Consider the following 144,179-nt stretch of genomic DNA (forward strand, 5'->3'; position numbering starts at 1 on the left):
CAGGAGGTGTATAATTGGGTGTCATCAACATAGAGATGGTACTGGAAACCAAATCTACTGATTGTTTATAGGGGCAGTGTACAAAGAGAAGAGGAGGGGGGCTAAGACTAATCCTTGAGGATCCCCAACAGTAAGGAGATGAGAGGAGGAGGAGCCAGCAAAAGATACAGTGAATGAACGGTCAGAGAGATAGGAGGCGTACCAGGAGAGAACAGTGTCCTTGAAGCCAAAGGAGTGAAGCATAGTAGGGAGGAGCTGATGATCCACTGTGTCGAATGCTGCTGAGAGATCTAGGAGAATTAGCATGGAGTAGTGACCATTAGATTTAGCTGTTAGTAGATCATTAGAGACTTTAGTGATGGCAGTTTCAGTAGAGTGTAAAGAGCGGAAACCAGATTGAAGAGAGTCCAGAAGAGAGTTATCTGAGAGATAGCAGATAAGACGGGAGAGGACCAGGCGTTCAAGAAGTTTAGAGATGAAGAGAAGATTAAAGACAGGGCTATAGTTATCGGCACAGTTTTGGTCGAGGAATGTTTTTTTTAAGTAATGGTTGTATCCACTTCTGGGACTAATATTTACTATAGTGACTTGCATCACACCTGGGCCTGGAAATTCACCAGTCAGGGAGCTTCAAACAAGCCATAGATACCTTGAAGGACAAGGCCTGCAAAAACTTCTATGCCATCCGAAGGAAACTCTACCATCTGAAACCGCCTGGAGGGTCTGGCTAAAAATCTTTGATGCCATAATCACCCCAATCCTCCTGTAAGGCAGTGAAGTCTGGGACTCTCACACATACCCAAACTGGTCAAAGTGGGATTCCAGTCCAACAGAAATATCCCACCTGGAATTCTGTAAACACCTTCTCCAGGTCCATCGGAGCACCAACAACAGTGCTTGTCGGGCTGTGCTGGGCAGATTCCCACTGCACCTAGCAGTTCTTAAGAGGGCACTGTCATTCCAGGCTCACCTACAGAGTAGCAACTCAAGCTCCCATCACCATTAAACCATTCTACATATAGGTGGTCCCCACAAACCAGGACTCCCAGAACAGCTCACCCAAACCCAACCTGACCGAACAGTCAACCAAAACAAACGGACAAAAGCCAGAATCAGGAAGTTGGTAGACAAGGGCCAGTAGAGGTACGTCAGTGACTGGAAGAACAAGATCAGCAGCTCTCGGAAACTGACCATGTACCAGAGTCTACAGAGAGACTACAGACTGGCTCCATATCTGGAGAAACTCTCGAACCCCAGAGACCTCCAGATCCTGAGCCGGTATTGACTTAGTGCCCTCAATCTGGCTATCAAGGCCGGCACAGACAGAGCTACAAGCCCAAGGAGGACAGATAGTGCCTACACTGTGACCTGGAGGCCTTGGAGTATGAGACCCACTTTGTAGCGTCGAGCCGTCCTGTGTGACGCGACCCACAGGCCGGTAACTGAAACAACACGATGCGGCACGTGAAGCTGTCCTGTGTGACACGGCCCGCAGGCCGGTAACTGTAAACAACAAGACAAGGGGGAGGGACAACAGTTACTACGGTGGGCCCTGCGATAGGGAAAGGGGACGTGAAGACCTCCTGCACTCCCCTGAGTCAATGTCCCTATCGCTCCTAACGTTCCCTATGCCGGTTCCGCACCGGGCGCCGCTCAGGATACCTGTCGCCCTAGCACACCCTACACCTATCCCTTGCTAGGGAGCTGGGTGGCGCAGGCACTGGCACCACCGCTGTACTAATACACACGAAGGGAAAACACAAACGGGAACACCACTTAGCTTTACTCTGTGCACTTGCTCCCGGCAACAGAGTCCACCACTAGAATGCAGCTCTCCTCCTGAAATGCTGCCACCAAGCTCTGTCAGAGCTACAAGGAAATCCCCTATGACTCACCAGGGATGGTTGGAAATTAATACTATGACCAACGCTGATTGCAACACCTGTGACTCTTTTACAGCAGAGCCAGCAATCACACCTGCAATCTAATAATGTGCACTTAACTAAAGAAACAGAGTGCAATGACGCTCACCACCACCGGGGGCAAACTTAGAACAAAAGACACCACAGTGCAATAATCCTAATGGCCACCGGGGGCAAAAACCAAACCTAAGCACAGAAAATAAAGGTTACCTGTGCTTTATCTCTGTCATATCCAACCTGGATCATGACACACTTCCTGCTACACTGCACCATATACAGTGGGGCAAAAAAGTATTTAGTCAGTCAGCAATAGTGCAAGTTCCACCACTTAAAAAGATGAGAGGCGTCTGTAATTTACATCATAGGTAGACCTCAACTATGGGAGACAAACTGAGAAAAAAAAATCCAGAAAATCACATTGTCTGGTTTTTTTTCATTTTATTTGCATATTATGGTGGAAAATAAGTATTTGGTCAGAAACAAGCAATCAAGATTTCTGGCTCTCACAGACCTGTAACTTCTTCTTTAAGAGTCTCCTCTTTCCTCCACTCATTACCTGTAGTAATGGCACCTGTTTAAACTTGTTATCAGTATAAAAAGACACCTGTGCACACCCTCAAACAGTCTGACTCCAAACTCCACTATGGTGAAGACCAAAGAGCTGTCAAAGGACACCAGAAACAAAATTGTAGCCCTGCACCAGGCTGGGAAGACTGAATCTGCAATAGCCAACCAGCTTGGAGTGAAGAAATCAACTGTGGGAGCAATAATTAGAAAATGGAAGACATACAAGACCACTGATAATCTCCCTCGATCTGGTGCTCCACGCAAAATCCCACCCCGTGGGGTCAGAATGATCACAAGAACGGTGAGCAAAAATCCCAGAACCACGCGGCGGGACCTAGTGAATGAACTGCAGAGAGCTGGGACCAATGTAACAAGGCCTACCATAAGTAACACACTACGCCACCATGGACTCAGATCCTGAAGTGCCAGACGTGTCCCACTGCTTAAGCCTGTACATGTCCGGGCCCGTCTGAAGTTTGCTAGAGAGCATTTGGATGATCCAGAGGAGTTTTGGGAGAATGTCCTATGGTCTGATGAAACCAAACTGGAACTGTTTGGTAGAAACACAACTTGTCGTGTTTGGAGGAAAAAGAATACTGAGTTGCATCCATCAAACACCATACCTACTGTAAAGCATGGTGGTGGAAACATCATGCTTTGGGGCTGTTTCTCTGCAAAGGGGCCAGGACGACTGATCCGGGTACATGAAAGAATGAATGGGGCCATGTATCGTGAGATTTTGAGTGCAAACCTCCTTCCATCAGCAAGGGCATTGAAGATGAAACGTGGCTGGGTCTTTCAACATGACAATGATCCAAAGCACACCGCCAGGGCAACGAAGGAGTGGCTTCGTAAGAAGCATTTCAAGGTCCTGGAGTGGCCTAGCCAGTCTCCAGATCTCAACCCTATAGAAAACCTTTGGAGGGAGTTGAAAGTCCGTGTTGCCAAGCGAAAAGCCAAAAACATCACTGCTCTAGAGGAGATCTGCATGGAGGAATGGGCCAACATACCAACAACAGTGTGTGGCAACCTTGTGAAGACTTACAGAAAACGTTTGACCTCTGTCATTGCCAACAAAGGATATATCACAAAGTATTGAGATGAAATTTTGTTTCTGACCAAATACTTATTTTCCACCATAATATGCAAATAAAATGAAAAAAAAACAGACAATGTGATTTTCTGGATTTTTTTTTCTCAGTTTGTCTCCCATAGTTGAGGTCTACCTATGATGTAAATTACAGACGCCTCTCATCTTTTTAAGTGGTGGAACTTGCACTATTGCTGACTGACTAAATACTTTTTTGCCCCACTGTAGTCAGCAGTGAGGGATACCCACCGCAGGAGACTATTCGATCTCTTCCTGGATCCATAAAGGAGGAAGAGAAAACATATATCCTGCTGAGGGAAGAAGAGAGGGCGGTGGAGATAGCAGCGCAGTATGTGAGCGCATGCCATAGGCTGCAAGAAAGACAACCATGATATGCCATGGACTTCCTTAGCCCCCACCCTGTACCCCATCTATCGTTCCTACAGTCCCCACCCATTTTCCCCACAGTCCCTACTCCTTATTCCCTACTGTACACGTGCTTTGGCAAAACTAATGTTTATTTGGTCCTGACAATAAAGCTTCTTTGAATTTGGTGCACTATGGGGTGTGTATTATACTGTATTGAGGACTATGGGGTGTGTATTACACTGTGTGGTGTACTATGGGATGTGTATTATACTATGTGGAGAACTATGGGGTGAGTATTATACTATGTGTGTTAATTTCTCTGGATTCTGCCACACTAGGGTGTGGCCCGTCTTAATTGTCTGTGGCCGAATTGGATCTCTGGCAGAGATTTTACGTGCACGGAGAAAAGAATACACAAGACAAGGTGTATCATGTCAATATGATTCTTCTCTATCTTTAATCCAAGGTGTACAGTTTTTATAACAGAAATCGCGCTGTCTCATTGTGTTACATCATGGGTGCATTTCCAAATTACTGTTTACCCCAAATAGCAAATTAGTATTGATCTCGTGGGATCTCGTATGTTCCCATATCGCTACATAATCATTATGTACATAATTATTGTTTTCTAGCCCGATCCACCCTAGTCCACCCAGTATTGCATGAAGCCTAGGTGGGTTATACAATACAGAAACAATTCTCAGAAAATCGGAAGTATCTTAAAGTTACATGATCCCAATATCATATGCCATATATTTTCCCCTTAACATGTGGAGCACTATGGGGTGTGTATTATACTATATGGAGCACTGTGGGATGTGTGTTATACTATATGGAGGACTATGGGGTGTGTATTATACTGTGTGGAGTACTATAGGGTGTGTATTATGCTGTGTGGAGCACTATGCGGCATGTATTATACTGTGTGGAGCACTATGGGGCGTGTATTATACTATATGGAGCACTTTGGAGTGTGTATTATACTGTATGGAGCACTTTGGGGTGTGTATTTGTAAGTTGGTCAAAGGTCTAGTCCTTTAAATGTTGATGCTACTGTTTACATGTACCTAATTGCCATATTTGAACTTGTTATCTGTGTATTATGTGTAGGCTGTATAGATGTGTTTATTGTCATATTGCATTATATGTAGGCTAGGGACAGTGCAGTTAGGGAAAAGGCCACTAGATGGGAGCACTGAGTACACGGCATAGGAAAGCATAGTTGTAGGACACTTTAGAGGTTAGTTGTAGGAGTGGTAGCTGGGGAATAAGGTAGACAGATTTCCTGGTTATAGTCAGATGGGGGTAGACCCCTGGTGTGCTGAGGTGGCCTTGGGGCCTGAGCTGCTCAGTTACCACATAACGTTCCCAAGTAGAGAAACCCAGCCGTCCATAGTCAGGAGTGAAAGTACTCAGGAAGAAGAGAAGCGCGCAGTGCATGGTATCCACAGCAGTGTAGTGAAGAAGCCAGTGAAGAAGTCACTGATGAAGTTACTGAAGAAGTTTGAGTGCTGAAGTAGAACAGTGGGCCACCAGCGAGTGTGCGGTCAGGTAACCAAAAGGGGGTGGACGACCTAGTAAATGATTATTTCCGTGTCTGGACTGAAGTCGGTTCCAGGGAGATAGGTTGAAATGCTGTTTTCACCGGGCTCCTTGTCCCGTTGTAACTTTGTGGCCTATTCCAGTGAAGTAGAAGAAGTAAGGGAAATACGAAGAATAATGCATTGCTGATACTGTGACAAGTGTGCTGGAAGTGTCATGGATGTACTGTGTCCTGAAGAGAATAAATCCGTTATGTTTAAAATTGCTTTGGACTCTGCCTCCTGTCCTTTTAGTGAATGGAAGAACGGGGAACACAGCAGGGAAGAAGCAGCTGACTGCACAGTGAGTATGGATTGTGCTTACTGGTCGACCACTCGGCCGTGGTTTTACATATCATACTGTATGGAGCACTATGGGGTGTGTATTATACTATGTGGAGAACTATGAGGTGTGTATTATACTATGTGAAGCACAATGGGGTGTGCATTATATAATATGGAGGACTGTGGTGCACAATGTACTATATGGAGGACTATGGAGCACATTATACTATATGGAGCACTATGGAGCGTGTATTATGCTGTATGGAGAACTATGGGGTGTGCATTATACTATGTGGAGCACTATGGGGTGTGTATTATACTGTATGGATCAATATGGGATGTGTATTATACTATGTGGAGCACTATGGGGTGTGCATTATACTATGTGGAGCACTATTGGGTGTGCATTATACTATGTGGAGCACTATAGGGTGTATATTATACTGTGTGGAGCATTTTGGGGAATGTATTATACTGTATGGAGCACTATGGGGTGTGTATTTCACTATGTGGAACACTATGGGGTGTGTACCTATACTATGTGAAGCACTATGGGGTGTGCAATATTCAATACGGAGGACTGTGATGCACAGTATACTATATGGAGGACTATGGGGCACATTATACAAGATGGAGCACTATGGGGTGTGTATTATGCTGTATGGACCACTATGGGGTGTGTATTATACTGTATCGAGCACTATGGGGTGTGTATTATACTGTATGGGGCACTATGGGGTGTGCATTATACTATATGGAGCACTATGGGGTGTATTATACTGTATGGACCACTATGGGTGTGTATTATACTATGTGGAGCACTATGGGGTGTGTATTATACTGTGTGGAGCACTATGGGGTGTGTATTATACTGTATGGAGCATTATGGGGTGTTTATTATACCCTGTGGAGCACTATGGGGTAAGTATTATACTATGTGGAGGACTATGGTGTGTATTATACTATGTGGAGCACTATGGGGTGTGCATTATGCTATGTGAAGCACTATGGGATGTGTATTATACTGTGTGGAGCACTATGGGGTGTGTATTATACTGTATGGAGCACTATGGTGTGTATATGATACTATGTGGAACATTATGGGGTGTGTTATACTGTATGGAGGACTATGGGGTGTGTATTATACTGTGTGGAGAACTATGGGGTGTGCATTATACAATATGGAGGACTGTGGTGCACAGTATACTATATGGAGAACTATGGGGCACATTATACTTTATGGAGTGTAAAGAGGTGGCGGAGAACCTAACTTGCCTCCTTTCACTTGAACGATGTTCGCACGATTACAAGTGGCACCTCATTGTTCTTTAATGGGCGGCACGGTGGCTCAATGTACAAGTCATGTAACTGCCATGTATTGTGTATATGTTTAGGATTAGGGATAGAAGTTGGCATAGAGTAATAGCAGAGTTAGAATAGAGGGGGCACATTAGAGAATAGGATAGATAATAGTGTTAATTTAGGTACAGGCTGCAAGGGGTTATTCAGTGGGGAGGAGTTAGAGCAGAGCAGCAGAGCAGGGAGGTATAGGATTTGAGGGAGAAGCCCGGGAAACCTGCCCAGGGCAGGATGTGTGAGAAGCAGGGGAGCAGACAGGAACTGGCTGTGAGGATGCGGAGAATAGTGCAGTGGAGCACCAGCTCAACAGAACCATCCCCAGGAGGGATCCGTGGCTGAAGACCGGGATGGGAGCAGCTGAGATGGCGTTCCCGGCAACTTTCCCAATTGGAACCGGATGAGGCACTGACAGGGAGCTGGTGACGTGGAAGGCACAGATGGGACTTGGACTGGGAGACTCCCTGGATGGCAGGGAAAAGGAAGGCATGGACAGAACAGAGTTTGACTAGAGGTACGGCAGCAAAAGAGAGAGAGATTACAGAAAGAATAGAGTCTGCCCGGAAGGCAGGGAAAATGCAGAATACATGGCTCTGTATGAATTGTGCTGCCAAGGTCATGAGTGCCCTTTTGACAAGTAAAGTTGAACAGTTGGAAAAAGACTGTGACTCCGAAGTGTTTTGTGGAACTGGGAAGTCAGGAGCCGTTGTGCCAGAACTGGAAGGAACTCTGACAGTAACCGTGTTTTGCTGTGCACGCTGTATGTGTGGCAGAAGGGACATTGCATCTCGTCTGTGAGGTGCCAGGGTGTGGGAACAGTACAGCCCGTTGCCACAACTACCACCCTGGCTGCCTTACAGGAGCACTCTGGGGTGTGTATTATGCTGTATGGAGCACTATGGGGTGTGTACTATGTGGAGCACTATGGGGTGTGTATTATGCTGTATCGAGCACTAAGGGGTGTGGATTATACTGTATCAAGGACTATGGTGTGTGTATTTTACTGTATGGAGTACTATGGCGTGTATATTATACTGTATGGAGGACTATAGGGTGTGTATTATACTATGTTGAGCACTATAGGGTGTGCATTATAAAGGGTGGGCCATGTCTGGTGAACGCAGTACCTGGGTGATTGCAGCAGATTTCTATGCAAGACAACTGTCACCATTCCCATTTTATTTAGGTGTATCCATATAAATGGCCCACCCAAAAAAAGTTTGCCTCATCACTGAACATAATGTTCTGTGTAAACTGAGGGTCCTGTTCCAATTTTTGTTTTGCCCATTCTGCAAATTCAACTCGCCGATCTTGCATCAGTCAAACATCCCTTCGGCGGATATTAGCTACTCACAAATGGAACCCTTACAAAATCCAGCTGCTGCAGCATCTCAACGAGGATGAGCCAGATCAGCGCACTGAATTTGCAGAATGAGCAAAACAAAAATTGGAACAGGACCCTCAGTTTACACAGAACATTATGTTCAGTGATGAGGCAAACTTTTTTCGGTGGGCCATTTATATGGATACACCTAAATAAAATGGGAATGGTGACAGTTTTCTTGCATAGGATGTCTTGCATTGAAATCTGCTGCAATGACCAGGCTACTGCGCTCACCAGACATCAACACAATTTCTATCCGCTCCTCACGTGTTAACCTCTGCAATATGTCAACAGCTGTAAACAAAGAGAAACTTGTAAATAACTCATGAAAGAATAAAGTTATGTTAAAACCAAACACATCATTGTTTTTCTTGTGAAATTCTCAATAAGATTGATGTGTCACATGACCCTCTTCCCATTGGAAAAACTAAAGTTGGATCCAAAATGGCCGCTATGGTCACCACTCATCTTGAAACGTTTTCCCCCTCCCATATACTAATGTGCCACAAACAGGAAGTTGATACCACCAACCATTCCCATTTAATTTAGGTGTATCCATATACTGTCATGGTCACGTGAGACTGGACACACCGCCTCCAGCAGGGTGAATTTATATGACACGCGTGACCCTGGATACACCGCCTCCAGCAGGGTGAATTTAAATAATAGAACGTGCAGCCGGATACACCGCCTCCAGTAGGCGAATTTCAGTAGTACACGTATGTCTGGATACACCGCCTCCAGCCAGGCGAATTTCAGAATAAAGGGGAAAACCAGGAAAACAATTACAATGGTGGCCCTGCGATAGGGAACGGGGATGTGGAGACCTCCTGCACTCCCCTGAGTCAGTGTCTCTACACTCCTAATGATCCCTAGGCCGGTTCCGCACCGGGCGCCGATCAGGATACCTGAAATCCCTAGCTCGCCCTGAACTAATCCCTTACTAGTGAAGTGGACGGTGCAGAAACTAATCCCACCACTGCACTAAAACACACATTGAGGAAAGTGACAAACAAGGAAACACCACTTAGCTTTGCTCTGTTGCTAATGCTCCAAGCAACAGAATCTGACACCTGAGTGCATCTTTTCCTCCAACCGAATCCAACACCTGAGTGCAGCTGAGTGCAGCTTTCCAACAACAGAGTCCAGCATCTGAGTGCAGCTCTCTTCCAGCAACAGAGTCCAGCATCTGAGTGCAGCTCTCTTCCAGCAACAGAGTCCAGCATCTGAGTGCAGCTTTCCAGCAACAGAGTCCAGCATCTGAGTGCAGCTTTCACCATAGCTGCCACTCCACCAAGCTTTGCAAGAACTCCTTGCTGACACCATAGCTGCCACTTCACCAAGCTTTGCAAGAACTCCACACTGACACCATAGCTGCCACTCCTCCAAGCTTTGCAAGAACTCCTCGCTGACACCATAACTGCAACTCCAGGATTCTGACTGAGCTGCCCGGGACTCTTCTCAAGTTCCTTCCTTCACCAAGGATGGTTGGAAAACACCAATATCACCAACCGCGAGTGAGAACACCTGACACACCTTTATAGTTAGGAGCCAGAGTCTCACACCTGTTAGAGATTCCCATGAAATAACGCTCACCACCACCGAGGGCAAACTAAAACAAAAGACACCACTGTGTAATAACCCTAATGACCACCGGGGACAAAACCAACTCTAAGCAACCAGCTCAAAGGAAAAAAAAGGTAACTTATTCAAAACCTGTCATATCCAACCTGAATCATGACATATACATGGCCAGGGTCGGTCTGGCCTGGCGGGGTACTGGGGATTCCCATGGTGGGCCCTTGGCTGTGAGAAACAGTGGAGGAGAAGGAAGGGAAAAATAAGTCTGTGGTATTTAGGGGCGTGGGCCCTTTAAAAGTGCAGGCCGCTTATGTGCAGGGGCGCGTGCACGCAGCGTTCATTACCTGAACCGCTGCGGCTCACGTCCTGATGGATACTGGAAAGTGTGTGCCCCCTGTTATGAATGAGTCACCGGAGGAGGAAAAAACAAAAATGCAAGCTAAGTCCAGAAAATCGGAGAGGTTGGTAGCTAGCGGATTGCAGACCCTTGATCCTATTCACAACAACTAACAGTAGCCGTGGAGCATGCCTACGGTGGTCCTAGACGCCTCGTCACAGCCGGAGAGCTAAATAAGCCTAAAGAAAGAAAGGGGAAATCTACACTGCCCCAGAGCAGACCCCAAAGCAATAGACAGCCCCCAACATGTATTGTCGGTGAAAAAAGATGAAAACACAGACAGAAAGACAGGCAGAGCAAACGATGGGGTCCAACTAACTAGATAGGACAGGACAGAAAAGATGCTGGCTGCAATCCGCAAAAACCCTACCAAAAATGTCCCAACACGTCTGATAGGAAAAACGGCCCTGAAGTCGCTAGACTTCAAAATCCGTATATCAGCACTCCGATATATTCTGAGGACAGAGCAAAAGAGATTAAACCGATCAGGGACAAAAATGGAAATTCAGCATAGCCCCAGCCGGGGCTGGCTGAGCAGAAAACTAAGTAAATCAGACAAAATCTCATGGAACAATAGCAGAGCAAACTTAGCTTTAGAAGGCAGGAACTGGACTGGCGGCCAGACCTCAGAGCAGGAGAAATCACCAGCAACCCTACAGGGCGTCGGCAGGTCTCTCCCATCCAAATCAGTTTCCCCACCTCCTTTCACCAGCAGAGGGAGTTCATCGGACACCAAAGGTGAACGAGAAAATGAGCTCACAACAGCCCCCCGTCGCCGGCATATGACATCAGTGTCATGCGCAGGGCGCACACATTCATCGGGCTCTGCTATGTCGGTGGCCATTTTAGTATGAGCGAGCCTATCTGCAGAGGAGGACACCGCCGGGAGTGCAGGCAGGTAAGAGCAATGTTTTTTTCTTTTGTTTCTTTCTCTCTCTCATAGGTGGGGGGGAAGGGGCCCAGTATGGATGCACATATGGGGGAAAGGGCCCAGGATGGATGCACATACGGGGGAAGGGGCCCATGATGGATGCACATACAGGGGGAAGGGGCCCAGGATGGAAGAACATACAGGGAGAAGGGGTCCAGGTTGGATGCACATAGGGGGAGAAGGGGCCTAGGATGGATGCACACATGGGGGAAAGGGACCCAGGATGGATGCACATACGGGGGAAAGGGGCCCAGGATGGATGCACATACGGGGGGAAGGGGCCCAGGATGGGTGCACATACGGGGGAAGGGGCCCAGGATGGATGCACATACGGGGGGAAGGGGCCCAGGATGGATGCACATATGGGGGGAAGGGGCCTAGGATGGATGCACATACAGGGGGAAGGGGCCCATGATGGATGCACATACGGGGAAGGGGCCCAGGGTGGATGCACATACAGGGGGAAGGGGCCCAGGATGGATGCACATACAGGGGGAAGAGGCCAAGGATGAGTGCACATACGGGTGGAAGGGGTCCAGGATGGATGTACATACGGGGGAAGGGGCCCAGGATGGATACACATACTGGGGAGAAGGTGCCCAGGATGGATGCACATATGGGGGGAAGGGGACCAGGATGCACGCACATACGGGGGAAGGGGCCCAGGATGGGTGCACATACGGGGGAAGGGGCCTAGGATGGGTGCACATACAAGGGGAAGGAGCCCAGGATGGGTGCACATATGTGGGGAATGGGCCCAGGATGGGTGCACATACAGGGGGAAGGGGCCCAGGATGGGTGCATATACGGGGGGAAGGGGCCAGGATGCATATATGGGGAGCCAGGATGCATATGTTTGGGGGGCCAAGATGGATTTATAGGGGAGGGGGGCAAGACAAGGGACCAATATGCATATATATGTTGGGGCCTGATGGATATATGGGGGGAAGGGGGGAAGGGGCCCAGGATGGATACACATACGAGGGGAAAGGGGCCAGGATGGATACACATACGGGTTGAAGGGGGCCAGGATGGATACACATATGGGGAAGGGCGCCAGAATGGATACATATACAGGGAGAAGGGGACCAAGATGGATATATGGGGAGCCAGGATGCATATATATGGTACAGCCAGGATGTATATATATGGGGGCCAATATTGATTTATGGGGGAGGGGGGCAGGACAAAGGACCAGGATGCATATATATGGGGGGCAGGATGGATATATGGGGAGGGGTCAGGATGGATATATGGGGGGCAGTACAAGAGACCAGGAAGCATATATATGGGGGGGCAGGATGCATATATATATTGGGGAGCCACTACAAGGGACCAGGAAGGATATATGGGGATCCAGGAGAGATATATGGTGGGGCAGGAAAAGGGACATATGAGGGCCAGTATGTATAGCTGGGGAAGCAGGATGGATATGTGGGGGCCAGACTGGACAAGGGACATAGGGGGCAAGGCTGGGGCATATTATAAAATAAAGGGGGCCAGGCTGGGGCATATTATAAAATAAAGGGGGCCAGACTGGGGCATATTATAAAATAAAGAGGGCCAGGATGAGGGACTTAATTACTATTCGAAGGCCAGAATGAGGAACATGCTATATTAGTTTATGGTGACAAGTGGGGAACATAATTTCTTTAGGGTCCAATTAGGGACATTATTACTACTGTAATATAATTTACTTTTAAGGAAACTGTTTTCCATGGAGGGAACAAAAGGGAGGTCCCGTTACAGTGCAGGGCGGTACTATGTCGCTTTTCTTCTTCATCTGATGTAGTGTAGAATTCAGGGAAAAAGTGGGGAAAGTGCTCTGGAAGTAATTGATGACTATGTTATTGACGACTGTTATTTTTTGCAGAGACGAGTCCTGGCTTGAAGAAGTGACGGCGGTCTGTGCTGGTTGAAGAAGAAAAGTGAAGATGAAGGACTTCAACTACACATGTCACTGGTGAGTAAGAGTTGTCATGATCTCAGTGCGGGTTTGACTCGCACATGTGGGGTTAATGCCTGGAACCAGTGCTGATGACTGGCACTTCTGAGGTTAAAGGATATGATCCCAGTGCAGGCTTACCTGCACACCTGGGGCTCATTATTGTGGCCTCTCCCTGGTTCTGGGAAGGCTTCTTATGGCCTCAGGAAGAACCTATCCCCGTCAGTTATACTTTTGTCCTTGGCAGAGTGTGTTGACCCCTGAGTGTGTTTGTGCTGTGTTCTTGTTTGCCTGATAACTTGGTGTATGACTCGGCCTGTTCTCTGGATACTGCTTGTTGGATTCTGCTTGGTACCTTCTATGTCTGTTTAGCTTTGACCACTGCCTGTCCCCGACTATCCGTTCTGTCTCATCCCTGGTACTTTACTGTTATCTCTGTGTATGACCCAGTTTGTCTGACTTTGAGTATTCCTGTATAGTATTTTGCCTATCTCTGGCAGCAGGACGTTAAGCCCCACCCCCTTGCAGTCACATGACCATAGGTCCTTCACTGCTCACTGACTTCAGCTTCTCCAGGTCCTGTTTGCCTGAACTATCTGGCCGTGTCTGACCCCGGGCCCCTCTGCAGTGTGGGTGAGTCCTTGCTCAGGGGTGACTGCACGCCGACCCTAACAGGGCCGTGACATTATAACTGACCGTTAAGTTTTTTTTTTTTCTCTGCTGAGAAATATGGATCCAATACAATCTCTGTCTGAACAGATGAAAAGTCTGAGTCAGTTGTTTCAGGGTTTATCTCTGGAGCAGCAAGCTCTTGCTCGTTCTCAGCAGCAGGTTTCTGAGACAGTGCGGGGGGCTTTAGCTGCTGGATCTCTGGGGGCTGGGGCGAGTGATGTTGTTATGGTGTCTACAGAACCACCTGTTAAACTGCCTGACTTCTTTTCTGGGAACAAAAAGGAGTTCAGGGTCTTCATGGAGGGGTGCAAACTCTTCTTTAGTTTGAGGCCATGTTCCTCTGGGGATGAAAGTCAGAAGGTAGGGGTCATTATGTCTTTATTAAGAGGGTCCCCACAAGCTTGGGCTTTCTCCCTTCCTCCCACTGCCAGTGAGAGAGTGTCTGTGAATGCATTTTTTGAGGCCCTCGGGCACATATATGATGAGCCTGACCGGGTGCGATTGGCAGAGGACATGGTGATGAGTGTCTGTCAGGGGAAACACTCGGCTGAGTGGTTTTGCACTGAATTCCGCCGCTGGGCCGCAGAGGTCTCTTGGGACGATGCCGCACTCCGAGGCTTGTCCGAGCGCCTACAGGATGCCTTGGCACTACATCCCCCACCTAACTCTCTCGAGGACACCATGACCCAGGCTATCCGGATGGACCGCAGGTTGCGGGCCAGGGGGGTGATGCAGTTGGAAACTCCATTGTTCCCTAGTGGAAAAGAGACTGTTTCTGTGCCCATGGATGTAGGGGCTCTCTCCCTGAAGGAAAAGGAGAGGCAACGCCAGAGAGAAAGGCAGTTATGCTTTTACTGCGGTAAAACAGGACATTGGAAAAGGGAGTGTCCTGATTGCCCATCCTCGACCCGGTCGACGGGAAACGACTAGGTCTGGGTAGTCAGCGGGGAGACTACTCAGACCCTCAGGTACCCTTTTCCTCATTTTCTAAGGTGTTGTTTCATGTGGAACTGTTAGTGGACGGTTGTTTTTTTCCCTCTACAGCCTTCGTGGACTGCGGATCATCCATCAATCTTATTGACTCCCAATTGGTCACACGCTGTAAGATAGGGACAGTTAGACTCAAGGTTCCGATCAAGGTGGTGGCCATTGACTCCTCCCCCTCACTAAGGAGGGAATTCTCTTTATGTCTGACTTGTTTTCGCTCAGAGTGGGCGCTGCTCATGTGGAAAACTTAAGTTGCTTGGTTCTGGACAATCTACCAGCAGGATTGGTGTTGGACATTCCCTGGTTACAACGCCATAACTCAGTTATTAACTGGAAAACGGGGGAGTTTGTTCAATGGGGGTTTAATGATTCGATGTTATGTGATAAATCTGCACTACTGGTCAAACCTGTTAAATCTGTATCTGTGTCATCTGTCAAGCTGGAAGGTATTCCGGAGTACCTGAAAGAATTTGAAGATGTATTCTATGAAAGCGAAGCCGAGACGTTGCCGCCACATAGACCCTTTGACTGCGCTATCGAGTTAGTCCCGGGGGCTAAATTACCTAAAGCCCGTCTGTTTAATTTATCTGGCCCTGAGCGCTTGGCTATGAAAGATTACATTGCTGAGAGTCTTCGCAAAGGACACATACGTCCCTCAGTTTCACCCGTGGTGGCAGGGGTTTTTTTTGTGAAGAAAAAAGATGGCTGTTTACGTCCCTGCCTCGATTATCGTGAGCTCAATAAGATTACTGTACAAAATACATACCCCCTTCCGTTGAGTCCCGATTTGTGTAACCAACTTTCAGGGGCTAAATGGTTATCCAAACTGGATCTTCGGGGGGCATATAATTTGATAAGGGTCCGGGAGGGGGATGAATGAAAAACCGCATTCCTCACGACTGAGGGACTGTTTGAAAATTTAGTCATGCCGTTTGGTCTTACCAATGCCCCCGCAATATTTCAGAATTTCATCAACGTGCTATTCTCGGATCTCATTGGTCGTTTTGTTGTCATTTACTTAGACGATATTCTGATATACTCTCTTGACAGTCAGTCTCATCGGAATCATGTATGAACCGTTCTCCAAAGACTGAGGGAAAATCATCTGTATGCCAAATTGGAGAAATGTGTGTTTTTTGTTCAAGAATTGTCTTTTTTGGGATTAATTGTGTCCTGTGAGGGTTTTCGCATGGACCCCAAGAAGGTGCAGGCCATTGCGGATTGGGTGCAACCTCGAGACATTAAGGGTCTTCAGCACTTCTTGGGGTTCGCCAATTATTACCGGAAATTTATTCGAGGGTTTTCACAGGTGGTCAAACCACTCACAGATCTTACATGTAAAGGTGCAGATGTGAGAAACTGGTCCTCGCTCGCAAAAGAGGCCTTTGCGACCCTGAAAAGATGCTTTATGTCTGCTCCTGTGTTAGTACAGCCAGATCCGTCCAAACCATTCGTTGTGGAAGTGGACGCCTCCGAGGTGGGGGTGGGGGCGGTGTTGTCCCAAGGGCCTGCCACTCTAACCAACCTCAGGCCATGTGCTTTCTTTTCCATGAAGTTCTCTGCTGTGGAAAGAAATTACGACGTAAGCAATAGAGAGCTTCTTGCGGTCAAATTGGCGTTTGAAGAATGGAGGCACTTTTTGGAGGGGGCCAGTCACCTGGTTACTGTGATCACCGATCACAAAAATTTGTCATACATTGAGTCTGCTTAAAACGCCCAGACAGGCCCGTTGGTCAATTTTTTTTCCCCGTTTTTTCAGTTTACAATTACATTTCGTCCAGAATCTAAGAATGTCAAGGCTGACGCCTTATCGCGCAGTTTTCAGCCGGTGTCTCCACCTGAGCCACCGTCCTCCATTCTTCACCCTGGGGTTGTGTTAGCAGGGGTCTCGTCTGAATTGGAACGGGAGATTCAGGGGGCCCAGTCGCTGGCTCCGGCAGCCAAGCCGGGGGGTAAGTTGTTCGTCCCAGAGCAACTTTGCCTGAAACTCTTGCTGGAGTTCCATGAATCTAAGCTGAGTGCTCATCCTGGTATTTCAGCCACGCGTCTGGCGGTGGCTAGGATCTTTTGGTGGCCTACCCTTGGTTCGGACATAAACAAATTCATTTCTGGGCATGGCCTAGGACCCTGAAGGAATAGGAAGCAGCAGATCAGAGCTCCTGAATTAACACTGGCAAAATAGCTAAAAAAAACAATTGGAGACCCGCACAGGAGGATTCATCTGGTCCAAGGATCCCCCCTGATCGCCCTGGACCACTTGGACTCTTATACAGTGAGCCCCTTGGCCCGGAATTATATATTTATCGGCCTAGTAGAGGTAGACGCCGGGTAGCTGGAGCAGTGTGGAGACAGCGGAGGGATACAGCCTCTCACCACACTTTCCCTGGGGACACCTTTAGTGGGCGAACGCAGCTGGCTCAGGACAAAAAGACTGAGAAGGATACCATCCTATACCCTAAGGTATCCGTTACAACCCTCCAACCTGTGGCACATCAGCGACTTCATCATAACACCCGGCTGGCCCGCGGCGGTACTGGCATATGGGGCTTTAACCCTCGGGGTGCTTTAATCCCGCTGTCTACCTGTGATAGTAATTTGGGGCACATTAAAACGAAGTGGGGTTCGAACTTTGCTCCTATAATTTAACCAATGGCTTAACATACCTGCCACCCTGCATTATAACAGGGGTGACAAGGAGTTAATCCCCTCCTCTCAGCAGATCCTGTATAGGTGGCCCTGTGCTGATCTTATACACAAACCAGCTAACTTCTATTGTGTTTCATAGAGATTCTCCTTGAGACTACATCACAGAAGAACTGTAATCCTGTGAACTGAATGGTCTTTAGACAATCTACTTTCCTAATATCATAAAGCAATAAGCTGGAAAGGATCAAGGAAAAGGGTCTACTGCCATCTGCTGTCTTTTCCTCACATAACGTGAAAATTTAGGTGGGAACCCAAGTCTACTTACTCACAAAATACGAATAATTTTTAAATGACCTGAATTTGCCACCCTTCCCTACTGAGTTATATTTAGACCAGACGTAAGAATGGGTAAAGCTAATAAAATGCAAACCGAGGAGATACAGTCATGGCCAAAAGTATTGACACCCCTGCAATTCTGTCAGATAATATTCAGTTTCTTCCTGAAAATGATTGCAAACACAAATTCTTTGGTATTATTATCTTCATTTAATTTGTCTTAAATGAAAAAACACAAAAGAGAATGAAGCAAAAAGCAAAACATTGATCATTTTACACAAAACTCCAAAAATGGGCCGGACAAAAGTATTGGCACCCTCAGCCTAATACTTGGTTGCACAACCTTTAGCTAAAATAACTGCGACCAACCGCTTCCGGTAACCATCAATGAGTTTCTTACAATGCTCTGCTGGAATTTTAGACCATTCTTCTTTGGCAAACTACTCCAGGTCCCTGATATTTGAAGGGTGCCTTCTCCAAACTGCCATTTTTAGATTTCTCCACAGGTGTTCTATGGGATTGAGGTCTGGAGTCATTGCTGGCCACCTTAGAAGTCTCCAGTGCTTTCTCTCAAACCATTTTCTAGTGCTTTTTGAAGTGTGTTTTGGGTTATTGTCCTGCTGGAAGACCCATGACCTCTGAGGGAGACCCAGCTTTCTCACACTGGGCCCTAAATTATGCTGCAAAATTTGTTGATAGTCTTATGACTTCATAATGCCATGCACACGCTCAAGCAGTCCAGTGCCAGAGGCAGCAAAGCAACCCCAAAACATCAGGGAACCTCCGCCATGTTTGACTGTAGGGACCGTGTACTTTTCTTTGAATGCCTCTTTTTTCTCCTGTAAACTCTATGTTGCTGCTTTTGCCCTAATAGCTCTACTTTTGTCTCATCTGACCAGAGAACATTCTTCCAAAATGTTTTAGGCTTTTTCAGGTAAGTTTTGGCAAACTCCAGCCTGGCTTTTTTATGTCTCGGGGTAAGAAGTGGAGTCTTCCTGGGTCTTCTACCATACAGTCCCTTTTCATTCAGATGCCGACGGATAGTACGGGTTGACACCGTTGTACCCTCGGACCGCAGGGCAGCTTGAACTTGTTTGGATGTTAGTGGAGGTTCTTTATCCAACATCCGCACAATCTTGCGTTGAAATCTCTTGTCAATTTTTCTTTTCCGGCCACATCTAGGGAGGTTAGCCACAGTGCCATGGGCTTTAAACTTCTTGATGACATTGCACACGGTAGACACAGGAACATTCAGGTCTTTGGAGATGGACTTGTAGCCTTGAGATTGCTCATGCTTCCTCACAATTTGGTTTCTCAAGTCCTCAGACAGTTCTTTGGTCTTCTTTCTTTTCTCCATGCTCAATGTGGTACACACAAGAACACAGGACAGAGGTTGAGTCAACTTTAATCCATGTCAACTGGCTGCAAGTGTGATTTAGTTATTGCCAACACCTGTTAGGTGCCACAGGTAAGTTATAGGTGCTGTTAATTACACAAATTAGAGAAGCATCACAAGATTTTTCGAACAGTGCCAATACTTTTGTCCACCCTCTTTGTTATGTTTGGTGTGGAATTATATCCAATTTGGCTTTAGGACAATTCTTTTTGTGTTTTTTCATTTAAGACAAATTAATTGAAGACAATAATACCAAAGAATTTGTGTTTGGAATCATTTTCAGGAAGAAACTGAGTATTATCTGACAGAATTGCAGGGGTGTCAATACTTTTGGCCATGACTGTAATTAAAACCACAAAAACCCCCAAAAAGGGTCAGGAGAGGGAAAAGACTAGAAAACAACTCTCCCTGGATACCCACTCCAATAAATCAAATGTCGCATCACAGTCACATAGACAGAGTTCTTCCTCCCTTACACACTGGTCTGACAGCGATGAAGAGGAGGATTCTGTGTATAAAGAACCAAACCTTAAAGATTATATTAGAACCTTGCTACTACGGAATGCATAAGAAATCTCTTTAAAGATTTTAACCAAACCATTAAAGAAGAAATAGCAGATCTTAAAAAAGATGTCAAGCAAGTACATACAAGATTACAAACCCTAGAAGATACCTGTGAACAACTATCCATGTACTCCGAACGTGTTACAGAGGTTTTAATCGACAACCAAAAAGAAAACTTTCTCCAAAAAATTCACATAGACGACCTGGAAAACAGGTCAAGAAGGAACAACCTAATAATTAGAGGGCTTCCAGAAAAATTTCTGGATAAGGATATCTACAAAATCCTTACCAACATATTCAACGACCTATTGGGCAAAGACGAATCTAACAGCATAAATATTGAAAGGGCTCATAGAGTCTACAGGCCCAAATATGTAAGCCCGGACAAACCCAGAGACATACTTTGCTTTAGAATTAAGGAGGAAATCTACAACAAATCAAGGCAAGCCACTAAAATTGAATACGAAGATAACGAAGTCCAGATCTTCCAGGATCTCTCAAAGGTCACCCTTGACCTCAGAAGGCAACTTCAGCCTTTGACTAGGACTCTTAGAGACAGAAACATAGCCTACAGGTGGATGTTTCCATTTGGACTTGCTATTTCCTTCGACAATAAAACTTCGATCGTAAAAACACCTAAGGATCTACCCTTTGTCCTGAATAAATTAGATCTTCCGCAGCTTCAACTTCCAGATTGGACAACAGCCGAGGAACATCTCAGACTCCCATCATTACCAAAGCATGAAAAATGGTCTACTGTCACACCAAACAAACCTAGCAAATATAGAAAGATGAACGCAGACTTCAGCAAAACGCCTACTGGAAAGAATAAAGAAGGTGAAGGCTGAATTCCCCCAAAACAAGAGAGAATCTTAATAATCTGGCTTCCTGCACTACAGACTTTTAAATATGACAGAATAATATGTTCTTATGTTTGACTCCTCCCTCCCCCCCAAATGTAAAATATATATATTTTTTTCTCTTTCTCTCTACAGATTATTATTTCTGATAACATAAGTAAGTCAGTAAATCGGATTAATAATTGCTGTGTTTTGGTTTTACTCTTTTATCAAATGAGACTCATTCGGGATTGGCACTAATGTCTCTCCTCGCTAGACTTCAAAATCCGTATATCAGCACTCCGATATATTCTGAGGACAGAGCAAAAGAGATTAAACCGATCAGGGACAAAAATGGAAATTCAGCATAGCCCCAGCCGGGGCTGGCTGAGCAAAAAACTAAGTAAATCAGACAAAATCTCATGGAACAATAGCAGAGCAAAACTTAGCTTTAGAAGGCAGGAACTGGACTGGCGGCCAGACCTCAGAGCAGGAGAAATCACCAGCAACCCTACAGGGCGTCGGCTGCCTTATATCCACTCAGAGATTCCAGATGTCCAATCGCAATCCACCTGTTCAGGTGACAGGTCTCTCCCATCCAAATCAGTTTCACCACCTCCTTTCACCAGCAGAGGGAGTTCATCGGACTCCAAAGGTGAACGAGAAAATGAGCTCACAACAGCCCCCCGTCACCGGCATATGACATCAGTGTCATGCGCAGGGCGCACACATTCATCGGGCTCTGCTATGTCGGTGGCCATTTTAGTATGAGCGAGCCTATCTGCAGAGGAGGACACCGCCGGGAGTGCAGGCAGGTAAGAGCAATGTTTTTTTCTTTTGTTTCTTTCTCTCTCTCATAGGTGGGGGGGAAGGGGCCCAGTATGGATGCACATATGGGGGAAAGGGCCCAGGATGGATGCACATACGGGGGAAGGGGCCCATGATGGATGCACATACAGGGGGAAGGGGCCCAGGATGGAAGAACATACAGGGAGAAGGGGTCCAGGTTGGATGCACATAGGGGGAGAAGGGGCCTAGGATGGATGCACACATGGGGGAAAGGGACCCAGGATGGATGCACATACGGGGGAAAGGGGCCCAGGATGGATGCACATACGAGGGGAAGGGGCCCAGGATGGGTGCACATACGGGGGGAAGGGGCCCAGGATGGGTGCACATACAGGGGAAGGGGCCCAGGATGGATGCACATACGGGGGAAGGGGCCCAGGATGGATGCACATATGGGGGGGATGGGTCCCAGGATGGATGCACATACGGGGGGAAGGGGCCCATGATGGATGCACATACGGGGAAGGGGCCCAGGATGGAAGCACATACAGGGGGAAGGGGTCCAGGATGGATGCACATAGGGGGAGAAGGGGCCTAGGATGGATGCACACATGGGGGAAAGGGGCCTAGGATGGATGCACATATGGGGGAAAGGGGCCCAGGATGGATGCACATACGGGGGGGAAGGGGCCCAGGATGGGTGCACATACGGGGGGAAGGGGCCCAGGATGGGTGTACATACGGGGGGAAGGGGCCCAGGATGGGTGCACATACAGGGGAAGGGGCCCAGGATGGATGCACATACGGGGGGAAGGGGCCCAGGATGGATGCACATATGGGGGGAAGGGGCCCAGGATGGATGCACATACGGGAAGAAGGGGCCCATGATGGATGCACATACGGGGAAGGGGCCCAGGGTGGATGCACATACGGGGGGAAGGGGCCCAGGGTGGATGCACATACGGGGGGAAGGGGCCCAGGATGGATGCACATACAGGGGGAAGAGGCCAAGGATGAGTGCACATACGGGTGGAAGGGGTCCAGGATGGATGTACATACGAGGGAAGGGGCCCAGGATGGATACACATACTGGGGAGAAGGTGCCCAGGATGGATGCACATACGGGGGGAAGGGGACCAGGATGCACGCACATACGGGGGAAGGGGCCCAGGATGGGTGCACATACGGGGGAAGGGGCCTAGGATGGGTGCACATACAAGGGGAAGGAGCCCAGGATGGGTGCACATATGTGGGGAATGGGCCCAGGATGGGTGCACATACAGGGGGAAGGGGCCCAGGATGGGTGCATATACGGGGGGAAGGGGCCAGGATGCATATATGGGGAGCCAGGATGCATATGTTTGGGGGGCCAAGATGGATTTATAGGGGAGGGGGGCAAGACAAGGGACCAATATGCATATATATGGAGGGGCAGGATGGATATATGGGGGGAAGGGGGGAAGGGGCCCAGGATGGATACACATACGAGGGGAAAGGGGCCAGGACGGATACACATACGGGTTGAAGGGGGCCAGGATGGATACACATATGGGGGAAGGGGGCCAGAATGGATACATATACAGGGGGAAGGGGACCAGGTTGGTTATATGGGGAGCCAGGATGCATATATATGGTACAGCCAGGATGTATATATATGGGGGCCAATATTGATTTATGGGGGAGGGGGGCAGGACAAAGGACCAGGATGCATATATATGGGGGGGCAGGATGGATATATGGGGAGGGGTCAGGATGGATATATGGGGGGCAGTACAAGCGACCAGGAAGCATATATATGGGGGGGCAGGATGCATATATATTGGGGAGCCACTACAAGGGACCAGGAAGGATATATGGGGATCCAGGAGAGATATATGGTGGGGCAGGACAAGGGACATATGAGGGCCAGTATGTATAGCTGGGGAAGCAGGATGGATATGTGGGGGCCAGGCTGGACAAGGGACATAGGGGGCAAGGCTGGGGCATATTATAAAATAAAGGGGGCCAGGCTGGGGCATATTATAAAATAAAGGGGGCCAGACTGGGGCATATTATAAAATAAAGAGGGCCAGGATGAGGGACTTAATTACTATTCGAAGGCCAGAATGAGGAACATGCTATATTAGTTTATGGTGACAAGTGGGGAACATAATTTCTTTAGGGTCCAATTAGGGACATTATTACTACTGTAATATAATTTACTTTTAAGGAAACTGTTTTCCATGGAGGGAACAAAAGGGAGGTCCCGTTACAGTGCAGGGCGGTACTATGTCGCTTTTCTTCTTCATCTGATGTAGTGTAGAATTCAGGGAAAAAGTGGGGAAAGTGCTCTGGAAGTAATTGATGACTATGTTATTGATGACTGTTATTTTTTGCAGAGACGAGTCCTGGCTTGAAGAAGTGACGGCGGTCTGTGCTGGTTGAAGAAAAGTGAAGATGAAGGACTTCAACTACACACGTCACTGGTGAGTAAGAGTTGTCATGATCTCAGTGCGGGTTTGACTCGCACATGTGGGGTTAATGTCTGGAACCAGTGCTGATGACTGGCACTTCTGAGGTTAAAGGATATGATCCCAGTGCAGGCTTACCTGCACACCTGGGGCTCATTATTGTGGCCTCTCCCTGGTTCTGGGAAGGCTTCTTATGGCCTCAGGAAGCACCTATCCCCGTCAGTTATACTTTTGTCCTTGGCAGAGTGTGTTGACCCCTGAGTGTGTTTGTGCTGTGTTCTTGTTTGCCTGATAACTTGGTGTATGACTCGGCCTGTTCTCTGGATACTGCTTGTTGGATTCTGCTTGGTACCTTCTATGTCTGTTTAGCTTTGACCACTGCCTGTCCCCGACTATCCGTTCTGTCTCATCCCTGGTACTTTACTGTTATCTCTGTGTATGACCCGGTTTGTCTGACTTTGAGTATTCCTGTACAGTATTTTGCCTATCTCTGGCAGCAGGACGTTAAGCCCCACCCCCTTGCAGTCACATGACCATAGATCCTTCACTGCTCACTGACTTCAGCTTCTCCAGGTCCTGTTTGCCTGAACTATCTGGCCGTGTCTGACCCCGGGCCCCTCTGCAGTGTGGGTGAGTCCTTGCTCAGGGGTGACTGCACGCCGACCCTAACAGGGCCGTGACATTATAACTGACCGTTAAGTTTTTTGGGGTTTTTTTCTCTGCTGGGATATATGGATCCAATACAATCTCTGTCTGAACAGATGAAAAGTCTGAGTCAGTTGTTTCAGGGTTTATCTCTGGAGCAGCAAGCTCTTGCTCTTTCTCAGCAGCAGGTTTCTGAGACAGTGCGGGGGGCTTTAGCTGCTGGATCTCTGGGGGCTGGGGCGAGTGATGTTGTTTTGGTGTCTACAGAACCACCTGTTAAACTCCCTGACTTCTTTTCTGGGAACAAAAAGGAGTTCAGGGTCTTCATGGAGGGGTGCAAACTCTTCTTTAGTTTGAGGCCACGTTCCTCTGGGGATGAAAGTCAGAAGGTAGGGGTCATTTTGTCTTTATTAAGAGGGTCCCCACAAGCTTGGACTTTCTCCCTTCCTCCCACTGCCAGTGAGAGAGTGTCTGTGAATGCATTTTTTGAGGCCCTCGGGCACATATATGATGAGCCTGACCGGGTGCGATTGGCAGAGGACATAGTGATGAGTGTCTGTCAGGGGAAACACTCGGCTGAGTTTTGCACTGAATTCCGCCGCTGGGCCGCAGAGGTCTCTTGGGACGATGTCGCACTCCGAGGACTTTTTCATAGAGGCTTGTCCGAGCACCTACAGGATGCCTTGGCACTACATCCCCCACCTAACTCTCTCGAGGACACCATGACCCAGGCTGTCCGGATGGACCGCAGGTTGCGGGCCAGGGGGGTGATGCAGTTGGAAACTCCATTGTTCCCTAGTGGAAAAGAGACTGTTTCTGTGCCCATGGACGTAGGGGCTCTCTCCCTGAAGGAAAAGGAGAGACAACGCCAGAGAGAAAGGCAGTCATGCTTTTACTGCGGTAAAACAGGACATTGGAAAAGCTGGTTGACGGGAAATGACTAGGTCTGGGTAGTCAGCGGGGAGACTACTCAGACCCTCAGGTACCCTTTTCCTCATTTTCTAAGGTGTTGTTTCATGTGGAACTGTTAGTGGACGGTTGTTTTTTTCCCTCTACAGCCTTCGTGGACTGCGGATCATCCATCAATCTTATTGACTCCCAATTGGTCACACGCTGTAAGATAGGGACAGTTAGACTCAAGGTTCCGATCAAGGTGGTGGCCATTGACTCCTCCCCCTCACTAAGGAGGGAATTCTCTTTATGTCTAACTTGTTTTCGCTCAGAGTGGGCGCTGCTCATGTGGAAAACTTAAGTTGTTTGGTTCTGGACAATCTACCAGCAGGATTGGTGTTGGACATTCCCTGGTTACAACGCCATAACTCAGTTATTAACTGGAAAACGGGGGAGATTGTTCAATGGGGGTTTAATGATTCGATGTTATGTGATAAATCTGCACTACTGGTCGAACCTGTTAAATCTGTATCTGTGTCATCTGTCAAGCTGGAAGGTATTCCGGAGTACCTGAAAGAATTTGAAGATGTATTCTATGAAAGCGAAGCCGAGACGTTGCCGCCACATAGACCCTTTGACTGCGCTATCGAGTTAGTCCCGGGGGCTAAATTACCTAAAGCCCGTCTGTTTAATTTATCTGGCCCTGAGCGCTTGGCTATGAAAGATTACATTGCTGAGAGTCTTCGCAAAGGACACATACGTCCCTCAGTTTCACCTGTGGTGGCAGGGGTTTTTTTTGTGAAGAAAAAAGATGGCGGTTTACGTCCCTGTCTCGATTTTCGTGAGCTCAATAAGATTACTGTACAAAATACATACCCCCTTCAATTGAGTCCCGATTTGTGTAACCAACTTTCAGGGGCTAAATGGTTATCCAAACTGGATCTTCGGGGGGCATATAATTTGATAAGGGTCCGGGAGGGGGATGAATGAAAAACCGCATTCCTCACGACTGAGGGACTGTTTGAAAATTTAGTCATGCCGTTTGGTCTTACCAATGCCCCCGCAATATTTCAGAGTTTCATCAACGTGCTATTCTCGGATCTCATTGGTCGTTTTGTTGTCATTTACTTAGACGATATTCTGATATACTCTCCCGACAGTCAGTCTCATCGGAATCATGTATGAACCGTTCTCCAAAGACTGAGGGAAAATCATCTGTATGCCAAATTGGAGAAATGTGTGTTTTTTGTTCAAGAATTGTCTTTTTTGGGATTAATTGTGTCCTGTGAGGGTTTTCGCATGGACCCCAAGAAGGTGCAGGCCATTGCGGATTGGGTGCAACCTCGAGACATTAAGGGTCTTCAGCACTTCTTGGGGTTCGCCAATTATTACCGGAAATTTATTCGGGGGTTTTCACAGGTGGTCAAACCACTCACAGATCTTACATGTAAAGGTGCAGATGTGAGAAACTGGTCCTCGCTCGCAAAAGTGGCCTTTGCGACCCTGAAAAGATGCTTTATGTCTGCTCCTGTGTTAGTACAGCCAGATCCGTCCAAACCATTCGTTGTGGAAGTGGACGCCTCCGAGGTGGGGGTGGGGGCGGTGTTGTCCCAAGGGCCTGCCACTCTAACCAACCTCAGGCCATGTGCTTTCTTTTCCAAGAAGTTCTCTGCTGTGGAAAGAAATTACGACGTAGGCAATAGAGAGCTTCTTGCAGTCAAATTGGCGTTTGAAGAATGGAGGCACTTTTTGGAGGGGGCCAGTCACCCGGTTACTGTGATCACCGATCACAAAAATTTATCATACATTGAGTCTGCTAAAAGACTAACGCCCAGACAGGCCCGTTGGTCAATTTTTTTTCCCCGTTTTTTCAGTTTACAATTACATTTCGTCCAGAATCTAAGAATGTCAAGGCTGACGCCTTATCGCGCAGTTTTCAGCCGGTGTCTCCACCTGAGCCACCGTCCTCCATTCTTCACCCTGGGGTTGTGTTAGCAGGGGTCTCGTCTGAATTGGAACGGGAGATTCAGGGGGCCCAGTCGCTGGCTCCGGAAGCCAAGCCGGGGGGTAAGTTGTTCGTCCCAGAGCAACTTTGCCTGAAACTCTTGCAGGAGTTCCATGAATCTAAGCTGAGTGCTCATCCTGGTATTTCAGCCACGCGTCTGGCGGTGGCTAGGATCTTTTGGTGGCCTACCCTTGGTTCGGACATAAACAAATTCATTTCTGGGCATGGCCTAGGACCCTGAAGGAATAGGAAGCAGCAGATCAGAGCTCCTGAATTAACACTGGCAAAATAGCTAAAAAAAACAATTGGAGACCCGCACAGGAGGATTCATCTGGTCCAAGGATCCCCCCTGATCGCCCTGGACCACTTGGACTCTTATATAGTGAGCCCCTTGGCCCGGAATTATATATTTATCGGCCTAGTGGAGGTAGACGCCTGGTAGCTGGAGCAGAGTGGAGACAGCGGAGGGATACAGCCTCTCACCACACTTTCCCTGGGGACACCTTTAGTGGGCGAACGCAGCTGGCTCAGGACAAAAAGACTGAGAAGGATACCATCCTATACCCTAAGGTATCCGTTACAACCCTCCAACCTGTGGCACATCAGCGACTTCATCATAACACCCGGCTGGCCCGCGGCGGTACTGAGCGACGCTGAGGAGCGGAGTGATATCATCGGCTCTGGTAAGCTCCCACAGGGAAAAAGCTTAACCTTAACATTATGCTCACTACTAGGAGCAGGAAGATTCGTGTGACTCCCTGTACCGAGGGGTACCCCCGATCATAGATAAATCCTGGGCACACACGGTTTTCAGCAAGTTAGAGCCGGTAATTAAGGTGCCCACCGGATGGAACTACTTACACAGTGCGCAAAAAAAATCCCTGTGTCTTCATTAACATCCACAGCAGTGAGACTGGCATATGGGGCTTTAACCCTCGGGGTGCTTTAATCCCGCTGTCTACCTGTGATAGTAATTTGGGGCACATTAAAACGAAGTGGGGTTCGAACTTTGCTCCTATAATTTAACCAATGGCTAAACATACCGGCCACCCTGCATCATAACAGGGGTGACAAGGAGTTAATCCCCTCCTCTCAGCAGATCCTGTATAGGTGGCCCTGTGCGGATCTTATACACAAACCAGCTAACTTCTATTGTGTTTCATAGAGATTCTCCTTGAGACTACATCACAGAAGAACTGTAATCCTGTGAACTGAATGGTCTTTAGATCTACTTTCCTCCTATCATAAAGCAATAAGCTGGAAAGGATCAAGGAAAAGGGTCTACTGCCATCTGCTGTCTTTTCCTCACATAACGTGAAAATTTAGGTGGGAACCCAAGTCTACTTACTCACAAAATATGAATAATTTTTAAATGACCTGAATTTGCCACCCTTCCCTACTGAGTTATATTTAGACCAGACGTAAGAATGGGTAAAGCTAATAAAATGCAAACCGAGGAGATAATTAAAACCACAAAACCCCCAAAAAGGGTCAGGAGAGGGAAAAGACTAGAAAACAACTCTCCCTGGATACCCACTCCAATAAATCAAATGTCGCATCACAGTCACATAGACAGAGTTCTTCCACCCTTACGCACTGGTCTGACAGCGATGAAGAGGAGGATTCTGTGTATAAAGAACCAAACCTTAAAGATTATATTAGAACCTTGCTACTACGGAATGCATAAGAAATCTCTTTAAAGATTTTACCCAAACCATTAAAGAAGAAATAGCAGATCTTAAAAAAGATGTCAAGCAAGTACATACAAGATTACAAACCCTAGAAGATACCTGTGAACAACTATCCACGTACTCCGAACGTGTTACAGAGGTTTTAATCGACAACCAAAAAGAAAACTTTCTCCAAAAAATTCACATAGACGACCTGGAAAACAGGTCAAGAAGGAACAACCTAATAATTAGAGGGCTTCCAGAAAAATTTCTGGATAAGGATATCTACAAAATCCTTACCAACATATTCAACGACCTATTGGGCAAATACGAATCTAACAGCATAAATATTGAAAGGGCTCATAGAGTCTACAGGCCCAAATATGTAAGCCCGGATAAACCCAGAGACATACTTTGCTTTAGAATTAAGGAGGAAATCTACAACAAATCAAGGCAAGCCACTAAAATTGAATACGAAGATAACGAAGTCCAGATCTTCCAGGATCTCTCAAAGTTCACCCTTGACCTCAGAAGGCAACTTCAGCTTTTGACTAGGACTCTTAGAGACAGAAACATAGCCTACAGGTGGATGTTTCCATTTGGACTTACTATTTCCTTTGACAATAAAACTTCGATCGTAAAAACACCTAAGGATCTACCCTTTGTCCTGAATAAACTAGATCTTCCGCAGCTTCAACTTCCAGATTGGACAACAGCCGAGGAACATCTCAGACTCCCATCATTACCAAAGCATGAAAAATGGTCTACTGTCACACCAAACAAACCTAGCAAAATTAGAAAGATGAACGCAGACTTCAGCAAAACGCCTACTGGAAAGAATAAAGAAGGTGAAGGCTGAATTCCCCCAAAACAAGAGAGAATCTTAATAATCTGGCTTCCTGCACTACAGACTTTTAAATATGACAGAATAATATGTTCTTATGTTTGACTCCTCCCTCCCCTCCCCCCCAAATGTAAAATATATATTTTTTTCTCTCTCTCTACAGATTATTATTTCTGATAACATAAGTAAGTCAGTAAATCGAATTAATAATTGCTGTGTTTTGGTTTTACTCTTTTATCAAATGAGACTCATTCGGGATTGGCACTAATGTCTCTCCTCCCTTTCTTATTCTGGATTCCTCTTTCACTCCCTCTCCCATCTTTTCTCTTCTCTTTCTCTTTTTTCAATCTTTATTTCATTAAACCTTCGGTCGACAGGTCCACGCCCCCACGGATCTAGTGATCCCTTTTGCTAATACATCTGGTTGGATACCATAAAAACTTTCTATCCAACCAGTAGCAAAGTGTGAATTCAAATTGGGACGGAAACCCGCCCCATTATTTTGGTTTATATGTTTTACTTAGATATGTTAGTCACTGTTACCCCCAGTTGTAAGTTTTTATCCTTTGTCCCTGCTGGAAGCCTCTTAAACATACGTAACAAATACAAAATGTCCTTATGGCCAACTTTAACATTGCAACCTTTAATGTCAAGGGCATAAACATCCCACAAAAAAGATCACAAATACTAAGACATTTAGAGAAAAATAAAAGTGATGTAATTTTTTTTCCAAGAAACTCATTTCAGGAAAGCATATACTCCCATAACCAAAAATAAAACATTCACTAAATGGTACAACTCTACCTCCCCGAACAAAAAAAATAAAGGGGTCTATATTTCTATCAACAAAAATCTCCCCTTCGTCTTCAAAGTTGCTTTGTCAGATGGAGATGGGAGGTATATCGTTCTGAAATGCATGATTCACAATAGGACATATACATTAATAAATGTATACGCTCCAAATATCAACCATCTTCCTTTCTTCAAAAAAGTATTTGGACTCCTAAATCAATTCATCGAGGGAGTACGAATACTGGGTGGTGACTTCAATATTCCCTTACATCCTCCTCTAGACACTTCCAATGGGCAATCATCCATACCACACAAAACATTTAGATATATTAAGAAATCGCTGACAGATCTCCTTTTGATAGACGCTTGGAGAATTATGCACCCTTCAAAGAAAGACTACTCGTTTTTTTCATCAGTACATAAAAAGTACTCAAGAATCGACTATTCATACCACACTATCTGATGAACTCGGTTAAAAAGACCACCTATGATAATATAATATATTCCGATCACGCCCTCCTGTTTATTAATATCGTCCTAAACAACGCAAAAAAAAGCACCTTTAACTGGAAACTAAACAATAAACTAATCTATGAAGCTGATTCTCAGAAACTCGTAAGGGAGAGTGTTGTACAGTATTTCTTAGAAAATTGTAGCGACGATATTTCAGACTGTAATGTTTGGGAGGCACACAAAGCGGTGATCAGAGGTCTTTTTATAGAATTGGGATCTAGGAAAAAAAAAAGAAAAAGAGAAATTCACAGCTTCCTTACTGTCCCAAATCAAGGACTTAGAAGAGGAACATAAAACAACCCAATATGTCTTGGTAGAAAAGGATCTTTTTAGATTAAGAGTGGAACTTAGAGAACTGGTGAGACAAGAATCTGAGAGGTGTTTGCAATACTCTAGATTTAAAATATTTTCCCAAGTGAATAAATGCGGTAAAAACTTGGCGAATCTGATCAAAAAAAAATTAGTTCAGCATATATACAAAAGATTAAAGATCCACAGGACAGAGTCCACCACAAAACAGAGGATATAGCAAAAATTTTCAGCTCATTCTATTCAAATCTCTACAATTTAAATTCTAAAGAGGACTTTCCATCCCCCCCAAAAAAATCGGAACTCATCAATAAATACTTACAAACTATAGACTTACTGAAACTAACTTCCCAACAAATACAAACCCTAGATACTCCAATTACACTAGAAGAACTTGAATCGGCCATTAAGTCAAGTCCTAAAAGGAAAAGCCCTGGCCCAGATGGATACTCTATAGAGTATTATAAAATTTTTAAAGATGAACTCTCCCCATGCCTACTGAAATATTTTAACAAAATATCTAAGATCCTTATGGATAAAGTTTTTTTACGGGTTTAATGTGCGCTGCTTGACCAAGATAATTTCCCACACATAAGAAGTTAAGATTATTTTAATTCCCAACGCGTTTCAAAGTGTGAACCACTTCTTCCTCAGGGGATATCATGTCATCCCCTGAGGAAGAAGTGGTTCACACTTTGAAACGCGTTGGGAATTAAAATAATCTTAACTTCTTATGTGTGGGAAATTATCTTGGTCAAGCAGCGCACATTAAACCCGTAAAAAAACTTTATCCATAAGGATCTACATTGGCGGTCACGGAGTGGACCTTCGGGCGTGCAGCAGGCTGACAGTTGCTTTATATGCGTGTTTTCTCCCTGGAAAAGGTGAGTAGCTTTGTTTCACACCTTTTATATCTTTCCACCCAGATAAGACCCTATTGCGCCCTCCTTTTTCCTTAGCGTTGATCACAACAAAATATCTAAAGCAAATCCATTCAAGGCCGAAGCATTCTCTGCCCACATTGCTTTAATTCCAAAAGAAGGAAAAGACCTAACCCTCTGTGGCAGTTATAGGCCAATCTCGTTTATCAATAATGACATCAAACTGTACACTAAGATTTTGGCTGGAAGGATACAAAACCTCTTGCCGAATTTGGTTAATCTTGATCAAGTGGGTTTTGTGAGGGGCAGGGAGGCTAAAGACAATGTTATTAAAACCCTAAATATAATCCATTTTACAAAACATAAAAATATTCAAACTGCTCTTCTGTCAACTGATGCCGAAAAGGCCTTTGACCGAATTGACTGGGATTTTATGGAAAAAACATTGATGAAGTTTGGCTTCCCTAAATCATTCATTGAGAAAATTCTGGCCTTATATTCCTACCCAACGGCCCGAATGAAAATTAACAATGACTTGTCTCCTAGTTTGGGGATAAGAAATGGGGAGAGACAGGGGTGCCCTCTTTCCCCACTCCTGTTTATCCTGGTCATGGAAACTTTTCTACAAAAAATTAGACAAAACCCCAAAATTCGAGGTGTACGATGTGGCGAGAGAGAGCACAAAATAGCCGCCTATGCGGACGATGTGCTTTTCTACCTCACTGATCCTTGACGATCCATTGACCCGCTAATTGAAGAAATGCGCAAATTTGGATCAGTATCAAACTTTAAGATACATTTTTCTAAATCTGAAATGTTAAACATCAATGTTGACCAAGAAAACTGGAATCTTTTATCTAAAAAAATCCCCATTCAAGAATAACTGCTCTTATATCACATATCTGGGAACTAAGATTAGCGACTCCATTTCCTCTCTGTACAACCTTAATTTCTTACCCTTAATCCATAATCTGGAACACGATCTCTCCTCATGGAAGGAATTGCCTATATCCTGTTTTGGTAGAATGAACATCATAAAGATGATCACTTTACCCAAAATACTATTTCCTGCAGGTTCTTCCTATTGACGTCCCACAATCCTTTTTTCAAAAAAGTAAAACCCTGATATCTAAGTTTATCTGGCAGAACAAAAGTAGCAGGATCAAACATTCAACACTCATAAAAAAGAAATGTAAAGGAGGGCTGGGTCTACCGGACCTTGAAAAATATAGACTTGCCTCACACATGGCCAGAATAAAGGAGGCAAGAAACTTTCCTCCTAGGAAACTATGGGTTGACATTGAACTTAATCTCTTAGATAAAAATATCAATCATTATCTCTGGTCAACACCACACAATAAATTTAAGTATTACAAAATTGTTAACCCATTATCCAAACTATCAATAACCCTCTGGAATAGAACTAATAAAAATCACAATTTTGTTCCAAATTTCTGCACCCACACCCCATTGATATATCTGGTCCCAAATAGATATAGAACCATCAAGAATAAACTTAATACATTGGGTAATTTCCCTTACATGCATATTGGCCAATTTATTCAAAAGGACAATACCATTTCCACTAACGAACTTAAGATTTTGCTTAAAGGTGCCGATATTACAGAAACAGAACTTGAAACTATAAAAGAAACAGTCAGAATCCACATACCGAATACCTCTAACAACTCTATTGACAAGCAAACGCAGGATATTCTTTTGAGTTCAGAAACAAACAGAAAAATAATATCAAAAATCTATAGATTACTCTGCGATTCAAGGGAACCTCCTAATTTTATAAATAAATGGGAAAAATAATTGAATATTTCCCTGACATCAGAGGAAACCTCTAGGCTCTGGAAAGAAATCCATTCCATCTCTCCTTCAACAAGATACCAAGAATTAAACTAAGATTATTTCCCGGTGGTATAAAACCCCAGACACTCTTCACAAGATTGATAAATCTTACGCCTCTAGTTGCTGGAGATCCATATAGCACCAGGCACACCTTCCCATATTTGGTATGAATGTACTAAAATCACTCCTTTCTGGAACATGATATATGGCCATATTAGAAATATCTTTCGATCTTTGCCCCTGTTGACACCCAAACAAATCTTACTTAGTGTCCGTCCCCAAAACAAACATATAAATGATTGTACTGTAAGCTTCCATTTGCTCAACGCAGCCAAAATGCTTATTGCCAGGCATTGGAAAGACACTGATCCACCTCCTCTCTCAGAATGGATAAACGAGGCTAATAGCATTTACTCTTTCCAAAAAATTAGTTTGACTTATTGTAAGAATGTTAAGCTACAAAGAAGTTGGCACCAAAGGTTCCTGTACCAAAAGACTATAAAACTTTACTGTGAGAAACTTTTCTAACAAATATTGTTTGTGCTATATATAATTGTTTATATTTTATGCTTCGAATTGTAAATAAAGAAACAGAGGCTACCACCTGGCAGGATTAACACACCCATGTTCCCTTTACCAGGGGCTGGATGGCACTTTTCAGCCTGGGGGGGCAATCACAAGGCAGTGGCCCTCCAGTTGCGGTGCTTTTGCCCTGCTTATCTCTGGCCGCTGCATTAAAGCAGCAGAGATAACAGGCTTTAATAACAGGCTGGTACATAGATATGGGAACAGAAAGGAGCTTGCTGCATATATATGGGAGCAGAACCAAGCTTGCTGCCTACACAGATACTGTAAAGCTATGTGCACACATATGCAAAAAATTTCTGCATAAAAACAGGACTCCTTCCCAGAAAATGCGCGTTTTTGCGCGTTTTTGCCGCACGTCCCCAGACACATAGAAAATAGCCAGAAATCTGGAATTTACCGAGAAATTAATGAGCATGCTGCGTTTTTTACTGCAAAGCATTTTTTTCGCGGTAAAAAACGCATCAATATGCACAAAAAGTGCAAAATGCATTAAAATGAATGGGAAGCTTCTTTTAAGCCTTTTCTAAGTGGATTTTTTGGTAAATTCGCGGGAAAACCATGACATGAGACCGGAACCAAGATTGCTACGTAGATAAGGAAACTGAGTGGAGCTTACTACAGAGATATGGGAGCAGAACCAAGCTTACTACAGAGATATGGGAAAAGAATGGAGCTTACTACAGAGATATGGGAACAGAGCGGAGCTTACTACAGAGATATGGGAGCAGAACCAAGCTTACTACAAAGATATGGGAAAAGAATGGAGCTTACTACAGAGATATGGGAGCAGAACCAAGCTTACTACAGAGATATGGGAAAAGAATGGAGCTTACTACAGAGATATGGGAACAGAGCGGAGCTTACTACAGAGATATGGGAGCAGAACCGAGCTTCCTGCAGAGATATGGGAGCAGAACAGAGCTTACTACAGAGATATGGGAGCAGAACAGAGCTTACTGCAGAGATATGGGAGCAGAACCGAGCTTACTCCAGAGATATGGGAGCAGAATGGAGCTTACTGCAGAGATAAGGGAGCAGAATCAAGCTTGCTGCCTACATAGATACTGTAACAGAAGCAAGCTGACTACAGAGATATGGAAGCAGAACCGAGCTTACTCCAGAGATATGGGAGCAGAACCGAGCTTACCACAGAGATATGGGAAAAGAACGGAGCTTAATACAGAGATATGGGAGCAGAACCAAGCTTACTACAGAGATATGGGAAAAGAATGGAGCTTACTACAGAGATATGGGAACAGAGCGGAGCTTACTACAGAGATATGGGAGCAGAACCGAGCTTACTACAGAGATATGGGAACAGAGCGGAGCTTACTACAGAGATATGGGAGCAGAACCGAGCTTCCTGCAGAGATATGGGAGCAGAACCGAGCTTCCTGCAGAGATATGGGAGCAGAACCGAGCTTACTCCAGAGATATGGGAGCAGAACAGAGCTTACTCCAGAGATATGGGAGCAGAATGGAGCTTACTGCAGAGATAAGGGAGCAGAATCAAGCTTGCTGCCTACATAGATACTGTAACAGAAGCAAGCTGACTACAGAGATATGGAAGCAGAACCGAGCTTACTCCAGAGATATGGGAGCAGGGTCCTTAAAGATCAAAGGCCCAAGCCCCAAAGTGCATGTCGCCCAAAAGACTAACCTTTAGCCATTTAAAATAGCATGTATATATAATTACAGTATACCACTGTTGCTACCCAAAAATACACAATGTACAGACCAATATGATCAATATTACTACTATAAAAGGCCAAAACAATACGTCTGCACAATGCCCACTACCATCACCACCACAGCGTTAATACATAATATAATATGACCATTACCTCTACATAACAAAACACTATTCAAAGACCAATGACACCACCATACACCTTCTACTACATAATGAACGAAACACATTAAGCTGTTACTAAATAAATTAAAAAAATACAAAAGCTACTAAAAAGAGCACTAGTCCCACCTTACAGGAACCCTATATTGGTAGATACCAGTCCTGCAGAACACACACATGATTACAGTCAGGGCTGCCACTAGGAATTTCGGGGCCCCATACTGGCAACATTTCCGGGCCCCCTTGAGACTCCATCCAGGCTCCACCCCAGTTCTGCCTCCACACCTCGAGTCTGCCACAGTCCCACTGCCCGCTCTTGGAAAATCTCATCTTCTACACCACGTCCTCACCAATCTGATATTAACAGTTCCCAGCAAACATCAGATCACATACATAACCAGCAGCTTTTGTTTTGGCCAAAAGAATTTTTAAGCCACCACCACAACAAGGTAGACTCTTTTGGCCGGGCCATATTCTGCTCTTACTTATTAAACATTTCCTAAAATATCCAATACTCGTTAGGTTTATTTTTATTTATTTTTCTTTAAGGGAATGAGTTGCATATATTTTTTAGAATGACCATTAATACCATATACAAGGGACAAAAACCATCACACCATGACCAGACCATATATTACCACCACATAGCGACCGAATAATACCATATATCAGGAAGAAATACCTCCATACCATGACCAAACCACATATTACCATCACATAGTGACCAAATAATACCACATACAGGGAGAAATAACGCCACACCATAACCAGATCACATACTACCACCATATAGTGACCGAATACAATACAGATCATTAATAAAAAAACACAACACTATTGCCATTATACACAGGAGCTTTGTGTATAGTATCAGTGTACAGGTAATACAGTGATCACCAGTGACATTATACACAGGAGCTCTGTATATAGTGTCAGTGTACAGGTAATACAGTGATCACCGGAGACATTATACACAGGAGCTCTGTATATAGTGTCAGTGTACAGGTAATACAGTGATCACCAGTGACATTATAAACAAGATCTCTGTATATAGTGTATAGTGTACAGGTAATACAGTGATCACCGGTGACATTATACACAGGAGCTCTGTATATAGTATCAGTGCACAGGTAATACACTGATCACCAGTGACATTATATATAGGAGCTCTGTACATAGTGTCAGTGTACAGGTAATACAGGGATCACCAGTAACATTATACACAGGAGCTCTGTATATAGTGTCAGTATACAGGTAATACAGAGATCGCCAGTGACATACACAGGAGCTCTGTATATAGTGTATAGTGTACAGGTAATACAGCGATCACCAGTGACATTATACACAGTACCTCTGTATATAGTGCACAGTGAACAGGTTATAGTGTCAGTGTACAGGTAGCACACTGACTCACCAGTGACGTCTCCAGCTGAAGTCCCTCATCTTTGCTTTTCTTTTTTATGCAGCGCAGACCGCCATCATTTCTTTCAGCCAGGACTCATCTCTGCATAAAATAACACACAGTTACCTAGAGCACCGCTTCCAGAGCACATTACTCACTTTTCCATTCTTCTAAACTACACATCTAAATACAGACGTGCACCCACCATTAATATATAATTAGTTATTATGCAACCCACCATTCCAAATATAAATTATAATTCACCACTGCGCCCCCACCAACAATAAATAGCAATTTCCCCACCTAATAAATATATACATTAATTAGCCCCTGTACTCTTCCTCCAATTCATTACCAGTCACTGCATCTTCAACGTCCCCCACAATGTGCCTCCCGCTCCCCCAATTCATTATATTTACATGCCCCTTCTGCCCCAATTCATTGTCATGTCTTTCTCTCCCACCCTCTATTCATTATCAACTGCTCTACCCCACATTCAATACATCATTTACTCCCATCACCCTTAAAATTCATTATTTGCTCTCCCCCAGGTCCTCATTTGTTCTCCCCATCCCCCACCTTCAATTCAATTGCTGTCCCCCGTCCCTCACTTCATCATTCACTGTCCCCCTTCTCAACCCACTTCATCATGTGCAGCAGTCCCCTTTCGTTCATGTGCAGTCCCCTGTCCCCTCCCTCACATCATCATATGCAGCCCCCCTCCATCATTTGCAGCCCCCTTTATCATTTGCAGAACCCCTCCATCATTTGCAGCCCCCTTTATCATTTGCAGCATCCCCTCCGGCATTTGTAGCCCCCGTTCATCATTGTCAGCCCCGCTTTCATCATTTGCAGTACCCCCTCCATCATTTGTACTGCAGCAGCCCCTCCATCATTGGCAGCCCCCTCCATCATTTGCAGCCCCACTCCATCATTTGCAGCCTCCCCTCCATCATTGGCAGCCCCCTCCATCATTGGCAGCCCCCTCCATCATCTCCAGCACCCCCTCCATCATTTGCAGACCTCCACCATCATTTCCAGCACCCCCTACATCATTTGCAGCCCCCTCCATCATTTGCAGGCCCCCCTCCATCATTGGCAGCCCCCACCCATCATTTTGCAGCCCCACTTTATCATTTCCAGCACCCCCTCCATCATTTGCAGCCCCTCCATCATTTACAGCACTCCTCCATCATTTGTAGCCCCCTCCATCATTTGCAGCCCCCTCCATCATTTCCAGCACCCCCTCCATCATTTGCAGCCTCCCTCCACTATTGGCAGCCCCCCTTTCTTCATTTGCAGCCCCACTCCATCTTTTGCAGCCCCACTCCATCATTTGCAGCCCCCCGCCATCATTGGCAGCCCCCCATTCTTCATTTGCAGCCCCCTCCACCATTGGCTGCCCCCCTCCATCATTTCCAGCTCCCCTCCATCATTTCCAGCACCCCTCCATCGTTTCCAGCCCCCTCCATCATCTCCAGCACCCCGCCATCATTTCCAGCACCCCTCCACCATTTGCAGCCCCACTTCATCATTTGCAGCCCCCCTCCATCATTTCCAGCACCCCCGCCATCATTTGCAGCCCCCTCCATCATTTCCAGCACCCCTCCATCATTTCCAGCACTCCTCCATCATGTCCATCCCCCTCCATCATTTGCAGCCCCCCTCCACCATTTGCAGCTCCACTACATCATTTCCAGCACCCCCTCCATCATTTGCAGGCACCCTCCATCATTTGCAGCCCCACTCCATCATTTGCAGCCTCCCCTCCATCATTGGCAGCCCCGTCCATCATTGGCAGCCCCCTCCATCATCTCCAGCACCCCCTCCATCATTTGCAGACCTTCACCATCATTTCCAGCACCCCCTACATCATTTGCAGTCCCCTCCATCATTTGCAGGCCCCCCATCATCATTGGCAGCCCCCACCCATCATTTTGCAGCCCCACTTTATCATTTCCAGCACCCCCTCCATCATTTGCAGCCCCACTTCATCATTTGCAGCCCCCCCATCATTTCCAGCACCCCCGCCATCATTTGCAGCCCCCTCCATCATTTGCAGCACCCCTCCATCATTTCCAACACCCCCTCCATCATTTGCAGCCCCGCTCTATCATTTACAGCCCCCCCTCCATCATTGGCAGCCCCCTCCATCATTTGCAGCCCCACTCCATCATTTGCAGCCCCCCTCCACCATTTGCAGCCCCACTTCATCATTTGCAGCCCCCCTCCATCATTTCCAGCACCCCTCCATCGTTTCCAGCCCCCTCCATCATCTCCAGCACCCCGCCATCATTTCCAGCACCCCCTCCACCATTTGCAGCCCCACTTCATCATTTGCAGCCCCCCTCCATCATTTCCAGCACCCCTCCATCATTTCCAGCACTCCTCCATCATGTCCATCCCCCTCCATCATTTGCAGCCCCCCTCCACCATTTGTAGCTCCACTACATCATTTCCAGCACCCCCTCCATCATTTGCAGGCACCCTCCATCATTTGCAGCCCCCCTCCACCATTGGCAGCCCCACTCCATCATTTGCATTCCCCCTCCATCATTTGCAGTCCCCCTCCATCATTTGCAGCACCCCTCCATCATTTGCAGCACCCCTCCATCATTTGCAGCACCCCTCCATCATTTCCAACACCCCCTCCATCATTTGCAGCCCCGCTCTATCATTTACAGCCCCCCCTCCATCATTGGCAACCCCCTCCATCATTTGCAGCCCCACTCCATCATTTGCAGTCCCCCTCCATCATTTGCAGCACCCCTCCATCATTTGCAGCACCCCTCCATCATTTCCAACACCCCCTCCATCATTTGCAGCCCCGCTCTATCATTTACAGCCCCCCCCTCCATCATTGGCAGCCCCCTCAATCATTTGCAGCCCCACTCCATCATTTGCAGTCCCCCTCCATCATTTCCAGCACCCCTCCATCATTTCCAGCACTCCTCCATCATTTGCAGGCACCCTCCATCATTTGCAGCCCCACTCCATCATTTGCAGCCCCGCTCTATCATTTACAGCCCCCCCTCCATCATTGGCAGCCCCCTCCATCATTTGCAGCCCCACTCCATCATTTGCAGTCCCCCTCCATCATTTGCAGCCCCCTCCATCATTTCCAGCACCCCCGCCATCATTTGCAGCCCCCTCCATCATTTCCAGCACCCCTCCATCATTTCCAGCACCCCTCCATCATTTGCAGGCACCCTCCATCATTTGCAGCCCCACTCCATCATTTGCAGCCTCCCCTCGATCATTGGCAGCCCCCTCCATCATTGGCAGCCCCCTCCATCATCTCCAGCACCCCCTCCATCATTTGCAGACCTCCACCATCATTTCCAGCACCCCCTACATCATTTGCAGCCCCCTCCATCATTTGCAGGCCCCCCATCATCATTGGCAGCCCCACCCATCATTTTGCAGCCCCACTTTATCATTTCCAGCACCCCCTCCATCATTTGCAGCCCCTCCATCATTTCCAGCACTCCTCCATCATTTGTAGCCCCCTCCATCATTTGCAGCCTCCTCCATCATTTCCAGCACCCCCTCCATCATTTGCAGCCCCCCTCCACTATTGGCAGCCCCCCTTTCTTCATTTGCAGCCCCACTCCATCTTTTGCAGCCCCACTCCATCATTTGCAGCCCCCTCCATCATTTGCAGCCCCCCGCCATCATTGGCAGCCCCCCATTCTTCATTTGCAGCCCCCTCCACCACTGGCTGCCCCCTCCATCGTTTCCAGCCCCCTCCATCATCTCCAGCACCCCGCCATCATTTCCAGCACCCCCTCCACCATTTGCAGCCCCACTTCATCATTTGCAGCCCCCCTCCATCATTTCCAGCACCCCCGCCATCATTTGCAGCCCCCTCCATCATTTGCAGCACCCCTCCATCATTTCCAACACCCCCTCCATCATTTGCAGCCCCGCTCTATCATTTATAGCCCCCCTCCATCATTGGCAGCCCCCTCCATCATTTGCAGCCCCACTCCATCATTTGCAGCCCCCCTCCACCATTTGCAGCCCCACTTCATCATTTGCAGCCCCCCTCCATCATTTCCAGCACCCCTCCATCGTTTCCAGCCCCCTCCATCATCTCCAGCACCCCGCCATCATTTCCAGCACCCCCTCCACCATTTGCAGCCCCACTTCATCATTTGCAGCCCCCTTCCATCATTTCCAGCACCCCCGCCATCATTTGCAGCCCCCTCCATCATTTCCAGCACCCCTCCATCATTTCCAGCACTCCTCCATCATTTGCAGCTCCACTACATCATTTCCAGCACCCCCTCCATCATTTGCAGGCACCCTCCATCATTTGCAGCCCCCCTCCACCATTGGCAGCCCCACTACATCATTTGCATTCCCCCTCCATCATTTGCAGTCCCCCTCCATCATTTGCAGCACCCCTCCATCATTTGCAGCACCCCTCCATCATTTCCAACACCCCCTCCATCATTTGCAGCCCCGCTCTATCATTTACAGCCCCCCCTCCATCATTGGCAGCCCCCTCCATCATTTGCATCCCCACTCCATCATTTGCAGTCCCCCTCCATCATTTGCAGCACCCCTCCATCATTTCCAACACCCCCTCCATCATTTGCAGCCCCGCTCTATCATTTACAGCCCCCCCTCCATCATTGGCAGCCCCACTCCATCATTTCCAGCACTCCTCCATCATTGGCAGCCCCCATTCTTCATTTGTAGCCCCCTCCATTATTTCCAGCACCCCTCCATCATTTCCAGCCCCCTCCATCATTTCCAGCACCCCTCCACCATTTGCAGCACCCCTCCATCATTTCCAGCACCCCTCCATCATTTGCAGCCCCCTCCATCATTTCCAGCACCCCTTCATCATTTCCAGCACTCCTCCATCATTTGCAGCACCCCCTCCATCATTTGCAGGCACCCTCCATCATTTGCAGCCCCCCTCCACCATTGGCAGCCCCACTCCATCATTTGCAGTCCCCCTCCATCATTTGCAGCCCCACTCCATCATTTGCAGCCCCACTCCATCATTTCCAACACCCCCTCCATCATTTGCAGCCCCGCTCCATCATTTACAGCCCCCCCTCCATCATTGGCAGTCCCCTCCATCATTTGCAGCCCCTTCCACCATTGGCTGCCCCCTCCATCATTTCCAGCTCCCCTCCATCATTTCTAGCACCCCTCCATCGTTTCCAGCCCCCTCCATCATCTCCAGCACCCCGCCATCATTTCCAGCACCCCTCCACCATTTGCAGCCCCACTTCATCATTTGCAGCCCCCCTCCATCATTTCCAGCACCCCCGCCATCATTTGCAGCCCCCTCCATCATTTCCAGCACTCCTCCATCATGTCCATCCCCCTCCATCATTTGCAGCCCCCCCCCACCATTTGCAGCTCCACTACATCATTTCCAGCACCCCCTCTATCATTTGCAGGCACCCTCCATCATTTGCAGCCCCCCTCCACCATTGGCAGCCCCACTCCATCATTTGCGGTCCCCCTCCATCATTTGCAGTCCCCCTCCATCATTTACAGCACCCCTCCATCATTTGCAGCACCCCTCCATCATTTCCAACACCCCCTCCATCATTTGCAGCACCGCTCTATCATTTACAGCCCCCCTCCATCATTGGCAGCCCCCTCCATCATTTGCAGCCCCACTCCATCATTTGCAGTCCCCCTCCATCATTTGCAGCACCCCTCCATCATTTCCAACACCCCTCTCTATCATTTACCGCCCCCCCTCCATCATTGGCAGCCCCCTCCATCATTTGCAGCCCCACTCCATCATTTCCAGCACTCCTCCATCATTGGCAGCCCCCATTCTTCATTTGTAGCCCCCTCCATTATTTCCCGCACCCCTCCATCATTTCCAGCCCCCTCCATCATTTCCAGCACCCCTCCACCATTTGCAGCACCCCTCCATCATTTCCAGCACCCCTCCATCATTTGCAGCCCCCTCCATCATTTCCAGCACCCCTTCATCATTTCCAGCACTCCTCCATCATTTGCAGCACCCCCTCCATCATTTGCAGGCACCCTCCATCATTTGCAGCCCCCCTCCACCATTGGCAGCCCCACTCCATCATTTGCAGTCCCCCTCCATCATTTGCAGCCCCACTCCATCATTTGCAGCCCCACTCCATCATTTCCAACACCCCCTCCATCATTTGCAGCCCCGCTCCATCATTTACAGCCCCCCCTCCATCATTGGCAGTCCCCTCCATCATTTGCAGCCCCTTCCACCATTGGCTGCCCCCTCCATCATTTCCAGCTCCCCTCCATCATTTCTAGCACCCCTCCATCGTTTCCAGCCCCCTCCATCATCTCCAGCACCCCGCCATCATTTCCAGCACCCCTCCACCATTTGCAGCCCCACTTCATCATTTGCAGCCCCCCTCCATCATTTCCAGCACCCCCGCCATCATTTGCAGCCCCCTCCATCATTTCCAGCACTCCTCCATCATGTCCATCCCCCTCCATCATTTGCAGCCCCCCCCCCACCATTTGCAGCTCCACTACATCATTTCCAGCACCCCCTCTATCATTTGCAGGCACCCTCCATCATTTGCAGCCCCCCTCCACCATTGGCAGCCCCACTCCATCATTTGCGGTCCCCCTCCATCATTTGCAGTCCCCCTCCATCATTTACAGCACCCCTCCATCATTTGCAGCACCCCTCCATCATTTCCAACACCCCCTCCATCATTTGCAGCACCGCTCTATCATTTACAGCCCCCCTCCATCATTGGCAGCCCCCTCCATCATTTGCAGCCCCACTCCATCATTTGCAGTCCCCCTCCATCATTTGCAGCACCCCTCCATCATTTCCAACACCCCTCTCTATCATTTACCGCCCCCCCTCCATCATTGGCAGCCCCCTCCATCATTTGCAGCCCCACTCCATCATTTCCAGCACTCCTCCATCATTGGCAGCCCCCATTCTTCATTTGTAGCCCCCTCCATTATTTCCCGCACCCCTCCATCATTTCCAGCCCCCTCCATCATTTCCAGCACCCCTCCACCATTTGCAGCACCCCTCCATCATTTCCAGCACCCCCTCCATCATTCGCAGCCCCCTCCATCATTTCCAGCACCCCTCCATCATTTCCAGCACTCCTCCATCATTTGCAGCACCCCCTCCATCATTTGCAGGCACCCTCCATCATTTGCAGCCCCCCTCCACCATTGGCAGCCCCACTCCATCATTTGCAGTCCCCCTCCATCATTTGCAGCCCCACTCCATCATTTGCAGCCCCCCTCCATCATTTCCAACACCCCCTCCATCATTTGCAGCCCCGCTCCATCATTTACAGCCCCCCCTCCATCATTGGCAGTCCCCTCCATCATTTGCAGCCCCCTCCACCATTGGCTGCCCCCTCCATCATTTCCAGCTCCCCTCCATCATTTCCAGCACCCCTCCATCGTTTCCAGCCCCCTCCATCATCTCCAGCACCCCGCCATCATTTCCAGCACCCCTCCACCATTTGCAGCCCCACTTCATCATTTGCAGCCCCCCTCCATCATTTCCAGCACCCCCGCCATCATTTGCAGCCCCTCCATCATTTCCAGCACTCCTCCATCATGTCCATCCCCCTCCATCATTTGCAGCCCCCCCTCCACCATTTGCAGCTCCACTACATCATTTCCAGCACCCCCTCTATCATTTGCAGGCACCCTCCATCATTTGCAGCCCCCCTCCACCATTGGCAGCCCCACTCCATCATTTGCAGTCCCCCTCCATCATTTGCAGTCCCACTCCATCATTTGCAGCACCCCTCCATCATTTCCAACACCCCCTCCATCATTTGAAGCCCCGCTCTATCATTTACAGCCCCCCCTCCATCATTGGCAGCCCCCTCCATCATTTGCAGCCCCACTCCATCATTTGCAGTCCCCCTCCATCATTTGCAGCACCCCTCCATCATTTCCAACACCCCCTCCATCATTTGCAGCCCCGCTCTATCATTTACAGCCCCCCCTCCATCATTGGCAGCCCCCCATTCTTCATTTGCAGCCCCCTCCATTATTTGCAGCCCCCTCCACCATTTCCAGCACCCCTCCATCATTTCCAGCCCCCTCCATCATTTCCAGCACCTCCTCCACCATTTGCAGCCCCCTCCATTATTTGCAGCCCCCTCCATTATTTGCAGCCCCCTCAACCATTTCCAGCACCCCTCCATCATTTCCAGCCCCCTCCATCATTTCCAGCACCCCCTCCACCATTTGCAGCCCCACTCCATCATTTGCAGCCCCCCTCCATCATTTCCAACACCCCCTCCATCATTTGAAGCCCCGCTCCATCATTTACAGTCCCCCCTCCATCATTGGCAGTCCCCTCCATCATTTGCAGCCCCACTCCATCATTTGCAGCCCCCTTCATCATTGGCAGCCCCCCATTCTTCATTTGCAGCCCCCTCATTTGCAGCCCCCTCCATTATTTGCAGCCCCCTCCACCATTTCCAGCACCCCTCCATCATTTCCAGCACCCCTCCATCATTTCCAGCCCCCTCCATCATTTCCAGCACCCCCTCCACCATTTGCAGCCCCACTCCATCATTTGCAGCACCCCTCCATCATTTCCAGCACCCCCTCCATCATTTGCAGCCCCCTCCGTCATTTCCAGCACCCCTCCATCATTTCCAGCACTCCTCCATCATTTGCAGCCCCCTCCATCATTTGCAGCACCCCTCCATCATTTGTAGCTCCCTCCATCATTTGCAGCCCCCTCCATCATTTGCAGGCACCCTCCATCATTTGCATCCCCCCTCCACCATTGACAGCCCCCCTCCATCATTTGCAGCCCCCCTCCCTTTCATCATTTGCAGCCCCCTCTCCCATTTAATTCATTTGATAAAGAAAAAAAAAACATTTTTCATACTTACCTCACAAGTGATCCCCAGCAGGCACAGCTGCAGCTCCTCTTGTTATGACAGACGCTGTACCTGGAAGGAGCCCATATATTGTATCATTTTCAGCAGTGAATCAGCTAGACTGTATGGGCTGCTGAGAGGACCTAAGAGGAGCCTATACAGTCCAGCACCTTCACTACTGAGACAGCTAGAATGTATGGGCTGTAGTCAGGACCTGCAAGGAGCCCCTATATTCTAGCTACAGCTATGTCACATGACCAGAAGTCCAGGGAGGGCGGAGGGAGAGAATCGGAGCTTCGCAGCTGTCAAGGTAAGACAGGTCTATGCACAGCTCAGAGGAAACTGCCGACCCGACGTGTGCGCCTGGGGGAGCGGCCCGGGGTGCATTTGCCTCTTTGTCACCCGGCCCAGCTCGCCCCTGCTCTTTACCATCCCAATCTTACCTGTTTCCCCCCGTTTTCCCCCATCCTCCCCTTCTTCCCAACCCCATCCTGAATCTCCCTCCCCATATAGAAAACTGAATGTTAATAATACTGATTTGTATTATATGATCACCTTTGTAATAACATTCTTAAATAAAGAATTTATAAAAAAAAAATTCATTTCTGGTTGTGGGGTCTACGCTCATTCTAAAAGCTCTCATAGCCGGCCGGCAGGGGAGCAGATGCCCTTGGCAGTGCCCGAAAGACCATGGACTCACTTGTCCATGGATTTTGTTACCCATCTCGCTCCGTCTAAGGGTAATATGGTGGTTATGGTTAGTGGTGGACAGATTTTCTAAGCAGGCTCATTTTGTACCCCTGTCCGCACTACCGTCAGCTGAGACTTTATCCAAATTGTTTGTGCAGCATGTGATCCGGTTGCATGGGGTACCCCTGAATGTGGTGTCTGATCATGGTGTGCAGTTTGTGGCTACGTTTTGGCGTGCTTTTTGCAAAAAATTAGGGATGTCTCTGTCCTTTTCGTCTGCATACCATCCTGAGAGCAATGGTCAGACGAAACGCACTAATCAGTCCCTGGAACAGATCCTCAGGTGTCTAACTTCTGCTACACAGAATGATTGGTGCAATGCACTGCCGTTGGCTGAATTTGCCTTCAATAGTCGGGTGAGTCAATCCACGAGTATGACTCCTTTCTTGATCAATTATGGGTTCATCCTCATTTTGGTGAGTTTTCTCGTCTGGACTTGGGGTGCCCCGGGGCTGAAGGCTCTGTTCAGCGATTAAAGAATACGTGGGTGGAAGTCCAGCTGAATATATCTAGGTCTCAGGGCAGGTATAAGTTTTTCGCAGACAGGAAACAAACACCAGGTCCCAAGTTTCAGGTTGGAGAGAAGGTTTGGCTCTCCACACGAAACATTAAGTTGAAGGTTCCTTCAGCCAAGTTGGGGCCCAAATTCATTGGCCCATACAAGATTGTGGAAAAAATCAATCCAGTGGCGTATAGGCTGTCTTCCACCTTCTTTCAAGATCCCTAACTTCTTCCATAAATCTCTACTGAAACCTTTTGAAGCAGTCCGGGGAGACTCCGAGTCCACCGCTCCTCCTGTTTTGGTCGAGGGGCAGGTGGAGTATGAGGTGGGTCATATCGTAGATTCCAGGTTGGTAGTTCTCTGAACTACCCTTATCCAGTTTCATATATATCTACTGTTTATTATTATTATTATTATTATTGTGTTTTTGAGTACCTTCGTGTGGACATACTAATATTCAGCTCAGACGCTTGTGATATCTGTTCGGTATATTACACACCACGCATCTTGGTAACCCTATATCAGGTTTTAGAATTATGTTCATAATCATAATTGTCTCTATCATCAGCCTGAAGTGTCTTTAATACATTTTTCATGTTATTTCAAATAATTATGCCCAATGTTTGGAATTAGCATGTGTACGTTTATACGTTTACATCTAATGCCTATTTTATCACTACTATATATTTTGTAGCACATGCGTGATTTAACTATCTGACTTCTTACCCTGCAATAGGGATAAGGTCTTCTTTTTGACAGGGCTGGAATATGTTGTCTGCGCATGCGCTATACCATTGATCTGACGCATGCGCTGTGTCATTTTCTTGGTATTTCAAATAATTATTTTGTGTGCTTTTTGTTTAGATTTAGCATTTATCTATATCTAATGCTCATTTACTAACATTGCGTGCATAGCGCTCCACATTTCTTAGCGCTCCACATTTCTTGGCGCATGCGTGATTTATTCTTTTGACGTTCTCAAACCCCTGTAATAGAGATTAGGTCTCTACTGTGATTGGGCTGGAATACGCTGTTTGCGTATGCGCTGTACTATGGATCCGGCGCATGCGCTGTTTAATCGTTTTCTCACCGCGATGGGGATGAGATCTTCACTGTAATGGAGCTGGCATATGCCTTTGCGCATGCGACGAACTATGGATCCGGCGCATGCGCTGTGTATTTGTTTTCTCCCCGCAATGGGGGTTGAGTCATTTTTTGTGACAGGCTTGAGTGCGCTGTCTGCTCATGCGCACAACCATGGGTTCTGCACATGCGCTGCCCAATTGTTTGCCCAACTTTATTAATACTTCTCCTGACACCAACAAGATGGCCACGGCCATGCAAACGCCTGGACACCTCATGTCAGTAAGTTTTTACTTGATTATTTTGCACCTGTGTTATTTATATAAATACATCTGGCACACCCAGACGTTCAGCGCTTCTTTCTCCCTTGAGAAAGCCACTTGGGTAGTGGTGATACGCGTGGGTCCTTGCACCCCCCACCAATTTATCCCACAGCTGCACCAGGCATTTTATTTCCTCTATGCACTTTCTTGCTTTAACGGGCTTTGTTGATCGATCTGGCTCTTTTGCCTTTCATCCTTGGCAATATACAGCGATGGCTGCACTTATTCTATCATCTCAGGGATATGTAGGTATTTGAACTACTTTGCTATTTAGGCTCAACATTTTATTTTGCATGGTGCTATGAATAACTATACTTGTAGTGTGCAAGGTTCTTTATTATCCATGTAAAATTGCATTATAGAGTATTTTTCGTTTTGCATATTTAATGTGTGGAGCATATTTTGCTTCCATATATGTGTTTCCTTCTGTGGGATTCTGGATGTGGGACGGTCATTGAATCATTATTATATGACATGACCAGTATGCATTTTTTGCATGTTTTTAACTGTTTTTATGGGTTCAGTGTTGTTCTCTGTCTGTGCCTTTGTGTTAAATTAAATAAAATATTTTTTTTTGTCTATTATAAGTATCATGTTTATGGTGTTCCCAGTCTTTAGGCAAGTCGCTTTTTCTTATTTCATGCTATTGTCTAATTGACATGCCTTTTGAGAACCCTCTTTCTTGTCAATACATTATAGCGGTGCCCCCCTTTCAATTGTCTTGCTTCTAATATCCCGCACAAGGTGGTAATCACAACCAGCGTCGGACTGGAGCACCTTGGGCCCACCAGAGAAAATCATTCTTGGGGCCCACTATGTAGTTACATAGAAATAAATACAAGGCCACCAACTGTGTGGTAAAACACGTTAATATCATGGTATAATATAAGGTAGTACAGGTCTTAATTATGTAGCAGGGGTTGGAGTAGCCCCCTCATAGAATAAAATGTAGTCCCCTCAGAATAAAATGTAGTCCCCTCATAGAATATAATGTAGCCCCCTCATAGAATATAATGTAGCCCCTATAGAATATAATGTAGCCCCTATAGAATATAATGTAGCCCCCTAATAGGATACATTGTAGCCTCCCTCATAGAATATAATGCAGCCCCCTCTCATAGAATATAATGCAGCCCCCTCTCATAGAATATAATGCAGCTCACCTCATAGAATATACCGTAATGCAGCACCCCAGAAAATATAATGCAATCCCCTCATAAAGTATAATGTAGTCCCCACCATAGAATATAATGCAGCCCCCTCATATAGTATAATCCAGTCCCACCATATACTGTAGCCCCCTCATAGGGCATAATTTTGCCCCCCTCATATGGTATGATGTAGCCCCCAGAATATAATTTAGTCCCCTGAGAGAATAATGAAGCCCCCCCATAGAGTATAATATAGCCTCCCAGAATATAATGTAGTCCCCTGAGAGAAAAATGCAGTCCCTACAGAATATAATGTAGCCCCCTCATAAAGTATAATGCAGACCCCTCATAGGGTATAATACAGCCCCTCTCCACCTCCATCATTGTTCTCCCCCTCCACCCCATCATTGTCCTCATCACCACCTCCATCATTGCCTCCCCCCACCCCCATCATCGTGCATTTCATTATCTCCATCATTGCTTCCCCCCACCACAATCACTGTCCTTCCACAACACCCCATCATTGCCAACACACACAGCACTGCACCTGTCTCACACTCACGCACAAAGCCCCGCACCACATACACACACACAGACACAAAGCACCACTCACCTCTTGGCAAGTTCCCCGCAGCACATTCCGGCAGCGCTCTGGATGACGTCATCCAGCTGGGCTGTCTCAGACAGGAAGCGCCAGGCAGGAAGCCGACATGTGCTGCAGGGAACTTGTGGAGAGGTGAGTGTGCTGTGTGTCTGTCTGCTTGCGTGTGTGTGTGATGCGGTGGTGGGGCTTTACATGCGGGCAGTACTAGCTGCAGTCTGCAGCTACTGCTGCCCGCTATTAAAGAGAAATCGTATGCACTCCTCTCCACGCCCATGTGGGCATCGGGAAACGTGAATATTCATTTCTCTTTAGCAGCGGGGACAGGTGTGGCTTCCTGTCACCCGCTGCTGCTCCGCTGGCACAAGGTGGGCCCTCTTGATTCAGGGGTCCCATAGTCACTGGCTGGGGGCTTCTGGAGCAGTGGGGGCCCTAGGCAGCTGCTGGCCAGTATGCCAGCCGGTGTCAATGCCTGAGCCCAGCGGAGAATCCTCCGGTTCTCCAGTGGGCCAGTCCGACCTTGATCACAACCAATTATTGTTAAAAAATGAAGGAAGGTGGATTCTAAAAACTGATGCCCAAGGTCCTTCAGGATTAAATGAAAGATTAGATATGTCCTTAGTTTTATGATGGATTGTTTTTAGATGTTTTTAATAAATGTTTGTATCATATGCACATAACATATGTAGTGACAGATTTTATGTACCCACCTTTATAAAGGAAGTAGAATCACATCAGTGCATGATTTGGACCCGTAGAAGTGCCTTGACATCGTGAAATGGCTGTCGTCCTTCACAGTCTCCTGCTCACCCCCTGCCTACCATTTTGTTTTCTACATTGATGGAATAAAGGCTTTTACTCCAAAACCTGGTGAGTGCCGCTTTTCACTTTTTCTTGGATGACATTGACAGTCATGTTATGATTCTTCCATTTTCCAATAACAGTTGTTGCCTTCTCACCAAGATGCTTGCCTATTGTCCTGTAGCCCATCCCAACCTATTGCAGATCTACAATTTTGTCCCTGATCTCCTTAGACAGATCTTTGGTCTTGGCCATGGTGGAGAGGTTGGAGTCTGAGTGTGTGGACAGGTGTCTTTTATACAGTTAACAAATTCAAACAGGTGCAATAAATACAGGTAATGAGTGCAGAGTAGGAGGGCGTCTTAAAGAAAAACTAACAAGTCTGTGAGAGCCAGAATTCTTGCTGGTTGGTAGGTGATCAAATACTTATTTCATGCAATAAAATGTAATTTAATTATTAAAAAATGTACAATGTGATTTTCTGTTTATTTTTTTATTTTTAGATTATGTCTATCACAGATGAAGTGTACCTACGATACAAATTACAGACCTCTCATTCTTTGTAGATTGGAAAACTTGCAAAATCGGCAGTGTATCAAATACTTATTTTCTCCACTGTATGATCACTTGGGGCTTGACTGTTGAGACCCCCACTGATCAAAATATTTTGTTAATGCAGTGAGAGTGTGTATGTCCAACCACCTGCTATATTAAAGGATTATTACTATCTTCAAGGATGGATATTGTCAGATAGTGCTTGTATAAACATTTACTTTTGTAATTTACTAGTTATTAAAATTTGCAGCTTCTCTCAAGTTATCAATATTTTTTGTTTTCTTTTGTTTACAGCTCGTTCCCTACGAGACCGACCATTGCTGCTGTAAAACTCAATATAAAAGAGCTTGTAAAGTACTGGTCATTTTCTGCTGTCAAGCAGCAATGTTCGGTCTCCAAGGCAATGAACAATGAACAAAAGAAACGTGTTGATATCTCAAGAACAAGCAGTAAAATGCAAAATTGCTTGAATTTACAAACACTATGCAATAATACCCATTTATGAAGATGTTATACTTCTTTAATATCTATAGAATGATGCTGATGAATGTATTATGTGGAAAAACCCCTTTCATAGAATTGCAATTTGCTGTCATCCTATATTTTCAGAAACTGGTAGAATTCTGAAACATTACTACTTAAAGTGGTTGTCCAGTAAAGACTAATCACAGGATAACTTATTGATTGGAGGAGGTTCAACCGCTGGGATCAGCACTGATTGGGCAGAGCGGGGAACTTATGTCCCCATCAGAATGGAGCAGCAGTGTTCATGTGTGACCTGAGCTCCATTCATTCCCTATGGGCTGACGAGTGCACATGGCTTTTTCCGGCATCCCTATAAAGAATGAATGGGAGCAACAGTCCATTTATTTAGCAATGGTGATAAAAGTCCCAAAGTCTGCAGGTCCAAGTGGGTCCCAGAGGTCGGATATTCACAGATCAGAAACTTATCACTTAGCTCATGAATAGGTGATTATTTGTTTTCACTGGACAAGCTCTTTAAGGAAGTAAAGATTTTTTATTTTTATATTAGAAGACATTTTATCTAAAATAATTTACATAATACTTAACTATATACCTATTATTCAAAGGTGATAAATATGCAATTTTTCCCTAATTATTGGTACAAGTGATGTAATGATATATCCACTGTGATGTCACACGATCTCCTATGATCAGAGATTTAATGGACATTTAAATTCTTGACAAAAAGTACATCTTGAGTACAGAGATGTGCTGCAGCGCGTCTGCGCCATCTTGAGGTGGAAACACATAATATCAGAGCAAGCACTGACTACTGTATATTTACTGTTTCCAGCCTACAAGAGGTTACTAAATTATTTATTCAGTGAGCAATCACCCACCCAAGTATGAAGCCGCACATGCTGTGTTAGGAAATTAAATGTGAGTAACTAGCACTGTATACAGTGAAGCTCGTAGTGAAGAGGAGGGTGGCAGATGATAACATGAAGGGATCATTACATCATCACTTGCATTCATTCACTTTTTATAGATAAACACACAACTGTTGGAAATAATATACCAGTAGTGGTCCTTTGGCAAGACTACTAACACTATAGTGCCTACCTCAATAAAACATCAGAGCATCACGATCAAAGAGTCATGCCAGCTCAGACGTCGCCCAGATTAACAAGGTCCACGTCAGATGTCAAGGAACCAGGACAATCTGATGATAAATGGGCTACTGGAACAAACCATACATGGACAAGGCAAGAGAACCTGGATCTGATGAAATGCTACTATAACAGCAGACCAAATGAGAGAGGATATATGAAGCAAAACTCTGGATGGATACAAGACCTGCATGCCCACTGACCTTTCCTCCCAGCGTCTGCGCACAGCAGTACTTTAATCTGCCCTCAACAGGGCAAAGACGTACGCCTGCGCAGGAGCGCGATGCAGGGGAGCGATGAAACAACAAGAGGGCAGCATCGCAAGAAGATGGGAGTCGCCAGACCCGAACCTGCGACACCCATCGGACCGGACCACACCAGACTGCCAAACACTCTCCGGTGAGTATAATAAAACTTATTTTCTTATTTTTCAGGTCGGACCGGGGGCTAGCTGTGTGGCATGGTGTATTGTCCTGCTGGAAAAAAAACAGTCCTCAGAGTTGGAGAACATTGCCTGAGCAGAAGGAATCAACTGTTTTTCCAGGATAACCTTGTATGCGGCTTGAGTCATACGTCCTTCGCAAAGATTAACCATCCCCAGATCATCACCGATCCTCCAGCAAATTTCACAGTGGGTGCAAGACACTGTGGCTTGTCCGCCTCTCCAGGTACCGTCATTTTCCCACGGTGCTGAGGTTACAGGAGTTTATGCTGTCAGCGAGCACAGACTCAGTGACGTCACCACTCGTCACTGAGACTGTGCGCGCTGCTTCCCATTCAGTCCCCAGTAGTTTACAGCCTGAGCGGTCGCATTAGCACCGCTCCAGTTGTAAACTGATTATCCCCAGATATGGATTGGGCCTTGGGAATGACTGTACACCGGATAGGTATTGTATATTGTTTCTTTTTTTTTTTCTACAGGTGATCAATGGCTTCCAGATGGGATTAGCAGTGTAATAAAGATGGGAAAAATGTGTGTTGTGTTATTTCATTAAAATACTTTATTCTTAATGTGTGTGTGTTTAATTAACCCTTTACTTACTATAGGATTAGTAATGGATAGGTGTCTTATTGACACCTCTACATTACCAAGCTGGGATTAAAGTCACCTTACAATAGCAAGGTGACATTAACCCCTTATTAGCCAACTGGCCACCACTACAGGGCAAGTGGGAAGAACCTGACAAAGCTCTAGAATAGGTGCATTTAATAGATGCGCCTTTTCTGGGCAGCTGCAGGCTGCAGTTTTTAGGCGTGGGGGGGCATATTCATGGCCCCTTACTAGCCTGAGAATAGCAGCCCGCACCCGTATAGTTTTGCCGGGTTGGTTAAAATAATAAGTGGGACCCCACGCCGTTTTTTTTCATTCAATCTTCCCTGCTTGCGCTGTTGCCAGCAGATTAGGGAAGAATGACAGCCGAGTTCAGCACCACATGCAGGGGAACAGCGCTTACAGTAGCATTACTTCCCCTGTGGCCATCTGTGCTCACGGAGGACAGTGTACACTGTTCTCTGTTTGCACATGTGCAGCATGTGTTGCGGGCCGTGTGTACGTGTTAAAAATGACATGACTCCGTGTTTTACACATGGACACATGGTCCGTGAAAACATGCTGACATCTGCATAGACCCATTCATTTGAATGGGTCTACGTGTGTCAGTGTCTCCGGTATGTGAGAAAACTGTCACTACACGTACCGGAGCCAATGACGTGTGAAACCGGCCTAATGAACCAATAGATTCCACAGCCGTTCTACATCAAGATATAATTATACCCTAAAATGGATTAAACAAAGACATATTATACAGATCCAATAACAGAGTCTTGTCTTAAAAGCAGAAAAATAGTTGATGAATATATAAAACATATCCTACATTATTAAAAATGAATTTAAAATTAAATAATAAATGTTCAACTACTGCCCTGAAGGTGGCGCTAGCACAATACAAACACCAGTTGCAGCTGCTTGTATTGCGCAGAGACAAGCTGTTATTGCTGTCAGTCGTAGATTGAAAATTTACAGTCCATTACAGGCAGATTAATAACTGGGAATTTTCATACTCTCTTTAATATCCCTACTGAGATGAATAATATATTTACCCTTTCACTGCCATGGGGTGACATTTTGCACCTCTGGTAGCTGGGACAATGTTTGCATTTTTGACATGTTCAAATAAAATCTAAATTGCAAAATTAAAATTGATATTAACCTCCTGTACATATTGTATATATTTATTACAGAAGACACCTGCTTCATTGTTAAAATGCAACTCTAGCACGTTCAGGTAATTTTGTGTAACCATCCCGGCTCTGTTTCACCTTGCTTCTTCTGGGGACGTGAGACACAGTGCCTGAGACCCCACAGGGAGCGAATTGATTCATTTTCAGGTAACTTTACCCATTCATATTGTTTTACTGTTAAGTTGCTATGAAGTATATAGGAACCCAGGGATCAAATTAGCTTAGCACTAAGGGTAGTGAGAGGTACAGTATATACCTAATTATTGTTAGCACTAGTAGTGATAGGTATAAATATGAAGAAAAAAAAAGGATCGTCACCTTACCTATGTATGGGCTTTTCCTCATCTGTTCCTGCACGGATGAAGGTTGAGCAGCCAGTTCAGCAATGAGGAAGAAAAAGATGATGAATCCAGCAGGAACAATAAATGGTTAAAAAAAATTTAATTTTTATTCATCCATATAAAAACTATTATCCTTTATGGTAAACCACGTAAAAAATATTATTAGATTACAACATAGTGCGCATATGGCAGCTGTCATATGTGAACTATGCTGTAATCTAAAAATATTTTTTATGTGGTTTACCATAAAGGATATTTTTTATATGGATGAATAAAAATTATTATTTTTTTAACCATTTATTGTTCCTGCTGGATTCATCATCTTTTTCTTCCTCATTAGTGATCGGTATATACCTAATTACTGTTAGCACTTGCATTTTATTGTCCTGTACCCTAGGCTACTTTGTTTTGACCCTTACATTATGTCTCAGGTTTCTCCAGGCTTATTATGTGTCCTTTTTATGAGGTATTCTCTGTCACTTTATCAATTTTTATGTATTTTTTTTTTCAATAAAATTATCAATGCATGATTCTCTTCTTATCCTTGGATTATACACCATTTCCCTGGTTGTGGTTATTTATCAAGGGGTGTAGTTATCATTTTAATTCCAAAAATGTCTTAAAGAAGTTAATGTGGTATAAGGTGGCAAAACAGGGAAAATGTATTTATTTTGTTCTGAATTAGGCTGTCATTTTCTTGCCTTTGACTTTGTAGCATATAACACATATGATGTTTACAATTAACAAAATGCCAAATTTATATCGTTTTATTCATGTTTTAGTATGTATGCACAGTAGACATATTCTGTAAAATATTTGAGTGTTGCCATATTTTGGGAGACATAACGTTTTTATTTTTCTGTTGGTGGAGCTGTATGAGGGCTTATTTTTGGTAGATGAGTGGTAATTCTCTTTGCAGCAGTTTGGGCAATATGTGACTTTTTTATTACTTTCTACTCCTTTTGTGAGACAGTGATTCTGATTTTTGTACGGTGTTCACTAAGATGAACACATAGTGAGCACATTTTATGGCATGGTTAGCTACATGATGATACTATAATATTTATTTGTATTTTATCACTTTCTTAAAATAAAATACTAATATTAAAAATTGTGGGGTTTTTTGTCACCATACTGTAAGAGCCATGAAGCCATGACTTTTTTTTTTGCCAGAGCTGTGTGAGGGATTCTTTTTTGCGGGACTAAACATAGTATTTATTGCTACCCTTTTGTGGTTCATGAGATTATCACTTTTTTATTTTTTTTTTAAGGAAAATAATCATAAAACAGTAATGCGGTTTTTTTTATTTATTTTGCTGGTGCACCTCACACTTAGTGGGACAAGAGGGAGATCAGACATCATCTCCCTCCTGTCCCTGCAGCCTCCCTGCTCCCCCACAGACGCAACTCTTCTATTGCACACTGGCTGAAGTGTGAGTGGGGAGCATTTTAGAAAGTTGTATCTCAGCATGTAAGCAATTAGCAGATATTCTCGGCTTACACCTTCAGCATTTAACCAGTATTTTACCTCAGTATCTGTAAGCCGAAACCACCCAGGAGTGGGTGATAAATACAGAAGTGGTGACATGTTTCTATTCCACTTTTCCTCTGATTGCTCCACTCCTGGATTTGGCTTACAGATACTGAGGTAAGATACTCGCCAAATACTGAACGTGTGAATGTGGCCTTAAAATAAGTAGTCAGTCAGCTTCTTTCACTATTGGGTTTCATTAAAAAATTTGGACTATTTGTCTTCTACAGCCTCCTTCGCAAGTCTGTGTTTAAACCCGTACATGAAAAACTGGTACTGCTGCCATCAGTGTTTTCCATCAGTGTGTCATCAGTGCGTCCGTTTTTATCATCAGTGATTTTCCGGTATGGATAAAGAAATTACAAATCTTCTCCTATACTTTGCAATTTTAAAACCGTACAGCAGACATACAGCACAATGCCATCCGTGTGCGTTACCTGATTTTCACAGACCCATAGACTTGTATTGGCCCTTGTCATCCGTGCTGCCACATGGTCTGTGTAAAAACAGGGACATGTGCATAACAATGTAGATTATAATGGGGACGTGTTCTATGCATGAAAAAAACCAGATAGGACATGTACTGGAAACATGGATGTGTGAAGGAGGCCTGTCATAGTAAGGCTAGGGTCACACAACAATATAAAAATCATTCAGAGTTGCATCCAGAAACGTGGGACGATATTCTTCTCACTTGTTATCCCTGTGGTGTTTGTTGTTTTTTTTTAATACAGTCCAAAATGATATAAACAATTTATATATTTTCAAGGAGGCATTTTGTAATATGCTCCCTACGTAAAGCAACCATCCATGACTCAATGCTCAAAAGTCTTTTTATAAATTCTCTTTAAGTCACACAGCAGACAACCAGTTATACAAACTATTACACTACATCAGATTATTTAGCACAGTGACCATATTTCCAATGACATACGTAATACAATTATGCATAGCTTAAATAGCTTCTTGGTATCAAATGAAGCTATAAGATTTTGACCTTTCTTCTTCGAGATGTCTGCAGACATACTGTATATAAACTACGAATGCAGAAAGACACTGGTGGACATTAATGGTGGGTTACATTAGTTTTATGCTACCCCCAGCCGTTTGTAAAGTTCAGGAACAGATTCATCCCACTCAGCCTGGAAGCAAATAGCGGCGACTGGGGGGCCAAGTCCATACTTCTTACGGAAAGCAGCTGCATTAAACTTTCCTCGACGTTCAGCCGTTTTATCGCTCACATAAAGTTCGTCACATTTGAGTGGTGTCGTCTGTTCATATACAAGCCAGGTATACCGATGCTGACCTGGACCAGGCAAAGAAAAAGTTACAGACTGTTCCTTAGATGTGGAATCATCACAGCCTTTAATAACAGTAACCTATCTATGGAACCATAGATGTGTCTTATGGTCTAGAAAGCTCTAATAATACCACAGTCTATGGATTTAAATAGATTCACTTTGAACATATCAGGGATATTTGAGCAATAACTTAAAGGGAACATACAAATTGATCATGGTGTCTGAAATACAAGAGACGGATTCATTCTGCTCCTGGATCGGACAGCATCTATCAGGCACTGTCTGTATAATCTCAGCTATGTCTGTGTCTATAACGCCGCAGTGTTTCAAAGGAAAACATACCGTAAGAGCCGCCGAGGACCGAGCCGTGCTGGAGACCAGATGGACAGGCGGATCCCCAGCGACTAGTTCGTACCCGCTACCCTGAAGTGACAGGTCTCTGCCTATATGTATATGTAGGCAGAGACCTATCAATCCAGGAGAACAGGAGGGAAGAAGCCATTAGAGACTCACCTGTTCAAATAGTCTCTAGTGGCTCAGTCCCCGGCAGCTATGAAACTATGTTTTTCTCTGAAAAACTGCAGTATTTAAAAGTTAACCATATATGGCTGGGATCGTGCAGCCACTATCTGATACATGCTGCTCGTGGATCGAGCAGCATGAATCAGCTGTCAGGTTCCCTTTAAAGACTTTGTCAAATCTTCTTCATTTGAGCAGTTAAATGGGTTGTCCTTTCTTCTCTCTTCTGAAGCCTCTTGGGTTTCTGCTTGCCTGGGGGTTGTGCACTACTGAACACTGATAGTTCGGGCTAGTGACATGGCTGCACTGCTGCTCTGAATTTTGCAATTTCTGATGCTGCAAGGATTTACTCTGCAGCATCGGGCAAGAACAGGTCCATATATTCAGTTGCATCCAGCAATCTGGCCATCTTCAGAGCTGAGCTTACAAGCTGTCAAGCAAACAGCTTGCATGCGCTCACACCTTGACTAGTATACTGGCCAGCCCTGCAAGACTGAAGAGGTGGTTGATAACCTAGGCAATGAACTGAAAACCAAAAAGTTAAAAATTCTTGAGAAAAGAGAGGATTTTTAATAGAGGTAAATTACAAATTGCTTATTTTTTTACAAGCGCTTTGCAATTAAACCCATTTGAGACAACCCCTTTTAGCATATTTCTATTTACTAGAATTAGATTTATCCCAGATGTATAATATGATTTAAAGGAGCATTAAAGGCATACAATGAGTATATACCTAATATTGCACCACTTTGCCACTTATACATCTGCTCATAGCCCAGAACAGCAGAGAACAATTAAAAAAGTATAACAAAGATATAAAGTATTATTATACGTAGATTGCCATACACCCATAATTTGCTTTTCATGTTCTTATAATTATACTATAATAAAATGTATTAATATTTTTTGTGCTGTTGGAGGTGAGTGTAATACAGTCACTGTCAAAATTGTTGGCACCCTTGAAATAGTTCCAGAAAATGAAGTATTTCTCCCAGAAAATTATTGCAATTACACATGTTTTGTTATACACATGTTTATTTCATGTCTTTCATAACTCTGGAAATGGCAGTAATTCTTATACATACCTAGATGAACATCTATATGTAATTGTACATTTGACATGTCTGTGTTTACCGTGATAAAGAGGGACCAGAAGACCGTGGTGTCTGATTTAACATTCTCCTGCACGAATTAGAAGCACTTTACTATCATATTAAACAGTGCAGGGTTCTGCTAGGAGTGAAGGGGTTAATCTGTTCTGTTGAAAGCTCTTGGAACTGTCCTGCTTTGATGGTCTCAGCTATTCAGTGTTGACCACTCCCCTATGCTATATATACTCTCCTCTGGCATTCAGGAATTGCCAGTGTTAGTTTCACACTGCCTGGTTCTGGTGTTGGAGACGTTGGTTATTTGAGGAGACTTTGGAGTGTTGTTCAGAAGACTGCCGCTTGGTGATAAGCCTGTGTGCATATCCTCATTGCCTCCTATTTGTTTTTTTCCTTCCTTTACTTCCTGGTGCTTCACTCATGATGTTTGTGAGTGCATATTTGTATGATTGGTATTTTCATTTATCCCTGTATGTCTTCCTTGTTAGTCTTAGGTGTGTATTCTTATACACTACAAATCTCCACTTCCCTGAGTGTGGGATGGGACAGATAGTGGCTGATCTAGGAGCTTAGCATGGCATGTCTTCACCATCAGAAATAATCTGGGGAGCAGGGATAGCTAGGGTACCTCTAGCTTTAGAGATAGGGAAGGAGACCCTATCTGTCAGGATCCTGTCAGCGTCGGCAACTGCCTCGGCTGAGCAGGGTGACTTACCCACACTGCGGGAGAGCACGGGGCCCAATACGGTAGTGAAGGTTTAAGCAGACAGGACGTGAGGCACGGAAAATAGTAAGGAGTACCAGGCCCTACGATCATGTGACTGCAGGGGGCGGGGCTTAGCGTCCTACTACTGCAGATTATGTAATGTACCTACTGCAGGAATACTGTAGTAGAGGAGAGGAAAATGCAGGCCAGACAAGCAGAGGTCATACACGAGAGGGCCGTGCGGTACCAAAGAGACGAGCAGAGAATAGTCAAGTCACAAGCAGAGAGTCATACACGAGAGGGCGGTGCGGTACAAGAGGGACAGGCAGAACTCGTAACAGGGACAGAACCGGATCAAAACCAAACAAGCAACAAGTTATCAGGCACAAGGCACACGTACACAAGAGGTCAACTAACTCAGCCGAGGGCAGGAGTATAACTGACACCGGACCTAGGTCCAGTGAGCATTAAATAGCCACCCTCTGCCAGAGAGAGGCAGAAACAATTAACCCCCTGTCTGACCAGGACGGGCCAAAGCGAAACCCCGTCCTGGATCATGACACTATCCCTGGAATATCCTGCAACAGTGCCACGACAGTCTGACAGGAAAAATCTGGATTATATGGTCCTCCTTATAAAATGGAGATTTCAGACTGTCCAGCAGATTAGACCCACAGCAGTCAACTGTAACATGTTTTCACTTTTCTTGCAGTGCTACTGAAGGGAATTGAGGCATTGAAAAGAGCAACGGAATAGACAGAAAAAGATGACTTTTGACCCTCACCCACAAAGCTCTCCATGGCTCAGTACCACCCTACATCTCCTCCGTTGTTTCAGTATACCACCCTACCCGCGCCCTCCGTTCTGCTGATGACCTGAGGTTAGCATCCTCAATAATCAGAACCTCCCACTCCCGTCTCCAAGACTATACACGTGCTGCGCCAATTCTTTGGAATGCACTTCCCAGGTCAATACGATTAGTCCCCAATCCCCACAATTTTAAGCGTGCCCTGAAAACGCATTTATTCAGACTGGCTGTAAGGAGTGCAAGAGTGGACCCTCTGGGTCGCGGTACCGGGGGTTCCTGAGGCGAGATGGCCAGGTGGTGCTGACCCCTATACAGGGACCGTTAGGAGCAGGCCCGAAGGAGTCGAATACCGCGACAGCTGATATCAAGAGGGGCGCCTCAGGTGCAGATGAGACAAGGCAGAGGGACAGGAGCGACAGGAGTCAGGAGCGACAGGAGTCAGGAGCGACAGGAGTCAGGAGCGACCAGACGGAGCCAGAGTACCGTACGGAAGGCAAACGATAATCAGGCGTCTCCATGAGAGAGGAGCCGCCTGATATACCCTGTCCTGGAGCTTGATTGGTAATTGCACCACAGGGATGGTGCAGAAGGGGTTAAGTGAGGGGAAGAGCACGCGCCCGTGGCCTAAGGCGCATGCCCGGGACAGGAGCAGAGGAGGAGGAGGAACCCTTGTGCAGAGCTGCAGGACGGGAGACCAGGGGTGCCGTGCGGCGGTTGGAGCGGTGAGCCGGGAGGGGACCCAGGGAGCAGGAGCAGGGAGAGCGGGACCCGGCATGACAGGTGACGCCGGCCCCAACCTGACAGGCGGCGCTGGTACCAACCTGACAGACGGCGCCGGCGTGACACTGGCCTACTGCCTCAGCACATTAACCTAATCTATCCCTGTGTGGCACAGCCAAAAATTTTTACCACAACCAGGTTCCCCGCATCATGTTCCCACATGCTTTATGCATCCATTAGCCCTCTGTGTCTGTACTGTTACACACTTAACATTATGGCTGGTCCATACAATCAGGGCAATTGTTACCACCCACCTTTCATGTCTCCCCTTTTTCCTCCTAGAATGTAAGCTTGCGAACAGGGCCCTCATTCCTCTTGGTATCTGTTATAATCTATGTGATTATTGTTATGCTGTAATGTCTATTGTCTGTACAAGTCCCCTCTGAAATGTAAAGCGCTGCGGAATATGTCGGCGCTATAGAAATAAAATATATTATTATTATCTATTAACATGTCTGAAAATAGGTTTTCTTAACCAGAAACCCCCTTCAGGCATTCTGGTAGCATATATTACAGCCCTCACTCTCCCTTGTTGTGGCTGGAGTGGGGACATGGATGAGTTGACCAACTCCAACATTGACCATGTTGACTAAAATCTAGGATAAACTTAAAGATATGTGATAGGTCACTGTAGTTTCTATATGGCATAATCCTAAGCTCCCAAAGTTCTTTTGGCTTCATCCCATAGAAGGGAGTAGATATTTAATGCAGCTCCAAATGAATATTGTGTTATAACAACGCAATAAAATTAAATATTCCGCACAGGCTGTGTTATCAGTTCTTAAAATTGAGACATTCCTATAAGAGATAGATGAAGCTCTTTCCTACTGAACTAAATGAACTACAATGATTTTCCCAAAATTTTTGCTACACAGAATGTATAAGCCATATGGCAAAAATGTAGCGATGAGCCGATCGATCTGCAGAGGATTGACTTTAAATCAAATTTTTTCAAATTTGCAGGTCCTCAAAAATTCAAACACTTTGCAATTTGATTCAGGTGGATCACGAAAAAAATGTCCTGTGCCATTTCACACATTGTTTGAAGGCTCAGGGAATGGCTAATGGTATCCAGCGCAGTCAGTTGGGCATCCCCATCATGCCCTGCAGGTATCACATCACATGGTCTAGCTCAGCCAATCGGGACACTATCACATAATTTATAAAACTGTAATACTTCACTGATGATGCACATTGAAAATAGGAGTGGTAGTCTCTGTGGGTGAATAATAATCCAAATGATATAGGGAACTCCTGTACATAGTCACTCAGTGTGATATATTATCCTGCAGAAACTACACTCTAATGAATTATTTTTCATTCGTCATAACATGCATTTTGCCTACATTGGTGGCAGTGCCCTTCTGTGGGGCTGCATGAGAGCTCCGGTGTCGGGGAGCCACTTGGCAGTAGTCCGTGGCCGCAGCATGAGAGAGAGTATTGTCTCTTACCTTCCGGCAAACGCAGCTCTTCTTTTAATTTTCCAGTCTGTGCAACATCACGTCACACCACAACGAATATTTGCAATTTACCTTGAATTCCAGCATTATTTGCACCAATCTTCTGTCACATATGATTTTAAACACATTTATTCATTCAGTCTGAAGAACAAATGTCCTTGCTAGACTCTGTATAAGTGTCTAGAGAAAAGGCATTGATTTTTTTGCGCTGCAAGATGCACTAAATTATCAGATTATATCATATGTACCAAGTTATATCACATACCTGTATCTTTTCCTGCTCCTGAACCAACATATTCCGTAAGAGTGGTGCCGCTGTTCAGGTCATTTCCCTTAACATTTACCGCCAGAAAGTGATGCCATTGTCTGTAGAGAAAGATAATCAGTTGACGTAATTTATGGGCGCCGAAGCAGAGAGTCACTCTATACAAACCAGAAACGTGAAGGCGAAGTACAAAAAGTTAAAGGGCTTAAAGTATACCATAAAAAACATTTACCCCCCTATCCACAGCGGTGGTCAACGCATGCACATCACCACTTTATTTATTGCCTGTAGGACTGGTAGAGATAGAGCGCTGCACTCAGTATAAGGCTGGAGTCACACTAACCTGCGCAAAATATGGTCAGTATTTTACATGCGTAATACGGATGACAGACCCCAAAACAGTGCTCCGTATGTCATCCGTAATCAAGGTTTGGTCGCGTATTTTGCGCATGTCAGCATCCGTATGTAATCCGTATGGCATCCGTATGGTGAGATTTTCTCGCAGGCTTTCAAAATGGACATATAATGGAGCCCTATGACAGTTTTAATAAAGAAATGAAAGAATAGATATAGACACATATATATATATATATATATATATATATATATATATATATGCATTCTATCTATTCTTTCGTTTCTTTATTAAACCTGTCAGTGTGATTTTACTGTATAGCGCACTGAATTGCCGGCTTTGCTAAAAGACACCGGGTGCCTATTTCTCGCAAGTCACATGTGTGGTCCGTGTGTAATCCGTGTTTTTTGCGCACCCATAGACTTGCATTGGCGTATTACGGCCGTAGTACGCTGACAGTCGCAGCATGCTGCGATTGGCACGGAGCCTAGAATACGGATGAGAAATATACGGCTGGTGCGAGGGACCCCATAGAGAATCATTGGTCCGTGTCTAATGCGTGCTTTTAGCGCCTCTCACTCGGCCGTATTCCTCGCCAGTGTGACCCCGGCCTAACTGTCATTCTTACAGACAATCATTGGAGTGGGGACCACCATTCTAGCGGTTTTCTTCTATGGGCTAGCGCCTTTAATGCATCCTCTGCACGGAATATACTTAAATTGTTTGGTAACCATAGAATAGGTCATCAATATCGGATCAGTGGGGGTCAGACTCCCGGCCCCCTCACCGATCAGCTGTTATTTGCTGTGTTATTTCATTGCTTAGCTGCCGCTGGCACATACACAGCTCTGGCAAAAATTAAGAAACCACTGCAAAATTTTCAGTTTGTCTGATTGTTCTCTTTACAGGTATATTTTTGAGTAAAATGTAAATTGCTCTTTTATTCTATATCTACTAACAACATGTCTTTGAATTTCCAAGCACTAAATTTTGTATTTATTTTCAAAAAATGAGAATTGGTCAAAATAACAAAAAAATGCAGTGCTTGCAGACCTCAAATAATGCTAAGAAACCAAGTTCATAATCATTTAGAATCAACAATACTAATGTTTTAACTCAGGAAGAGTACAGAAATCAATATTTTGAGGAATAACAATGATTTTTAATCACAGCTTTCATGTGTCTTGGCATGCTTTCCACCAGTCTTTCACACTGCTTTTGGGTGACCTTATGCCACTGCTGGTACAAAAATTTAAGCAGTTCTTTGTTTGATGGCTTGTGACTATCCATCTTCCTTTTGATTACATTCGAGAGGTTTTCAATGGGGTTCAGGTCTGGAGATTGGGCTGGCCATGTCAGGGATTTGATGTGGTGGTCCTTCATCCACACATTGATTGACGTAGCTCAACTACCTCAGAGTTGGGGAACATTGCCTGAGCAGAAGGGATCAACTGTTTTTCCAGGATAAAAGAAAATACAGAGCCAACGGCGTTATGCGCGAACCATTATGGTACAAAGCTGCAAGTAAAAAGGCAAAGACCACTCAACTCGTCCAATGAAAAAATACAAATAAAAAAATGTATATAACTTGTGCTAAAAATAATGTACGCAGGTTCAATAAATAAAACCAGTGGTGCCAACAAATACAGTACTGAGCAAAAAGAGGGGTAAATTACCTTGAATGGTGCTTAGATGGCATAAAAAGAAGTAGTCCTGAAAGAGGGTCCTTAGTAGCGAGGTAGATGAAAGGTCCTTTCCAATAAAGAACGATAATCTAACAGTAGCTGGTGTCCCAGATGAATAGAAGTGGAATCTCCATATATGACGCTGTCCCGGCCGGTGACTAGTGTACAGCTGGAGATAAGCAGCGGCCGTCTGTGTTACAGACGCCGCGTTAGAAGGCAGGCCTGTAAGGTCCAGAGACGCTGCAGGACCTTGCGTGACGTCACAGACACGTGATAGATCACGTGACAGGCACTGGAGCGCTACGGAGCGCTATAGGGGCCAGAAAAAGCGTAGGAAGGCAAGTTTTTTTCTGGCCCCTACAGCGCTCCGTAGTGCTCCAGTGCCTGTCACGTGATCTATCACGTGTCTGTGACGTCACGCAAGGTCCTGCAGCATCTCTGGACCTTGTAGGCCTGCCTTCTAACGCGACGTCTGTAACCAACACAGATGGCCGCTGCTTATCTCCAGCTGTACGCTATTCACCGGCCGGGACAGCGTCATATATGGAGATTCCACTTCTATTCATCTGGGACACCAGCTACTGGTGCCATCTAAGCACCATTCAAGGTAATTTACCCCTCTTTTTGCTCAGTACTGTATTTGTTGGCGCCACTGGTTTTATTTATTGAACCTGGGTACATTATTTTTAGCGCAAGTTATATACATTTTTTTGTTTTTCCAGGATAACCTTGTATGCGGCTTGATTCACACGTCCTTCGCAAAGATTAACCTGGCGTGGGGCGGAGTAGTGTTTGTTTTATACAAGGTCCAAAATAAAAGGTTATGTATCAATTGTTTTATTATAAGTCATACAGCTGTGGCCATTCCTTCACCAAGCATTGTTTTTTTTTGTATTATTTGGTTTCATAGAAACAAGGCTTTTGTGTTTACTGAAGGTAAATGGAAGAAAGCTTGCTCCACCAGTTAAGGGACAGGAAATAAAGTCAATTCAGATGTAACATTCTCTATATGGGATAAAGTCTCTGATTTTGAACCAGTCACAGAAGAAGAAGTAAGCAGGCTCCTTGCATCTTCTCACCCAACTACTTGCACCAGTGACCCATTTCCGTCACAGCTCCTTCAGTCCCTTTCCCCTGCTGTCACCACTCACCTAACTAAAATATTTAACCTCTCTCTCTCTTCTGGTATTTTTCCCTTCTCATTTAAGCATGCCATCATACATCCACTACTTAAAAAACCATCCCTCGACCAAAACTGTGCCGCTAACTATAGACCTGTCTCTAATCTTCCCTTCATCTCTAAACTCCTGGAACGCCTGGTCCACTCCCGTCTTATCCGCTATCTCTCAGAAAACTCTCTTCTCGACCCTCTCCAATCCGGTTTCCGCTCTTTACACTCCACTGAAACTGCCCTCACTAAAGTCTCTAATGATCTGCTAACAGCTAAATCAAATGGTCATTACTCCACGCTAATTCTCTTGGATCTCTCTGCAGCATTCGACACTGTGGATCATCAGCTCCTCCTCACTATGCTCCGTTCCATTGGCCTCAAGGACACCGTTCTCTCCTGGTTCTCCTCCTATCTCTCCGACCGCTCCTTTACTGTATCTTTTGCCGGTTCCTCCTCCTCTCATCTTCCCCTTACTGTTGGGGTCCCCCAAGGATCGGTTCTAGGTCCCCTCCTCTTCTCCTTGTACACTGCCCCTATTGGTCAAACAATCAGTAGATTTGGTTTCCAGTACCATCTCTATGCTGATGACACCCAATTATACGCTTCTTCTCCTGACATCACGCCAGCCTTTCTAGAAAACACTGGCGATTGTCTAAACGCTGTGTCTAATATCATGTCCTCACTATATCTGAAACTGAACCTGTCAAAGACTGAACTCCTGGTGTTTCCTCCCTCTACTAATGTACCTATACCCGACACTGCCATTTCTGTGTGTGGTTCCACTATTACTCCCCAGCAACAGGCCCGCTGTCTTGGGGTCATACTTGATTCCGAGCTTTCCTTTGCCCCCCACATTCGATCACTGGCTCGCTCTTGTCATCTGCACCTCAAAAACATTTCTAGAATTCGACCTTTTCTTACCTTTGACTCTGCAAAAACTCTTACTGTTTCTCTTATTCATTCTCGTCTCGACTATTGTAACTCTCTTCTAATCGGTCTCCCTCTTACCAAACTCTCCCCCCTCCAATCTGTCTTGAATGCTGCAGCCAGGATCATATTCCTCACCAATCGTTACACTGATGCCTCTACCTTGTGCCAGTCATTACACTGGCTACCCATCCACTCCAGAATTCAGTATAAACTTATTACCCTCACTCACAAAGCCCTCCATGGCTCAGCACCACCCTACATCTCCTCCCTTGTTTCAGTATACCACCCTACCCGCGCCCTCCGTTCTGCTGATGACCTGAGATTAGCATCCTCAATAGTCAGAACCTCCCACTCCCGTCTCCAAGACTTTACACGTGCCGCACCAATTCTTTGGAATGCACTTCCCAGGTCAATACGATTAGTCCCCAATCCCCACAATTTTAAGCGTGTCCTGAAAACGCATTTATTCAGACTGGCCTACCACCCCAACACATTAACCTAATCTATCCCTGTGTGGCAGAGCCAAAAGTTTTACCATAACCAGGTTCCCCGCATCATGTTCCCACATGCTTTATGCCTCCATTAGCCCTCTGTGTCTGTACGGTTACACACTTAACATTATGACTGGTCCATACAATCAGGGTAACTGTTACCACCCACCTTTCGTGTCTCCCTCTTTCCTCATAGACTGTAAGCTTGCGAGCAGGGCCCTCTTTCCTCTTGGTATTTGTTATAATCTACTGTATGTGATTATTGTTATGCTGTAATGTCTATTGTCTGTACAAATCCCCTCTGAAATGTAAAGTGCTGCGGAATATGTCGGCGCTATAAAAATAAAATTTATTATTATTATATTATAAGTCAGCAGAGGAGCAAGGCAAGGATCAGTTTTAGGCCAAAATCTTTTTAACCTCTTTATTAATGACCATGTGGATGAGATTGAGAGAGTGTCAGTCTTTGCTGAGGACACAAAACCTTGTTGGATAATAAATACTGATCTTGACAGTATAAGGGTGTGTGCACGCGCTGCGAATTCTGCTGCGGATCCGCAGCGGTTTTGGTCCTGCAGATCCGCAGCAGTTTCTGCTGTGGTGTACAGTACCATTAAAATCAATGGAAAATGAAAACCGCAGTGCAGACGGTGCGGTTTTTTCCGCGCGGATTTGCTGCGGTTTCAAAACCGCAACATGTCAATTCTTTGTGCAGATTCTGCTGCGGTTTGGCACCTGTTCCATGACAGGTGTCAAACCACAGGGGAAACCCCCAGGCTAAACTGCAGAAAAACTGCAGATAAACCGCACTTTTGACCTGCGGATTTACCTGCGGTTTTTGACAAATCCGCGTGGAAAAATCCGCAGGACAATCCGCAGCGTGTGCACACACACCCTAATATTAAAGAACGACTTAGATGTTTGAATGGGAAAAAAACCCATAGATGAGTGTTAATGTTGATAAATATAAAGTAATGCACCGCGACTGGAGAAAAAGTATTGCTGCATACAGTTGTGGCCAAAAGTATTGACACCCCTGCAATTCTGTCAGATAATACTCAGTTTCTTCCTGAAAATGATTGCAAACACAAATTCTTTGGTATTATTATCTTCATATAATTTGTCTTAAATGAAAAAACACAAAAGAGAATGAAGCACAAAGCAAAACATTGATCATTTCACACAAAACTCCAAAAATGGGCCAGACAAAAGTATTCGCACCCTCAGCCTAATACTTGGTTGCACAACCTTTAGCCAAAATAATTGTTACCAACCTCTTCCGGTAACCATCAATGAGTTTCTTACAATGCTCTGCTGGAATTTTAGACCATTCTTCTTTGGTAAACTGCTCCAGGTCCCTGATATTTGAAGGGTGCCTTCTCCAAACTGCCATTTTTAGATCTCTCCACAGGTGTTCTATGGGATTCAGGTCTGGACTCATTGCTGGCCACCTTAGAAGTCTCCAGTGCTTTCTCTCAAACCATTTTCTAGTGCTTTTTGAAGTGTGTTTTGGGTCATTGTCCTGCTGGAAGACCCATAACCTCTGAGGGAGACCCAGCTTTCTCACACTGGGCCCTACATTATGCTGCAAAATTTGTTGGTAGTCTTCAGACTTCATAATGCCATGCACACGGTCAAGCAGTCCAGTGCCAGAGGCAGCAAAGCAACCCCAAAACATCAGGGAACCTCCGCCATGTTTGACTGTAAGGACCGTGTTCTTTTCTTTGAATGCCTCTTTTTTCTCCTGTAAAAACTATGTTGATGCCTTTACCCAAAAAGCTCTACTTTTGTCTCATCTGACCAGAGAACATTCTTCCAAAACGTTTTAGGCTTTTTCAGGTAAGTTTTGGCAAACTCCAGCCTGGCTTTTTTATGTCTCGGGGTAAGAAGTGGGGTCTTCCTGGGTCTCCTACCATACAGTCTCGGCATCTTCCGGTCCCAGTAATGCTTAGCGCGAAACACCGCTGATGACGTCGCGCTCTCGCGAGAGTGACGTCATCTCCGGCCCTTCTCGCTAAGCATTACTGGGACCGGAAGATGCCGGGAGCGTGGTGAGAGGAGGGACAGAGTCCGGGGGTCGTCGGAAGGTGAGTATATAACTATTTTTTATTTTAACAGAGAATCTAGAATACACGATGCGATAGAATCAGGCCACCATCTAGTGTATTATACTCCTGTTACACCCGGAGCTGCTGTCACTGTTCTGCTGTTACCTAATGTATTGTACTCCAGTTACAGCCAGAGCTGCAGTCACTGTTCTGCTGTTACCTAATGTATTGTACTCCAGTTACACCCAGAGCTGCTGTCACTGTTCTGCTTTTATCTAATATATTGTACTCCAGTTAATCCCAGAGCTGCAGTCACTGTTCTGCTTTTACCTAATGTATTATAGTCAAGTTACACACAGCTGCAGTCACCGTTCTGCTCTTCCTTAATGTATTATACTCCTGTTACAGCCAGTAACATAATGTATTGTACGCAAGTTACACCTAGAGCTGCAGTCACTGTTCTACTGTTACCTAATTACCTAATGTATTGTACTCCAGAATATGCACAGGACTGTGCCTGTGTAATGAGCAATGCAGCAGTGATGCCTTTAACGGCTGTAATGTGCCTGTACAATAAGCAATGCGGCCGTGTTGCCACGACGACTAAGCAACTGTCGCTGATTGGTCGCAGCCTAACTGCCGCGACCAATCAGCGAGGTGGTATTTCCATTACAGACAGACAGAAATAGACAATTATATAGTAGACTAGATGGTGGCCCGATTCTATCGCATCGGGTATTCTAGAGTCTCTGTTAAAATAAAAAATAGTGACACACAGGAAAAGGATTTGCCAGGGGTAATGCAGAGTGATAATGTAAACTCCCCATTAAGTATTACCTGCCTAACCCAGGAAGAAGTGCAGAACCGCCTTAGTAAGATTAAAATTGACAAATCACCAGGCCCTGATGGCATTCACCCTTGAGTATTAAGGGAGTTAAGGCCTCTATTCCTTATATTTAAAGACTCTATAGAAACAGGGTCTGTTCCTTTTGATAGGCGGCAAGCAAATGTGGTACCAGTATTCAAAAAGGGGTGTAAAAGGGAACCTGGAAACTATAGGCTGGTAAGCTTCACATCTGTTGTGGGTAAAATTTTTGAAGGGTTTCTAAGGGATACCATTATGGAATATCTCAATGTTAATAAATGTTTAACTCAATATCAACATGGATTTATGAAGGAGCGCTCCTGTCAAACTAACCTCATCAGCTTCTATGAGGATGTAAGCTCTCAAATGGACCAAGGAGAATCATTGGATGTCATTTATCTCGACTTCTCTAAAGCATTTGACACTGTCCCACATAAAAGATTGGTAAGTAAGATGAGAAAGCTTGGGCTAGGGGAAAATGTGTGTAGATGGGTAGGTAGCTGGCTTAGAGATAGAAAACAAAGAGTGGTTATTAATGGGGCATACTCAGATTGGGCCAGGGTTACTAGTGGGGTACCACAGGGTTCTGTATTGGGCCCCCTACTATTTAATATATTTATTAATGATCTAGTGGATGGCTTACACAGTAAAATATCAGTATTTGCAGATGATACAAAACTATGTAAGGTAGTTAACACAAAGGAGGACAGTTTGCAACTACAGACAGATTTCAGTAAATTGGAGAATTGGGCTGAAAAATGGCAAATGAGGTTTAACACAGATAAGTGTAAGGTTATGCACATGGGAAGGAGAAACAGATGCTACAATTACTTACTAAATGGGAAACTGCTGGGGAAATCAGACATGGAAAAAGACTTAGGCATCTTAGTCAATAAGAAGCTAAATTGGCGTGCCCAGTGTCAGGCAGCTGCCACCAAAGCAAATAGGGTCATGGGATGCATTAGAAGAGGTCTGGGGACACGAGATGAAAACATAATTCTCCCTCTGTACAAATCACTCGTCAGCTGCTGTCACTGTTCTGCTGTTACCTAATGTATTGTACTCCAGTTACAGCCAGAGCTGCAGTCACTGTTCTGCTGTTACCTAATGTATTGTACTCCAGTTACACCCAGAGCTGCTGTCACTGTTCTGCTTTTATCTAATATATTGTACTCCAGTTAATCCCAGAGCTGCAGTCACTGTTCTGCTTTTACCTAATGTATTGTAGTCCAGTTACACACAGCTGCAGTCACCATTCTGCTGTTACCTAATGTGTTGTAGTCCAGTTACTCCCAGAGCTGCAGTTACTGTTCTGCTTTTACCTAATGTATTGTAGTACAGTTACTCCCAGAGCTGCAGTCACCGTTCTGCTCTTACCTAATGTATTCTACTCCTGTTACAGCCAGAGCTGCAGTCACCGTTCTGCTCTTACCTAATGTATTATACTCCTGTTACAGCCAGAGCCGCATTCACTGTTCAGATCTTACCAAATGTATTGTACTCAAGTTACACCCAGAGCTGCAGTCACTGTTCTGCTCTTACCTAATGTATTGTACGCAAGTTACACCCAGAGCTGCAGTTACTGTTCTGCTTTTACCTAATGTACTCCTGTTACACCCAGAGCTGCAGTCACTGTTGTGCTGTTACCTAATGTATTGTACTCCAGTTACTCCCAGAGCTGCAGTTACTGTTCTGCTTTTACCTAATGTATTGTAGTCCAGTTACACCCAGAGCTGCAGTCACTGTTCAGATCTTATCTAATGTATTGTACTCCAGTTACGGCCGCAACCAATCAGCAAGGCGGGATTTCCATTACAGACAGACAGAATTTGACAATTATATAGTAGACTAAATGGTGGCCCGATTCTAACGCATCGGGTATTCTAGAATATATATGCAGTTTATTTTTGAAGATTTAATAATAATGCAATAATGCACCCTGCAATCCTGATATGTATGGTTCTCTCACCCCCAATCCTGATATGTATGGTTCTCTCACCCCCAATCCTGATATGCATGCTACCCCTCAACCCCCTATCCTGGTATGCATGGTCCCCTGACCCCCCAATCCTGGAATGCATGGTCCTCTCACCCCCCAATTCTGGTATGCATGGTCCTCTCACCTCTCTTTCCTGGTATGCATGGTCTTCTTACTCCCCTTTCGGGGTATGCATGGTCCCCTCACCCCCCAATCCTGGAATGCATGGTCCTCTCACCCCTCTTTCCTGGTATGCATGGTCCTCTTACCCCCCTTTCGGGGTATGCATGGTCCCCTCACCCCCCTTTCTTGGTGTGCATGGTCCTCTCACACCCCAATCCTGGTATGTATGCTCACCGTCACCTCCCTTTCCTGGTATGCATGGTCCTCTCACCCCCCAATCCTGGTATGCATGGTCCTCTTACCCCCCTTTTGGGGTATGCATGGTCCCCTCACCCCCCAGTCCTGGTATGCATGGTCCTCTCACCCCCCAATCCTGGTATGCATGGTCCTCTCACCCCCCAATCCTGGAATGCATGGCCCCTCACCCCCCCATCCTGATATACATGGTCTCCTCACCCCCCTTTCTTGGTATGCATGGTCCCCTCACCCCCCTTTCGTGGTATGCATGGTCCCCTCACCCCCCTATCCTGGTATGCATGGTCCCCTCACCCCCCTTTCTTGGTATGCATGGTCCTCTCACCCCCCAATCCTGGTATGCATGGTCCCCTCAACCCCCTATCCTGGTATGCATGGTCCCCTCACCCCCTTTTTTGGTATGCATGGTCCCCTCACCCCCCCTTTCGTGGTATGCATGGTCCCCTCACCCCCCTATCCTGGTATGCATGATCCCTTCACCCCCCTTTCTTGGTATGCATGGTCCTCTCACCCCCCAATCCTGGTATGCATGGTCCCCTCAACTCCCTATCCTGGTATCCATGGTCCCCTCACCCCACAATCCTGGTATGCATGGTCCCCTCACCCCACAATCCTGGTATGCATAGTCCCCTCACCCCCCAATCCTGGTATGCATGGTCCCCTCACCCCCCAATCCTGGTATGCATGGTCCCCTCACCCCCCCAATCCTGGTATGCATGGTCCCCTCACCCCCCAATCCTGGTATGCGAGGTCCCCTCACCCCCCTTTCCTGGTATGCATGGTCCCCTCACCCCCCTTTCCGTGTAGCCGCGACCAATCAGCGTTGCGGCTCTGTACAAAAATAATATTAAAAAATAAAAAAAAGTTATTTTCACCTTCCGACGGCCTCCTGTCTTCTTTCCGCGTGCCCTGCCTCGTGTTCCCAGTAATGCTTTGCGGCTTAGACCGCTGATGACGTCGGTCTTCTTTCTCGCTCTCGCGAGAGTGACGTCGGTCTTTTTTCTCGCTCTCACGAGAGTGACGTCATCAGCGGTCTTAACCGCAAAGCATTTCTGGGAACGCGAGGCCGGGCGCGTGGAAAGAAGACAGGAGGCCGTCGGAAGGTGAGAATAACGTTTTTTAATTTTAATTAATACAGATTAAGGCCTGCGCCTGCCGCTGATTGGTGAAATGAAAGCTGCTTCGTGATTGGTTTGTGACACACACATTCATTTTTATATATATATAGAGATATGTGTATTTTTTTTTAAAGGAAATATGTCACATACATTTTTTAAAATGACCAATAATACCACATGCAAGAGACAAATACCATCACATGACCAGACCACACATTACCATCACATAGTGACCGAATAATATCACATACAAGGCACATATACACCACACTATGACCACAGATCTGGTCATGGTGTGACAGTATTTGCCCTTTGTATGTGCTATTATTTGGTCAGTCACTATGTGGTGGTAATATGTGGTCTGGTCATGGTGTGGCAGTATTGCTTCTTTGTATGTGGTATTATTCGATCACTATGTAATGGTAATATGTGGTCTGGTTATGGTGTGGCAGTATTGGTTCCTTGTATGTGGTATTATTCAGTCACTATGCGGTGGTAATAATAATATGTGGTCTGGCCATGGTGTGACGTTATTTGTATGTGGTATTATTAGTCATTTTAAAAAATGTGACACATTCCCTTAAAGAAAAATAAATACAAAATAAAAAGAGTACTGAGTGGTATTTTAAGAATTTTTTTAAAGATTAGAGTGGAGTAGGGGCGTGCTAAAATAGTCTACCTTGTCATGGAGGCAGGCTTAAAATAAAATCTTTTGGATAAAAGAAAATCTGCTGGCCATGTATGTGATCTGGTGTTTGATGGGAACTGTTAATAAGTGATTGGTGAGAATGTGGTGTAGAAGTGAAGTTTTTCTAAGAGTGGACGGTGGGACTGAGGAAAGTTCGAGGGGTGGAGGCGGAGCTGGGGTGGTGCCTGGGCAGAGTTTCAAGGGGGCCTGAAAATTTTGCCAGTACGGGGTGCTGAAATTCCTGGTGGCAACCCTGAGCACAGGAAAGGAGCAGATGGAAAACAAAATTTCTCCACCTTTTCCATTCTGTCAGTGTGCGGAAATTGTGCTGAAGTCAGATGTCATCCGAGTGTAGTCCAATGTTTTCTATGCACCCACAGACTTGAATGGGTGGGAGTCTTCGGACTTCAGAGAGAAATCACAGCATGCCCCAATGAACAACACTGGTACAAGTGCTAGTCAATAGAAAGTCGAATAGCACTCCATTTATTTGCTTGTGTGACTGTTATACTGTCTGAGGCTAGTTTCACACTAGTGTTTTATAGCGCTGCGCTTCATGCGCAATATAAACGCATGCAAAAAACGCATCATGCGTTTTGCATGCATTTGCTTTTTTAGGCGCATGCGTTTTAACCAGTTTGTAGCCATGTTAACTCTTAAAACGCATGTGATTTTAAACGCAGGCGTGCGCATGTCCATGCACACGCCTGTGTTCCCATAAACTGTAATGTGGTTTTTTTTGCGCAAGCGTGCGCATGCGTTTTTTTGAGACAGGTCGGACGGACCAAAAATGCAACAGTTTGCGTCCAGCGCGCCTAGGCGCACACTACAGGGGGCGCAGGACGCATGCGCATGGACGCGCACGATTCGCAGCGCTAAAAAACACTAGTGTGAAACCAGCCTTATACTGAAACTTTTCATGCAAATCTAAATACTAATGTGTGCAGCTACTTCTTCTCTATAACATGCTGCCTATAGACTTGACTGCATGTTTAAAGGGGCTTCCCGGCTTTGTGGTACAAGTTTTCAGTCACTCTGTGTGACTGCAGACTTGTGAACTCTCACAGTGCGGGGACTTTGTGCCTTCACCAGGTGGTCATGTGACTGTAAGTATGTGATTTGAACACTTCCTGCCACATTCTGACTAGACTGTGTGTACACGTCTAGTTGGCACGTAACTGCATGTATGCAAATCGCACACTTGCAGAAACGACCCCACCGTCAGCCCCGGAGAATCCTCACTGAGGATTCACAAGTCTGCAGTCACATAGAGTAATTGCACGCGTGTGTCCTAAGGCCGGACAACACCTTTTATGTGACCGGTCATATTTACATTTACTTTACTGTAAACAAAGGTGAATTTATTGTTCGCCGTTCTTACGCCATAGAGCGATCACTCTTGCTGGGAACATCAGGATCCGTCAATATCACAGTATACAGCTTCTTGTCATTCTTGCCCTCCCATTCAATGGTTGGTTTATCTTTAATCTGAAAGATAAATATTAGAACAATTCTTGATGAACAGCCACAAAGCTGACTTCATGTTATGATTTTGCCACGGTTTTATGGAAAAAACACAAATCCATTGGCTGAGCTCCATAGAAGGCAGAGATTTTCACTAAATCCTGCATTACCAAGGTATTTAGTATAAGCATCAACCATCGCAGGTTTAAAATAAAGAAAATATATTTTAAAAAATTGAAAAAAAAATATAATAAAACTTCACATCACCTCTTTTTCACAATTAAAAATAAAAGAAAAAAATACATATTTGGCATTGCTGCATTCATAAAGGTCCGATTTATTAAAATATGGCATTAATTAACCCAATCAGTAAACACAGTAAAGAGAAAAAAAATAAAAACAATAGAATTTGTCTTTTTTCGTTCCTAAAAATGTAATAATAAGCAACTAAAGCTTCGTAAGTGCACAAAATTGGTATCAATAAAAAAAACAATCTCAGTGCGGAAAAACAAGCCCTCGCCTAGCCTCGTCAACAGAAAAATAAAAATGTCTTGGAAAATGAGGGCATAAAGTCAAAAATTTGTTGCAATATTCTGAATTTTTTTCATCACTTAAATTGAAAACAAAAATTGATGCATGTTTGGTGTAGCCATAATCGCATTGTCATGGTCAATCATGTTTCCAGGTCATTTTTACAGCACAATAAATGCTGTAAAAACAAAACAAAAAATAAATGGCGGAATTGCATTTTTTCACCATTTCATTTCGCTTGTGATTTGTTTCCTGTTTTTCAACTCATTATATAGTAAAATGAATGGTGATATTCAAAACTACAACTTGTCCCACAAATAACAAGCCCTCACATGTCTATGTCGAAGGAAAAATAAAAAGATGATGGGTTTTGAAAGTAGGCGAGGAAAAAGCTAAAGTGCAGGAGCAAAAAATTCCCTGTCATTAACCTTTTCACGACCTATGACGTATGTATATGTCATAAGCTGTGTCCCGGCATTTGATGTAGGCACTGGCACTGAGCCCGCATCTTTTCTGGAACATGACAGCTGATTTGATCAACTGTCATGTGTCCCTAACAGCCGCGGGTGGAATCGCGATCCACCCGTAGCTGGTAAGATGTTAAATGCCGCTGTAAATCTCTGACAGCGACATTTAACATCAATCATGCAGAAGCACATCAAAAACCCCACCCATCGTCACCCCTGTCACATGATCGTGGGGCGCTAATGGGTTGGCATGACAACCGGTGGTCTGCAAAAGACCTCCGTGCTTGTTATTGCTGATCTGCTATATAAGGTGGTGACTTTTGCTGAAGCCCTGCTATGTGTAGCACAAATGAGCAGACGATTGCAGGTTCAAGTTTCCTGAGGAGACTATTGAAACAAGTAAAAAGTAATAAATAAATAAAAGTTCAAATCACCCCCCTATTGCCCCATTCAATGTAGAACAATTACCATGCGTCTACAGTGTGCCCGGTAGTTGGCGGTAACAGTGGCTCTTTTATGATTATATGAGGTATAACCAAGACACTGTCTCGTACAGTGTAATACCATGTGGGTTATCATCATTGTCTGGCGCCGTCCGTCTGGTTTGCCTTTGCGACCCCCTCCTTCCTGATGCGTCGGAAGGGGGTGGAGCTAGGCAATCGGCGGCGGAATCCCACGATGATGTTTGCTACCATGGTGACGCGACGCCGTGGGCGGCACCTGTTCCTTCCCTGTCTTGACGTGCTGGATGGGGGAGTGATGAGGCTGCGGGCGGACGGGCTCCATGGCAGCAATGCACGCTGAACCGCACACACCTGCGAGGTAACTATCTGGCACACTGGGGCTATAAATAAGAGCACATAGGTGAGACGGCCAGATTCCTCACCCCCCTAAGACGAAGCTAGAGCGAAACGCGCGTCAGGGACCTTCGTTCTTCAAGGTTGAATGATTCCTATGCACTTTGCTTCTTTTACCTTCAGCGGTTATTATCGCTATGGCACAAACTACGCATCATGTGCACTCGGGCTTGTGCCTGACATGGTAGTATAGGCACCACTTGGTTTTACTCTGCCCTAAATTGTCTACTTGCCACTGTGCTATATATATTTCAATATTATTTCATCCAGAGTTGCTGGAGATAGTTTTCAGGCAGTGTTGCATTTATCTACCATGACAGCACAAGCATTTTTTTAGCTGGATGTTATAACTTGCCACTGTGCTATTTGTACTATTATCTAGCTGGATGCTATGTTCCATTGTGCCACTTTGTGCTATCCTGGAGTGTATTGTGTATATATCTAATTACAGTAATTACGGCTAGGGCTGCTCATTTGCACTTGCAACTCTTTGTGATTGTTAACCGGACTGCTGGTCATATTTTGGCCCTTTAAGAAAATTCTTATGATAATTACATGTTACACAAAATAAAGGGATTCTGTTTCACCAGTGCATAGGAGTTTCACTAGTATGCAAGGCTTATATCATTTTAGCACCTAGCTATATATGTCATATTTATGAAGTCTGCAGAATGGTGTTATATATACATATCAAACTTGTTAGGATGTTTTGTACATGTATCTCCTTTTAAATGTTTTTTAATTTTTTTGCTATCATGCAGTAATAAAGGCTGAATATTTTATGGCTTAACTTCGTTTTGCTTGTTTGATATTATAGTTCATTTGAAGTGCCATTTATTAGGCTCAATTATTTGGATATATTATGCTTTCATTTTCAGTTGTCTCTGATCATGTGGGTGGAAATTAGCTGGTGTGATATATTCCATACATAGTGACAAAGGAAGTACTGCTCTTTGTCCTATATGTAGCATCATTATACAGAAGCACTGAGCAGTGAAGCTGTGAATCCAGCTTTAAAGTGAACTAAACTAAGTACTAGAAGTTGTGACCTGATCTGCCTGTCTCTGAATATACCTATTCTGTCGTTGTGCTTCTTCCCCTTTTCCTTAGAGTACCAAGGGAGGTGTAACCTGACATCTCACTCTGCTGGCAGTCTATCTTGTTTTGACCAAGACTAATTTTACCTGTTTTATTTTTATTTAATAAGGGAGATTGAGTTGAAGTAGCAGGGGGAGAAGTGACTCATAGGTGGAGAAAGAATCATATTTGTCTGATATGAAATATTACAAAGTTTCTTATGTGAGACGATTTTTTTGTCACTTGTCATCCATGTGCAGTCCACATACAATCCGTTTTTTTACAGCAGCTATAAATCAGTTTTAGGCCAGGTTCAGATTGCGTTAGGGCAGTCCGTTCAACGTATGCGTTAAACGGACTGCGCTAGCGCAACTGCCTTTTTTGGATCTCGTTATGCGATCCCGCTAGCGCAGATGCTTCATCTACGCTAGCAGCGACGGACCCTCGGACGCTGCAGATCGTGTCGGAGGGTCCGTCACAGCATGACGGCACATCGCTAAGACATGCCGATTATGACATGCGTTAGCTATGCGCTCGTCTAAAGTATAGCAGTCTATGGGTGCGTTAACGCATCCGTTACATAGCATTAATGCCACTATGCAACGGATGCGTTAAACTCACACCATTAACGCTATGTGAACCCCGCCATTTACAATTTCCTGTATTACAGAATTGCAATGTATCTGTAAAAATCGGATGCTACACTGATGGTCCGCATGGGATCCGATGTTTTACATGCAGCCATAGACTTCAATGGACAAGTCTCATCTGATTTCAGAGTAAAATCACTGCAAGCAGATTCTGTTAGTGAAAAAAATCAGTCATCAGCACTGTCCCACCGAATAACATAGGTCAACGTGATAGCTGGTAAAACGTCAGAGAGCACTCATCTGCGTTATACTCTTGTGTGCAGAATACTCCTATTGTGGCTGTTTAACCACTCGGGTGCCACAGTAAATGAGGCCCACTGGATCTGAGGGATTATACCGAGAGATGAAGATCTATGGGTTGACCTATCATTTCCCTAAAAGACTGCACGTTTAAATCATCTAGTGGGGAAAAAGGGAAATAAACTTCAATAAAATCTCTCTCTTTTTCTTTCTCTTTGTATACATATATACATACATACATACTGTATACACACGAGATCAAAAAACAACTTTTTACATTTCATAGGTAAAAGATAAAAATAGTATAAAAAAAATAAAAAATCAAAACATTAGTCGCACTCCTGGATTCATAGTGGTCCAAACGGTGAAGATTCCATTATTTATCGTGTATGGTAAATGCCGTTCAAAAACAATCCACATCAGAATTGCTGTTTCTGGTCTCTCTGCTTTCCAAAATGTTAATAAAATCTAATCAAAGTGAGTAATTCTTTTTAAATTCCTACACAAACTACAGCTCCCCCTCAGATAACAGTCCTCACGCTGTGCCATCTATGGAAAAATAAAAAAGTTATGTGGATGACGACACAAAATGGACTTCTAGTTTTTGTCATTTGGAAAAATTGATAAAATACAACAAAAACTCTAAAAATGTGGCATAATAATAATAAATTTTATTTTTATAGCGCCGACATATTCCGCAGCACTTTACATTTCAGAGGGGATTTGTACAGACAATAGACATTACAGCATAACAATAATCACATAGATTATAACAAATACCAAGAGGAATGAGGGCCCTGCTCGCAAGCTTACAGTCTATGAGGAAAGAGGTAGACACGAAAGGTGGGTGGTAACAGTTGCCCTGATTGTATGGACCAGCCATAATGTTAAGTGTGTAACAGTACAGACACAGAGGGCTAATGGATGCATAAAGCATGTGGGAACATGATGCTGGGAACCTGGTTATGGTAAAACTTTTGGCTCTTTCACACAGGGATAGGTTAGGTTAATGTGTTGAGGCGATAGGCCAGTCTGAATAAATGCGTTTTCAGGACACGCTTAAAATTGTGGGGATTGGGGACTAATCGTATTGACCTGGGAAGTGCATTCCAAAGAATTGGCGCGGCACGTGTAAAGTCTTGGAGACGGGAGTGGGAGGTTCTGACTATTGAGGATACTAACCTCAGGTCATCAGCAGAACGGAGGGCGCGGGTAGGGTGGTATACTGAAACAAGGGAGGAGATGTAGGGTGGTGCTGAGCCATGGAGGGCTTTGTGGGTGAGGGTAATAAGTTTATACTGAATTCTGGAGTGGATGGGTAGCCAGTGTAATGACTGGCACAAGGTAGAGGCATCGGTGTAACGATTGGTGAGGAATATGATCCTGGCTGCAGCATTCAAGACAGATTGGAGAGGGGAGAGTTTTGTAAGAGGGAGACCGATTAGAAGAGAGTTACAATAGTCGAGACGAGAATGAATAAGAGAAACAGTAAGAGTTTTTGCAGAGTCAAAAGTAAGAAAAGGTCGAATTCTAGAAATGTTTTTGAGGTGCAGATGACAAGAGCGAGCCAGTGATCGAATGTGGGGGGCAAAGGAAAGCTCGGAATCAAGTATGACCCCAAGACAGCGGGCATGTTGCTGGGGAGTAATAGTGGAACCACAGACGGAAATGGCAATGTCGGGTGTAGGTACATTAGTAGCGGGAGGAAACACAGGCATCAATGTAACTGACTGTCCGGCATAACAGCGGTAACATGTCACTTACCACACAGCGAGTGCAGCAACTACAACACCCAACAGATCCCTAAACAGCGAGTGCGAGTGCAGCAACTTCAACACCAAACAGATCCCTAAACAGCGAGTGCAGCAACTACAATACCCAACAGATCCCTAAACAGCGAGTGCAGCAACTACAACACCCAACAGATCCATAAACATCAAATGCAGCAACTACAACACTAAACAGATGCCTAAACATCGAACGCAGCAACTACAACACCCAACAGATCCCTAAACAGCGAGTGCAGCAACTACAACACCCAACAGATCCCTAAACAGCGAGTGCAGAAACTACAACACCCAACAGATCCCTAAACAGCGAGTGCGGCAACTATAACACCCAACAGATCCCTAAATAGCGAGTGCAGCAACTACAACACCCAACAGATCCCTAAACAGATCCCTAAACAGCAAGTGCAGCAACTACAACACCCAACAGATCAATAAACATCAAATGCAGCAACTACAACACTAAACAGATGCCTAAACATCGAACGCAGCAACTACAACACCCAACAGATCCATAAACATCAAATGCAGCAACTACAACACCCAACAGATCCCTAAACAGCGAGTGCAGCAACTACAACACACAACAGATCCATAAACATCGAATGCAGCAACTACAACACCCAACAGATGCCTAAACATCGAATGCAGCAACTACAACACCCAACAGATGCCTAAACATTGAACGCAGCAACTACAACACCCAACAGATCCCTAAACAGCGAGTGCAGCAACTACAACACCCAACAGATGCCTAAACATCGAATGCAGCAACTACAACACCCAACAGATCCCTAAACAGCGAGTGCAGCAACTACAACACCCAACAGATGCCTAAACATTGAATGCAGCAACTACAACACCCAACAGATACCTAAACATCGAACGCAGCAACTACAACACCCAACAGATCCCTAAACAGCGAGTGCGAGTGCAGCAACTCCAACACCAAACAGATCCCTAAACAGCGAGTGCAGCAACTACAATACCCAACAGATCCCTAAACAGCGAGTGCAGCAACTACAACACCCAACAGATCCATAAACATCAAATGCAGCAACTACAACACTAAACAGATGCCTAAACATCGAACGCAGCAACTACAACACCCAACAGATCCCTAAACAGCGAGTGCAGCAACTACAACACCCAACAGATCCCTAAACAGCGAGTGCAGAAACTACAACACCCAACAGATCCCTAAACAGCGAGTGCGGCAACTATAACACCCAACAGATCCGTAAATAGCGAGTGCAGCAACTACAACACCCAACAGATCCCTAAACAGATCCCTAAACAGCGAGTGCAGCAACTACAACACCCAACAGATCAATAAACATCAAATGCAGCAACTACAACACTAAACAGATGCCTAAACATTGAACGCAGCAACTACAACACCCAACAGATCCATAAACATGGAATGCAGCAACTACAACACCCAACAGATCCCTAAACAGCGAGTGCAGCAACTACAACACACAACAGATCCATAAACATCGAATGCAGCAACTACAACACCCAACAGATGCCTAAACATCGAACGCAGCAACTACAACACCCAACAGATGCCTAAACATCGAATGCAGCAACTACAACACCCAACAGATCCCTAAACAGCGAGTGCAGCAACTACAACACCCAACAGATCCCTAAACAGCGAGTGCAGCAACTACAACACCCAACAGATGCCTAAACATCGAACGCAGCAACTACAACACCCAACAGATCCCTAAACAGCGAGTGCAGCAACTACAACACCCAACAGATGCCTAAATATCGAACGCAGCAACTACAACACCCAACAGATCCCTAAACAGCGAGTGCAGCAACTACAACACCCAACAGATGCCTAAACATCGAATGCAGCAACTACAACACCCAACAGATGCCTAAACATCGAATGCAGCAACTACAAAACCCAACAGATCCCTAAACAGCGAGTGCAGCAACTACAACACCCAACAGATCCCTAAACAGTGAGTGCAGCAACTACAACACCCAACAGATCCCTAAACATTGAACGCAGCAACTACAACACCCAACAGATCCCTAAACAGCAAATGCTGTAGATACAACACCCAACAGATCCAGAAAAAGTGCGCCATTGTGTTTTCTAGTACAACTTACATTAACCCATTAATGATGCATATATAGTCAGCGCTTGTTCATGGGCATCATTGTAAATGTTAGGGGCTAAAGCCCCCATAGTCTAGTGAGGGCAGGTTAGGTGCCAGCTTGTCACCCATATCAGAAATGCCTGTCAGCGATGTCATGACAAAGGGGTGCTCTTACTTGGGACCACTATGATTCCTCTCATTCAGCAGTGCGGGCATCTGGGCACCCTCAGGGGCATCTCTGCAGGTACCGCACCCTCTACACATAATCAATAATGAATACAGCAGCAATGGCTGGGGCAGTAGTGCGGGCACTCACCTGACAGGGTTTCACCACTTTGCCCAGCGTGTCTATGCACACACACTCATGCGTCACAGTCAGGGGAAACTTTGGTCTTTCGTCCACATCACTGAGCTGCAGAGGACCGTCCCACTCGCTAACATCAAACACCATCGTGACAGACGGGCAGCACTACCCGACACTGAGCTGGCACTGCCCGTGTGCCCCGTATAAGAGCGCCACCCACCGCCCCGCCCACTGCAGCTTCTAGCCAATGGCTCGGATGTGATTGGTAGCTGCTGTTCCCTGAGTACCGGCCGGGTGTGCAGCGGGCTCGGGCTTGCCAGTGTTTGGCTTGGCAGCAGGAGCGCTGATGGCCGCAGGCTCGGGCTTACCGTCCGGCTCTGATTCTCATGTACAAGTACAAACAGCAGCAGCTTGTAAATGGCGGAGGGAAGAGGGCAGGAAAGTTACCTGGTGGTTTTCCCACTACTTTATGTAAGAGAATGGGAACCAATTTTCCAATTATGGATTTCAAGACCTCTGCCTCATATCCATCAATAAAGGTATTTAGAGCTACGCACACTTTCGAGGTGGGATGCGGCATTGGCACATACGCCATGGTGCCTGTAAGGTCCTTCTTCAGCAGGAGGTGAAGACTGTTCCCGGGGTGAACCTAGCCTCTCTGCTGCCTGAGGCGGACAGCAAAATGACGCCCCTCACACACAAAGTACATTTTCATATCTATCCTGTAACACTGAGTCCAATAGTGGACATTTTGATTTAGATAAATAGAAAAGAAGGTGTCCAAACACAAGGATGTCAGCGCCATCACACACACATACAAGAACAACACAGAAGTATCCAGAACAAGGGTCATTAATGGCAATGGTAGGCCTGGCACAGGGCCGGACTGGGACAAAAAAGCAGCCCTGCCGCACAAACCCCACCAGCCCACAAACTATAGCACTCCTCACCCCGATCAGTGAATTTTTGCTATACTTTGTCATCCCCATATCACTCTCTTAAAGGAGTTATTTGAAGAGCCACATGTAAATGGCGCCACAGTGCGTATGACTGACCACAGCTCCATTTACATGGTGCTCTTCAAAGGTACGTTTCCCAGGATCATGGGGGTCCCAGCGGTCAGATCCACAACAAACAGAACGTCATCCCCTATCCCCACATAATGCTCCATACAGTATAATGGGCCCCATATATTACTGCATATGGTATATAGAGCCCCATATATTACTTCATATAGTATATTGAGCCCCATATATTACTTCATACAGCATAATGGGCCCTATATATTACTTCATACAGTATAATGGGCCCTATATATTACTTCATACAGTATAATGGGCCCTATATATTACTTCATACAGTATAATGGGCCCTATATATTACTTCATACAGTATAATGGGCCCTATATATTACTTCATACAGCATAATGGGCCCTATATATTACTTCATACAGTATAATGGGCCCTATATATTACTTCATACAGCATAATGGGCCCTATATATTACTTCATACAGTATAATGGGCCCTATATATTACTTCATACAGTATAATGGGCCCTATATATTACTTCATACAGTATAATGGGCCCTATATATTACTTCATACAGCATAATGGGCCCTATATATTACTTCATACAGTATAATGGGCCCTATATATTACTTCATACAGCATAATGGGCCCTATATATTACTTCATACAGTATAATGGGCCCTATATATTACCTCATACAGTATAATGGGCCCTATATATTACTTCATATAGTATATTGAGCCCCATATATTACTTCATACAGCATAATGGGCCCTATATATTACTTCATACAGTATAATGGGCCCTATATATTACTTCATACAGCATAATGGGCCCTATATATTACTTCATACAGTATAATGGGCCCTATATATTACTTCATACTGTATAATGGGCCCTATATATTACTTCATATAGTATATTGAGCCCCATATATTACTTCATACAGCATAATGGGCCCTATATATTACTTCATACAGTATAATGGGCCCTATATATTACTTCATATAGCATAATGGGCCCTATATATTACTTCATACAGTATAATGAGCCCTGTATATTACTTCATACAGTATATTGGGCCCCATATATTACTTCATACAGCATAATGAGCCCCATATAATTCTTCTCCCCATACCCCGCTGCTCTGGTCTCCTCAGTGTATTCTGATCCTCCGCACTGCATGGCACAGGGACATCATTAACTTTACGTATATAATTGTCCATTTGAACTGAGAGTAATAGTGATTTGTTTGTACCCTGTTGTCTGGGGCTGGCCCAAATTATGGGGGTGCTCAGGGCATATGATTATACACCAGTAAAAAGTATGAGAGGCTCAATGTGACCAGTGACACCTAGTTTCCTACCCACAGGGGCGGGCTGGGCCAGGTGACAGGGAGGCAAATGCCCCCCGGGCCACTTACCCAGCAGCTGTGCAGGGCCGGCCGCCTGATGGCTGCACACAGCAAACTGCGTGTGGCCGTGTCTGCTGTGCTGCACAGTACTGTCTGTGTGATGCGGCTGGCAGCAGGGTTTGTGTCTAGAAGATTGGAGTTGATTTCTTCAGGTAATGATGTCACTGGAAGGGGCAGGGCCTCCTTCAGTCCAGTGATGATCCAATAGCAGGAAGTGAAGCTGTGTTTTGGCAAGGCTGCTGGAGAAGGAAACTGAGGGGCTGCAGCATGGAGCCCTGTGAGGAGAGGTGAGGGGCTGCAAATGGGAGTGAGGACACAGGACTTGGTGTGAGGACCCTGAGGATGTATTTTGGAAAGGGGTTTATGATACTTGAGTGGGCCTGCAAAGGAAAGATTGTGATGAGGTGCTGTGTGGGGAATGAGAGGGATGATGAGGGGCTTTGTGGGGAGAAAGGGGAGGTGATGAGGAGCTGTGTGTGCTGAGAAGGGATGATGAGGAGCTGTGGGGAGAAGGGGGATGATGAGGGGCTGTGGGGAGAAGGGATGATGAGGGACAGTGGGTAGATAAGGGGCTGTGGGGAGAAGGGGGATGATGAGGGGCTGTGGGGAGAAGGGATGGTGAGGGGCTGTGGGGAGAAGGGGGGAATGATAAGGGGCTGTGGGGAGATGAGGGGCTGTGGCAAGATGCTAAGGGGCTGTGGGGAGAAGGCGGATGATAATGGTCTGTGGGGAGAAGGGATGATGAGGGGCTGTGGCAAGATAAGGGGCTGTGGGGAGAAGGGGGATGATGAGGGGCTTTGGGGAGAAGGGATGATGAGGGGCTGTAGGGAGATGAGGGGCCTGAGGCAAGATGATAAGGGGCTGTGGGGAGAAGGGGGGATGATAAGGGGCTGTGGGGAGAAGGGGAGATGATGAGTGGCTGTGCGGAGAAGGGGGGATGATGAGGGGCTGTGGGGAGATGAGGGCTGTGGCAAGATGATAAGGGGCTGTGGGGAGAAGGGGGATGATAAGGGGCTGTGGGGAGAAGGGATGATGAGGGGCTGTGGGGAGAAGGGGGATGATGAGGGGCTGTGGGGAGAAGGGGGATGATGAGGGGCTCTGGGGAGAAGGGATGATGAGGGGCTGTGGAGAGAAGGGATGATGAGGGGCTGTGGTGAGATAAGGGGCTGTAGGGAGAAGGGGGATGATGAGGGGCTGTGGGGAGAATGTGAGATGATAAGGGGCTGTGGGGAGAAGGGATAATGAGGGGCTGTGGTGAGATAAGGGGCTGTGGGGAGAAGGGGGATGATGAGGGGCTGTGGGGAGAAGGGATGATGTGGGGCTGTGGGGAGAAGGGGATGATGAGGGGCTGTGGGGAGAAGGGATGATGAGGGACAGTGGGTAGATGATAAGGGGCTGTGGGGAGATTAGGGGCTGTGGCAAGATGCTAAGGGGCTGTGGGGAGAAGGCGGATGATAAGGGGCTGTGGGGAGAAGGGATGATCAGGGGCTGTGGCAAGATAAGGGTCTGTGGGGAGAAGGGGGATGATGAGGGGCTGTGGGAAGAAGGGATGGGGAGGGGCTGTGGGGAGAAGGGGGATGATGAGGGGCTGTGGGGAGATGAGGGGCTGTGGCAAGATGATAAGGGGCTGTGGGGAGAAGGGGGATGATAAGGGGCTGTAGGGAGAAGGGATGATGAGGGGCTGTGGGGAGAAGGGGGATGATGAGGGGCTGTGGGAAAAGGGATGATGAGGGGCTGTGGGGAGAAGGGATGATGAGGGGATGTGGTGAGATAAGGGGCTGTGGGGAGAAGGGGAATGATGAGGGGCTGTGGGGAGAAGGGATGATGAGGGGCTGTGGGGAGAATCTGAGATGATAAGGGGCTGTGGGGAGAAGGGATAATGAGGGGCTGTGGTGAGATAAGGGGCTGTGGGGAGAAGGGGGATGATGAGGGGCTGTGGGGAGAAGGGATGATGTGGGGCTGTGGGGAGATGAGGGGCTGTGGGGAGAATTTGAGATGATAAGGGGCTGTGGGGAGATGAGGGGCTGTGGCAAGATGATAAGGGGCTGTGGAAAGATGATAAGGGGCTGTGTGGAGAAGGGGGGATGATAAGGGGCTGTGGGGAGAAGGGATGATGAGGGGCTGTGGGGAGAAGGGATGATGAGGGGCTGTGGGGAGAATGTGAGATGATAAGAGGCTGTGGGGAGAAGGGATAATGAGGGGCTGTGGTGAGATAAGGGGCTGTGGGGAGAAGGGGGATGATGAGGGGCTGTGGGGAGAATGTGAGATGATAGGGCCTGTGGGGAGATGAGGGGCTGTGGCAAGATGATAAGGGGCTGTGGAAAGATGATAAGGGGCTGTGGGGAGAAGGGGGGATGATAAGGGGCTGTGGGGAGAAGGGGGAATGATGAGGGGCTGTGGGGAGAAGGGGGATGATGAGGGGCTGTGGGGAGATGAGGGGCTGTGGCGAGATGATAAAGGGCTGTTGGGAGAAGGGGGGATGATAAGGGGCTGTAGGGAGAAGGGGGGATGATGAGGGGCTGTGGGGAGAAGGGATGATGAGGGGCTGTGGGGAGAAGGGGGATGATGAGGGGCTGTGGGGAGAAGGGGATGATGAGGGGCTGTGGGGAGAAGGGGGGATGATGAGGGGCTGTGGGAAGAAGGGGGGCTGTGGCGAGATGATGAGGGGCTGTGGGGAGAAGGGGGATGATGAGGGGCTGTGGGGAGAAGGGGGATGATGAGGGGCTGTTGGGAGAAGGGGGATGATGAGGGGCTGTGGGGAGAAGGGGGGGTGATGAGGGTCTTTGCGGGGAATGGGGGATAATGAGGGGCTGTGTGGGGGATGGGGGGAAGATGAAGCGCTGTATGAGGAATGGTGGGGGTGAGGGCCTTCATAATGTGTATGTGTGTATATATATATGTACATATATATATATATATATATATACACACACACACACAGACAGTGGGGGAAAAAAGTATGTAGTCAGCCACCAATTGTGCAAGTTCTCCCACTTAAAAAGACGAGAGGCTTGTAATTGACATCATAGGTAGACCACAAGTATGAAAGTCAAAATGAGGAGACAAATCCAGAAAATCACCTTGGCTGATTTGGCAAGATTTATTTTGCAAATTATCATGGAAAATAAGTATTTGTTCATTAATAAAAGTTCATCTCAATATTTTGTTATATATTTTGTTGGCAATGACAGAGGTCAAACGAATTATCTAAGTCTTCACAAGGTTGACACACACTGTTGGTGGTATGCATTCCTCCATGCAGGTCTCCTCTAGAGCAGTGATGTTTTGGGCCTGTCCCTGGGCAACACGGACTTTCAAATCCTTCCAAAGGTTTTCTGTGGGGTTGAGATCTGGAGACTGGCTATGCCACTCCAGGACCTTCATAATATGCTTCTTATGAAGCCACTCCTTCGTTGCCCTGGGGGTGTGCTTGGGATCATTATCATGCTGAAAGACCCATCCATGTTTCATCTTCAATGCCCTTGCTGATGGGAGGAGGTTTGCACTCAAAATCTCACAATACATGGCCCCATTCATTCTTTCATCTACATGGATCAGTCGTCCTGGTCCCTTTGCAGAGAATCAGCCCCAAAGCATGATGTTGCCATCCCCATGCTTCACAGTAGGTATGGTGATGTTCTTTGGATGTAACTCAGCAGTCTGTCTCCTTCAAACACGACGAGTTTTGTATCTACCAAATAATTCAACTTTGGTTTCATCAGACCATATGACATTCTTAGAATACTCTTCTGGATAATCCAAATGCTCTCTAGCAAACTTCAGACAGGCCCAGACATGTACTGGCAGGGGGACACGTTTTGCACTGCAGGATCTGAGTCCCTGGCGGCGTAGTGTGTTACTGATGGTAGCCTTTGTTACGGTGGTCCCAGCTCTGTGCAGGTCATTCACTGGGTCCTCCCGTGTGGTTCTGGGATTTTTGCTCACCGTTCTTGTGATCAATTTGACCCCACGGGGTGAGATCTTGTGTGGAGCCCCAGATCGAGGGAGATTATCAGTGGTCTTGTTTGTCTTCCATTTTCTTACTATTGCTCCCACAGTTGATTTCATGACACCAAGCTGTTTGCCTATTGCAGATTCAGTCTTCCCAGCCTGGTGCAGGGCTACAATTTTGTTTCTGGTGTCCTTCGACAGCTCTTTGGTCTTCACCATAGTGGAGTTTGGAGTGTGACTGAAGTTTGAGGACATGTGTCTTTTATACTGAACAGGTTCAAACAGGTGCCATTACTACAGGTAATGAGTGGAGGACAGAGGAGCCTCTTAAAGAAGTTTCAGGTCTGTGAGAGCCAGAAATCTTGCATGTTTTTAGGTGATCAAATACTTATTTTCCACCATCATTTGCAAAATAAATCTTGCTAAATCAGACAAGGTGATTTTCTGGATTTGTTTTCTCATTTTGAACAAGTCCCGCTCACCAGCAGCGACTCTAGGGAGCACTTTGCCAGAGCCGCAGGAATATGGAGGAAAAATACACTCTCTGGTTGCCTCCACACGACCAGGAGGGGGCGGCTTCTTCAATGGTATGGAAGATTTGGCATGAACCCCGCGGACTATAACACCAGTCTGCTCACTACAGGGATGTACCCCTTCACCTTGGTGAACCCCAGACAGCACCATGGGGACACCAATTCCACCCACCTGTCTGGGTGCGTCCACCAGTATGAACAAGTCCCGTCCCGGTCCCCAGCAGCGACTCTAGGGGCCTTTTGCCAGACCGCAGCCGCCACCTGATTTTCTGGTGAAGCCAAAGGGAAGGCCCCAGACCCTGATAACTACTGCTGCAGCGGCTCTGACACACCATGCCGCTCCTTACTCACCTCAGTGAGGCCCGGCAGCAATTATTCAGCGGTCTCCACATGGCCAAGGCTCACCAGAAAAAAAAAATGTAGGGTTGGTGATAATGTCACGGTCACGTGTGTCTGGACGCAGCGAGTACCGCAAGGCGAACCCATGACACGTGTGACCGTGGATACACCGCCTCCAGTAGGGCGAATTTAAAAAATAAAACGTGCAGCTGGATACACCGCCTCCAACTGGCGAATTTAGGTAATACACGTTATATATACAGTAGTCTGGAAACCCCGCCTCCAGTAAGGCGAATTTAAATAATAAAGGGGAAACGTGGGTAGCAATAACAATGGTGGGCCCTGCGATAGGGAATAGGGACGTGGAGACCTCCTGTACTCCCCTGAGCCAGTGTCCCTGCACTCCTAACGTTCCCTATGCCGGTTTCGCACCGGGCGACACACGCGTACCTCAAACCCTGACTCGCCCTGCACCTAAACCCTCACTAGGGAACTGGTCGGTGCGGAAACTAATCCCACCACTGCACTAAACACACATAAGGGAAAATGACAAAACAGGGGGACACCACTTAGCTTTGCTCTGTTGCTTACGCTCCCAGCAACAGAGCCCACCACCTGCATGCATCTTCTCCTCCAACCAGATCCATCACCATAACCGGATCCATCACCATAGTGCAGCCTTGGAGCAGAGTCCACCACCAGTTGCAGCTGCCCAGTAAACAGAGTCCCAAAGATGAGTCCAGCTTCTGCCAAAAAGTCCAGCATGCTTGAGTCCAACTTTTCTGCCAATAAGTCCAGCATGCTTGAGTCCAGTTTTCAGCAACCAAGTCCAGCATGCTGAGTGCAACTCTTACCATAGTCGCCACTCCACCAAGCCATACAAGCACTTCCTGCTGACACCATAAACTGCGACTCCACCACGCCATGCCAGCCCTTCTTGCAGACCACATCGTTGGACTCCACCAATCCATGTCAGCACTCCTTGCAGACGCCAAAGCTGCCACTGTGGCTGGGCTGCCCAGACTTTTGCTCAGCTCCATCTTTCACCCAGGCTTCCTTGTAAATGACTAACTATCAATATCACCAACGATCATGAAACACAACTGAAACTCTTTTATAGAGCCTCACACCTGATTTGTAATACGTGCACATTAAAACTAAAGTGTAATACCACTCACCACCACCGGGGCAACTTAGAACAAACGACACCACGTGCAATAATTCTAATGGCCACTGGGGGGCAATCAACTCACTTTGGCTCCAAGCCAAAGGGAAAAAAGTTCACTTTGTCCATTTACTTGTCAGATCCACCTTGGATCATGACAATACGGAGCTGTCTGGGTACTCAGAGGACATTATTTGTTATAAAAGGGGACATTATTAGTTTTGATAGGGGCACTCAGGTCCCATTATTTATTTTTGTTGGGGGGGGCATAATTAACTTTAAGTGGACACTCAAGGGTATTTGTTGCTGGAAGGGGGCACTTGGGATATTATATAGAATACAGGCCTTTGCACAGTAGGGGCATTAATACTTTCTATGGGACACTTCATTTTTTAGGGAGGGAGTAATCCTAATAATGGCACAATTTTTTAAATATTGGGGTCAGTTCTCCACACCGCAAGTGCACGCAGAGTGGGGAGGTTTTGTAGGTTGGAAATAGATGGTGACGTCGCTTTAAATGTGTTTTTGTTGTAATCTGTGCAGACAAGCTGTGGCTGGAGAAGTGGTAATGGAGATCTGGGCCAGATGGAAAAGACTGGAAAAGTGATCATCCTGAATCAGAAAGAACGTCATGTGTAAGTTAAACTGTACTGTAGTCACGTGTATGTTCTGTGGGACTGGTATCTACTGTGAAGTACAATATTCAGATGTACGGGATATCTTGTTCCTCAGACTCCATTTTTGTGCTTGTGACACCATTTTCTTGTTTACAAAATAAATTTTGTAATTAGGTGAAAGTTCGCAGCTGTTATGAAACTAGACTGTTCTAGCTTGTACAAGATATGAGATATGAGACCCTAAAAGAATGTGCTATTGTTCTATTCTCTACGTCACGTAACTAGGGACATATTCCGGTTTTCTTGCAATATTATTGGCTTACAAAGGGAAATGAAGTTATTGGTAGTTGAGAACTTTGCATAATTAAGCAAAATACTATAAAAAGTGACTAAAATAAAGGGGCTCAGTGATCTGCCTGGATCCTCCCGTACAGAGACCCCCGTCTCCGTGTGGTCATTCCCAGTTGCTAGCAACGCCCTATGAATTAATTTGGAAATCACTGGATCAACCGTGAAGGGTTAATTTAGCCCTCCCTAAATAGCTACCCCGACAGCTTGGCGCCCAACGGGGGGCCCCCGGAGGACTACAAGACAAAGGACCCTCGGAGCGGACATGGGTGCTGGAAAATTGGGACTGATCATCCCTCACGACAACCACGGTAAGTTGGCAGTTATACTGTTCAGACTGACCGTTGGTGTGGTTTTCCTGTGCTTGTTGCTGCAAAGAGGATCTGAGGTTTGTCCCCGTGGTGGGGTGATTCATGGGTGGAATCATATAGAGGTGCAGTCCCGTTGGGGGCCCAGTGCTTGAACCGTACCGCATAAGGGACGGACACCCCGGATTGACCAGTGATTGTGACTCTCTTTATAGTCAAAATATCCTGAAGTCCTGAATTCACTATTAGAGTCAGGCGTGGTGAAGTGATCGAAGACTGGGTACGTAACTCAGGTATATATAGATATATATAGATATATATATATAAAACCAGAGGTGTCCGGAGGGATAGTCTGAGACGCCCTCCTCCTTTCACTGAGTACCGCGAATTTTGGGCTTCCCAGAAGGGGTTGACCCTGTGGAACAAACTGAGACGGCCGCTCCAGTATTGTGCACAACTGAAGTAAGGATATTTAGCTGTAAATGAGAGAATCCGTGGAAGGAAAATAATAATTTTGTGGCTTGGCACGTGAATTGTGTTACGGCGGTGTTAGGAAGAACAGAGGAAGTGAATTCTGATTGTTTCTGTTACTGCTATGTTGAAGAAGGAAAAATTGTCTATTATTATGGCAAGGACTGGATGTATTGTGGTTCAAGAAAGTGACTGTGGTGTGAGGAAGTGATTGATTAAGAAGGAACTAAGATTGATACTAATGTGTCAGGCAGACAAATAGTTAAAAGTGATGATTTGAAAGAGGAGGTCTCCCTGCTAGATGACAATTGTACAAGAAGACCGAGAGTCGCAGCCCCCACCTTTTCTTTGTTAAACGCTCACGGTATCTATCATCAGCCACCGCTGCCAGCCTCAGTCCCCGCTAAAAAAAAAAAGAAAAAAAGGTTTTCAGAAGAATTTAACCCACTCTGTTCAGCAGAGAGAGAAAAAAGAAAAAAAAAACAAGCTAGCAGCCGTAGCTGCTCCAGCCCCCTCCCATCGCGCTCAGCACAGCTGCGAGCACACAGTTTGTCCCTTATCAGTGTGCCCTTCAGCCCATACAGCAAACTCTGGCTCCCCCTCAGACTTTAGCTCCTAATCCTATGACTGAGAACCTTACTCCCCAGGCCCCTCCCGGCCAATGCTGGCACTGTGCCAGACTCGGACACTTTCAGAGAGATTGTCATACTCCTGCTGTTTTAATCGGGGTAGATGGCAGACCCAATTAATATACTTTTATAAACCCCATAAAACCCTTCCCCGAGGTTACTGTTCAGTTCGTAATCTCTCCCACATGTCCTGTAAATTTACTAGGGGCAGATTCATTATCACAGTTCCGCTCCAGAATACAATTCCAAGATGATGGTCAGATGGTTCTTACGTTATATAATCCCTATGTAGATGAAGACAGTGAGGAAATCTGTATTTTGCATGCCTTTCCCACAGATGCCACAAGGGGCCCAAAACAGACCCAACCAAAAAAAATATGAGCAGGTGTCTTTTGCCATTTTTGCCAATGTTAGCCTCCTTAAGCATCTGGCAGCACTGAACTGTCGAGTTTCAGCCTCGAGACTTCTGTTCTGCCTTGGTCAAGTGATATTCTTGGGTCACTGTCTCCTTCAGGGTGCCAGACACCGCGCAGAAGAAAGAAAAATAGCTGTCAGCTCCCTTCCTTTCCCAAAAGATGAAACTGAACTCCAGCGTTTTCTTATGGACTTATTGTTGTCAGTGGATACCGGATGCATCCCACATAATGCAACCCCTTTACAATGCCTTGAAAGACGGTATAATGAACTATAAGGGAAGATGGCAGTGATGAGGATTACCTCCAATATGACTGTTCCCAACTTCTTTACTGAAGAAACAGCTACTCCACCAAATGTCAGTAGTGAGAATCCACTCCCAAATCCTGATCTGGTGTTATACATGGATGGTTCAAGATATGCTGACTAGTTTGGTAGATTCACACGGGATATGCTGTTACCACAGAGGACATTGTGTAGTGTACGCAGCTGCACTCCCGCCCTCATAGCGCAAGAAGCAGAACTTCAGGTTCTGTCTACTGCATGTACTTTGGCCAAGAACAGACGGGCTAATATATACATGGACTCACGGTATGCATTTGGTATTGCTCATGATTTTGGGGCTCTGTGGGCCAATCGAGGGTTTATTACTACTGCCGGAACCCCAGTGAAAAATGCTGAAGCTGTTAAAACCCTCATGGACTCGATCAAATTACCTACTCAGGTGGCTATTATCAAAGTTAAGGCGCACGGTCCTAGGACCAGTCCACAGACTGTTGCTAACGTATTTGCGGATATGCAAGCAAAAGCCGCCGCTCTCTTACCCGTTGAACCAACCATACCTACTATGGTGACCACACGCTCTCAGCGTAAACAGTTACAAGAAGCATTGACCCTACAAGAACCTGATGATCTACAACAGACTGAAGTTTTCTGTCGGACCCCGCGAGACCGCTTAATGACGATGCAGAGAATGTCTCCAAAGGAAGAGGTGAAGCAATGGAAGACTGATGGGGCACGTATGGATAATGGTCTCTGGAAAAAGGACCAACTCGTGTGTCTCCCTAAGCGGATGTACCCTGCTATTGCCACATGGGCACATGGACCTACACATCGAGGAAAGAATCAGGCCCTCGCACTGGTGCAAAAATTCTACTGGGCCCTGGGAATTTCCACAGTTTTGACAGAGCTCAACCATTCCTGTAATATCTGTCAGACTTGTAATCCCAGTCAACTTCAACGTGTACCCCCGAAGCATCTTACTAAGTCCGACTATCCTTTCCAAAGGTTCCAGGTGGACCATATCACATTGCCTAAGTCTGGAAGGTATGAATACTGTTTGGTTGTTGTTGACATGTTCTCCAGTTGGCCGGAAGCATACCCTGTTACCAACATGACTGCAAAAACCACAGCGAAGAAACTGGTGATGGAAGTTATATGCAGATATGGGGTTCCAGAAGTTGTTGAAAGTGATCAAGGTCCGGCCTTTTCTTCTCATGTGTACCAAGAAGTTCTGACAATGCTTCGATCCATTGTAGCCCTCCATACTCCGTACCACCCTACAATCCAGTGGGGAAGTTGAGAGGCTGAACGGCACACTGAAGGGACAATTGACCAAAATGATGCAGGAGACTAAGGCTCCATGGCCAGAGCTCCTACCCATTGTACTATACCATATCCGTACTACCCCTATTGCAAAATATGGCCTGTCCCCATATGAGAGATAGTTTGGTGCTAGGCCCCCAGTTGCAAATTTCCAGCCTCAGCGGTTATCAGAAGAAACTGACCGTGCTGTTCAATGTGTTATTCAGCTTAGCAAAATTTTTTACTTACATCCATGCTCTAGTTTCCTTTTCTTTTTCAGATTCAGCAGAAACCGACACCTGTTATGACCTGAAGCCTGGTGATTTGGTAGTCGTGAAAAGGGATGTCAGAAAGCACGGACTAGAACCCTTGTATGACGGTCCCTATGAAGTCCTCCTCATCACCCAACAAGTCAATAGCAAATAAAGGGGCATAATGTTTTGGTTTTCCGCATTTTCCATATTATTAGAAGTTAAAAGTTAAAATTAGAAGATATTCAATGACTCAGAGATCAATACGATAAAGACAATGATCGTAATAAGGACAGTTGGTGGTCAGACACCTTCTCCTTTCTCAATCCAGCCAATTGGTTTAAGGGAATTGGGGGCTGGATAGCTGGGAACTTACAGAGCTTGTTGCATATTGCTACCTGTATCCTTGTTGTATATGTGATACTAAAACTTGTTCTTTGGTGTATTCCTGTATGTATTAGGAAATTCTGCACTAAGTCAGCTAATGATGATACCAAAGGTGTCGTTGCCCCTGCTCTTCTCTGCACCGATCTCAAAAGGCTACTTGATGAAGATGTTGAAGCCAAGCACATGGCTACCTACAAAAGATCTCCACCACCGTTATCAAAAATTGTTATTCGTGAACTGCAGTATACAGGGGGGATGGGTGTGCCGCGACAGCCATGAGTGATAACACGGCATCAGTCATGTGAAGACCAGTACCCCTCGAGCTTATGGCTTGGGATAGCACCTCTGATGCTGCATATGTGTTAACAAAATTTATCTAGGGGGGATTGTGAAGTACAGTATTCAGATGTAAGGGATATCTTGTTCTTCAGACTCCATTTTTGTGCTTGCGACACCATTTTGTTGTTTACAAGATAAATTTTGCAATTAGGTGAAAGTTCGCAGCTGTTATGAAACTAGACTGTTCTAGCTTGTACAAGATATGAGATATGAGACCCTAAAAGAATGTGCTATTGTTCTATTCTCTACATCACGTAAGTAGGGACATATTCCGGTTTTCTTGCAATATTATTGGCTTACAAAGGGAAATGAAGTTATTGGTAGTTGAGAACTTTGCATAATTAAGCAAAATACTATAAAAAGTGACTAAAATAAAGGGGCTCAGTGATCTGCCTGGATCCTCCCGTACAGAGACCCCCGTCTCCGTGTGGTCATTCCCAGTTGCTAGCAACGCCCTGTGAATTAATTTGGAAATCACTGGATCAACCGTGAAGGGTTAATTTAGCCCTCCCTAAATAGCTACCCCGACACTACCAATATACGGTTACTGTAAGATGGTAATATTGCTCTTTTTAGTATTGTTTTTATTTTTTTTATTTAGTAACAGGATGTGTTTCAGTCATTATGTAGTAGAAGGTGTATGGTGGTATCATTGGTCTTTGTGTAGAGTGTTTTGTTATGTAGAGGTAATGGTCATATTATTATGTATTCTCTGTAGTGGTGATGGTAGGGGACATTGTGTAGCCGTATTGTTTGGTCTTTTGTAGTAGTCATTTTGATAATATTGGTCTTTGAATTGTATGTTATTGGCTAGCAACAGTGATATACTGTAATTACATATGTACAGATGCTATTTTATATGGCTATAGGGGGGTCATATGGGGAAACATGCACTTTGGGGCTTGGACCCCTGGTCTTTTAGGACCCTAGCAACGCCCCTGCATACTGTGTGTTTACATGTCCGTGTTTCTGGAGTTGTATGGTTGAAGGTAAACTCAGTTATGGTACCATATCTAAGCAGTAAGCTTGGTTCTGGTACTGTATCGATGTAGTAATTTAGATTCTGGTACCATATGTATGCCGTAAGCTTGGTATTGTTCCCGTATTTATGTAGTAGACTTAGTAATCTCGGTTCAGCTCCCATATCTCTGGAGTAAGCTCTGCTCTGCTCCCATATCTCTGTAGTAAACTCTGTTCTGCTCCCATATCTCTGTAGTAAGCTCATTTCTGCTCCTATATCTCTCTAGTAAGCTCGGTTCTGCTCCCATAGCTCTGTAGTAAGCTCAGTTCTACTCGCTTATCTCTGTAGTAAGCTCGGTTCTGCTCCCTTATCTCTGTAGTAAGCTCGTTTCAGTTCCCTTATCTACGTAGTAATCTTGGTTCCGTTCTTGTGTCTATGTAGTTAGCTTGCTTCTGTTACAGTATCTATGTAGGAAGTAAGCTTGATTCTACTTGATCTATGCAGCTTTGTTCTGTTCCCATATCTATGTACCAGCCTGTCTTTAAAGCTTGTCATCGCTGCTGCTTTAATGCAGCGGCCAGAGATAAGCAGGGCAGAGGTGGGCCACCACAATTCGAGAGCCACTGCCTTGTGATTGCCCCACAGGCTGAAAAGTGCCAGCCAGCCCCTGCCTACCCATCTTATTCTACTGGTACTGTGGGCACACTGACTGGTACTGAAGAAAGGAAAGAAAGAACAGAGAGAGAGAAAAAAGAAAACAGAGAAAGAAAGAACAGAGAGAGAAAGAAAGAGGGTAAAGAAAGAAAGGAGAGAGAGAGAAAGAGGGGAAAGAAAGAAAGAACAGAGAGAAAGAAAGAAAAGATTAGATAGAGAAAGATAGAACAGAGATAAAGAAAGAAAGATTATATAAAGATACTATAGCAGCCCGACTCCCATTCTAATGCCCACCTGAGCCTCCTGATGCAGGACATATCATGATCCGCTCACATGGCTGGCATCCCCGAGTCCAAGGCGATCCTGCTGTCCACGCTGTTGGAGGAGGACACGGTGATGGATCTGAAGCATTCCCTAAAGTGGTTCCGTCACAATCTCCTTCCGAAATTACCTAATTTCCGGTCAGCTTCTAGCACGTCACTTCCAGTGGAACGTCACGTGCAAATTTTAAAGTGCTCCTCGGGGCTCCGCCGTGTACTCCTGTGTCCGTCGGAAGTAAGCTCCCGGCAGTGGGGCAGACTCTCTCTCAAAATTGGGACTGTCCCGCTGGGAGGTATGAATGCTCCCCACCATACACCTTGCACACGTATGGCTCCACACACCTCATACACACACGGTTCCGCTTTTTATGCCTCGTACACACATGGCTCCACTCTGTATACCTCGCACACACACGGCTCCACTCAGTACACACATGGCTCCACTCAGTAAACCTCGTACACATGCGGCTCTGCTAGGTACACCTTTTACACACGTGGCCACGCTTTGTACACTGTTATGATTGGGTCACCGACGAGGAAAACAAGACCAAGCTAAGCTACAGAAAACCAGAGAGGTTGGTAACTAAGCGAATTGCAGACCCTGATCCTATCCATACAACTAGCAGTAGCAGTGGAGCGTGCCTACGATGATTCTAGACGCCTCAACACAGCCGGAGAACTAAATAAGCCTAAAGCAAGAAAAGGGGAAATCTAAACTGCCCCAGAGCAGACCCCAAAGGAATAGACAGCCCCCAAACATATATTGAGACAAGATGAAAACACAAACACAGGTAGGAAAATAGGCTGAGCAAACGATGGGGCCCACACTAACTAGAAAGGACAGGAAAGGAAAGACACTGTCTGCAGTACGCAAAAAACCCTGCAAAAATGTCCAACACTTCTGAGAGCGAAAACTCTGAAGTCACTAGACTTCTCCCACTATATCAGCACTCTGGCATATTCTGAAAGCAGAGCAAAAAGAGGCCAATCTAATAAGGGACAAAAAACAAACTGACACAAACAGTAGCATAAGGATGGAAATTTAGCACAGCCCCAGCCGGGGCTGGCTGACCACACAAAACTGAATAGACAAAGCCAAATCAAATATGAACAATAGCAAAGAACACTTAGCTTGAGCATGCAGGGACTGAACTGGAAACTAAGACCTCAGGAGGCAGCAAAAATCACCAGCAGGGATAGAGGGAGTTGGCTGTCTTAAATCCAGTCAGAGACTCCACATGTCCAATCGTCGTCCTCATTATCAGGTGGCAGGCCTCTGTCAATTACATCAGCTCCATTACCTCCTGTAACGACCAGAGGGAGCCCGGAAAGAGAACTCGCGACTCCTCTGTCAATACAACCAGCTCCACTGCCTTCAGCAAACAGAGGCAGGCCAGAAAGTGAATTCACAACAGTACCCCCCCTTGAGGAGGGGTCACCGAACCCTAATCCACGCCACCAGGCTGATCAGGATGGGCCCGGTGAAAAGCACGAACCAATCTATCGGCATGAATGTCAGAAGCAGAGACCCAAGAATTATCCTCCTGGCCATAACCCTTTCATTTGACCAAGTACTGGAGACTCCTTCTAGCCAAATGAGAATCCAATATTTTCTCTACCTCATATTCCACATTTCCTTTAACCAATACAGGGTCAGGAGGTGCCGCCATTCGAACTACTGGCTCAACAAACCTCTTCAACAGATTTATGAAACATGTTATGGATCTTAAATGTAGCTGGAAGAGCCAACCGAAAAGAGACCGGATTAATAATAACTCACAACATTTCTCCTCACAACATACAATTTTCCCATAGAACAATGCTCAGGTTTGTCCTCCTGAAATTCCTCCAGGGCACGTCTCAAATCGGGCGAGATGGCGGAAAGAACTACCCCCTCACCTAGGATGGCAGTAGGCTTGGTCACAATAAGAGAATCCGCAAAGAAACTCCAAGAAAGGGCGTCCGCCTTAACATTCTTAGTGCCCGGAAGAAAAGAGACCACAAAATTAAAATGCGTGAAAAACAAGGCCCACCTAGCCTGTCTAGGATCCAAGCGTTTGGCTGATGCAAGATAAATCAAATTCTTGTGGTCGGTGAGGACCACAACTTGATGTCTAGCTCTCTCCAACTAATGTCTCCACACTTCAAATGCCCATTTCATGGCCAACAATTCCCGATTCTCCACGTCATAGTTACGTTCAGATGGGGAGAATTTTTGAGAAAAGAAGGCACAGGGATTCATTTTAGAAGTCACCGGATCTTTTTGGGACAAAACAGCTCCTGCACCAATCTCAGAAGCATCTACCTCCACCTGAAATGGAAGTGAGACATTAGGTTGCCATAGAACCGGAGCAGAAATGAATCTCCGCTTAAGCTCCTGAAATGCCGAGACAGCCTCTGGAGACCAATTCAGCACATCAGCGCCCTTCTTGATCAGATCAGTCAGTGGTTTGACAATACCAGAAAAATTACCTATAAATTTACGATAGAAATTAGCAAAACCCAAAAACTTCTGGAGAGCCTTCAATGAAGTGGGCTGAACCCAATCATAAATGGCCTGTACCTTGGCATTAAGTTCATCATACAACAACCACAAAGCTTGAAAAAATGCATCCACATTAGTCAGAATAAGATTTCCAGGTGTCAGAGAAAAAGCCCAATCCTGGGGATCGCCGCGCAGAGTTCCCCGATGGGTTAGGCTTCAAGGCAAGAAATAATTTGCAATTATTCTTAAAATTCAAAAATTTAGACCGATCCCCAGAAAACACATCAGGAGTAGGGATTTTTGGTTCAACAGCAGGTGATTGAGCGAGATAGGTGGAAATTCCCCGCACTTCAGCAGCGAGCTGCTCAACACGATCAGACAATTGCTTAATCTCCATTAAAGAAAAATTCCTCCTACAGACACAGAGAAAAAGAGGAAAAAATACATAAAAAAAAATTCTGACACTTTGTTTTTTACAATTTTCTCCTGCTTTTGAGTACCCTAGAATATGCGGTTTAGGCTGATGATTCTGTTATGATTGGGTAACCGCGGAGGAAAACAAGACCAAGCTAAGCTACAGAAAACCAGAGAGGTTGGTAACTAAGCGGATTGCAGACCCCTGATCCTATCCACACAACTAGGAGTAGCCGTGGAGCGTGCCTACGATGATTCTAGACACCTCGACACAGCGGGAGAACTAAATAAGCCTAAAGCAAGAAAAGGGGAAATCTAAACTGCCCCAGAGCAGACCCCAAAGGAATAGACAGCCCCCAAACATATATTGTCGGTGAGACAAGATGAAAACACAAACACAGGTAGGAAAATAGGCTGAGCAAATGATGGGGCCCACACTAACTAGAAAGGACAGGAAAGGAAAGACACTGTCTGCAATCACGCAAAAAACCCTGCAAAAATGTCCTACACTTCTGAGAGCAAAAACTCTGAAGTCACTAGACTTCTCCCACTATATCAGCACCCTGGCCTCTTTTTGCTCTGCTTTCAGAATATGCCAATCTAATAAGGGACAAAAAACAAACTGACACAAACAGTAACATAAGGATGGAAATTCAGCACAGCCCTAGCCGGGGCTGGCTGACCACACAAAACTGAATAGACAAAACCAAATCAAATATGAATAGCAAAGAACACTTAGCTTAAGCATGCAGGGACTGAACTGGAAACTAAGACCTCAGGAGGCAGGAAAAATCACCAGCAGGGATAGAGGGAGTCGACTGTCTTAAATCCAGTCAGAGACTCCAGATGTCCAATCGTTGTCCTCATTATCATGTGGCAGGTGTTTGTGAACTCATTTTCTGCTCCTCCTTCCGTTCTCCCTCTGGTGGTGACAGGAGGTAGTTAGGTTGGTTTAATTGGTAGTGTTGTGCCACCTGATAAGGAGGATAACGATTGGATCTCTGGAGTATCAGACTGGATATAAGAAAGTCGACGCCCTATCCTGGTGCTGGTGATTCAGTCTGCTTCTCAGGTATTGGACTTCAGCTCTGTTTCAGTCTTCTCAAGTTAAGTTTGTTTTTGCTATTGTTCACACTTTCTCTTGTTAGTCAATTCAGTTTTTTGTGGTCAGCCAGCCCCTCCTGGGGTTGTGCTGAATTTCCACTCCTATTTATCTGTATTTGCCTTTTGGTCCCTTTTTAGATTGGCCTCTTTTTGCTCTGTCTCAGAATATTTCAGAGTGCTGATAAAGTGGGAGAAGTCTAGTGACTTCAGGGTTAATTTTGCTATCAGAAGTGTTGGACATTATTTTGGTAAGGTTTTTGGCAGATTGCAGACAGTGTCTTTCCTTTCCTGTCCTTTCTAGTTAGTCGGGCCCCATCGTTTGCTCAGCCTATTTTTCTGCCTTTGTTTGTGTTTTCATCTTGTTTCACCGTCAATATATGTGAGGGGCTGTCTTTCCTTTGGGGTCTGCTCTGGGGCAGTTAGTTTTGCTCTTTTCCTGCTTTAGGCTTATGTAGCTCTCCAGTTGTGACGAGGCGTCTAGGATCATCGTAGGTACGCTCCACGACTGCTGCTAGTTGTGTGCTAATATCAGGGATCTGCAATCTGCATAGTTACCAACCACTCTGGTTTTCTGAGACTTGGCTTGTGTTGTTTTTTCCTCCTCGGTGACCCATTCATAACAGAATCACCAGCCATACCGCAGATTCTAGGGTTCTCAAAAGCAGGAGAAAGTTGTTTAAAAAAAAAAAAGTGTCAGAATTTTTTTTTTATTATATTTTTTCCTCTTTTTCTCTGGAGCAGTAGGAGGATTTTTTTTTCCTCTCCTAATGGAGATTAAGCAACTGTCTGATCGTGTGGAGCAACTTGCTGCTGAAGTACAGGGAATTTCCACCTATCTCATTCAGTCACATGTTGCTGAACCCAAGATTCCTACTCCTGATGTGTTTTCTGGGGATCGGTCTAAATTTCTGACTTTTAAGAATAATTGTAAATTATTTCTTGCCTTGAAGCCTAACTCATCGGGGAGCTCTGTGCAGCAGGTTAAAATTGTCATCTCCTTGCTGCACGGCGATCCCCAGGATTTGGCTTTTTCTCTGACACCTGAAAATCCTATTCTGACTAATGTGGATGCATTTTTTCAGGCCTTGGGGTTGTTGTATGATGAACCTAATGCCGTTGATCAAGCTGAGAGAACTCTGTTGGCATTAGACCAGGGTCAGGATCCTGCAGAGTTGTACTGTCAAAAATTCCAAAAGTGGGCGGTCCTTACTACATGAGGAAGAAAAAAAGTGATCCAGCTTGAGACGGAGGCGGCTGCAATTTACAAAGCTTTATTGGACAACTTAAAAATATGTTGGTTCTTTAACAATTTCTTATAGCAAACACCAAGCACACCAGTGAAGAAGATCAACGAGTTTCAACTAAAAAATAGTCTTAGTCATGATCTATTTTTTATTTTTTAGTTGAAACGCGTTGATCTTCTTCACTGGTGTGCTTGGTGTTTGCTAGTTTCCACAACTGTATATGTGTGTTACTGACATCTATATATATATATATATATATATATATATATATTATTATTATTTATTATTATAGCACCATTTATTCCATGGCGCTTTACATGTGAGAAGGGGTATACATAATAAAAACAAGTACAGTAATCTTAAACCGTTCAAGTCACGACTGGTACAAGAGGAGAGGTGGACCCTGCCGCGCGGGCTCACAATTAACAAAGGATGGGTGAGGGATACAATATGTGAGGGCAGAGCTGGTTGTGCAGCAGTTTGGTGGATCGGTGGTTACTGCAGGTTGTAGGCTTGTCGGAAGAGGTAGGTTCCATGGTAGGTGATAGTCTGATATGTTGTGGTAGAGAGTTCCAAAGTAGGGGTGATGCACGGGAGAAATCTTGTATGCGATTGTGGGAAGAGGAGATAAGAGAGGAGTAGAGAAGGAGATCTTGTGAGGATCGGAGGTTGCGTGCAGGTTAGTACCGGGAGATGAGGTCACAGATGTATGGAGGGCACAGGTTGTGGATGGCTGTGTATGTCATGGTTAGGGTTTTGAACTGGAGTCTTTGGGTAATGGGGAGCCAGTGCAAGGATTGACAGAGGGGAGAGGCCGGGGAATAGCGGGAAAACAGATAGATTAGTCGGGCAGCAGAGTTTAGAATAGATTGGAGCAAGCAGATGGCAGCAGTGGCATAACTCCAGGGCTCCTGAGACTGTGGACCTAACACCAGCACACAGCAGCTTCCAGCCAGAATCCTTACCTCCATTTCACAGGTGTAAGGCCTGTTTCACACTTGCTTTTTTTTGCAGCGCGTTTTTCCCGCAAAAAAACGCATTGAAAAACGCATACAAAAGCATACAACTGCTGCGTTTTTTTCAAGCATTTTTATGAGCATGCATGAAAAAAACGCAGCGTTTTTATGCGTTTGTATGCGCTTTTAGTGCGTTTTTACCGCGTTTGCGTTTTTTTCCAACATTAGGTGGCCCCTCACACTAACCCAAACTATGACTTTACTAACCCTGACCCTAACACTAACCCTAACCCTGACCCTAACCCTAACCCTGACCCTAACCCTGACCCTAACCCTTAACCAAACCATACTTAACCCTAACCCTGACCCTAACCCTTAACCAAACCATACTTAACCCTAACCCTGACCCTAACCCTGACCCTAACCCTAACCCTGACCCTAACCCTGACCCTGACCCTAACCCTTAACCAAACCATACTTAACCCTAACCCTGACCCTAACCCTAACCCTGACCCTAACCCTAACCCTTAACCAAACCATACTTAACCCTAACCCTAACCCTAATCCTAACCCTGACCCTAACCCTTAACCAAACCATACTTAACCCTAACCCTGACCCTAACCCTAACCCTGACCCTAACCCTTAACCAAACCATACTTAACCCTAACCCTGACCCTAACCCTAACCCTAACCCTGACCCTAACCCTAAACCCCCTTAACTAACCCTAACTTTACCCAAACCCCTAAATTCCATTGTCTAAACTAATGGTAAAAAAAAAAACGCATGTGCAAAAAAACGCATACATAAGCATGCCAATGCGCACATATGCTCACCATAGACTTATAATGGGTGTCTTGCTGTAAAAAAACGCATTGCGCGCGCATGCGTTTTTTTGAGGCAAATCGGACGCACAAAAAATGCAACAAGTTGCATTTTGTGCGTCCGAGCGCATACCGCAAAAAAAACGCATGCGCGGTAAAACGCGTACAAACGCATGTGTAAGCGCACATAAGCGCATCCCATGCAAAGTATAGGAAAAAAAAACGCATGCGCTATTTAGCGCTAAATTACCGCGAAAAAAAACGCAAATGTGAAACCAGCCTTAGAGGATGAAGAGGAAGAAGAGCCCAAAAGGAGTTACCTCCCCTCTTCGGAACCACCTAGCTGGGCAGCAGTTGCAGGGGGGAAGAATTTCTGGCCTGGATTGACTACACCATGTGACTGTAGGAGGCAGTGAGGAAACGGAAGGGGCAGTGGACCGGAAGCTGTGCATGCAGAGGGCGCGAAAGGAGAGCGCGTGGCATGCAGAGCGCGTGGGACAGAGACCAGGCTGCAGCACCGCGCTCCCAGAGATCAAGAATCCCCGTCCAGAGACAGAGACCGAAGGACGAGGTGTAGAGAGCACCGTATGTGAGTACGTGGACTCGGTAGCCTCCGTGACTAGAGACTTCCCCCCTGACAGTGCAGAGACAGTGACCCGAGAGCGCAGTCCCGGAAATTGCAGTGACAAGCTGGGGCCCCTTAGTGTGGCAGAGAGACTTCCCAGTGTGCGCAGCATCACTGCTGTGGAGAGAAAGTCGGGGTATCCTACAGAGACTCAGAGTAGGGGAGACTCAGGTTTGCAGCGTCTCCCTGCTCCTGGCTTTAACCCCTGAGGTCTCAACTTCATTTAGAGAAGAGACTCTAGGGACTGCAAGCACCACTGTTGTTTGTACCAATGTGGGAGAAGTAGACCCCTTCAATCAAGCTTTCCCCGGACTTATAAGTTCTACTTTCCTGAGTTTAACCGTTTCAACGCCTGTATAACTGTTTTATTGCTTTCTACAGCTCCATTGTGCTGTTCTACTGTTTTGTACTGTCACCTTTAACTCCCTTCTGCTCCTCCCTGCGTGGAGAGAAAATCCTTGTAAGTAAACCTTTAAGGGTCCCGTTACATTTAGCGATGCACCAGCGATCCCGACAACAATACGACCTGGTCAGGATCGCTGGTGCATCGTTAAATGGTCGCTAGTGAGCTGCCAGATCTCACCAGCGATGCAGCAGCGATAAGCGATCCATCGGCGGTCGCTATTACCTGTCACACCGCAGCGATGATGACGACTTCCGCCTGCGTCCCTGCGTCGCTAGTCGGTGCCAGCGGGACGCCAACGAGGAAAAAATGGCCTGGGACATTCGAGCGCGATCAGTAATTTCCAGCGGGGGGGTGGTTGCAGATACGTGTCACACAAAGTGAGATCGCTAGCGATATCGCTGTTGTGTCACAAAATCGGTGACGCTTTAGCGATATCGCTAGCGATCTCGCTATGTGTGAAAGGCCCTTAACTCTTGGTCTGTCTCGGATCCATGGCGACATCCTCAGTACCTGCAGCTTATTACAAGTGGCGTAGTTGGCAGGATGTCGCACAATGGCGGGGAGTGGGCAGACCAAGCAGTTGGGGGAGGCCCCAGGTCTAGCATCTCCCTGGGAGCCATGTTAAATATTTTGCCAAAATTCTCTGGGAGCAATGTTATGTTGTGGAGTTGGAAGGAGCGCATCCGGGGGATGATGACTGACGTAGGGGAGCTGCGCATGAGACTGTTTCACCGGGTTCAAAGAGAGAGGGAGACCATGATGCAATTTATGAATGCCCAGGAACTCCATACTGCCATTGTCCGGAAAGATGGCATAGATGTAGAGCCGATTGACGTGGTACTACGAGACCAGCTGGTGACGAGCTTGCGTGACGTGATGATGAAGCAGGCCCTGCGAGAGTGTATGCAGGTAAAGCCAGACATGACTTTCTCTGAGGTCGGGAGTGAGGCGCGCATGCGCGAGCAGGAGCAGGGAGTGATGGTGTCAGTGGGGAAGGTACGGAGCGGGGAGGTAACTGCCACCACGACCGCTGCCCCCCAATTGGTGGAAGAGTTAAAGGAGATTAAACAGTTCCATGAAGAAATGGCTGAATCCAAGAGAATCCCGACTGTAGAGTCCAGCCCACTGGTGCGAGACAGAGAGACCACCCCACAACGTGAGACTAGTGTCACCTGGCAAAGAGGACCACCTACATGTTACAGCTGCAGAGAACCCGGTCATATTGCTCGGTGGTGCCCTCGGCGGGACCAACCTTTCCAGTGTCATCCGTTATACTAGATGTTTCTGAGCTCGGGGGACGCTGCCCAGAGCATGAAAATTTGGAAAGGAGTATCAGAAGTCCCACCAGCCTCATTTCCACGTGTCCTTTGGTCTGGGCCGAGATGAATGGACGAGCAGTACGTTGCCTAGTAGACACTGGCTCTCAGGTTACCACCATGCCTGAATGATATTTCTGCCAACACTTCACGGAGGCGCTGCGGCCAGAAAGGGGGGCCGGTGATTAAGTTCACAGCAGCTAACCACTTACCCATACCGGTTGCAGGGGTGGTATGGATGAACATAGTAGTCTGCGGTAAGGATGTAGGGAGGAGTAGTACTGGTGGATGGAGAAGGGGCCAAAGACCATACCGTAACATTGGGCATGAATGTGCTTAAAGATCTCAGGAGCCTTCTCATCAACCAGTCCCCAGGCCAGTTCCTGCAACAATGGAGCGACCATACCCCCAAAGGAAGGTCTTCCACCTACTGATATGGACAGCTCAGGCCCAGGAAACATACAGTGATGGGAAGTCGCTTGGCAAAGTAATCATACCCGCCTCTGTCAACCGAGTGTTGCCCCCTGGACAGACCGTGCTTCCTTTGCCTGTCCGGGCTGGTATCCCCCTGGAAGGGGTTGAAGTGCAAGTTGAACTTAGCAAGGCCGACCAGCTACCATCGGGAATATTAGTCGCACGGACCATGGCTACGGTGTGGAAGAAGGACGGGACTTTACGCTTCTGCGTGGACTATTATTATTTATTTATAAAGCACCATTGGTTCCATGGTGCTGTACATGAGAAGGGGTTACATACGAATTACAGATATCACTTACAGTAATCACAGATTGATATAGAGGGGAGAGAGGACCCTGCCCTTTCGGGGTTACATGCTACAGGATGGTGGGGAAGGAGATAGTAGGTTGGGGGGTTGCAGCAGCTCCAGTAATTATGAGGCGGTAGCTCCAGTAGTGGTGAGGAGACAGCGGGGATCATTGCAGGCTGTAGGCTTTCCTGAAGAGGTGGGTTTTCAGGTTCCATCTGAAGGATCCGAGTGTGGATGATAGCCGGATGTGTTGGCGCAGGGAATTCCAGAGGATGGGGGCTATTCGAGAGAAGTCTTGGAGGCGGTTGGGTGACGAGCGAATAAGTGTGGAGGAGAGAAGGAGGTCTTGGGAGGACCAGAGATTATGTGAGTGAAGGTATCAGGAGATTAGTAAAGAGATGTATGGAGGAGATGGCCTTGTAGGTCAGTATTAGTAATTTGAATTAGATACGCTGAGGGAATGGGAGCCAGTGAAAAGATTTGCTGAGGGGAGAAGCAGAGGAGTAGCGAGGAGAGAGATGAATTAGTCTGGCAGCAGAGTTGAGGATGGACTGGAGAGGTGCAAGGGTGTTAGCAGGGAGGCCACAGAAAAGGATGTTGAACGAGTCAAGGCGGGAGATGATGAGAGCTGTTGTGAGTTCATTTTCCCCTTCACCATTGAGGTCTGATGAACTCCCTCTTCTGGTGAAGGAAGGTAGTGAGGCTGATTACCAAGCACCTGAGCAGGATGATGATGACTGGGTGACGGGAATTGCTGACTGGATATAAGGCAGCCGACGCCCTTCTGCCTTGCTGGTGATTTCTCTGAGGGATTCTAGGAGACCAGTCTGATTCCTGCTCCTCAAAAGCTAAGTTTTCTGCTCTGCTTTTTGCATTTGTGTTTTGGTTTTGTTTTGCATTGTTTTTCTGGATTTCTGCCATTCCCTGTGGGGTGTGCTGAATTCCTTTTTGCCTTTTTGCTCTGTCTTCAGAAAATACCTGAGTACTGATATAGTCTTTTTGAAGCCTAGCGTCTTCAAGGCTTTTTTTCCCTATCAGTCTGTTGGCTCATGTTTTGATAGGGTTTTTGTGCGGATTGCAGACAGCAGCTTTTCTAGCCTGTCCTATTTAGTTAGCTTGGGCCCCATCATTTGCTCAGCCTATCTTTCTATCTGTGTTAGTGTTTTTTCATCTTGCTTCACCGTCATTATATGTTGGGGGCTGCCTATTGCTTTGGGGTCTGCTCTGGGGCAGTTTAGATTTCCCTTTCTGTCTTTAGGCTATTTAGTTCTCCGGCTGTGATCGAGGGGTCTAGGGCACCGTAGGAACCCTCCACGGCTACTGCTAATTGTTGTTGATAGGTTCAGGGGTCTGCAATCCGATAGCTGCCAACTCCTCTGGTTTTCTGGACTTAGCTAGTATTTCTGTTTTTGCCTCCTACGGTGACTCATTCATAACAGAATCACCAGCCAGACCGCAGATCCTAGGGTACTCAATAGCAGGAAAGAATTGTTAAAAAAAAAAAAAAAAAAGTGTGTATATTTTTTCCTCTATGTCTCTGAGGCCGTAGGGGGAATTTTTTTTTTCTCTCAATGGAGATAAAGCAATTGTCTGATTGTGTGGAGCAGTTCGCTGCGGAAGTGCGGGGAATTTCCGCCTACCTTGCTCATTCACATGCTGCTGAACCAAAGATCCCTACTCCTGATGTGTTTTTTGGGGATCGGTCTAAATTTTTGAATTTCAAAAATAATTGTAAATTATTTTTTGCCTTGAAGCCTAACTCGTCAGGGAGCTCCGCGCAGCGGGTTAAAATTGTCATCTCTTTGCTGCGTGGCGATCCCCAGGATTGGGCGTTTTCTTTGAAACCAGATGATCCTATTCTGACTAATGTGAACGCATTTTTTCAAGCCTTGGGGTTTTTGTATGACGAACCTAATGCTATTGATCAGGCTGAAAAGACCCTGTTGGCATTGAGCCAGGGTCGAGATTCTGCAGAATTGTACTGTCAAAAATTCCGAAAGTGGGTGGTCCTTACTACCTGGAATGATAATGCCTTGGCAGCTCTCTTTCGGAAGGGTTTGTCAGAAGCCATAAAAGATACTATGGTGGGATTTCCTGTTCCCTCTGGTCTTGACGATTCTATGTCATTAGCCATTCAGCTTGATCGGCGTTTACATGAACGCAGGACTGCACGAGAGGTGTTGCCACCTGTTGAACAAGTGTCTGAACCTATGCAATGTGATAGAGTTTTGTCCAGGGAGCAACATCAGGAGTTCAGAAGATAAGCTGTGTTTTTTTTGTGGAGATGCCTCGCATATTATTTCTGTCTGTCCTAAACGAGAGAAACGTTTTGCACACATGTTTTCTGTGGGTGGTGTTCAACCTAAGTTTCTTCTGGCAATTACTCTGATCTGCTCCCTGTCCACATTTTCCGCCAAGGCTTTTGTGGATTCGGGAGCAGTCCTGAACCTAATGGACTTGGATTTTGCTAAACGTTGTGGATTTCCTATGACACCTCTGCGGACGCCTATCCCTTTGAGGGGGATTAATGCTACTCCTTTGGCGAAAAATAAACCTCAGTTTTGGACCCAGGTGGTAATGCGGGTCGCCCCAGACCATCAAGAAAATTGCAGATTTTTGGTGTTGCATAATTTGCATGATACCATTGTTCTGGGGTTTCCCTGGTTGCAAATTCATAATCCAGTTTTGGATTGGAAATCTGTGTCTGTGGTGAGTTGGGGTTGTCGGTGTGCCCTTAGTGAGGCTCCGGTTTTTTCCACCTCTCCTCAGTCGCATGATGTTCCTGACTATTTGGCGGACTTTTATGATGTATTTAGTGAGAATGAGTCTGCGTCTTTGCCTCCTCATAGGAGTTATGACTGTGCGATTGAACTGAGCCCGGGGTGTACATTTCCCAAGGGTCGGCTCTTCAATTTATCTGTACCCGAGCACGAGGCTATGCGATCCTATATTAAGGAGGCGTTGGAGAAGGGTCATATTATACCATCCTCTTCACCCTTAGGTGCTGTTTTTTTTTTTCGTGGCCAAAAAGGATGGTTCATTAAGGCCTTGTATTGATTATCGTGCCCTCAACAAAATTACTATTAAATATCAGTATCCGTTACCCCTGATTTCGGATCTATTCTCCAGAGTTAAAGGTGCTTGCTGGTTTACCAAGCTTGACCTCAGGGGGCGTATAATCTTATCCGCATTAAGCATGGGGATGAATGGAAGGCGGCGTTTAATACTCCGGAGGGACATTTTGAGTACCTGGTGATGCCTTTTGGGCTCACTAATGCCCCTTCTGTCTTCCAGTGCTTCATGAACGACATTTTCCGAGACTTTGTGGATAAATTTTTGATTATCTATCTGGATGATATTTTGATCTTCTCCAAGGATTGGGATTCTCATGTGGAACATGTTCGGACTGTGTTCCGGATCTTGAGGGAGAATTCCCTGTATGTCAAAGGATCGAAATGCCTTTTTGGGGTACAGAGGATTTCATTTTTGGGATTTATTTTGTCTCCGTCAACTATTGAAATGGACCCGGCCAAGGTACAGGCCATTTATGATTGGGTTCAGCCCACTTCTTTGAAGGCCCTCCAGAAGTTTTTGGGTTTTGTTAATTTTTATCGGAAATTTATAGCAAAATTTTCTAGTATTGCCAAGCCATTGACTGATCTGACTAAGAAGGGTGCTGATGTGTTGAATTGGTCTCCTTAGGCTGTTTCTTCCTTTCAGGAGCTGAAGCGAAGATTCACTTCTGCCCCGGTTTTGCGGCAACCTGATGTCTCACTCCCGTTTCAGGTAGAGGTGGAAGCTTCTGAGATTGGTGCAGGAGCTGTTTTGTCCCAAAAGGATCCTGTAACATCTAAAATGAATCCCTGTGCTTTCTTTTCCCGAAAATTCTCCCCATCTGAACGTAACTATCATGTGGGGAATAGGGAACTGTTAGCCATGAAATGGGCATTTGAGGAGTGGAGACATTGGTTGGAGGGAGCTAAACATCAAGTCGTGGTCCTCACTGACCACAAGAATTTGATTTACCTGGAGTCGGCCAAACGCTTGAACCCTAGACAGGCTAGGTGGGCCTTGTTTTTTACACGTTTTGATTTTGTGGTCTCTTTTCTTTCTGGCACTAAGAATGTCAAGGCTGATGCTCTCTCTAGGAGCTTCTTTGCTGATTCTCCTGTGGTGACCAAGTCTGCTACCATCTTAGGCGAAGGGATAGTTCTTTCTGCCATCTTGCCCGATTTGAGACGTGCTCTGGAAGAGTTCCAGGAGGACAAACCTGAGCATTGTCCCAGTGGAAAATTGTATGTTCCTGACCAGTGGAAGAAGAGAGTGATGTCTGAAGTTCATTGCTCTGCATTGGCTGATCATCCAGGTATTTTTGGTACTAGAGATCTGGTGAGTCGGTCTTTTTGGTGGCCCGCCTTGTCTCGTGATGTCAGGAATTTTGTGCATTCCTGTGGGACTTGCTCCCGGTCTAAACCTTGTTCTCGCTCTAGTGGGTTGTTGATGCCTTTGCCGGTCCCCAGGAGGCCATGGACCCATATTTCAATGGATTTCATCTCTGATATGCCTGTCTCTCAAAGAATGACTGTTATTTGGGTGATTTGTGATAGGTTCTCTAAGATGGTTCATCTTGTACCACTCCCTAAGTTGCCATCTTCCTCTGAGTTGGTGCCCCTGTTTTTGCAACAGGTGGTTCGCTTACACGGGATTCCTGAGAACATTGTATCTGACAGAGGAGTTCAGTTTGTGTCTAGATTTTGGAGGACTTTCTGTTCCAAGCTGGGAATTCAGTTGTCCTTCTCCTCTGCTTTTCACCCTCAGACCAATGGGCAGATGGAGAGAACAAACCAGACCTTGGAGTTTTATTTGAGATGTTTTATTTCCGCTGATCAGGATGATTGGGTTTCATTTTTGCCCTTGGCCGAATTTGCTTTAAATAATAGAGCTAGTTCTGCCACTTTGATATCACCTTTTCTTTGTAACTTTGGGTTTCATCCTCGATTTTCTTCAGGGCAGGTGGAGCCTTCTGCCTGCCCAGGCGTTGACACTGTGGTGGAGAGAATGCACCAGATCTGGGACCAAGTGGTGGATAAGTTATCTCTCTCCCAGGAAAAGGCCCAGCGGTTTTCCAACCGACATAGGACCATTGGTCCCCAGTTTAAGGTGGGTGATATGGTTTGGTTATCATCAAAAAATATCGCTATGAAGGAGGCTTCTCCTAAGTTTAAGCCTAGATTTATTGGACCTTACAAGATTTTGGAGATTATTAATCCGGTCTCTTTTCGGTTGGCTCTTCCTGTCACATTTAAAATCCATAATGTGTTTCATAAGTCCTTGTTGAAGAGGTTTGTTGAACCAGTAGTTCCTGGGGAGGCACCTCCGGACCCTGTATTGGTTGAAGGTAACATGGAATATGAGGTAGAGAAGATACTGGATTCCCGTCTCGCTAGACGGAGACTCCAGTATTTGGTTAAGTGGAAGGCTTATGGTCAGGAGGATAATTCCTGGGTCTCTGCCTCTGATATTCATGCCAAAAGATTGGTGCGTGCCTTTCATCGGGCTCACCCTGATCGCCCTGATGGCGTGGATGAGGGTTCGGTGACCCCTCCTCAAGGGGGATGTACTGTTGTGAGTTCATTTTCCCCTTCACCATTGAGGTTTGATGAACTCCCTCTTCTGGTGAAGGAAGGTAGTGAGGCTGATTACCAAGCACCTGAGCAGGATGATGATGACTGGGTGACGGGAATTGCTGACTGGATATAAGGCAGCCGACGCCCTTCTGCCTTGCTGGTGATTTCTCTGAGGGATTCTAGGAGACCAGTCTGATTCCTGCTCCTCAAAAGCTAAGTTTTCTGCTCTGCTTTTTGCATTTGTGTTTTGGTTTTGTTTTGCATTGTTTTTCTGGATTTCTGCCATTCCCTGCTGGGGTGAGCTGAATTCCTTTTTGCCTTTTTGCTCTGTCTTCAGAAAATACCTGAGTACTGATATAGTCTTTTTGAAGCCTAGCGTCTTCAGGGCTTTTTTTCCCTATCAGTCTGTTGGCTCATGTTTTGATAGGGTTTTTGTGCGGATTGCAGAAAGCAGCTTTTCTAGCCTGTCCTATTTAGTTAGCTTGGGCCCCATCATTTGCTCAGCCTATCTTTCTATCTGTGTTAGTGTTTTTTCATCTTGCTTCACCGTCATTATATGTTGGGGGCTGCCTATTGCTTTGGGGTCTGCTCTGGGGCAGTTTAGATTTCCCTTTCTGTCTTTAGGCTATTTAGTTCTCCGGCTGTGATCGAGGGGTCTAGGGCACCGTAGGAACCCCCCACGGCTACTGCTAGTTGTTGTTGATAGGTTCAGGGGTCTGCAATCCGATAGCTGCCAACTTCTCTGGTTTTCTGGACTTAGCTAGTATTTCTGTTTTTGCCTCCTACAGTGACTCATTCATAACAGAGGGCATGCACAAGTAGTTTAGTAGATTGAGGGTTGAGGAAGGGACGGATTCTGGAAATATTTTTGAGCTGAAGGTGACAGGAGGTGGAGAGAGCTTGGATGTGTGGTTTGAAGGACAGGGCAGAGTCAAGGGTTACTCCGAGGCAGCGGACCTCCAGTACGGGGGAAAGCATGATGTCGTCAATTGTTATAGAAAGGTCGGGTAAGGAAGATCTGTGAGATGGGGGAAAGATGATCAGTTCAGATTTGTCCACATTAAGTTTGAGGAAGTGAGAGGGGAAGAAGGAGGCTATGGCTGATAGACACTCTGGGATTCTGGAGAGCAGAGAGGTGACGTCTGGGCCAGAGAGGTAGGTCTGAGTATCATCGGCATAAAGGTGGTACTGGAATCTGTGAGACTTTATGAGTTGCTCCAGGCCAAGTGTATAGATTGAGAAGAGTAGAGGTCCTAGAACAGAGCCTTGGGGGACTCCAACAGAGAGAGGGTCGGATGAGGAGGTAGTGTGGGAGTGGGAGATGCTGAATGTGCGGTTGGAAAGGTATGAGGGGATCCAGGATAGGGCGAGGTCTTTGATGCCAAAGGAGGAGAGGATCTGAAGTAGGAGGCAGTGGTCAACTGTGTCGAAAGCAGAGGACAGGTCTAGAAGGAGGAGTATAGAGTATTGTCCGTTAGCTTTTGCTGTAGGAAGGTCATTGGTAATTTTGGTCAGGGCTGTCTCAGTGGAATGATGGGGGCGGAGGCCAGATTGTAGATTGTCAAAGAGCAAGTTAGATGAGAGGTGGGAGGAAAGTTCAGCGTGGACATGCTGCTCCAGGAGTATAGAAGCGAATGGAAGCAGCGATATTGGGCGATAGCTGGACGTGGCTGATGGATCGAGGGTTGGCTTTTTAAGGATAGGCGTGATTGTGGCATGTTTGAAAGCAGAAGGGAAGGTACCAGAAGTTAGTGATAGGTTGAAGAGGTGGGTTAGGGATGGAATAAGAGCGGTGGTGATGTTGGGGAGGATGTGGGATGGGATCGGGTCAAGTGCACAAGTGGTGAGGTGTGATTTGGAGAGAAGATGAGCAAGCTCCCCTTCAGTGATGTTCCGTCGGCTCCTCGCTTGTACAGTGCAGGATTCATATCCATTGCTGAGAATAGAGGAGTCCCTGTCCACGTTAGCGAGTGCCAGGTACTTTTCTACACTAGACCTGGCCAGCAGTTATTGACAGGTACCAATGTCCAAACAAGACCGAGCCAAGACAGCTTTCATTCTTCCGATGGGATTGTATGAATTCGACCGCATGCCATTCGGTCTGGCCAATGTCCCAGGAACGTTTCAACATCTCATGGAAAGATGTTTAGGGGACTTTGAAGCTACTCTGATCTATATGGACGACATCATCATCTTTGCCTCCACCTTCGACGAACATCTACAGAGACTGGAACAGGTTCTGAGTTGACTACAAAAGCATGGGCTGAAAGTGAAGCTTCAAAAGCGTCACCTCTTCCATACTGAGATCGAGAATTGGGGCACACTGTCTCAACTAAAAGAGTGAGGCCTTCTCAAGATTGCCACGGTACAGGAGTGGCCATCCCAAAAAAAGTGAAGGATGTGAGCGCATTCCTAGGGCTCACAGGATACTTCTGATGCTTCATAAAAGACTACACACATCGCAAATCCTCTTCTCGAGCTGCTGAAAGGGGTGCCCTCCTGTGCAAAAAACAGGAACATACAGCGGGGAGAGCGCCAGGAAGAAGTGTTCATAGCCTTAAAGAAAGCTTTGACAGAGGCCCCCGTGCTAGCCTTCGCTGACTTCACGCAACCGTTCATCTTGCATACCAATGGGAGTCTGTAGGGGCTTGGAGCAGTACTGTCACAGATACAGGACGGGAAAGAACGCGTCATAGCATACGCGAGTCGGTCTTTACATGACTCTGAGAAGACCCCAGATAACTACAGTTCATTCAAGCTGGAGTTGTTGGCACTAGTATGGGCAATGACGGAGAAATTTGCGGAGTACCTGGCTGTCTCTGAAGTTCACGTGCGCACAGATCACCATCCGTTAGCTCATCTGGAGAAAGTGAAGCTAGAACAACGCTGGGTAGCTCGGATGGCGAAATACCGGTACAAGATCACCTATAAAAGAGGAGCAGAGAATACCCATGCTGATGCCCTTTCCCGAGTGAATTATGGTAGGCCAGCACCTAATCGGGATGAAGAGCTGGAGGCTGTGGAGGTCCCGGAATTTGGAGTAACTGCCAGGACGGTGGCAGCATCGCAAGAGACAGAAAAGGAGGAGACTCGTGCGAGTTTAATGGAACAACCCCTCGATGAGTGGGTCCGAGTGCAGCAGGAGGATCAGGAGGTAGCCCAGTTGAGATGGTGGGTCGTTTCTAAACAGGTGCCCAGCCATCATGAGAGGAGGAAAAGGCTTCAGCTGCGAGACGGCATCCTTTATCGGAAGATGCTTCTACAGTCAGAACTCAGCCTCTTCTGGCAGACTGTGATTCCCTCATTCTTGGTGGACCAGGTGGCTAGGGAGGCTCATGAAAAAAGAGCCCACTTTGGCCCTGAAAAGACCTTCCAATGGCTGCAGCACCTGTTTTACCACCCCAATCTGATGAGTGTGGTGGAGAGAGTCTGCCAGCAGTGCTGGAACTGTGAATTGGTCAAACCATCCTGTTAGCGTGGCTGGTCTGGAGCCAGAATCTCCAGGAGTGGACCCTCTGGACCGTGGCACCGAGGGGCCCTGGGAGAGCTGCCAGGTGGAACCGACCCCTATTCAGGGACCGTTAGGAGCAGGCCCAGGGGTTTGAGTATCACGGTAGCCGGTACCGAGAGGGGCGGCTCAGGATGGACTGTGTCACATCCGCCTTGTCCGCCATGTCTGTTTTGCCTCATGAACCCCTGGAGCGGTGTACACGCGCACCTTGTGTCTGCTATCCTGCTTTTTCCCTAGAGCAGTGTACACACTCACCTCATGTCTGCTGAGCTGCAAGATGCCTGCGTTTCTGCTTTGCCTTCTGTGATCTTCTCGTCATGTCTAGAATCCCTGATCATGTGATGTTTCCTAGGATCCTGCACTGTCTGGTTCTGCAATCATCTTGTCATGTCTGAAACCTTGATCATGTGACGTTTCCTAAGATCCTGCACTGTCTGGTTCTGCAATCATCTCGTCATGTCTGAAACTCTGATCATCTGACCTTTCCTAGGATCCTGCACTGTCTGGTTCTGCAATCATCTCGTCATGTCTAGAATCCCTGATCATGTGTTCTTCCTAGGATCCTGCACTGTCTGGTTCGGTGATCATCTCGTCATGTCTGAAACCCTGATCATGTGACTGCACTCTGTAATCCTGGAGCATCTGAACTAGGAAGTTCTCCCCTGGTCCTGACCCGGAAGAGGAGGTGCTGTGCCCTATATCAGACCACCCCTTCCTTTGCTCAGGGCCTGATTATTGTGTTGCTTCCCTGCACGGCTCTTGGTCTGTGGGGTTGCTCCCTCTACTCTGTGCCCTTGCACTTTGATCTGTAGTGCTTCTCTGCACACGCTCCGTGCTCGTATTCCATCTCTTGTCTTGTGCCATGTCTAGTGTTGTCTCTCGTGCCATGTTTGTCTTTGCCTTGCTTTGCCTTGTAGTCCTTCCGCTGTTCTCTGTCTTAGTCTGTTTTGCTATGTCTCGCCTTAGCTATTCTTTGACTTGTAGTCCTTCCTCTGTTCTCTGCCTTACCTGTTACCCCATGTCTGGTCTTTGCTATTCTGAGCCTTGTAGTACTTCGTTCTTGTCTCAGCCTGGTTTTCCACACTCTGTCCTCTGGTGCTCTCTTGCACATTTCCAAGTCTAGTCCCAAGGTTCTCCCTTGGCCCGGCTCTGGGTTTCGGCCTACGCTCCGCTGCTAGACCCTGTCCTCGCTCTGACCTGGCTCTGTTTCTGCCTATGTTCTGCTCCGTGTTCCGTACCTTGTTTCTTGCCTAGTCTTGCCTTGTTCCTTGCCTTGTCCTTGCCTTGAACCCCGGCGTGGGTTCCCCTTGGCTGTGTCCGGTGCCGTGGTAAGTGTCTCGTGTTTGTGTACAGCCGTGTGCACTGGCCAGTGTGGTGTGCCTCCTGCGTGGCTCCTAGCACGCAGCCCTTCCTTGAACCTTGGCATGGCTCCTAGCACGCACCCTGCCTTGAACCCTGGCGTGGCTCCTAGCACGCACCCTGCCCTGAACCTGGCGTGGCTCCTAGCACGCACCCTGGGTTTACTGAGGGAAACTATAATGGACGCTCTGCTGTTTATGTGAAGTTTTGTTGATTGCTTCTATCGGTTTATGCTGCATAATAAACCGCATGGACTGCTATGTTTGATGGAAAACCCGTGCCGGATGTGTTTTGTTCGCTGCCAAGCGAGAATTCCCCAAGTAAATGACAGCGCTACCTCACAGTACCCGTCAAGGATGTGGTCTATCCCCCATTATTTTTGCCCTGTGTATGGAGGCATTGGCTGAAAGGATTATCACTTCCTGTGGCATCTCGGGTATTATGGTGGGTTCAGTGGAACATAAAATTGGCCTATATGCAGATTATATTATTATACCATGTACAAATGTAGAATTATCTTTTCAAAATATTCTATCTGCATTTTAGGAGTTTGCCAAAGTATCTTATTACAAACTTAACACCGCTAAATCTTTGGTTCTCCCTATTTTAGATTTCCCCGACGTGAGAGACTGCCTGAACCATCAATACCCTTTCAAGTGGGTGGAAGATGGAATCCCATACTTGGGTGTTATGCTCACCCTCTCCAAAAGTCTGTTAGACAGTAATATTATCTCCAAATTATGGAAGTCCATAAAAAAGGACCAAGAGAATCTTCAAATTGTATGTGTGTCGTGGATAGCCAGAATGAATACTTTTAAGATGATGTTACTTCCAAAAATTGTATATTGCTTTAGATGCCTCCCGATTAAGATTCCCCTGAGATATATATCTTCCCTCAGAGGATGACCAACCAAATCATATAGGTGAATAAGAAGCCCAGAGTGGCCAGTAAAACAATGTACTATCCGTATGATTTGGAGGGAATGGGCGTTACGAATATATTAGCATATCATAGAGCAGTCATTCTAGGGGGGATCTGGAGTTGGTGGCTAGTCAACATCCCCAAAAAATGGTTTCAAATAGAATTTTTCTTTACTAAAGGGGGCTCAACCAGATAGGTATTGGAAACTGAGACAATTAAGCAAAGCTCCTCTACTCCGTGCCTCCCGACAATAGAGGTTACGTTAAAATATTGGAAAACACTGGCCCCAAAATTAATAAAAATTCCACTAACGGACATCTCACTAAGAGCCCTTGAATATCACATGGGTAGAGGCGGGAGTAAAAATGTACTAGACTTAATGGACAATTTCTCGGTCATCCCCTTCAATTGATTGACAGCAAAATTTCCAGGAATTCGGTGTTATTTTTGCCAATTTCTACAACTTCGACACCTCATCCACACCTCCCCATAATCTGGATTTTCCACTCTCCCCATAGAACACCGGGCTAATAGTTTTATTCTACGACCGGAATCTAATTCTAAAAGGGTTTCAATTTTATACAAAGCTCTGAATGAGATAGATATAGTGGATAAACTACTCTATAAGAAGCACTGGAAATCGGAATTAGGCATATACCTGGAACCGGACGAGTGGAGGGTGGGTTTGGGAGAGGTACAACCTGTATCCTCGTGTATAAACCATCTAAACCATCTTGAACACTTGAAAAAGATACACCTTTGATAGTATCAGTGGCCAGCGAAACGAGCTCATTTTGTTCCAAATCAGTCCTCACTATGTTGGAAAGGATGTGGGCAGAAAGGTACATTGGGTCACCTTTGGTGGTTTTGTCCCATAGTCACTAAATTTTGTGAGGGGATAGCCGATCTTATTGAAAAGGTTCTCATGATGTAGATATTATTGGGCCCCAGCTAAATAGAACTTCACATTGGAACGGATAAGGTTCCTTTTGACCTTAGAGTAATGGTGGAGAAGTTGGTTTTGGAAGCGGAGGGCTGAGCAGTTAGAAGGAAGGGCTCTTGGAGTTGTTGACCAAAATTGTCTCTGATGTTATCAATCTTCTGCTTGAAAAATGAGGCAAAGTCTTTGGCCGAGATGAGTGGAGAGGGAGGGGGTGCTAGGGGACGGAGGAGAGAATTGAAAGTTATGAATAACTGTTTAGGGTTGTGAGACAGGGAGGATGTGAGAGATGTATTCTATGTGCATATATCTATTCTATATATTCTATTCTAACCTGTCAGTGTGATTTCACTGTATGCGGCATGAATTGTCGGCTTTTCAAATGCAATCGGTGTGTAAAAATCTGACAGCACTCACATGGTGCTAGTGCTGTGTGATTTTTTTTTTCTCGCACCCATTGACTTCTATTGCGGGATGCGATCTGATTTCCGATTTCAAGCGCAGCATGCTGCGACTTTTTTTCCAGTCCGATTGTGATCCGATTCAAGCTGGAAAAAAAAAACGCAGATGAACACACAATCATAGAATAACATTGGTCCGAATTCAATCCGATTTTTTTATCGGATTGCATTCGTCCAGTTTCATCGCAAGTGAGAATGAGCCCTTATATAAACTTTTGCCCTAAGGCTTTTATTTAAATTCATTAATTCTGCAACGCTTTAGGGTATGTGCACACGGTGCGGATTCTGCTGTGGTTCCGCAGCGTTTCTGCACCTGCGGGTCCGCAGCAGACTTTGCTGCGTTGTACAGTACCTTTATTTCCTATGGAAATAAAAAAAAGCTGTGCACATGCTGCGGTTATTTCCGCGCGATTTTGCTGCGGTTTACAAACCGCAGCATGTCAATTGTTTGGTGCAGAAACGCTGCAGTTTTACACCTCATCCATTATGAGGTGTAAAACCGCAGGCAAAACCGCAGATAAACCGCAGGACTTTTGTCCTGCGGTTTTCTCTGCAAAATCCACACACCCAAAAACTACGTGTGCACATAGCCTTTCAGACATCATCAATGTCTCCATTGGGGTTCACAATCTAGATTCCCTAACAGTATGTTTTTGGAGTGTGGGTGGAAACCCACACAAACACTGGGAGAACATCCAAACTCCTTGAATATGTTGTCCTTGGTGGGATTTGAACCCAGGACACCAGTGCTGTCAAACAACAGTGCTAACCACTGAGTCACTGTGGCGCTCCTGAGGCTTCAGTCACCACAGAGGTACTGCACCTTCTCCTAAGGTGTGGTACCCCACCATCCAGGTAGGGTGGGAACTCCCTTCCACATTCCATCACCTGCACCCCACACACAGGATAGTTCACCAGGGACCCATCCATGCTTTATGCTGGAAAGGTCATAAGGTGCCTTTTGTGGTCCCTGGCTTCGTAACACGAGAGGTGCTGGGGAGGCGGGTGGAGTTAGATATAAAAGAGAGGGAAGGTGTAGGATTTCAGGTCAGTCTGCAGAAGAGGGCAGGCGGAGTAGGAGAGGACAGCCACTCGGTGAGGAGTGGGGATCCCTGGAAGAAGGGATGGAGGAAGGAGTGCTGCAGCTGCCCCAGTGAACTGGGCCAGCTGGCACGGGAAGGAACAGAAGGAGAAAGAGACGTAGACTGGAGACTACAGATTCCATAAGAGAGATAGAACAGATCGGAACGAAGGAGAATAGAAGGACGGTGGAAAGCAGGTTGAGAAAGAGAGATAACCCTTCCAGTCCAGAGCGCAAAGGCCGGGGCCCGATCCCCGAGGTTGATTGGATCTTTATGTCCGGCAACAGACACCGGAGGAGTAGTGAGCCACTAACGCCTTACTCCCATCATAGACTTGGGACACAACAGCACTTGGAGAGTAAGCCAGGACGCAGAGAGGAGTCCCTGAGGCAGGCTACAGCTGTCTGTCATACAAGTAGAGACTAGGAACACCTAGAGAGAGGCATTCCAGGGTAACTAAGTACTGGAGTGCTTCGCACCTAAAGGCGCATTGGAGGAGTCGTTCAGTAAGGTACATATTGGCGGAGTGTGGAGGGGAGTACCCTATCCTGCCTGGAGGTTGGCTGGGGCCCTGACCTGAAGAAATCAGTACGGAGGCAGGCAGTTGTGTGCACTGCAAACAGTGAGTAAAGCTTTGGAACCGCATACTCTGGTGTCCTCCAGTTATTCCAGCACCGCTACACCTGGGTACCTGCACCTACACCAACTGCGCCTCCCCGCCATTACTACATCTACACTGCCCTGGGACTACAGCTCCGCCTGTGGGGAGCTTTACCATCTAAGCTGTGCATACCATCAGTCCCAGAGGATCTGCCCGCAGCGTCGGCCTAACATCACCCTTGCCGAGCACCACCGGTGGCGTCACAAACGAAATAAATAAACTTTAACACCATTAACATCACCGCCATTGATATTGGGCGCCCAGGGCCACGGACCGGGTCACCACTGCTGTGCCACCTTTCCCCCTGACACCGGCCCGGTACTGAGTACCCCGCTGCCCTGGGTGTGAGGGGCTACCCACCAACATGCTGCCCTTAGAATAGGATATGTTATTCATTATTTTTAGTATCATGCAATTAGAAAGAGGAGTCAAACAGTGAAGTTTGTTTCCTGTTATAATCCTTTACGAATCCATCGAAGAGAGGAACTTGCACACACCTTGAAGTAATAGATTCAGATGTTTGACTTTTTGCTGTCCAAATTAAACTTTGCTGCATAATGAGAATAATGAATCACACATGGATGTTGTTCAGAGCACAGCATTTCTATTTAAACATTAGCGAAGATCCAAGTACAAGCAAAGTGACTACTTTTACACTATTTTTAGGTCAAATCAATATATTGCGTTCTAAAACCCTGGGTATATGGAATGTCATCTCCTTAGTAAAAGCATTTAAGCAAACTTGTCAGGAGAAATATCCATGTTAAAGTAAAGATATGAACAGAATGGCAATGTGATATTGATTTAATACATGCCTTTAGTGTAAAAATCTGCAGCCTGGATTTTGCTACATCATCACGATAAATTTTGGGTTCCTCATCTCTTCATGCTTTGGGGCATGACTCTGGGAAGGGTCTTCGGCTCAGAGGGCTCAACCCTCCACTGCCTGTGTTGTTTTCATCATCCTCCTCAATTAAATTTTGGGCTGGAGCCATCCTAGCTGTGGGCGGCGCTCTCGCAGATTTAGCTGGTGCCTTCATCAAGATGGTGCAGGCCGACCTCCGGCGGTCTTCAGAAAATTGACATCGGAGGGGGGCGCATGCGCCGAAGAGATTTTGACTCATCATTGAGAGATCTTATTCTGCTCATGCGCTTGCACCGACACCATTTTCATGAAGACCTTCACCAGCTAAATCTAAGAGAGCACGGCCGACAGCTAGGATGGCACCAGCCAAAAATGTAAATGTCAGGTTTTTTTTAAGTGTTTCTTGACAGGATCCAGCGATAACCTGAGCAAACAAATTTTCTGAAGCATAAATATGGGCTTAAAGAGTAACGATTGCTTCTAATTTTTTCTTCTTCGCATAAATCAATAGTATAAATACGAAAATACGAAACTTTGTAATATACCTATCTTATTAACCCCTTCACTACCACGGGTGGTTTGCACGTTAACTCCCGGGCCAATTTTTACAATTCTGACCACTGTCCCTTTATGAGGTAATAACTCTGGAACGCTTCCATGGATCTCGGTGATTCTTACATTGTTTTCTCATGACATATTGTACTTCATGATAGTGGTAAAATTTCATTCATATAGCTTGCGTTTATTTGTGAAAAAAATGGAAATTTGATGAAAATTTTGAAAATTTCGCAATTTTCCAACTTTGATTTTTGATGCTCTTAAATCACAGAGATATGGCACTCAAAAAACTTAATAAATAACAGTTCCCACATGTTTACTTTACATCAGCACAATTTGGGAACCAAAATTTTTTTTTGTTAGGAAGTTATAAGGGTTAAAAGTTGACCAGCGATTTCTCATTTTTACAACACCATTTTATTTTTAGGGACCACATCACATTTGAAGCCACTTTGAGGGCTCTATATGATAGAAAATACCCAAAAGTGACACCATTCTAAAAACTTCACCCCTCAAGGTGCTCAAAACCACATTCAAGAAGTTTATTAACCCTTCAGGTGCTTCACAGGAATTTTTTGAATGTTTAAAAAAAAATGAACATTTAACTTTTTTTCACAAAAAAAATTACTTCAGGTTCAATTTTTTCATTTCACCAAGGGTAACAGGAGAAATTGGACTGCAAAAGTTATTGTGCAATTTGTCCTGAGTACGCTGATACTTGATATGTGGGGGGGAACCACTGTTTGGGTGCATGGCAGAGCTCGGAAGGGAGGGAGCGACGTTTAACTTTTTCACTGCAAAATTGGCTGGAATTCAGATTGGATGCCATGCCACATTTGGAGAGCCCCTGATGTGCCTAAACAGTGGAAACCCCCCACAAGTGACCCCATTTTAGAAACTAGACCCCCCAAGGAACTTATCTAGATATGTGGTGGGCATTTTGAACCCCCAAGGGCTTCACAGAAGTTTATAACGTACAGCCGTACAATTAAAAAAATCATATTTTTTCAACAAAAATGATCTTTTCACCCCCAATTTTTATTTTCCCCAAGAGTAACAGGCCCCCAAAAGTTATTGTGCAATTTGTCCTGAGTACGCTGATACCCCATATATGGGGGTAAACCACTTTTTGGGCACATCGCAGAGCTCAGAAGGGAAGCAGCGCCATTTAACTTTTTTGGCTGGAATTGAGATAGGACACCATGTCGCGTTTGGAAAGCCCCTGATGTGCCAAAACACTGGAAATCCCCCAATTCTAACTCCAAACCTAGCCCTAATGGGAAAATGGAAATAAATAAAAAAAAATTTGTTTTATTTTCCCTAACTAAGGGGGGGATTGATTTACTATTTATGGTGGCTTTTTATTTTTGGCAGCTGTCATGCGCTAAAAGACGCTTTTTATTGTAAAAATAATTTATGCATCACCACATTTTGAGAGCTATAATTTTTACATATTTTGACCCACCGAGTCATGTGAGGTCTTATTTTTTGTGGGACAAGTTGACGTTTTTATTGGTACCATTTTCGGGCACGTGACATTTTTTGATCGCTTTTTATTCCGATTTTTGGGACGCAGAATGAACAAAAACCAGCGTTTCATGAATTTCTTTTGGGGGATGCATTTACACCGTTCCGCGTGCGGTAAAATTGATAAAGCGGTTTTATTCTTCGGGTCAGTATGGTTACAGCGATACCTCATTTATGTCATTTTTTTATGTTGTGGCGGTTTTATGCAATGAAAACAATTTCTATATAAAAATAATTATTTTTGCATCGCTTTATTCTGCGAGCTATAATTTTTTTGTTTTTTCGCTGATGATGCTGTGTTGTGGCTCGTTTTTTGCAGGACAAGATGACATTTTCAGCGGTACCACGGGTATTTATATGTGTCTTTTTGATCGTGCATTATTGCACTTTTTGTTCGGCGGTATGATAATAAATCATTATTTTTTGCTTCGTTTTTTATTTTTATTTTTTAAGGGGTTCGCTAAAGGGATTAACTAATGGGACAATTTTATAGGGTGGGTCATTACGGATGCGGTGATACCAAGTATGTGTACTTTTATTGTTTTTTTGTTTTTTTATTTTCAAATAATTAATTTATTAGGGAATACTTTTTCTTTTTTTTTTTTTAAATTATTCTTACACTTTTTTTTTTTACTTTATTATAATGTCCCATGGGGGACATCACTGTCCTGTGACAGATCGCTGATCTGTCACATCACAGATCACTGTGACAGATCAGCGATCTGTCACAGGCACTGCTGCAGGCTTCCTCATGCCTGTGCTCTGCGGGCAGTGAGGAAGCCAGCTCCCTGCAGGCCCCCGAAGGTCCCCGACGCCATATTGGATCCGGGGACCTGCAGGGAAGGCGACCCCCGCAGCGGCGCTGCACATCGCGCTGCTGTGGGGGTCGCAGGGAAGCACGGAGGGAGCCCCCTCCCTGCCGATGCTTCCTTTAATCCCCGGTACACCGCGATCAAGTTTGATCGCGTTGTGCCAGGGGTTAACGTGTCGGGGGCGGTCCATGACCCCCCTGACACATTGTGCCGAGTGTCAGCTGTGACAATCAGCTGACACCCTCCCGCGATCAGCTGCGCTCCCCCCGTGAGCGCCGCTGATCGCATTAGACGTACTATTCCGTCCTTAGGACATAGGTCCCAGGTCACATGGACGGAATAGTACGTCCAATGTAGGAAAGGGGTTAAAGAAATCCATTTCTTCTCCTGAACTGTCACAAGTGTGTAACACCCTGATCTGGGATCAGAAGGTCACAATGTTTAGTTGATCACAGGTCCTCTTTAGTGTCTACATTATTTGTTTAGTAACTTGAATTGGATTTACTTTCATTCGGTGCTGAAAGGGTTAAGGACCCTTTCCCTTCTGACTGTGAACTTGTAGCTTGAGTACTTAGCTGTAACACCTTGTAATCAGTCCCTTTCAATTAATAAACCCACTGCTAGCTTCATTCCCTGCTGGTTATAGTTATTTTATACTGACCACCTTGAAGGAGCCTGTCTCTGGATAAGCTGAGGCGTTCATGCTGTTGCAGCAGCATAGTTTCCATTTGTGAGAAGCTGAGGAGTTTTATTTGTTGTGTTTTTTCCACCTGCTTGTCTTAGGCCTCTTTCACACTTCAGTTTTTTGTGTCAGTTAAAATCCGCCAAAAAGGTGGACAAGCGGATCCGTTCTTAACTGATGTGAACGGATGCCACAGGATCCGTTTTTGGACGGATCCGCAAAATGAGGAAATTTAAAGGAACCGCTGGCGAGAGAGCGAGAGAGAGAGAATTTTTATTTTTTGTCCGGCACCCAGACAGAATTTCAGGTTAATTCAGTGTCTGGAGGATCCGCCGGCCAAAAAAACGTTGCAAGCTCCGTTTGGAAATCTTTGAGGATGTTGACGGACAGCAACATTATGGCGGATCCACACAAAAACAGATGCAACAGACGGCAATCCGTCAAGATCCGCCTATAATGAAAGTCAATGGGGAAAAAAACGGATCTGCAAAAAAAAATTGCGGTTCCGTTTTTTTCAAAACCTGGCAGATTTTGACTGATTGTAAAAAACGGAAGTGTGAAAGAGGCCTTACCTTTCAAGTGTTGTCTTATTGTAGCAGTGTGACTAGTGCCTCGCTGGCCTACTCACTAGACAGAATAAGTTCAGGGCCAGTGAGGGCTTAGGCACGTGAACGCGCACTGGTGGAAGGACCCGCCTAGAGACAACAGGGAGTGCAGGAATCCGACTCAAGTTTATGTTAGAGGAGGTGACCCCTCTCCCTTCTCCCTATCGTCATGGCATTCTTTGTACCAGTGGCGTAACTACAAAGTTATGGGCCCCGGTGCGAACTTTCCAATACGGCCCCACCCCCACCCTGGGCTGCCACTAGGAATTTTGAGGCCCCATACTGGCAAAATTTTGGGGGCTCCCTTGAGACCAGCCCAGGCTCCATCTCTCAAACTGTCCACAGCCCCACCGCTCCCATAACTCCATCCCCACATAGAGAATGAAAGGTGCGGAGGACAGGTGTCTGACTTGCTACACCATAGAATATAATGTCGCCCCCATATTATATAACACAGCCTCCCCATAGAATATAATGTACCCCCAATGGTATATAACACAGCCGCATGGTATAGAGCACAACCCCGCATGGTATAGAGCACAGCCCCGCATGATATAGAGCACGGCCCCGCATGGTATAGAGCACGGCCCCGCATGGTATAGAGCACAGTCCCGCATGGTATAGAGTACAGCCCCACATGGTATATAGCATTGCACCCCCCATGGTATACAGCACCACATGGTATACAGCCCCCCATGGTATACAGCACAGCACCCCCCCATGGTATACAGCACTGCATGGTATACAGCACAACACCCCTATGGTATACAGCACCCCCCATGGTATACACCCCCCATGGTATACAGCACAGCACCATGGTATACAGCACAGCACCCCCCATGGTATACAGCACCCCCCATGGTATACACCCCCCATGGTATGCAGCATGGCACACCCCATGGTATACACCCCATGGTATACAGTACAGCACCCCCCATGGTATACAGTGCAGCACCCCCGTTGGCATACAGCACCATGGTATACAGCACCCCCCATGGTATACAGCACCATGATATACAGCCCCCCCGAGAATGGCCCCACAGTCCTGGCTGTACTCACTGTTGCATAAAAAAAACTCTCCTCACCATCTCCTTGTGCCCGTGCTGCTGGCTGCTCCTGTCTCCTGCTCTACCTGATACACAGTGAGAGCATGATGACATCATCGCGCACCTGCTGTGTCAGAGGCTAAGCAGGGAATGATGGGAGAGGGTATAGTTCAATGCGGCGGCGGGGGGAGTCGGCGCTGAGATGGTGCGTCTCTGATCCCTCCTCCCGCCCAGCCTGCCCCACCACTGGGGCCCGATGTGGGCCCCCTCTGCTCATAGGGGCTCCATACGCCAGTCAGGGCATTAATGCCCTGACTGGCGGCCCTGGGGCCCGGGCCCCTAAGCGCTCAGGGACCCCGTCGCAGCTGCGACCCCTGCGACCGGGGATGTTACGCCCCTGCTTTGTACATATTCCCTGGTGTTCCCCTTGTGTTGTGCTGCACGCTGGGTGCCCTATTGCCACCAGTGTGACATTATAACCGGCCCACATTTTTTTCTGAATTTTTTTTTCAGGATCTTATGGATCCCGTAACGTCCTTGGCAAAGCAGATGCAGAGTCTGTCTCGAACTGACAGATTTGCCATCTAAGATTTTGGAGTTTGCAACAGCAGACCATGGTCAGCCATGCTGAAAATGAACCCAAAGTGGCAATCCTGGATGAGTTTCTGGGGGGATGTGATAAGTTGTTTTTCGTGAAGCTTGCAAGCTCTGCTTTAAACTTCTCCCACATTCGTCTGTGAGCAGGACCGGACTGGTCATCTGGCAAATGCCAGAAGGGCCTGTCTAGTTGTGGGCCGCCTTGTATGCTACGTTGTTAACAGAATCAGTGTTCTAAAGACACCCATACTGTTAAGAGTTGTGACGGAGCACAAAGTTGCTGACTCAATCACTTACCCCCTGCAGGCCACGGGTATCATTAGAAATATTGGCCTTGTAGTAAATCTTCCTTTCCTCCATCCAGGGTAATATTACAATTATATCCCCATCATGGATCTGTGTGATTTCGAATGCCAGGACTGAATTTTAGTCTCAGTCCGTACCTGTCTGGGAGTGAGGAACAACGGGTGGGGATTGTTATCTCCCTCTTACAGGGAGACCCTCAATCCTGGGCCTTCTCACTTCCATTAGACTCACAGTCGCTCCGGTCAGTTCATTGTTTTTGTTGCGGCTCTAGGCCTCACTTATGATGATCTGGACCATATTTACCTTGCTGAGTCCAAGCTACATAAGCTTCAGCAAGGAAATCAGCCGGCTGATGAGTTTTGCTCAGAATTCCGTAGATGGACCACTGACACCAAATGGAATGACCCTGCCTTGAGAAGCCATTTTTGTCAAGGTCTGTCTGACATGTTTAAAGACGCACTTGTGCTCTATGAAACTCCCGAGTTGCTTGAGGCCACTATGACTCTAGCAGCTAGCCATACAATTTGATAGACTCCTCAGGGATAAACTTGTAATGACCCTGTCCCCAGTTGTACTTCCTAAAACTGAAAGTTCTCCTGTGTGCTCAAATAAACCGATGAAGTTAGGATGAGCCTCTCCTCAGTATGGTGTTCTTGCGATTCACCGCAGGATGGGAGTGCATTTTTTCTGTGCTCAAAATGGTAATTTTATTGGGGTCTGCCCTTCTGTACTTAAGCACAATAAACCATGGTAAAACTACTGACCCCAAGTTGTATGGAGGATTACAACATGGATCAATATATCTCTTCTGCATGTACATCTCAGTTTATCTTACCTGCATTTGTAGCTTTAGGTGGATAGTGGGGTTTGAGCCAATATGGTAGATGCTCGGTTCGCCCAGTCCCAATGGTCTCTCCCCATATTTGCAATCAACTCTGCACCTCTCTGTCAGGGAAGTTTTACTCATGTAGTGCATAATGTAAACCCACGCACAGGTGTTTCCCATTAGGAGCTCCTTTCTGGCTATGTCTTGGAACGTCTCCCTACTTCTATTGTACTGGGTCTTTTCTGGTTGATGATGCATAATACTATGGTTAAACGGCAGTCTAGAGGAAGAGTTAGGTGCAGTAATTTCTGCAAGAATAATTGCCTTTGTACCATTATCTCTACCATCTCCACTAAATCTATACCATTTTTTTGTACTATCTTGTGGATGTATTCTCGGAAAAAGAGTACCAAGAACTGCCCTCCAATCGTGCATATGATTGCCTCATTAACCCAAGTCCAGATAATATAACCTTTCTGGTCCAGAAAGGCAGGCAATGAAAGATTACATCTCTGAGAGTCTTGCTAAGGGACACATACATTAGACCCTCCTCTTCTCCCGTGGCGGCAGGGTTCTTCTTTGTTAAGTAAGATGGGGGTCTGCACCCTTATTTAGATTTTGTCAAGTTGAGCCAAATTACTGTCCGAGACCCTTATCCTCTCCCACTCATCCCTGACTTATTTAATCAGATTGTTTCAGCTACCATATATACTCGAGTATAAACCGAGATTTTCAGCCAATTTTTTTAGGCTGAAAGTGTCCCTCTCAGCTTATACTCGAGTCATTGTCCCAGGGGGTCGGCGGAGGAGGGGGTTGAGGGAGTCGGCAGCTGTCACATCATACTCAATCCCTCCTGGCGCGGTCTCTGCACTTCCCTGCTTCTCAGATGGTCTCTGGCGCCGGCAGCTCTTCCTGTGTTCAGCGGTCACATGGTACCGCTCAATAAGTAATGAATATGCACGCGACTCCACTCCCATTGGCGTGGAGCGCATATTCATTACTTTAATGAGCGGTACCACATGACCGCTGAACATAGGACCAAGCTGCCGGCGCAGGAGACCATCACATAAGCAGGGAAGTACAGAGACCATGCCAGGAGGGGGTGAGTATGATGGGGAGGATGGGGGAGCCATGCGATATTCACCTGTCCCCGTTCCACCGCTGCACTGTGCTGTCTTCCGCGTCCTCTGGCTGTGACGTTCAGGTCAGAGGGTGCGATGACGTGGTTAATGCCATTCTATGGAGCATCTTATGGGGCCATCAACCTTTATGGAGCATATTATGGGGCCATCAATCTTTATGGAGCATCATATGGGGCATATTATTCTATGGAGCATCTTATGGAGCCATCAACTTTTATGGAGCATCATATGGGGCATATTATTCTACGGAGCATCTTATTGGGCCATTATTAACCTTTTATGCAGCATTATATGGGGCATATTTTCATATGGAGCATCTTATGGAGCCATTATTAACCTTTGTGCAGCATTATATGAGGCATTTTTTTGTATGGAGCATCTTATGGGGCCCATCATGAACTTTATGGAGCATTATATGGGGCTCCTGATTCAATATAGATATTCTAAAACATTTAACCTACTGATGTCTCAATTAATTTTACTTTTATTGGTATATATTTTTAATTTTGAAATTTACCAGTAGCTGCTGCATTTCACACTTTAGGCTTATACTCGAGTCAATAAGTTTACCCAGTTTTTTTGTGGCAAAATTAGGGGCCTCGGCTTATACTCAGGTCGATTTATACTTAAGTATATGCAGTAATTGGTTTTCCAAATTGGATCTCAGGGAAGCCTATAATCTGGTTAGAATCAGAGAGGTGGATGAGTGTGAAACGGTCTTTATCATTCCTGAAGTGCATTATGAAAACCTTGTCATGCATTTTGGTCCGGCTAATGTCCCTGCCGTTTTTCAGCAGTTTGTCAATAACATTTTCCGTCATCTGTTGTTTAGATTTCTCGTGGTGTCATGGATTTACCCCGACAGAGAGGACCCAGAAGACCACATTGTCTGATTTCACCTACTCCTGCACTGGTTCACTTCACCTTCATATTAAACAGTATAAATTTCTTTGGGGAGTGCAAGGGTTAATCTGCTCTATTGAGAGCTCCTGGAGCTAAGGGTCTCAGCTGTGCACTGTTAGCCACTTTCATCTTCTATATAATCTGGGTCCTGGTTAGCACTCATTGTCAGAGTAGCTTTTGCTGCATAGATTGAGGAGGTTGTTGGTGGTCATTTGAGTAGGCGGTTGGTGGATTTATTTGTGACTGTTCAGGTTTTGAGTGAATTCCCTTTCTTCTCCTACTTTGGTTTAACCCCATCCTCCACTCCTCGATGTATAACTCTGCTATATGTGTGTGTATATTTGAATGTTTGGTATTTTCCGTCACCCCTGTTAGCTTGGCTGGTGTATTATGGTACTCTACTACTCCACTCTTCCCTAAGTGGGGAATGGTTACAGACTGAAGGAGCATTCAGGAGATAAGGCAAGGTACGTGGCCCCAGCATCTTCACCATCAGAAGTTACCCGGGGAACAGGGCGAGCTAGGGCACCCTAGAGTTAGGGACAGGGAAGGAGCCCCTAGTCCCGGGGCATATGACAACAAAGTTTTGACAGGTGGTTTATCTTGATGATATTTTCATCTACTCTCCTGATTTCAAAACACATCTGATACATGTCAGGCAGGTGTTACAGGTATTAAGAGATAATAAACTGTTTTCTAGATTGAAAAACTGTGTATTTGCCGTAAAGGCGGTTCTATTTTTGGGCTACCTGGTGATATCTGTGGGTGTCCAGATTGATCCAGATAAAGTCCACACAGCTTTGGAATAGGATCCTCCTGAAAATCTGAAAGCTTTCTTTGTGGGGTTTGTTAACTACTATCCGAAGTTTGTATAGAACTTTTAATCAATTGTCAAAAAAAGGTAAGGACGTTTCGAGGTGGTCTGACCTCGCCCATCGGGCATTTTCTCCCTTGAAGAGATGCTTTGCCACACTGTACTTATTCAACCTGATGTCTCCCAGCCATTAGTTGATGCGTCTGTGGTGGGAATTGGGGCTGTGTTGTGTCAAGGACCATGTCCTATTAAGTGGCATCCATGTACCATTTTCTAAAAAAAAAGTTACCATGATACTGGCAATAGAGAACATTTGGCCATAAAGTTGGCTTTTGATAAGTGGCATCATTTCTTTGAGGGTGTAGTTCACCCTGTCACAGTAATCACTGACCATAAAAATCTACTATACCTTGAATCCGCTAAATGTCTTAATCCTGGACAAACTAGATGGTCTTTGTTTTTTTATTTATTTTATAACCACTTACCGTCCTGGGATCAAAAAACGTCAAAGCTGATGCTTTGTCCCAGAGCTTCCCTAGTTTGGATGACTCTGTCCCTATTCTACAAAAGGGGGTGGTTGTCTCCACTGTTCCGAGCTTGAGGATAAAGTGTTGAAGGCTCAGGGGGACGCCCCCTGCTTTTCGTCATTCAGGAAAATAGTTTGTGCCATTACGTTTGTGACTCAAAATTTTAGGGGCTTATTATAACTCGACTCTTGCTAGTCACTCAGGTATTTTGCAAGCAAAAATCATGTAGAAACCCAATAAAAGATATATATTTTATTTATACAAATTAAAAATCCACTGACCGGTGGTACACACCACAAAAACAAACCCACTGTGAAAATCATAGCATAGCAAAAAACACACTTGGAGCGTCCTAGAAATCCCTAGTATTGTGCCTATGCTTGCACCTTCCTGATTGCGGGGATTGGCACCCTAGGGGGGAATGTCCTCGCTCCACGATGGCTATCCCTAGGATCCCTAGCTACACCCTACAGTCACTTAAAAAGTCCCTGTATGTAGAGACCCTATCCCCCAAGGTATTAAAAACAAATGAGAACACATATGGCAATGGTGGCTCTCATGTATAGTTAAGTACTATAGGTCTATATCGTTATATTTAGACCCTCCCCATGGACCTTTTCAAACTTATGAAACAATCGTTTGTCCAATATGTGGATCAACACAGGGGGTATGTAGTATATAAAGGTCTGGAATACCTCTTAATCCTATCCCACCAAGGACAACATCTGCAAGGAGTTTGTATGTTCTCCCCGTGTTTGCATGGGTTTCCTACGGGTTCTCTGGTTTCCTCCCACATTCCAAAGACATACTGATAGAAAATGTAGATTGTGAGCCCCATCGGGGACAGTGCCACTAATGTATGTAACGCGTCGTAGAATTAATGGCCCTATATAAATGAGTAAAATAAATAAATCCTCTGTATTTGATCACATATAGATATACAAGTGGATACATACAGGCCTGATATACCCCTAAGTCCAATGTATTCGGTCACATAGGGACTATTGATGAGCGATACTTGTTGCTCAGGTTTTCCCGAGCATGCTCAGGTGTTCTCCGAGTATTTTGGTGTGCTCGGAGATTTAGATTTTGTCGTCTCAGCTGCATGATTTGCGACTGCTAGACAGGCTGAATACATGTGTGGAATGCCTGTTTGTTAGGGAATCTCCACATGTATTCAGCCTGTCTACAAGTCGCAAATCATGCAGCTGAGATGACGAAATCTAAATCTCTGAGCACGCAAAACTACTCGGAGGACACCCGAGCATGCTTGGGAAAACCCGAGCAACAAGCATACTCGCTCATCACTAATAGGGACTACATGGATATACAGATATAACATTTATCCACAATGTGCAAAGGCAAAATGAAAAATTTATGAAAAAAACTTGATTTAATAGACCCTTGCCCCATATATCAGCCACACAGACATCAGGTTGATAAATACATAGATAATTCCACCAAGGTGCATATCGGCACAAGATATCTTTAGTGAGAAACAATTATAAAACCTCAGTCCAGTATAGGCTATTTCTATGGGAGCCTATGGTTTATACATAGATGAAATTCCCCGTCCATTCGTTATTTCCATTCCTTCCTACATAAGGGATACTTCTGACCTGCTACAAAAACTTGAGGGGCTCCATGTTGAAAAACACACTTGGTTAGCAGGTTAGCATCAATAGATGTGGAGGGTCTCTATAAAAATATCCCACATGAATTAGGCATCAAAGGAGTCCAACATTTTCTTAAACAAAGTTCGATAGTCTGCATGGAATATAATGAATTTGTCATGTCTATCCTTAGGTTCATTCTCACCCACAATGCATTTACCTTCAAAGGCAAGTACTACCACCAGCTCAGGGGCACTGCGATGGGGAGTCCCTGCGCCCCTTCGAATCCAAATCTGTTCTTGGGCTGGTGGGAGGAAACAGTAGTCCTTGGGGAAGAATTTAAATGGTGGCATCAATATGTAATAATTTAGTACAGATTCACAGATGACATTTTTGTCGTCTGGACAGGAACGAGTGATCAGTTCAATCAAATCATTAGGGGGCTTAATATTAACGATCTTGGTTTAGGATTTACAGCAGAAATTCAGAAGGATGAACTATCGTTCCTGGATGTAAACATTAGAAAAGAATCTAATGGAAGTCTATCCACTAGTATTTACCACAAATTAACAAGTACCAATAGCCTCCTGAATTGGAATAGCCACCATCCAGCTCCTCTAAAGAGAGGAATCCCCAAGGGCCAATTCTTAAGGCTAAGAAGAAATTGCTCCTACATGAGGATGTTCCAGTCAGGCGGGGGACATGTACAATAGGTTTAGGGAAAAGGAGTATCGTAGGCATGTTCTCGATATGGCATATAAGCTGGCTGAAAAGGAGGATAGACTATCCCTATTGCAGAAACAGAATAAAGAAAAAGATACCCGTAATGAGTATACTAGGATTATAGGGACATTTGATTATCAACATCGTAGGATCAGAGATGTGATTAGCAGACATTGGGACGTCTTGAAAATGCACCCGGACCTTAACCCCTTAACGACCGGGGTTATTTTCGTTTTTGCGTTTTTGTTTTTCGCTCCCTTTCTTCCCAGAGCCATAACTTTTTTATTTTTCTGTCAATATGGCCATGTGAGGGCTTATTTTTTTGTGGGACGAGTTGTACTTTTGAACAACACCATTGGTTTTACCATGTCATGTACTACAAAACGGGAAAAAAATTCCAAATGCAGTGAAATTGCAAAAAAAAGTGCAATCCCACACTTGTTTTTTGCTTCGCTTTGTTGGTAGCTTCACTAAATGCTAAAACTGACCTGCCATTATGATTCGCCAGGTCATTACGAGTTCATAGAAACCAAACATGTCTAGGTTCTTTTTTATCTAAGTGATGAAAAAAAATTCCAAAGTTTGCTAAAAAAACCAAAAAAAAACAACACCATTTTCCGAGACCCATAGCGTCTCCATTTTTCGTGATCTGGGGTCGGGTGAGGGCTTATTTTTTGCGTGCCGAGCTGACATTTTTAATGATACCACTTTTATGCAGACACGTTCTTTTGATCGCCCGTTATTACATTTTAATGCATTGTCACAGTGATCAAAAAAATGTAATTCTGGGGTTTTGACTTTTTTTCTCGCTACACCGTTTAGCAATCGGGTTAATGCTTTTTTTTTATTGATATATCGGGCAATTCTGAAAATGGCGATACCTAATATGTGTATGTGGGATTTTTTTTTTTACTGTTTTATTTTGATTGGGGCGAAAGGGGGGTGATTTGAACTTTTAGGTTTTTTTTATTTTTTTTTATTTTTAAACATTTTTTTTTTTACTTTTGGCATGCTTCAAGAGCCTCCATAGGAGGCTTGAAGCATGCACAACTCGATCGGCTCTGCTACATATGGGCGATGAGCAGATCGCCCATATGTAGCAGATTTACTCCTGTGCTTTCAGCGTCGAGACCTCTATGAGACCTCTGGTTGTCCAGGCAACATGACGCCGACCCCTGATCACGTGACGGGGGTCGGCGATGAGCTCACTTCCGGCCCGGCGGCCGGAAGTGCTATTTAAATGGCCACTGTCAGCTTTGACAGCGTGATTTAACTAGTTAATAGGCGCAGGCGGACGACGATTCCGCTCGTGCCTATTGCGGGCAAAGTCAGCTGTTCAAAACAGCTGACATGTCCCGGCTTTGATGCGGGCTCAGCGCCGGAGCCCTCATCAAAGCAGGGGAGATGTCTGATGACGGACTGTGTCCGTCATTGGGCATTAAGGGGTTAAAGACATTGTGGAGGAATATCCAAAAAGTCCCTTAAAGACCTATTAGTACACAGCCACTACAAGAGACCAGCAGGGAAGGGTACATGGTTGGGCAGGAAACCATGTGGTTTCTTCAAATGCGGGAACTGCCACATGTGCAAATGGATGAAACTTAATAAATTATTTAAGAATTCTTCAACGGGAAAGGCCTTCTACAAGAGGGATTTCTCCAAGGATAAAACTAAGGGAGTTGTGTACATGACTACCTGCTCATGTCCAAAAGACTACACTGGAAAAACAAAAAGGGAATTTTGGGGAAGAGTTGGTGAGCATTTGGCAGATATTAAGAATAATAGTGACATCCCTCTGGCCAGAAACAGGAGGCTATACCATCAGGTAGATATGGATGACATTAAATTCATGATTATTGAGATGGTGAAACCCAATCCCAGAGGTGGAAACCATAATAGGGCTATTCTAAGAAAAGAGTGTGAATGGATATTTAGAATGGACGCACTAGAACCTAAGAGAATAAATGAACAGATGTTGTTTGCCTGTTTTGTATAGACTTACCCTCTTTTTGTCCGGACCATGATTATTGGAATATTTAACTAGCTATGCTTTATTTTTCTTTCCCTCCCTTTTTTGGGGGGGTGGGTACACAGATCACTGTGAGTTATTATTGATCAGAGCCCTCCTTTAGATGAGCCAGCTCAATGTCTTGTGCTCCACCTTCTATGTATGTATGTGTCATGCTGGAAATATCTTGTCTTTACATTAAATGAGAAGGTGGTTTTTACAAATAGAAGGGACCTGTCTAGATATGAGTATCGATGATGGAGTGACCCATTTGGATTCCTGGTGTTACAAATGAATCTCTACTATGCCGGGATTATATGTTTAAATGCACTAAATGAGCGATCCTATTTGCCCATCTGCCCATGCGCGGCAATCTATGCTGGGTGCTGCTCCCTCGATCATGCACAGTTTTGACAGGCCTTCGGAGGCAATTTACAGTGCAGGTCATGTGAACCGGAGCTACAGATGGGGCATGCGCGGGGGACACATCTAGTTATAATACACCGCAAACTGGAAATTGAGTTCACAAATCTCGTATGCTCCAGCCTGGAACACAATATCTGGTTATGCGTTCCAAATGGAGCATGCACAGTGGACACATACCCACAATACACCAGAACCGGAAATTGAGTGTGTGATTTCCGTGCGCTCCATTTTGGAGCGCATCATCCAGACATGTGTGGTTTCGGTTTTCCACGCTGAGGGGGAGGTCCCACAGGTGACATAGCGGGCTTTTTAAATGGAGGTGAGTGTATTGGAGCCAGCACATCACATCCTATAGGGACAAATTAAAATGATATCAGGCTTTCTGATGAGCCAGAGGGGCGAAACGTGTTGAGGCAGTGACAATGGAAGTCTGGTGGCATTTTGCCAGGTGAGTACTATCTTTTATCTGTGCTATGACCCTCTGGGTTTTTAGGGGTGTCAACTCCCATAGAAATAGCCTATACTGGACTGAGGTTTTTCTGATGGTTTATCACTAAAGATATCTTGTGCCGATATGCACTATGGTGGAATTATCTATGTATTTATCAACTGGATGTCCGTGTGGCTGATATATGGTGCAAGGGTCTATTAAATCAAGTTTTTTCATTAATTTTCATTTTGCCTTTGAACATTGTGGATAAATGTTATATCTGTATATCTACGTAGTCCTTATCTTACCGAATACATTGGACTTAGGGGTATATCTGGCTTGTATGTTTTACATAACCCTTTGTATATCTATATGTGATGAAATACAGAGGATTAAGGAGAATTCCAAACCTTTATATACTACATACACCCTGTGTTGATCCACATATTGGACAAATGATTGTTTCATATCTTTTAAAAGGTCCACGGGGGT

The 144,179-nt window shown here is 45.8% G+C and overlaps 1 protein-coding gene and 1 long non-coding RNA gene across 2 annotated transcripts; one reads left to right on the forward strand and one right to left on the reverse strand.

Moving 5' to 3' along the window:
* Window positions 1-59,524: 59,524 nt before the first annotated feature.
* Window positions 59,525-87,047, reverse strand: LOC141071335 (phosphatidylethanolamine-binding protein 1-like). The gene is made up of 4 exons (XM_073559615.1): window positions 86,871-87,047; window positions 78,743-78,849; window positions 65,655-65,755; window positions 59,525-60,015 (listed from the first exon to the last, which is right to left on the reverse strand). The coding sequence occupies exons 1-4, from the start codon at window positions 87,003-87,005 to the stop codon at window positions 59,798-59,800; spliced, it is 561 nt and encodes a 186-aa protein (XP_073415716.1). The 5' UTR covers window positions 87,006-87,047; the 3' UTR covers window positions 59,525-59,797.
* Window positions 87,048-89,514: 2,467 nt separating this feature from the next.
* Window positions 89,515-101,054, forward strand: LOC141071491 (uncharacterized). Its single transcript, XR_012226681.1, has 3 exons — window positions 89,515-89,591; window positions 95,836-95,927; window positions 99,944-101,054. It is a non-coding gene; the product is annotated as an uncharacterized lncRNA (long non-coding RNA).
* Window positions 101,055-144,179: the final 43,125 nt, after the last annotated feature.

The sequence above is a fragment of the Dendrobates tinctorius genome, unplaced genomic scaffold (assembly GCF_039654945.1).
Source record: "Dendrobates tinctorius isolate UK_male_01 unplaced genomic scaffold, ASM3965494v1 ptg000003l, whole genome shotgun sequence".
Lineage (NCBI taxonomy): Eukaryota > Metazoa > Chordata > Amphibia > Anura > Dendrobatidae > Dendrobates > Dendrobates tinctorius.

Bases quoted from the DNA above. Each gene is read 5' to 3' on its own strand.
- LOC141071335 (XM_073559615.1), bottom strand. From the start codon at position 87,005: ATGGTGTTTGATGTTAGCGAGTGGGACGGTCCTCTGCAGCTCAGTGAT. The intron at 78,850-86,870 runs GTGAGTGCCCGC...TTTATCTTTCAG, and splicing joins AAGTGGTGAAACCCTGTCAG to ATTAAAGATAAACCAACCAT. The intron at 60,016-65,654 runs GTATGTGATATA...TGCCTGGTCCAG, and splicing joins AGGAGCAGGAAAAGATACAG to GTCAGCATCGGTATACCTGG.